This window comes from Ostrea edulis, chromosome 6 (assembly GCF_947568905.1).
Source record: "Ostrea edulis chromosome 6, xbOstEdul1.1, whole genome shotgun sequence".
Taxonomy (NCBI): domain Eukaryota; kingdom Metazoa; phylum Mollusca; class Bivalvia; order Ostreida; family Ostreidae; genus Ostrea; species Ostrea edulis.
This window is the reverse complement of record NC_079169.1, coordinates 65,482,817-65,624,322: the sequence shown is the minus strand read 5'-3', so window position 1 is coordinate 65,624,322 and position 141,506 is coordinate 65,482,817. Positions and strand designations below refer to the sequence as shown.

The 141,506-nt window shown below is 35.3% G+C and overlaps 6 protein-coding genes and 1 long non-coding RNA gene across 13 annotated transcripts in view; 3 read left to right on the top strand and 4 right to left on the bottom strand.

Moving 5' to 3' along the window:
- LOC125647804 (nuclear envelope integral membrane protein 1-like) overlaps positions 1–8,941 on the bottom strand; it is a 24,474-nt gene extending 15,533 nt beyond the window's left edge. The window contains exons 1-3 of one of the 2 annotated variants that reach the window (XM_048874624.2): positions 8,802–8,941; positions 3,423–3,565; positions 1,506–1,740 (exon numbers count right to left, since the gene is read on the bottom strand). In XM_048874624.2, coding sequence (XP_048730581.2) covers positions 1,506–1,740; positions 3,423–3,565; positions 8,802–8,898 — 475 coding nt within the window. In that variant the 5' untranslated portion in view covers positions 8,899–8,941. Of the gene's footprint in view, positions 1–1,505; positions 1,741–1,933; positions 1,951–3,422; positions 3,566–8,801 lie in introns of those variants that run through there. The other variant, XM_048874625.2, reaches the window with a different exon arrangement.
- A 13,222-nt stretch (positions 8,942–22,163) lies between these two features.
- Positions 22,164–40,341, bottom strand: LOC125647799 (uncharacterized). Of its 2 annotated transcripts, none has more exons than XM_056140449.1 (15): positions 39,992–40,341; positions 39,615–39,815; positions 39,103–39,215; positions 38,308–38,449; positions 37,594–37,728; positions 33,900–34,064; positions 33,422–33,526; positions 32,879–33,058; positions 32,208–32,317; positions 31,751–31,901; positions 28,626–28,760; positions 28,247–28,435; positions 25,179–25,289; positions 24,811–25,081; positions 22,164–23,877 (listed from the first exon to the last, which is right to left on the bottom strand). In XM_056140449.1, exons 1-15 carry the CDS (start codon positions 40,080–40,082, stop codon positions 23,622–23,624), a joined length of 2,355 nt encoding a protein of 784 aa, XP_055996424.1. In that variant the 5' UTR covers positions 40,083–40,341; the 3' UTR covers positions 22,164–23,621. The 2 variants fall into 2 exon arrangements, with proteins under 2 accessions (XP_055996424.1, XP_048730573.1); XM_048874616.2 differs by having other exon boundaries at positions 39,917–40,306.
- Positions 40,342–48,379: 8,038 nt separating this feature from the next.
- Positions 48,380–59,675, top strand: LOC125647800 (uncharacterized). The gene is made up of 7 exons (XM_048874617.2): positions 48,380–48,629; positions 50,116–50,709; positions 53,238–53,291; positions 53,410–53,580; positions 54,121–54,304; positions 54,865–54,959; positions 57,786–59,675. Exons 2-7 carry the CDS (start codon positions 50,328–50,330, stop codon positions 58,940–58,942), a joined length of 2,043 nt encoding a protein of 680 aa, XP_048730574.1. The 5' UTR covers positions 48,380–48,629; positions 50,116–50,327; the 3' UTR covers positions 58,943–59,675.
- A 5,518-nt stretch (positions 59,676–65,193) lies between these two features.
- Positions 65,194–86,128, top strand: LOC125647803 (solute carrier family 49 member 4 homolog). Of its 2 annotated transcripts, XM_048874620.2 has the most exons (12): positions 65,194–65,714; positions 71,959–72,049; positions 72,501–72,664; positions 72,819–72,891; positions 72,975–73,036; positions 73,160–73,213; positions 75,307–75,433; positions 75,641–75,749; positions 76,888–76,955; positions 80,055–80,173; positions 83,477–83,659; positions 84,106–86,128. In XM_048874620.2, exons 1-12 carry the CDS (start codon positions 65,408–65,410, stop codon positions 84,279–84,281), a joined length of 1,533 nt encoding a protein of 510 aa, XP_048730577.2. In that variant the 5' UTR covers positions 65,194–65,407; the 3' UTR covers positions 84,282–86,128. The 2 variants fall into 2 exon arrangements, with proteins under 2 accessions (XP_048730577.2, XP_048730578.2); XM_048874621.2 differs by lacking the exons at positions 83,477–83,659; positions 84,106–86,128 and adding an exon at positions 82,814–83,145 and having other exon boundaries at positions 65,212–65,714.
- A 20,704-nt stretch (positions 86,129–106,832) lies between these two features.
- Positions 106,833–108,886, bottom strand: LOC125647810 (uncharacterized). Of its 2 annotated transcripts, none has more exons than XR_007360102.2 (3): positions 107,752–108,886; positions 107,483–107,557; positions 106,833–107,390 (listed from the first exon to the last, which is right to left on the bottom strand). It is a non-coding gene; the product is annotated as an uncharacterized LOC125647810 (long non-coding RNA). The 2 variants fall into 2 exon arrangements; XR_007360103.2 differs by having other exon boundaries at positions 107,756–108,886.
- Positions 108,887–122,265: 13,379 nt separating this feature from the next.
- On the bottom strand, positions 122,266–124,462 carry LOC125647805 (uncharacterized). The gene is made up of 2 exons (XM_048874626.2): positions 124,015–124,462; positions 122,266–122,757 (listed from the first exon to the last, which is right to left on the bottom strand). The coding sequence occupies exons 1-2, from the start codon at positions 124,409–124,411 to the stop codon at positions 122,318–122,320; spliced, it is 837 nt and encodes a 278-aa protein (XP_048730583.1). The 5' UTR covers positions 124,412–124,462; the 3' UTR covers positions 122,266–122,317.
- Positions 124,463–132,798: 8,336 nt separating this feature from the next.
- On the top strand, positions 132,799–134,754 carry LOC125647808 (myeloid differentiation primary response protein MyD88-like). 3 transcript variants are annotated; one of them, XR_008795965.1, is made up of 6 exons: positions 132,799–132,895; positions 133,021–133,207; positions 133,319–133,410; positions 133,534–133,815; positions 133,929–134,036; positions 134,185–134,754. XR_008795965.1 is itself a non-coding variant. In XM_056140448.1 (4 exons), the coding sequence occupies exons 2-4, from the start codon at positions 133,023–133,025 to the stop codon at positions 133,812–133,814; spliced, it is 558 nt and encodes a 185-aa protein (XP_055996423.1). In that variant the 5' UTR covers positions 132,799–132,895; positions 133,018–133,022; the 3' UTR covers positions 133,815–134,754. The 3 variants fall into 3 exon arrangements, 1 of the variants encoding a protein (XP_055996423.1); XR_008795964.1 differs by having other exon boundaries at positions 133,018–133,207; XM_056140448.1 differs by having other exon boundaries at positions 133,018–133,207; positions 133,534–134,754.
- The last annotated feature ends 6,752 nt before the right edge of the window (positions 134,755–141,506 follow it).

Sequence of the window (141,506 nt, the reverse complement as noted above, 5' to 3'; positions counted from 1 at the left end):
TACATTTATATGTGTCCCTTGTGTGGTTTTCTCGCAAACAATGTATGATTATGATGTAATAAAGTATGTAAATATTACCAAGTCCTTGATTTCTTTAGATCAGAATCATGATGTCCTTAGTATATCAGCAATTCTTCATTATTAATTTTTATCAATATTTTCGACAACCAAAACACACAAACAAAACATGCAATACGATATGCCTAAAAACACATGTAAAACCAACGCATACCGGTACCCAAATATATGGTTTCACACTGAACAAAACTACTTGTTGCTAAATGTACACTAGGTGCCAATAAATAAAGCATGTTAATTATCTCGAATTGGTATGTCTAGTGTAATATTTTTGTTAAATTTTAATATTTTTTTTGCGTGTGATTTGATTTTTTGAAAGTTAGATTTTGTGTACATCGACTTACACCTCTTCTTGCACTTCAATTACTCAAATGAGCACAAAAACAATCATCAGGCTCTTAGCAACAATGGGTCTGCCTCCTCTTATTATTACATACAAACTTGGTTGTTTTCACGTGCAGAGAAAGACCTATAGTCGGATAGCCCCCCGTTCCCCCTTAGAAAAAGCATTGTCGTGAATGGTAGTGGAAATGTAAAATTTAACATATGAATGGAACTGAAAAATCAACCCTTGCCGCCTTCCTTCTTGAGCTTTGGATTATTATTATTTTTAAAATTTACTTGTCAAGAAATTTTAGACAATATTATGAAGTCAACTTTTCTCTCTCTCAATTTGGTAACGTAAGCTATACTATACACTATTTGTTAATGCTATTTATGTGAAGCTTAGGACCGCAATCGTAAGCGCGCCCCCAACTTCCGGTGTAAGGGGAGTAATTGCAAAAATGTAGGCCATTTCATTACAGATTTAAAGTATGCAAGCTAATTTCATGTTAAGCTATATACACCCCAGTGAAATTCCAAACACACATACCAAACCAAAACTGCTAATCCGCAAAATGATGACTCCGTGGAATTACAGTACCTCGGAATAATTAACAAACAGACAGGTCAGTCTCGTGAAAATTAGCACAGTATATGCACCCACCTAAGGAACATCAACAAGCTCGTTTTATTTTCAATTTGTCTCCTGAACACTGCCTTCTCATTACCCCTAACTTCCCATGTAGATAATTTTGTTCCAATAAAAAACAAAATCCACCCTGTTTATGACAGATCACTTCCACGTATAATGTACAATGTAAGTGTGAATGCATGTACATGTATGTTTATACTTATGTACCAATAATGTTTGTGTGTGTATAATATATATATCCATAATGTATGGATTTATATGTATGTATGCATACATGTTTGTAAATACACACAAACATATGAAAAATATCCAAAGATTCCTACATGTAGTTTTAGAGGATAAAGGACAGGTAAACGACTAGATGCTCCTTAGTGGTGAACAAGTTATCCAATGTACAATTCATCATTCCATGAAATGACACGATTAAAAATTTAATCAATGCTTCAATTACTTTTGACTAAAAAGTCAGTCTTAAATGCTACGTTTGATTCCACCCCAATACAGCTCTGGTTAAAAGGAGCAAACTTCACTTCTTCTACATCTCTCTGAACAACCAGTCTCAACGTTTGCAACATATCGTACAAGGGATGATAAGAGCCCTGTTGACCCTTGACCTCTTCCACGGTTCCTCCCCTCAATGTCTTAAAGAGGCTTGGTGGGTGGGTACTGTTGAACTTGATTTTCATCTGAAATAACACATAGAAGGATAAGCATTCACTATGCATGTATTAGCTCTCATATATCAAAGCTTGTGGATCAATCAAGTCACCATTCAGACAAATTTTAAAATGACGTGCATCATTATTGCATGAAATTTCTTCAATTATGAAACACATACATGATGTGAGTTATGAGACCACATTAATTTTCTATACTTACATTTGTAACATCAAACACTAAAATGGGGCATACAAAACTTGAATTATAATAAATCACAGATACGTACTAAACCATCACTCTATTCTCTCATTTATAATAAAATTTGAAAGTACTGACTATTGTCACAGCAACAAAAAGGTTTTGAGAACTATGGAAATAAATTGTAACTGACAAAAGGAAGAGAGTATAATATGCATGATTTCTTGATCTTGTTACCTTTCTTGAGATCATTTTAAATATCCTACTTCCTATTTATTCTTAAGGGAAAGTATGAGAAATTAAATGATCTTATACCTCTACATTATTCTATGTCATCATGTACTCTGACAGTACTTTGATCTGTGCTATTACATAGAAATTTCAGAAAATGTATGTAGCAAATGTTTAACAGAATAATGATAATAAAATCTCAAATCCTCAGAGCAAATTTGGTATACACCATATCTTATTCACATTGCCAGTGTTTATTAGTTTTGCTACAAGTATATGCAATACTGCGAACAGATAGAAATATGTTTTAATATACACAGTGACTATACACAGTGACAATGCTGCAAATTAAGACAAAATTTGTAATGAATCACAAGTATATGTAATTTACATTCAAGGTGCTTTAGTATGAAAAACAGTGACCTAATTGACATGATTTTGACCTCAAAATAAGAACACAATACCCATTATTCAGTGTGTCAAAAGAATTTATACAATCTATAGTTTTTGCATATGATATATCACCTATAGTTTTTGCATATGATATATCACATCTCAATGCAGCTATTGACTTAAAGAAGAAGGCTTTAATGAAGAAAGGTATTATGTTTGTCCTAGCTCCTAAAGGTTTTGTGTATTTGTTTCCATGGTTTGGTAAGTAGAGGTGGGATGATGCATCGGTGCACTGATGCATCATTATACTCCTCTTGGCGATATACGGATCAATACACATGTCTATTAATAATAATGACAATACCCCTGATAGCGTTTTCCAAAAATATCCAAATGTCAGGTATTTTTAATCCACTTAGCAATAAATGAAAGTAGAACAGAAATAATTGGCTGACTACATAACATTAACAAAACCGACTGGAAGCTAGTCAGGGGTATGGCCGTATGGGAGGTTTGGCTTGCCAGTTTACAAAAGGGAAAACGGTATACGTAACATCATAGACTCTTTATTCTTAAGAAGTATTTGTGAAGTTTTTGGAGCATTGTGTGATAATTTATTTTATTCTAGTCATGAAACTAGCTGAACTGAGTGAATTTTTTTCTGTTTTGTTTTGAACTGAATAAATTTGAAATTCTTTTTTTTTTATTGATATGCAAAGTATTGTGATATGTATCGTATGTCAGGTATCATGATATGTACCGGATCGGCTAGAAAAGGTATCATACCACCACTAATGGTTAGATACAAAGACAATGACCAGATTCATATGTCACATCCTACAAATGTGGCTATTAAGAATTTTCAGAGTAAAAAATGTTTACATACCACAGGATTGACCCACAAGGAAATGACTGATTGAAGACCACCTTTATAACAGTATATCTTCCAATAGTTTCCATCACCCACAAATTCGGAATCGTTCGTATTCCACACATAGTCTTCTGTGTTATCTTTGTCAAATTCAAAACCTTGAAAATCAAATAAATATATACAGGTAAAGTCATAAACATTACAGGTACAGTCATAAACATTACAGGTACAGTCATAAACATTACAGGTACAGTCATAAACATTACAAGTAAAGTCATAAACATTACAGGTACAGTCATAAACATTACAAGTAAAGTCATAAACATTACAGGTACAGTCATAAACATTACAAGTAAAGTCATAAACATTACAGGTACAGTCATAAACATTACAGGTACAGTCATAAACATTACAGGTACAGTCATAAACATTACAGGTGCAGTCATAAACATTACAGGTACAGTCATAAACATTACAGATGCAGTCATAAACATTACAGGTACAGTCATAAACATTACAGGTACAGTCATAAACATTACAAGTAAAGTCATAAACATTACAGGTACAGTCATAAACATTACAAGTAAAGTCATAAACATTACAGATACAGTCATAAACATTACAGGTAAAGTCATAAACATTACAGGTAAAGTCATAAACATTACAAGTAAAATCATAAACATTACAGGTACAGTCATAAACACTACAAGTAAAGTCATAAACATTACAGGTAAAGTCATAAACATTACAGGTACAGTCATAAACATTACAGGTACAGTCATAAACATTACAGGTAAAGTCATAAACATTACAGGTACAGTCATAAACATTACAGATACAGTCATAAACATTACAGGTACAGTCATAAACATTACAGGTACAGTCATAAACATTAAAAAATAATGTTTAGGAAGAGAAAATTTCAATTAAAAAATTTGTTAGTTGAATCATAGTAGAGCTACAATCGGTACCCAAAATAACGGATAACCTCGAGCCATGTTGTTCAGTTTGGGTTCTGTTCCATTTTTCCTTATTTCAGTTCGGGTCTGATTTTTACGATAGAATCATTATTAGCATATTAGAAATCTGTTTAAAGAAAATGGTGTCAAATCCTCAAATGTGGCTATACAATGTATTTTGATCAATTGTTAAATGATGGCATTGTGGACAAAACAATGACAGTATGTAAGGTATATGTCAGACACATCTAAAATACACCACAGAATCAACATTGTCAACGACGAAACATTGAGAGCATGGAATGGAAACAAGTAGAAGTGACAATGATGTTTCTAATACAATGTCGAGACTAAGCCAGAGTCCACTTCCGCGAGTAATTATTGTAACATAATACATATAAATATTGCATGTAGTTGAGGGTAACATTGAAAATTTTCACCCCGAGAGAACCATTGTCAACCGAGGTGTTACCCTCAACTACATGCAATATTTGTTTTATTATACTGAATGTTACATAAACAACAAAGCAGAAAGACTTACGTCTGTTGACATTTGATCAATCACTGTCATGCGATATTTCATATATCGATGCGGGTATTTGTGTTTATTACAAACGCTCAAACGACGTTGTCTAACAATCTACGGCGAACCGTACATGCATAAATTTGACGCATGTAATAATTTTTTTAATAATATCACCAGTTATCAAGTACTGTTACCCGTTGCTAGATACTATCACCCTGGAGCGCGGCGTGCTTTCTGTTCTCAGAGGGTAACAAAATGTTTTTTTAAATGCTTCTCAACCAATCAGATTCAAGTATTTTACATGAAAGTATAATAATAAGGGTTTTTGAATCTAACTTGTATATCAGGGCTTGAAGCTAACTTTTTATGTCACCAGTCCAGCCGGACTGATGGGGTATAATTTCAACCAGTCCGTGGAAAAATTTACCAGTCCAATCAAGTTTTCCAGAAATAATTATAAACATATTTCATTAATGTTATTAAAATGAAATTCAACTCAATATGCCTGATAACATTGTAGCACTTATGTGGGATTTATATTTACGAATCAAGATTTATCTGATATCTACAGAAGATGCCAAATGTGTGTATAAGATTTCATAAGTATATTTTCCGAAATGATGCTTAACAAAATTAACCAGTTCCATCGGACTGACGAAAACAAATGTAAGTCAGTCCGCCAGACTTATAACCAGTCACAGACTGACGGTCATATGTTAATTTCGAGCCCTGTATATCAGATTTTTCAAAGAGCTATATAGACCTGAACCGAATTACCTAAACCCGAATTAAAAAACCCTGAACCGACTCGAAATTTTTTTGAACTGCGACAGCCCTAAATCATAGTAAAATCAAAGTTCATAAAGTGTAAAACATTTCAAGTTTATCATAACCTTTGTAGAAAACATTTTTCGGAAAGATTTGTCAACTTTAAAATTCTATTAAAAACTGTCCACTTGTCTAGCGATCGAAGTTCTGGTCCTACTAAACAGAGTACGCTAGAGTACTTTAGAATACTCTGGTAAAATTTCATAATTTAAATAAATGCAATTTAACCCCTGTTCGTAGATGCTTATACTTTAATTTAGCCTAATAAATGTATATCTGGAATATATTGCATTTGTTTTCATTAGTTTAGGGATTATTTCAAGTTACAGTTTACTGTTTGATCCCGATCAAATTTAACTACATATCTACATTATTTAATACTAGGGTATTACATCTAAGTTTCCAAGATTACACCTTTATCTTATTTTTGAAGTATTAAGGTAGTACTCTACATCGTCATAATGGCTGACTTCCTTTAAAAACATGGATGAAAAAATCGATATTAGCAATATTTGGCTTTTCCTTTGCGATTTAAATACCTAGCCGAGTAGCTCAGTAGGTTAGAATACCGACTGCTGACCTGTAGGTCGGAGGTTCGAGTCCAGCAGGGGTTTTAATTTTTTTTCAGATTACCTTCTATTAAAACTGTATTTTTTGACAAAATAAAGTAAATTTGAAATTTTTTAACTTCAAAATATTATTGTACATATCCTCCACTTTTCATCTACGTCAAATTTCTCTGGTGTAGCACACATCCTTAAGTCTTTTTATTGTCAACTGAACAGTGAAAATAAATCATTGGTATTTGGGTTTAATACTGGTGTAATATGTCACATCGCTCAAATACTTTCTCCAAACAAAATACTAATTATCGGGATCAAGATGCCGTAAATCTTCAATATATTATTTAATGTTTTCTGGTCAAAATATAGCTAAAAAGCAAGTACTTGTGACAAATATTGTGCAATATTATTTTTAAATCATGTTCATTTAAGCGGTATACATACAAATAACCACTTAAATTGCATTAGATCACAGGGGATCGTCATGAAATCTTTGTCTTATTAAAATTTGACGTCTATTCTATATTTACACAAGGGAGGAATCCGGAATCCCAAAATTCGTTAACCAAAATTTTCAGTCTTCTCCTTTTTATATTTCAAGGACGTTAAATATTATGATCCCATTCTCGATGGATCGAGGAAAGATCATAGTTTGTAAAAATACCTAATAATGCACTGGCAATAGATATCTAGAAGCAATGCATTTTTTGTCGTTTTCGAATCACAGGAACTTTTCCTCAATCACCCAAAATAGAAAACGCCTTCTTATTGCAGTGATTTTTCTACATTTTTTACAAGGTTCCTGTGGCTTTCGAATTGGGAAAAATTGTCAACATTACAGTCAAATTGGGAAAAATAAATGTTATCATAAATAAGTTTTAAATTCATATCAAACATTATGTTATCTTTATTTTACACATCTAATTTTCTTTAACCTTCTAAAATTGTCAACTATTCTATCCAAATCATTCCCATAACTCTTTATTAAGTTTTATGTATATAATTAACATCGAATGTTTATTTTTTTCAAATACGTTATCCTCTCATAATTTTATTATTGGAAAAAATGCAAGCTAAATTGGGAAAAATATTGGCAATTTTTAGGAGGGGAAAGGGCCGAAATTCGGAACTAAAATGGGCCTAAAAAAATCACTGTATTGGTCAATTCAATTGTACTCCAAACCCGAGCTCAAAGGCCTCTCGGTCACCTGAGTATCATATCCCATACATAGACCATGTATTTAGCTTTTCTCGCACATGTTTGAGAGCAGAGAACATTTTTAAAGATTATTTCTTAATGAAAAAAAATTCCCTGTGCCTGCAACACCGGCGATCAAAACATTATGAGCCGATAGTACAGCATAAGAGCGAATTGAATTGACCAATGAGAACACATCTCTATTTTGGGTGATTGAAGAAAAGTTCCTGTGGTTCAAAAAGGACAGAAAATGCATTGATTCTTCATATTTAATGCTGGTGCAAACAGTATTCTCTTTAGAGAAGTCGAGAGGCATAGCCTTCATCGACTTCTCTTCCCAAGCATTCATGTTTTGATTCTGGAAAACGTGTAAATGCCGGAGTCGGTGAAGGTTTATGTTTCGACCGACGTTTCGACTCAGATGTGCCTGGATTTACGCAATAGACAACTTATTTTCAAACATTTAGCAGTAACACACAAAACTGTCACAAGGAAATCAACACTTACATGCTTTTAATCCATTTTCAACATGTTCCCTGTCCCGGGTTTACGTTAACTGGTCTTGGGAGCTTTCACAGTAGGGGACCAGTTAAGAGAAAGCAGGCTGACGTAATCAGCGTTGTGATTTAAACCCGGGACAGGGGCATGTTGAAAATGGATTAAAAGCAAGTAAGTTTTGATTTCCTTGTTACAGTTTTGTGCATTGCTGTTAAATGTTTGAAAACAAGTTGTCTATTGCGTAAATCCAGGCACATCTGAGTCGATACGTCGGTCGAAGCACAAACTGTCACCGACTCCGGCATTTACATGTTTTCCAGAATCAAAACATGAATGCTTGCGAAGAGAAGTCGATGAAGGCTATGCCGCTCGACTTCTCTAAAGAGAATAGCGCAAACAGATGTTAGGTATTTTTACAAACTATGATCTTTCTTCGATCAATCGAGATAGGGCTTCTTAGATTTAACATCCTTAAAATATAAAAAGGAGACAAATGAAAATTTGAATTAGCGATTTTTGGGATTCTGGATTTCTCCCTCGTGTAAATATAGAATAGACGAGCCCGTGTTAGATTTGAAAATTTTACCAACGTACTCTAACGTACTCTGTTTAGTAGTACCCGTCGAAGTTCAGGCAAGATTTCCTGAATCACTTTGTGTGACACTGACTGGTTTGAGATTCGGAGGAGGCGTCAGTCCGATCCAAATACCCAGCCTCGACGAGTCTCCCTGAGATTACAACTGTACAAGCTCCTGGCCTACATCTTTGCACATGATGACATCCAGATCATTTTTTGTAGTGTCACGTTAAAAATATACTTACACTCTTCCCTGTTACAGCCAATGATGCGGGAACTTGTCCTTGTTATAAACACGTAAAGTAAAATAATTACTGAAGAGAAAAACAAATTCAGCGCCATCTTTATCTAAACAAATTCTCGTCATGAAAACGCTTGAAAGATTAAAATGAAAAACGATGCACAGTGTGTCAAATTCCGGATTTCAAACTTGATATCTTCTTGAACAAGATAAATTCTTGATAAGAGAGATATGTTTTAATCTTATGCTAAGTAGACAGTAAATTATGACAGTTTATCTCGATTTTAGTGGAAATGTCAATTCTAAAAGTCAAACATACGCCGTTTTCTTTCAGATGGCCGAGAATTATTCTCTAAGGCCTATTTTGTCCAAAGGCTTTTGAAAGTATAGGCCGCGTAGGTCCACGATCAAATCAGGACATGTTATTTATCCACAGGTACTCGACGTTTTAAATATCTATCATAAAAAAGATGTCTTCCTTTAAACATAATATTCACAGGGTATTGGTTTTCTTTTTTACCAGCTGCATCGCTTGAAAATTTCGGAGAAAGGTTCGATATAATATGATAATTAGACCCCTACCGTTTAGAAGCAACTCTGTCAAGACAATTTTTTTATTATAGATATTTAACACGTCGAGTGCCTGTTCATTTATATTATCCAGGAGTCGGTGTTTGTCCAACTCTCTATTTGTATTGCTTATGTGAGTAATGAGATTGGTCACTGTTCGTTATCTCCACCTTTCATTATAGTTTTGGTCGACCGTCGATGAGTTTTATTTGAATGACTGAAAATCCGCTCTATTAGCATGAACACGTGGGCGGATCTATTTTATTATTTTATTTGAAAATATCATCAATTCAACTATTGCATGCATTAACTGAATAAAATTGATGAAAGCAATAACTGATTTGACGGCATGGTAATAAAAGACACACACACACCCATATTTGAAGTATAAATGAGTAAGACAGAATGATGGTGTTGGCATTTCCAGATTCCTCAAATTTTTCTCTGTAAGAATCAACCAAAACGTAATTTAGATATATTTATATCATAAGACCCCTTTTTCTCATACTGTTAGCCATAGATTACATCTATTACACTTTACATTATTTGGTGGGATAGCTAGGTGCACTTTTCTGTTTTTCTCTCCGGTAAGGGCAGAGTACAGAAATGGATACCACTAGCAACAATTTCATCTGTAAGGGTGAGATCGAGAGAGTCTAAGTCGAGACAGCTAAACATGCATCTTGAAGCGTCACGCCACATGCTCATGATGCTAGTCATTTTTCGGATGACCACGTCGGCTGACAAACTGTAGCATGATAAAATGGGTGACTGACCATGTTTTGATTTACTGACCAGAGAACTGACCGTAATACATTTGGAAAGTCAAATAGACAGGGCTGTTTGGCCGAACAATTTAATTTAAAAAAATCTTTATTCACTAATTAAAAACCCAAATCATTGGTACATGAGGTACAAACAAATGTATAGATATGACTTACTTGAATTATTCCTCTTGGCCCCTAAGGGGGTATAGGGCCTCAACAATAGTTTTCCATCTGTCTCGGTCATGTGCAGCTTGTTTGGTTTCTCCCCATGACATCTGGATCGACCTGAGCTCTGTGTTTAAAGTCCTTCGCCATGTTGTTACTGGGCGCCCCCTTTTTCTTTTTCCTTGTGGATTCCATTCTAATGCATGTTTTGTGATGTTGTTCTGTGGTCGTCTGAGGATATGACCAATCCAACGCCATTTCTTCTTTTGATGGTATATATTATTGGAGTTTGGCTTGTTCTTCTCCATAATTCCTGGTTTGGTATTTTCTCAGGTCATCTAATTTTCAACATCTGTCTGAGGCATTTGTTTATAAAAACTTGGAGGTCATGCTCTGTTTTTTAAAGTTTGTTTCCATGTCTCAGATCCGTAAAGAAGAACAGATTTTACATTGGTTTCGAATATTCTGATTTTCGTTTTGAGGCTGATGTTATTGCTCTTCCAGATTGGTCTCAAGGTAACAAAGGCATGTCTTGCCTTCCCATTTCTATTTCTGATGTCTTCACCTGCTCCTCCAGTTTTGCTGACTATGCTTCCCAGATACGTGAAGCTATCAACATCTTGGATGCTGTTGCCTTCCAACATCACAGGCGAGTCATGTTGTGCATTGATTCTTAGGCACTTGGTCTTTTTGATGTTTAATTCAAGCCCTGTTGACCTTGCAACTGTTTGGAGTGACTCTGTTTTCAGTTGGATATGCTGGAACAGATGTGATAATAAGCTGACGTCATCTGCGAAGTCCAGATCTTCTAGTTTGGAGGATAGTGTCCATTGAATACCCCTGGGTGGTGTCATGCTTGTTTTCATTATCCAGTCAATGACAAGAGAGAAGATCAGAGAGGACAATACACATCCTTGACGTACCCCTGTGCCCACGTTGAACAATGGTGACAGTGATGAATTGTGAATGACTTGGCATTTGGTGTTGTTATAGAGTCCTTGTATTATTCTAACAATTTTTTTCTGGGATACCATAATGTCTCAGAACTTTCCATATTGGTATGCGGTCAAGCATGTCGAAGGCTTTTTTGAAGTCGACAAAGTTGATATAGAGTGGTGATTGCCATTCGAGAGATTGTTCTATGATGAGACGCAATGTGGCTATTTGGTCTGTACATGATCGCCCACACCTGAATCCTGCTTGTTCATCTCTGAGGCATCTATCGATGGCTTCTTTGATTCTTTCAAGAATTATGCGTGTCAAGACTTTGCTAGGTAGTGAGAGTAGTTGTATACCTCTCCAGTTTTGACAATCACTAAGGTCTCCATTCTTTGGCAATTTTACTATGCACCCTGTTCTCCAGTCCTCTGGTATTTCCTCAGATGTCCAGTATTTAACAGATCGTGGAGTATATTTGCTGTTGTTTCAGGGCTTGCTTTCAGTACTTCTGGTGGAATATAGTCTGGTCCTGGAGCTTTACCGTTTTTGATTTTTCGAATTGCCTTGATAATTTCATCTTTAGAGATGGCGGATGTTTCAATATCAAGATCATCACCTGGAGGAATGTCAGGGCTATTATCAAATTATCAATGTATAGATATAATACATGTAAACAAAGGATACAGGTACGGGTCACAAAATACACAATAAGTATGTATCAAAAAAAAGGAATAAACCTACAGTCATGTGTAGATACATGTAGATTAGGATCTGGAGGAGCAGACATCATTAAAAAAAATCTTCACAAATTTGCCAATTATATTAATGCTACCACATTGTTTATAGTCAGTATTTCGCAAATTCTGTGGTAGTGATATGATGATCTAGTTTGCCAGTACAACCTACATGTATCATTGGGTCAAAAGCTGTCCGACTTGTTTCATACCGATTATCAGGGCGTTCTTTACACACTGATTTTGACTACAGATTACTCCGTTTACCTGATCAAGATATATAGGGTTCACGGCGGATGTGACCGGTTGACAGGGGATGCTTACTCCTTCTCAGCACCTGATCCCACCTCTGATATTTCCAGGGGTCTGTATTTGCCCAACTCTCTATTTTGCATTCCTTATAGGAGTTATGAGAGTGATCACTGTTCGTTATCTTCACCTTTCATTAGCTCATGAAACTTAATGATATTGGGGTTTAACAAAATCTTCTGTGCAGAAATTTTTTCCTGTCGTTTGGAAATTTAAAAAGTAATCACCAATACTCCTGCGATCAAATTGTATGTATATCCTTAAACATCTTCCAATATTATTTTTAACTATCAGATTCTATAGACGATGATTACAGCTTCTAAACTGAGTGAATGAAAAAGTAAGGCAACGAATAGTGATGAATTTCATAAATTCAATGAAGGAATTAGGAATAGGCCGAACATGGACCCCTGGACACACCAGAGGCGGAATAAGGTACCTAACAGGAATACGCATATCTGTTGACCGGTCACATCTGCCATAAGCCCTATACATTGATCAGGTAAACAGAGAAATACGTAGTTAAAATCATTATGTAAAGAATGGTCTAACAATTAGTATGATTGAAACCTTATAAATTCACATATAATATTTCTATCGACAATTCAGACGATCGTCTAGGTCGACCTTCATCTTTCTGCCGTATCACGTGACTTTGATATCGACATGTCGTCAGTATCTCTCTAGCCTCTCAAAGGTAGCAGGGGACAGTTTCGCACTATAGGCCCGACCAACTTTTTAAAAAAAATGGAAATACTCCATATTTGAAGTGATATTACATGTGGAAAAATGTATACAATAATTTTAGGATGTATGTCAAATGTAGTTGAGTGCTTAATAAAAATGTTGATATACAACATGTAGGTGTCACCATGATTCCTAGCATATAGATGGGTGCAAATACGAAACTAAGATACGTGGTCAGTTGCTGAAGAAATTCCGTTGAAAACATGCAGGGTCCAGCAAAAGGTCTGTAGCTGAGAGGGAAGGCGGATGGCCCCATATGAAAGGTAGATTTTTTAGAAGGGCAGATAGGGTTCTTGATTGGCATGTGCACAGTGTCTAAATCCCCATGTTTGGTGCTGTGATGGTGTCTGTGTGTGTGGGGGGGGGGGGGGGGGTGCGGATTAGCCCAAATGAGAGAAAATCAAAGCAAAAACGGGGAACCTGCTCAGAGCATGTTTTGTGCACCAGCACCAGTAGTGCACCAGCACCAGTATTTATAGAATACATGTAATTTAGAGATCGGTAAAGTTGGCTACTAGCTATATATAGTAACCAGCTACTAGTAACTGGCTACTTAAAACGAGAAAAGTTGGCTATTATTAGCCAGCTACTTGAACCAGGAAAAGTTAGCTACTAGTAGCCAGTTACTAGTAGCCAGCTACTAAAAGTATGAAAAGTTAGCTACTCGTAGCCAGCTACTACCAAATATAAAAGTTATAATTACTGATAGCTCGCTACCAGATAAAGGTTAATGAGTTTGAAAATTATTATCTATCAGATTTATTTCTAAAGAGGACGAGGAGTCGTATGAAATTTCATGCTCAATTATCCCCAATTACATAACGTTGCAATGCAAAATACGAATAAACTTTTTCAACTGGGTGTTTACTTTAAAAGTGATACGGATTGAATTCAGACCTTCAATCATTTGATATACCATCCAATTTGAGATATCTGCTACTTTTACAATTTGATTCGAGTTACCCTGAAATTTCAACATAAGTTAAACTTACGGTAGTAAGAAACTTTATGTTTGACTTTATGTTTGTATTAGATATCTGACGAATTTACGACTATACATACGGCAAGAAGTGATAGATGGTGTTTTGGTACTCCACGAATTTTCAGATATCGCTCTTTAGGAAATCAGTTACTTATACATTTTGATTATCGGTACAATGAAATTTCAAGATCCGTGTGAATACCTTAAGGAACTCCGTGTTTATATCATATATTTAACTAACTTGCAACGATACGTATGGCGAGTAGTGATATTGGGTATCGTGATATGTCATCAATTTTCAGATATCACGCTTAAGGAAGTCAGCTACATATACCTTTTGATGGAAAGTAAACTGAAATTTCAAGTTTTTCGCAAATATTTTAAGGAACCCTGAGTTTGTATTAGATATCTGACGAATTTACAATTATCAAAGTGAAGAAGAGTGATATTAGGTATCTTGACATGCCATAAATTTCCAGATATCACGCTTAAGGAAGTCAGCTACTTATACCTTTTGATTCCTGGTATCCTGAAATTTCAAGTTTTTCATAAATATCTTAAAGAACTCTGTGCTTGTATTAGATAGCCGATTAGTTTACAACTCTCCATGTGAAGTGGAGTGGTATTAGGTATCTTGATAAGCCATTAATTTTGAGATACCACGCTTAAGGAAGTCAGCTACTTATACCTTTTGATTGCAGGTAACCTGAAAATTAAAGTTTTTCATAAATATCTCAAGGAAGTCTGTGTTTGTACTAGAAATCTGACTAATTAACAATTATACACGTGAAGAAGACTGATATTATGTGTCTTGATATACCATCAATTTTCAGATATTGTGTTTAAGGAAGTTAGCTACTTATACCTTTTGATTGCAGATAAACTGAAATTTCAAGTTTTCTACCAATATTTTAAGGAACTCTGAGTTTGTATTGGATATCTGACGAATTTACAATTATCAAAATGAAGAAGAGTGATATTAGGTATCTTGACATGCCATAAATTTCCAGAAATCACGCTTAAGGAAGTCAGCTACTTATACCTTTTGATTCCTGGTATCCTGAAATTTCAAGTTTTGCATAAATATCTTAAAGAACTCTGTGCTTGTATTAGATATCTGACTAGTTTACAACTATCCTTGTGAAGTGGAGTGGTACTAGGTATCTTGATATGCATTGATTTTGAGATATCACGCTTAAGGAAGTCAGATACTTATGCCTTTTGATTGCAGGTAACCTGAAAATTAAAGTTTTTAGAAAATATATTAAGGAACTCCGTCTTTGTTTTAAATATCTGATTAATTTACCAATGCACATATGACAAAATCTGATATTAGGTATCTTGATATGCCATCAATTTTTAGATATCACGCTTAAGGAAGTAAGCTACTTATACCTTTTGATTCCTGGAAACCTGAAATTTCAAATTTTTCATAAATATCTTTTAAAAACTCTGTATTTGTATTAGATATCTGACTAGTTTACAACTATCCATGTGAAGGTGTGATATTAGGTATCTTGATATGCCAACAATTTTCGGATATCATACTTAACGAAGTCAGCTACTTATACCTTTTGATTCCAGGTAACATGAAATTTCAAGTTTTTCATAAATATCTTAAAGAACGCCTTTTTTGTATTAGATATCTGACAAATTTACAACCATCCATGTGAAATGGAGTGGTATTAGGTATCTTGATATGCCATCAATTTTCAGATATCACCCTTAAGGAAGTCAGCTACTTATACCTTTTGATTGCAGGTAACCTGAAATTTCAAGTTTTTCATAAATATCTTAAAGAACGCCTTGTTTGTATTAGATATCTGACTAGTTTACAACTATCCATGTGAAGTGGAGTGGTATTAGGTATCTTGATATACCATCAATTTTCAAATATCACCCTTAAGGAAATTAGCCACTTATACTTTTTGATTCTAAGTAAACTGAAATTTGACGTTTTCCGTAAATATCTTGAGGATCTCTGCGTTTGTATTAGATATCTGACTAACTTACAACCACCCACGTGAAGAGGAGTGATATTAGGTATCTTGATACCTATTATCATACCTCTTCACGTGGATAGTAGTTTACTAGTCAGATATCTAACAGAAACACAGAGTTCCTTAAGCTATATACAAAACACTTTAAATTTTAAGATGTCTGGAATCAAAAGGTATAAGTAGCTGACTTCGTCGAACGTGATATCTCAAAATTGATTGCATATCAAGACAGTTCATATAAAGCTTTGTAATATCGGCAAAGATAAATTAGTCAGATATCTAACATATCTATCTGACAATTGATGGCATATTAAGATACCTAATATCACTCCTCTTCAGGTGGATAGTAGATAATTAGTCTGATATCTAATACAAACACACAGTTCCTTAAAAGATATCTACAAAACATTTGAAATTTCAGGTAACCAGGAATCAAAAGGTCTAAGTAGCTAACTTCCTTAAGCGTAATATCTGAAAATTGATATCATAATAAGATACTTAATATCACTCTTTGTCATATGTGAGATGGTAAATTAATAATATATCTAATACAAACGCAGAGTTCCTTAAGATATGTACGGAAAACTTGAAATTTCAGTCTACCTGGAATCAAATGGTATAAGTAGCTGACTTCCTTAAACGTGATATCTGAAAATTGATGTCATATCAAAATACGTAATATCACATCTTGTCATGTGTGCATTGGTAAATTAATCAAATATCTAAAACAAACACGGAGCTCCTTAAAATATTTTCTAAAAACTTGAAATTTCAGGTTACCTGCAATCAAAATGTACAAGTAGCTGACTTCCTTAAGCGTGATATCTCAAAATTGAAGGCATATCAAGATTCCTAATATAACTCCTTGTCATATGTGCATTGGTAAATTAATCAGATATCTAAAACAAAAACGGAAATCCTCAAAATATTTACTAAACACTTAAATTTCAGTTTACCTGCAATCAAAATGTACAAGTAGCTGACTTCCTTAAGGGTGATATCTGAAAATTAATTGTATATCAAGATACCTAATATCACTCCTCTTCATGTGGATAGTTGTAAGTTAGTCAGCTATCTAATACAAAAGCAGAGTTACTTAAGATATTTATGGAAAAGTTGAAATTTCAGGTGTCGAGGAATCAAAAGGTATAAGTAGCTGACTTCCTTAAGGGTGATATCTGAAAATTGATGGCATATCATGATCCCTAATATCACTCCTCTTCACGTGGATATTTGGAACTTAGATATCGAATATAAACGCAGAGTTCCTTAAGATGTTTACGGAAAACTTGAAATTTTAGGTTACCTGCAATCAAAAGGTATAAGTAGCTGACTTCCTTAAGCGTGATATCTCAAAATTGTTGGCATATGAAGATACCTAATATCACACCTCTTCACGTGGATAGTTGTAAATTAGTCAGATATCTAATACAAATACAGAGTTCTTTAAGATATTTATGAAAAACTTGAAATTTCAGGTTACCAGGAATCAAAAGGTATCAGTAGCTGACTTCCTTAAGCGTGATATCTAAAAATTTATGGTATATCAAGACACCTAATAACAGTCTTCTTCACGTGGTTAATTGTAAATTAGTCAGATTTCTAGTACAAGCACAGAGTTCCTTGAGATATTTATGAAAATCTTGAAATTTCAGGTTACCTGCAATCACAAGGTATAAGTAGCTGACTTCCTTAAGGGTGATATCTGAAAATTGATGGAATATCAAGATACCTAGTACCACTCCACTTCACATGGATAGTTGTAAACTAATCAGATATCTAAAACAAACACAGAGTTCTTTAAGATATTTATGAAAAACGTGAAATTTCAGGATACCAGGAATCAAAAGGTATAAGTAGCTGACTTCCTTAAGCGTGATATCTGAAAATTGATGGCATATCAAGATACCTAATACCATTCCACTTCACATGGATAATTGTAAATTCGTCAGATATCTAATACAAACAAGGCGTTCCTTGAGATATTTATGAAAAACTTGAAATTTCAGGTTACCTGCAATCAAAAGGTATAAGTATCTGACTTCCTTAAGCGTCGTATCTGAAAATTGATGGCATATCAAGGTACCTAGTACCACTCCACTTGACATGGACAGTTGTAAACTAGTCAGATATCTAATACAAACAAGGAGTTCTTTAAGATATTTATGAAAAACGTGAAATTTCAGGATACCAGGAATCAAAAGGTATAAGTAGCTGACTTCTTTAAGCATGATATCTGGAAATTTATGGCATGTCAAGATACCTAATATCACTCTTCTTCATTTTGATTATTGTAAATTCGTCAGATATCTAATACAAACAAGGAGTTCCTTATAATATTGGTAGAAAACTTGAAATTTCATGTTACCTGCAATCAAAAGGTATCAGTAGCTGACTTCCTTAAGGGTGATATCTGAAAATTGATGGAATATCAAGATACCTAGTATCAGATTTTGTCATATGTGCATTGGTAAATTAATCAGATATTTAAAACAAAGACGGAGTTCCTTAATATATTTTCTAAAAACTTTAATTTTCAGGTTACCTGCAATCAAAAGGTATAAGTAGCTGGCTTCCTTAAGCGTGGTATCTCAAAATTAATGGCATATCAAGATACCTAATACCACTCCACTTCACATGGAGAGTTGTAAACTAATCGGTTATCTAATACAAGCACAGAGTTCTTTAAGATATTTATGAAAAACTTGAAATTTCAGGATACCAGGAATCAAAAGGTATAAGTAGCTGACTTCCTTAAGCGTGATATCTGGAAATTTATGGCATGTCAAGATACCTAATATCACTCTTCTTCACTTTGATAATTGTAAATTCGTCAGATATCTAATACAAACTCAGGGTTCCTTAAGATATTTGCGAAAAACTTGAAATTTCAGTTTACTTTCCATCAAAAGGTATATGTAGCTGACTTCCTTAAGCGTAATATCTGAAAATTGATGACATATCACGATACCCAATATCACTACTCGCCATACGTATCGTTGTAAGTTAGTTAAATATATGATATAAACACGGAGTTCCTTAAGGTATTCACACGGATCTTGAAATTTCATTGTACCGATAATCAAAATGTATAAGTAACTGATTTCCTAAAGAGCGATATCTGAAAATTCGTGGAGTACCAAAACACCATCTATCACTTCTTGCCGTATGTATAGTCGTAAATTCGTCAGATATCTAATACAAACATAAAGTCAAACATAAAGTTTCTTACTACCGTAAGTTTAACTTATGTTGAAATTTCAGGGTAACTCGAATCAAATTGTAAAAGTAGCAGATATCTCAAATTGGATGGTATATCAAATGATTGAAGGTCTGAATTCAATCCGTATCACTTTTAAAGTAAACACCCAGTTGAAAAAGTTTATTCGTATTTTGCATTGCAACGTTATGTAATTGGGGATAATTGAGCATGAAATTTCATACGACTCTTCGTCCTCTTTAGAAATAAATCTGATAGATAATAATTTTCAAACTCATTAACCTTTATCTGGTAGCGAGCTATCAGTAATTATAACTTTTATATTTGGTAGTAGCTGGCTACGAGTAGCTAACTTTTCATACTTTTAGTAACTGGCTACTAGTAACTGGCTACTAGTAGCTAACTTTTCCTGGTTCAAGTAGCTGGCTACTAGTGACCAACTTTTCTCTTTTTAAGTAGCCAGTTACTAGTAGCTAGTTACTAGTAGCCAACTTTACCGATCTGTAGTTTAGGGTCATAATTTATTAACTTCACTAATATGAAATACAAGTATTGACATAAAAGGGAAATATGATTTTTCATTAGTCTGTCATAATCTGACTTTGATGTATACCCCCTATCCACATGTTTCAGAACCAAAGAAACTGTACCCTGCCACCTAAACGGTGAAGTATAAAGCTCGAGCTTCCAGAACATGCGTACTTAGGATACTCGACATGCGTACTAAGGGTACTCACATGCGTACTAAGGATACTCGCATACTCAGCGCAATTAATTTTGTTCTAGTATCCTACAATCATTAGAATGGTGTGATTACCGATGGAACTTTGCATGCCTGAAATAATATAGTCCAAGATAATCCCTTCTCTGATTACAGACTTCGATGATTAGTAGACTGAATGATGCAATAAGTTACGAGGGACAAAGAGTTACGAACTCTGTAGAGTGTTCAAAAGTTAATGCTGGAATATCAGAGGTTTGTCAGGGGTGCGAAAAATGAACTGAATAGTGTTTTATATAACGAGAGAGTTTGAGCAGTAGGAGGAATCGTGACATATCTAGCAATACATGTAAAACGTTGCTAGATATGGCAATACATATGAAACACATGTGACGTCAGAAAAGATAATTGCAATAAAAAGTCTCCATCAATATATAACACAATGATCTTTAAACATGTACAGTACTACATACTGAAGGAGAAGAATTAACCAATTAGAAATTGACTGAAGTCATTTGACTATCGTGTAAGAAGACCCCAAAAGAGACCTTTGTTTACACCCAACCACAAAGCAGCACGTATGCAATGGTGTCAAGCACACCAACGTTGGAACCTAACCCCTTTAGTCGCGTTTTGCTACATATCAGAGGTGGCGACAACCTAAAACTGTAGATGCTGAACGAAATGTAGCAGAGACGATTCCGTTCGGCGTGAAACTGTTCATTTCCTACTGTATCTTGTCACTGTTAGGGACAGCCTTTATACACATTACCAAATGAACATTCTTGCTGAAAGTAGTGTTGTGCCTCGTTTTGACGATCACTCTCTTCGACCAAGACCAGTGTTCATTAATGGCAATGCCACATCACATCGTGCTTATGCTGTATAAGATCATTTACGTAGCGTCCGTTGCCACACTACCATGGCCTGGCGAAGACCAGATCTGATTCCTATTGAACACATTTAGGACATCATCGGTCACTGATTTCGGCGTAGGACACCGCCAGTTCAATCATCGGACAAACTGACACAGGTATTGTATCAGGAGTGGCAAGCTCTATCGCAACTTCAAATTCAACGTTTGATAGAAGGCTTGATAAAACAGAATCTGTCTTTCGTGTTACACTAGATACTGAAAATACCCTGTTTAGTTTGAAATTTACAACATGTTAAGCTTCTTCAACATTATTTCATTTATAATAGACAATTGAATCAATAAATAAAGGCATATTTATTTTTATAAAGTTTCCTCAAATATCACGTCTTACATGTACCTTTGAAAAGGAATGACAATTAATGCATTTACTGATGGTGTTTTCACTTTTTTATAGACGAAGTGATGCTAGTAAATATACCGTCAAACATGAAAACGGTTGTCTTTCAGTGTGAAATTAATCATTATACTCATTATGCTAAAAATAAAGTTAATAGGTGTTGTTATATTTTTGGATGTGTATAGTATAGAAAAAATCTGTAGTGGTGACATGGACTGGCCAAACCAGGTCCACAAAATAACATTATAAAGTGTGTTCTGGACGGTAAACTTTAAAATCTATGTAAATTTCATATATTTTCTTCCCTTCAATTCGTTTGTCCGTTGCTTTTCTTGTCCCTTCAGTAGCAATCTGTGTATGATATCGTGAATTCAAGGATAGGTTGCTTAAGGTAAACTGGAAACTGTTGTCAACGTCAACAATAATAGTGTAGTGTACATACTCACGTCATTAATATTTCCGTTTCTGTCATAAAAAAAAGACGAGTTTGGAGAATAGTTTGTTTACAAGAAGGAACTGCCAAGAGAATATTAAGAACTCATAACTTTTCCCTCCATGATAATACAAGCCAAAAATATTTTCCCCAAGTGGATGTTTTTTAAATGAACAAAGAATTTACATTCTTGTCCTACAATTGTTAGTCTTGTACATATTAACTGTAAATCATTAAAAAAAACCACACGAGGTATTCATCGTCAGAGACACAAGAAAACACCTGTTGTAGTAAAATGGACACTGCTGGAGCGGAAACTGCTCCCAAAACCATCGTCCTCAAGTTAACAAAGACGAGCATTGCTTCATATGGATGACATTTGATGAATGAATTCCCAGGTCAACGTGAAAGAAAAAAATTCAAGAATACGTAGATACGATTATGAGTGGTTTCCTGTGTCAAGTTTACGTCTTCAGCATTTTAAGGAATACCTGAACTGAGAGGATTTTATTTACTGATTTATTATATATACAAAGTTCAAGGACTATTGCATGGTGAAATAAACCATGAAATGCCACACACAAATACACACGTTACAATTTGACATACAAACAGCATAATTCATAGAATTATTTTGTGAAGAAGAGACCCCAAGGCTAGAAAAGTTCACAAGGAAGTGAAATTAATCTTACAAAAATAGTTTGTATTTCATTTTTAGTGGGGAAACTAGTTTTGATAATTTTATGAATAGCCATTCTTTCTGTTTAAAACTCCCTTCAAATACCACTAAACTTTACAATCATCAAATTTTAAAATCAATAATAGGACTTGAAAGTAATTCTTTTCTTTACTGTCTGATTTTCATATTTTCAACCAAGTTAAAAAGTGTCATTAGTTTTTCTTTTAAATATGAGTCCATTTATGATGGAATTTTTTTAAAAGGTGAATTTTCAACGAACAGTGATCAATATTATAACGCCTATAAGGAATACTAAATAAAGAGTGAGCCCCCTGGACATAACAGAAGTGGGATCGGGTGCCTAGTAAGGAGTAAGCATCTCCTGTCGACGGGTCACACCAGACGTGAGCCCTATGTCTTTCCGGTATTGTGATAATCTTAAAGGAGGGACTCATCAGAAGTAACCTGGGCCCCATTTCTATATTATTTATATAACAGGTCCGTCAAAGTGAAGAATAATAAAAAAAAAAGTTTTTATCTAAAAATATATTTATAGTATTATCAAACACACGACGTTTACAGTCAGGGAAGAGGGTGACGGATTCCTACCTTTGAGAGAGAGAAAGAGAGACAGAATTCCATATCTTAATCATCGTTATCTTAACACATATACATACAAATTAGAATAAACAAATTACTGTTACCAGTGAACGTAGTCAATATAACGTCATTTGAAGTTCACAGTTCTATTTTGTGTTGTTTACAGCTGAACTATGCAGAAGCAGTATGTGCTACAGATTTCCTAATCTGAATCTCCGAAAATTGACTGCAGCAAATCTTTGGAAAGGCTAAAAGCCCCCCCCCCCCCCCCCCCCATCTTCAACATGCAAAGTGTGCTGAAACTCAAAAGTATCGGAGGTGTTGGTGTCTTCTTCCCTTAGTTCTCCTACAGGTCACATAATTTTATCAAATCACAGTAAACTGGGAACATCTGACCAGAGAACCTCCTTATTCCTGTCCCTGCGCTTCCATTAGGGCGTTGTCCTGGACCCAAGATTTCGTGTCCTCTTGGGTGATTTGACTCAATTTTATTTTGCGTTTCACCCTTACAATAATTCTACAGTTTTACGGTGGAGATGAGTAATCGCTTAACCCGAAGAATGGTATGATGCGCTATCATCTGGCTTAAGTCTTAACTCAATCATTTGTTTGTGATCTATAAAAATCGTAGATTTGTTGAGAGAGAGAGAGAGAGAGAGAGAGAGAGCTAATGGATTCCTTATGCTAGTTATCTTGGACCTCATCATGATGTTGATCACTGTCAATGTCTTGATTAGTTTCATGATCTAAAGTTTTGGCCAGAATGTCTATGTCATGATCCATGAAGTTGGGATTAGAGAAGCTCCGCTGTCTCTCCACGGTCGCATGGTGAAAGGATGAAGTCCTGCTGGTGGATTCCGACAAAACGGTAAATTTTGTTGGTCCGTTTCTTGTGTCTATCAGGTCTGTAACATCTGATGTCACCTTTTCACTTTTTCTTCTGAAAAATACGAAGTCGTTTTATTACAACGTGTTGACTACACATTGAGAAAATTTGTAAGAATTATCTGAATATGACAGAATGTAAACCGTCACCTACCGGCAACAATGTGTTATAAAGAATTTTCAAATACATCCAAGTTCATAGGAAATATCAATCTTGAATTCGTTACAAGGCCAATGACGGGCAAAAATTAAATACACTGCATTATGACTATGATTAACATGAAAAGGTGAAGAAAACTAACAGCACTTTATCTCATAACTCCTATAAGGAGTACAAAATGAAGAGTAGGGCTAAAACGGACTCCTGGATATACAAGAGGTAGATTCAGGTCCCTAGGAGGAGTAAGCATACTCTGTTGACCGGTCAAACCCGCTGGGGGGCCCAATATTTTGATCACGTAAACGGCCTAACAATTGGTATGAAACACGTCAGACAGCATTTGAGCTCATGACAGGTTTGTATTCGCAAACTAGATTGTTATAACGACCATAGTTTTGTGAAATGCTGACTTTAAACGAAAGTGTTGAAAACCCTGTAACATCAACTTGTATGTCAGTAACCTTCCTCAATTCAAACTCTAATTATAAGCAGAACAAGCTCTTGCGTATTGAATTGGTTGAAAGACAAACACCACATACAGGTGATAATGGAATATTGCTACATAACTATGGGAACTTAACAATGGAGAAGCTGATGCCATCCCGTTTGTCATAAAGTTGAGTTGTTAGTTTGCCTTTAACATCTAATTAATGAATTACCTATTCGTTTGACACGAATATCCTGATTGGATAGTTGATAAACATTATATACAAGGTTCACAAAATTCTTTTAGATCTAAGCACTAATTGTATATATACCCCTCTAGGTGATATCTTTCTTTAAAATATCTGAATGCACGTAAACTATGAAGCAGTGAATCCGTCTTACACTTTTGTGACAATTAGCATGACCACCACCCCACATATAATCAACAAAGCAACAACGACTGCAATGATGTTAGCGTTCATATCGTCATCCTCAAGCTGAGATTTGGCTTTTCCTTTGTCTGTATTCTTTGTAGGAGCTCTTCCTTGATCTGTGTTCTGTGTGGGAGCTATCACTATTGTTCCATTTCTGTGAGATCTTGTGTTGTACTTCATTGTTGTCAAGGCTTCCGTAGTTGCTGCCTCACTGTGAGGGCTAGGATTAGTTGTACTTTCTATAATGATACAATCGTTTTTCTTTGTTTTCAAAATTTAGAAGGACCACGATATAAATAATTTACAGCTTAAACATTGTAAAACAACGTCTATTACCTTTTAAACACACCCAAGGTAAGTTTTCTTTACAAGGTTTGTACTCGCAGTCCAGACCACCATTATAAATTCTACATCTTTGACAGCTATCTGTTCCGACTGGATTGGCTTCTGATCAGCGAAAAGAATTATAAAAGTATACAATTCTGAAAGGCTGATGGAAAAACACTTCAACAATAATTAACGTATATTTGTTATTGCGTCAGGTTCAAACATTGAGTCTTCACACTAGCATACAATGTTTATTGGCACACCTTACCACAGGAATAGTTAGAGACCCGCAATTCTACCCAGTCCCCCGATTGACCCTCTCCATATCTCATTGCGTACTGCCAGACAAATTTTACACCTAGTATGTGGGAAATCCCTCTAACATACGTACAAATAGACAAACCAAAAAGGAATTCCCACTTAGCATCCATGAAGTATCAATGACCCATGGAGTTGAGGTAAGTTAAGGTGTAGAGCTCACCTGGACCAAAGGCTCAGGTGAGCTTTTCTGAGTTCTCTAGAACCACTGGATCGATTTCAATCAACCTTTATACAAATCATCCCTGGGTATGGTGGTGGTGGTGGTGGTGGTGGGGTGTGTGTGTGTGTGTGTGCAAGTTGGTTCAAATGAAGGGTCATGTCCCTTTTAAGGGGAGATAATTAAGAAAAGGCAAAATAGGGTGGGGTTATTCAAAATTCTTCTTTTAAACAACCACTGGGCCAGAAAAGTTGAAAAATGCATGAAAGCTTTCTTACATAGTGCATATGAGTATTTACGTTCAATCAACGCATGGTTCCCTGACGCAGGGTGAGACCACAATAGGGAATCAAAGTTTTACATTGGGGATATATGGAGAAAATCTTCATAAATCTTCTTCTCAAGAACCACCAGGCCAAAAAGTTGATATTCATACAAAAACTTCCTCACAGGGTGGTGTGGAGACACACTAGTGAATATCTATAGGGAAATCTTTAAAATCTTCTCTTTTAGAACCATTGGACTAGTAAAGTTAAAATTTATATGAAAGCTTCGTGCCATCGAGTAGATTCAAATTTGTTCAAATCATGGCCCCGAGGGTAGGGTGGGGCCACAATAGTTTTACATGCGAGTATGAAGGAAAAATCTTAAAATATGTTTTCAAGAACATGGACATGATTAGTCATATTAGTATACACGCATTTCCAAGTAGTTCAAATTCAGATTTGCTCGAATTGTCGCCCCGGAAGTGGGGTTGGTCAACAAAAGGGAATCTAAGTTTCACATGTGAATATAAAAGGAAAACGTTCTTGGCAAGAACAACCGTCATGATCAGTCATAATGCTATACAAGCATCTCTAGGTAGGGTATATTCTAGTTTATTCTAATCATGACCCCTGGGGGTAGGTTGAGGCCACATTAAGGAATCAAATGTTTACATGAAAATTTACAGGGAAACAACTTTAAAAATCGTCATCCCAACAACAACAGGACCATGATAAGTCATATTAAGTATCTGCAGGTAGTTCAAATTCAACTTTGTGTAATTCAGGAGCTCCAGGAGTGAGGTGGGGGTCACAATCAGATCAAAATATTATATGGAAGTATGCAGGAAATTAATTCAAACAATATCTTTTCAAGAGCAGCTGAACCACACTGAGTGATATATTGCAAAAATGCAAAGATCCCATATTGTGTGGATTCAAGGTTTCTTTTTTATTCCCCTGCGATTAAAGTTGGGGTATAGTACTTTTGTCTTCGTTGTCTGTCTGAAATTTTAGCCTTGCTCATAACATAATGGTGAGTGATTGGGCTCTCCTATTTCATATGTGTATTCTTTATGACAAAACGGCCTTGTCATAAAGATTTCAACCTTGTGACTTTCACATTAGTTTGGCTTTTAAGAAAACCTAATCTATTCGATATCTCCTGAACTCATAAGATAGCGCTTTGACATTTTATATATAGATCTATTATGGTAAGACCTTTCATTACATGTTCTGATCGTCGAATTTGTGACAGAGACCTTTTCCAGAACAGCAAAATCATGTTGTTTTACTGGTATTGAGGCATCCTCATGTTGTGTGAATTCCACTTCGGTTAAGTCGTAACTCTTTGGGGCTAAGTTGGGGCCATAAATATTTTTAAAAATCATAGGAATAAAAATTTAAAGAAAAACAAAACCCAGTCGAAAAATCACAACAGCTGATTAACAGTAGGGCCAGGGTGACTCAGGTAAGCGATATGAGTCTTTCGTTAGAGTTCAGACCAACCTTATTTATCGGTGAACTTTCTTCCAACGATCAATAATACCAACTTTGTTGGAGATGTAGAGATTTGTATATGTTTGTCACAAAATTTCCGTCCACGTATACCACAAAACAGAGGTTTATGAACTGCACGAGCCTATCTATGTATTAGAAACGTGAGGCTCGATAATGCAATGAAAAGGTTGTATATAATGAATGGTAATCAAACTCATAAACCCTTTAAAGAATACAAAATTGAGACCGGAGCAAACACGGAACCCAGTGTTGGAATCACACGATGTAGGATCAGGTGCCTAGGAGGAGTAAGCATTTCCTTTTGACCGGCAACACCTGCCATGAACCCTCTATCTTGATCTCGTAAACCGAATAATATGCAGTCAAAAGGTAAAGAACAACATAACAATTGGTTTCAAACACGTCCGGTAGCAGTCGACTTAATGACAACTGGTTGTAATTGCAAATAAGATTATTACAACGACCACAAAATATGATTCTAGTTATATGTCAGAATATAATGCATGGTTTGTCTTTAAAGTTCCCATCTCGTTAAAAGTACCCCAAGGTCGAAAATAGTTCTATTATGATTTCTTATTTCATAAATATGTAACTTCGAGTTTGGGAATTCAAGTAAGATATGATTAAACTGGAAAATATTACGAAGGACGTAGTTTTTTTGGTTTCCTCAGAATACGGCGCTGTGAACATATCTGATACCTTGTCAACTTATCCATTCTTTACAATAACCTTTCGGTGAGAAATGGGATATACTAATATGAATGGATCTGAATTGGTGTTTGTGAGTACGGTAAGTTCTGAAATCCATGCTTTACTTCTAGGATTCTGTTCCATCCACCATCGCCTGCCTCCGTACCAGTAGACACCATCCACAAGACTGCTGTAATCATAAAAGTTCATGTCCCCCAGGTTTCCACCTCTATTCCGACAGTCGTCACTAGCCTCGTACCAGGTGAACATACCGAGAAAGGCCTCTTGTGTGCAGTTCTTTCTGCCAGATTCACCTAAAATGAATAGATACAGCATTCATTCCTTTAATAATGACATCAAAGAAAAATATGAACGCGGTACATTGCATTTCGAATGGTAAGTCATTTCACATTTTAGTAATCAAACTAATCCTTCTGGGAATGTTATGTGTGCATACATAAAATTACAACCAGAAAACAATGGCTTTGTCATTGAAAAACTCACAGATTTCGCAGATGTAGCCACTAGCTTTCAGGAGACAATCTCCAGCATTCATGTCCATAAAATCCTGCATCTTTTTCAGGAACATACACTCTACGCCTTGTGTTTCATGCCGGTTTCCAGCTACACTATTTTTGTCTGGGAAAATATCGAATAGTGACACATTGTTTTGTAATTCATAGTTTTATTTTCAATCTCACAAACAACAAGTAAAAGATCCTAGTGTGCGGAACACCCCATGTAGTGAACATTTTGCGGAATGCGGGGGTGGTAAATTTAAAGTGTTCCCGTTCTTTAAAATGTGGACTGAAAATGAAATAACTCGCAAAGCCAAAGAGGACTATTTTATTAAACTTTTCAATCCAAGCCTTAATAGAAAATAATTATTTGAATAATTGAACTACAATTTAGCATAATATTTTTACAAAATAGACAATTACCAAACCCCACCGGTTAACGTTATTATGACGTCATAAAGGACTCGTTTAATTGACGTCATAACAAAGACGTTACTAAACAATTTTTGTATACATATTTGAACTGCCTGATGAACCATGTAGACAGGGAGAAAGCGCTAGCAGTAAATGATTGTTTTTTATGGAATGTGTCATTCTGATTTTCAATATATATATATATATATATATATATATATATATAAAGCACTAAATAATCACAACTAGGTACTGAAAATTTTCGCCCCAGGGGTAAACGTAAGGTTGGGTGTTATAATTGTTTGTTTGTGCTTTATATATATATATATATATATATATATATATATATATATATATGTAAAACTTATACGGTACCAATTTTGATGCACCAGATGCGCATTTCGACAAATAATGTCTCTTATATATATATATATATATATATATATATAAGGGCTGCTAGATATGTAATGTATTTTGTACGATATCTCAAAAGAATTCGACTTAAATAATGAAATGAACATTACATTCCTTCAAAGTATTCTCCGCGGTTTGAAATACATAATTTCAATCTCTGAATCCATTTCTGAAATGCGTCACGGTACACTGATTTAGGTAGACCTCTGAGGCACTGACTGATGGCTGAGCCAAGGGCTTGTCGGGACTTGTAACGACGACTAGATAACAACTTTTTAAGTTTTGTAAAAAGGAAAAAGTCGCATGGGCTAGATCTGGAGAGTATGGTGGGTGTGGCAAGACGGTAACCTTCTCCAACTTCAAAAATTGCTTCAGAAGCTCAGATGTATAAAAGGCGAAGATAACGAACAGCGATCAATCTCATAACATGGAGCATTATCATGAAGTAGACGAACATTCCCAAATCCTGACACAGGATGGTGTTTGTGATAATATTTCTTGAGCTTTTTTAGTATAACATCTCGGTAATACCGACCTGTAACACGTTTGCCCTTCGGCACCGGAGTTTGTACGGCTATACCATCACATGAGAAAAATATGCAATAAAGAACCTTCTTTATGCTTATGGTTCTTTTGGCAACTACAGCCCTTCTATCGTGTTTAGTTAGAAATATTTTGTTTCCAATTGTTCTTACTGGTTCGAAATAGTGAACCCATGTTTCGTCACCAGTAACAATGTTTGCAAATTGTCTTTGATTGAATTTGGAAAACATTTTGAGCAATTGCTTAGCGGTTTGTACTCGTACCCGTTTTTGGTCATCTGTCAATATATGCGGTATCCATCTGGCAGAAATCTTTCGTACTTTCAAAATACGCTTCAAAATGAATTGCACCCGTGATAGCAATATGCCAACAGCTTTGGCAATATCACGAATCGTGTATCTGCCATCACTTTCAATTATTCCCTTGACTTTTAAGACATTTGCCTCGCCTGTTACAGTCACAGGTCAGCCAGATTTTGCTACATCTTTGACGGACTCTGTGTCAGTCAGAAATTTCTTTCTCCACCTACGAACTGTCTCATAAGATACCTTATCAGACCCATAAACTTCCCCCAATTCAGTAAAAATCTTCATTACCGAATGACCGAGTTTTGTACGAACCTTTATATAAGCTCTAATTTCTTCAATATTTTCAACCCGTTTCCCAACCATTTTTACAACAGTGGTCAACGACTGGCTCTATTGAAATGACTAACAGTTTAAAACTATGTGGAGGTGAATGCTTGTGTTTATACCGTTGGAAAGGTATTGAAAAGAGCTATTCAAGGGTATCATCATCCACGAAATCATGCAAAACGTTATCGCGCTGTGGTACAATACGCATTACATATCGAACAGCCCTCGTGTATATGCTCTTGAAAATTGAAAATGAAACCGGTTGAGTTATTTTCGGCGTTCTAATTTTTCTTTATTATATATATATATATATATATATATATATATATATATACATTTAGATGGATCAAAGGAGGTGTGGACTCAAACGTCAGGTGCCCGTGAGGTTAACAGCAAACGTCAGGTGTCCGTTAGGTTAACAACAAACGTCAGGTGCCCGTCAGGTTAACAACAAACGTCAGGTGCCCGTCAGGTTAACAACAAACGTCAAGTTAACAACATTTCAATTGTGTTGCATTATGGTGAGAATTCAAATGTTCAGATGTAAATGATATCATACATGTGTATGACATCAAAAGTTTTAAACCATAAGTTGCTTTCAGTTGTTTTTGTTATTGAAAGAAACGCTTGTTTATGTACTAAAGTGTGTCCATTTTAAATATTTGACATTGATTTTACTTGCAGAAGATATTGTTACTTCACTTTTTACGGGGAGAGAGAGAGAGAGAGAGAGAGAGAGAGAGAGAGAGAGAGGCTTACAAAATCCATATATCAGTAAGTTAAATTCTGTGTTCAAGGTTCGTCTCAAAATCAGTTTATCATGGTATGAAAATGTAAATCCAACATACCAACTCTACAGTCAGCAGTTCATGATAATGTACTTAAACACATGGAAGATTTGAAGAAGAATGCGGATTTTCCGTCATTGTGCTCTGTGGAATATTTTCTTAAATTTCTTGTACTATACAAAGATTTCGCTATAAGGTGTACGTAATATATGGATATATTCTGATAACCTGTCGATCAAAGTGATGGAATCGGTGACAGACAATTCATAAATGAATCTATTGCTAATTAAGTAATGTGTTCGCTGAAAATTATTTACCAACTTCAAATACGATCAGTCGTTCAAATCCTTCACATAAGTCGTTCTTCTCTTCACTGCAAGCTACTGCACATTCACTGACATTTGTAAATGATGGAGATATTTTATCTAGATCTTCCATACAAAAACATTTGTCTTTTGTTTTTTCTTTCTGAAAGTGAGATATAATTTAGTAACTTTATACTGTGTACTTTATAAAGTTTTATCAAGCAAATGAACTGAAAATCTCATGCATGCAAAGTAAGTTTAGGTGATAATGTAATTTTGGTTTTTTAGAGGTTAGAGTTACGTTACACTATGACATAAGATTAAAGTATAGTGCATTGCATAAATATATGGAAAATATTGTGATAATTTGAAATAAAAATCATAAATTACTATATACATGTAGTACGAATCGAATCATCTGAAATAAAAATCATAAATTTCTATATAATATGAATCGAATTGCACTCACTGTTAGCCCAAAATAAGGCGTGTCTTTACAAAATTCCAAACATTTCAGGACAGATTTCTGAACACTGCTTAATGACATTATGGACGAACTGTTGGAAATGTCAGCACAACCTGTAAGAGAACATCCAGTGTGTCATCAAAGCGAGCAGGTGAAATTCTGACGCAAAATATGTACAATTTCACCTGACTTTAGTCGCTAAGAACGAGTGTAAGGGTCCTTATTTTCGTATTACAAGTTCATGAATACCAAGCACAAGAATTGGACTTATTTTTCTATGGTACATGTACGTCTTGGTTATGTCACAGTTGTATTATCAAGATGTGTACATTTTTATCCTTGCACTTTTAGCGGGATTAAATTTTAGAGGCTTTGGTGGTGAAGCAAGAGCGTTAATTTATGGTTGCGCTAAAATATGAAATTCTCTAGTTATCCATTATCGTAATTGACGCAGCGTTAAATCATGATTATGCCAAATACTGCACATGCATCAGCTCTGACTGCGCTAAACTAAATATTTTGAATCCTCTAAAAGAAGTACACAAATTGTATTCTTTCCTAAATTCATACTTAATTTCTTTAACAACTAATAATAATAATAATGATAATAATAATAATTTCATTGCGAAAATGAAGAAAACAACAATAACGAGATCTAGGGATTGCCACTTCACCAATATTTCTAACAAAAGGCGTGTGTCCTCCAACAGCATACATCCAGTAATATTGGGAGACGAACACATTTTCTATCACTTCAACCGTCGAAAGTTCCTCCTTCGTTAACAATCTTGAACCAGAGGTCATGCAGCTGCTCTCTGCATCAAACCAGTTTGCTGTTTGTGAATGTATTGGTTCTTCAAGAAAATATATCCAAAGTTAGATGAATTAGTTTGATGACTTGAACTCATGAATGTCTACTTTTCCACCAAATGTAAAATATTAAAACAAATCCTCACTATACAGCTAAACCTAAACACAAATCTAAAAATTTTGTTTGGTCTTTTGGATGGCTTGGTATATCAGGGAGTATATTAAGACTGTCTTTCCAGTTATACATATAAATTATGTTAGTTCTGATACTAAATGGCTAATTAATTCACGTACATATCACAATAAAGGCCCACAAATTGCAATATGACAATTTTATAATGTAAGTTAGAATCTGATAATTCGATTAATGAGTGAACAATAAAATAAATGACTTATAGACTACTTACCTGTGATACAAAGAGATTGTTGTAGAGTCGAGCACTGCATGTAGGCGCAATTCGACACTCCATATTTGTAATTGCATGCAAGACACATTGTCATAAAAATTGAATCTGTAAAGAAACGATACAATTATGTCTGTAATTACGTGTAGTTAGAATTATGTAAACTGAGGAAAAGACTTCAAAATGAAATTAAATCAACTGCCAGATTTTGTTGTAGGAATTGCACTCTCCAAAAGAAATTTAAAGAAATTGCAGTACAGAATGAAGTACTAAACGGCATTGACATACAAGTCATTCAAAATGTATTGACCATGTACCGGATAGCCTACCAACTCTTAACCAATTTTAAACTAAACATGCATTGCTCAGAAAAGGAAACAATGAGGCAGGCATACAAAAGAAAAGCTGATTATATACTGAAGTGAGAATCTAAATTAACACCAATTCAATAAAAAGACTGTAAGAATGACTTGACACTCACAGTTCTCCTCCAGAAACCACCTTCTGTAGCCGCTCCATAACGTCCTATTGTACTCTGTTCCTAACCTACCCAGGTAGCCTCCTCGATTTTCACACGCCTGCTTGGCTTGTTGCCATGTTAATTTTTCTTTTTCTAGAAAGACCTCTGAAGAACACTTCTCTAAACCTTGAAAAGAAATTTATTGTAATATCAGTGGACTTTCCTTGGAAAATCAATTATTTACAAATATCATGGACAGTTGAATACATCACGTGTACTGTTTTGCTTAATAGAGGATGAGAATGGGAATGGAATGTGACAGTATATCAATTTTTACGTACATTGTGCCATGCAGTTGAAAAAGAGAAGAAAAACTAACGTAATCCCAAAATGAACCTAAAATAAAGAGCAGGCAAATATGGACCCCTGGATACATCAAAGGTCAGGTAACAAGGAGGAGTAAGCTTTCCGTGCCGACCGATCACACTTGCGTGGGCCATATGTTTTGATTAGGTAAACGCAATATTCCCTAGTCAAAATTAGTATCTAAAAAAACCTGACCTGACAACTGGTTTGAAACACGTCAGTCAGCATTCGACCTAAATCCTGACTATAAATGACATTGTTGAAACCCATATGATATACACTTATTTGTTAGTAGCCTGCCTCGGTATAAAGATTGACCACGTGTAGAACATGCTCTCATGTTTCAAATCAGTTGAGATACATAAACTCCACATGTAAGTGATAATTAAATATTGCTAAATATGGAAAGTTGACGATAAACAACCTGAAGTCAACTCGTTTGTTAGTTTTTTAGTTTGACGTTAACGTCTATGTTCAGTAAAATATCCAAATATCAAGACTTTATGGTGCCATTTGTTTTAATTCAGTGGGATATATCAAATCAACATATTAATGAAAGTGAATATTGTGGACAGGAATAAAGTTGTCGATGTTTCTAAATGTCGAGTTGAAGGTCACAGCAAGATATTGTTCTTATGTTGAAGCTATTGGATATATCCGACCCACAAGAGTAACAAAAAATAAAACGGGCCAGCTAATACAAAAGCGCAATTCGTGCCCATGGGAATTTCAAGACCTGATCTTCAAACATCCCACACGTGACTGAAAATTCAAATGGCTACGAGGACACATATAAATTAAACCAAAAAGTCAAAATAATTTCATAAAGTTTGGAATACTAGTATTTTAATGCTATAAAAAATGTCCCAAATTGTTAAAGCAGACAAAAATATCCTAACCATTGTTTCTTGATGTCGACTATACATGATTATTTTTACCGATCTAGATCTTTCTTTCGAATTTCAAAGACATGTGTATACATGTTAAAGACATATTGTATCCGTAATAATTTGGAGAATATGACATATTCATTTTCTTCAGCATTACCTAATGAATCGTATTTAAACATTTCTCTATTGTGACTGTAGGTGAAATTGAATAATTAACACTTATTTTTGATACATGTACCTTTTAAAACTAAATTTTCAACACATTATGATCATGATTTCCGAAAGCCACCATATCTATGCATTTAATTTGATCTGGTGTAACCGTCAATTGGAAAAGGTAAAGAAAATTATGTAAAGGTGAAGATAACGAACAGTGATCAATCTCATAACTCCTATGAAGAATACAAAATTAAGAGTAGGGCAAACACGGACCCTTGGATATACAAGTGGGACGGGTGCCTAGAAGAAATAAGCATCCCTTGTTGACCGGTCACAACTGCCCTGAACTTAACATATATCAATCGGACAAACGGAGTAATCAGTAGTCAAAATCAATGCGTAAAGAACGGCATCAATTAGTATGAATCACATCAGACAGCACTACACACCCATATGTTGTGCTGATAATGACCAACATAAAACCCCTGTACCATCATCGAATGAGTCAGTAGCGGATTAAAAAAATTATCATACTCAGAACAAGATCTTGCGGCACTGAATGCGTATCGAATCAATTGAGAGACATAAACACCATTTGCATGTGATAATGAAATATTGCTTCATTGATATGGATAGTTGATGATGAAAAAACTGAAATAATCCCGTTTGTCATAACGTTGAACGGTTAGTTTGCCGTTGAAATCTTTGTTCAATAAAATATCCAAGCATGAAGCAGATGTAAAAGACTGATATTTTGTATTTCAAGTTCACTGGAATGTCTCCATATGAGTGAAAAAGTCTCGAGAGGGACGTTAAACAATATACAATCAATCAAGTTCATTGGATATATCGAATCGGCATATGTATAAAAATGATAATTGTTAATACATAAAACGTCGTCGACTTATCTAAATGTCGAGTTAAAGGTCACAGCAAGAACTCTTTTCATCTCATGCTGATGTTTTGAATAACTTCTGCCTCGTAAGAATATAAAAACAGGTCAATCAATAAAGGAGCACAATCTGTGCCCATGGGAATTCCAACAGACTGTTCGTTATCAATCCTATAAGGAATAAAAGTTGAGAGTAGGACAGACACAAACCCCTGGAACTACACCATTCTTAGTGGCGGATCCAGGATTTCCGAATCGGGGGAATATGACAAAGGCGAGTAATAGCCAAAATATTCGGCCATCTTGGGTGCTAAATCTGGGATTATCATCTATATACAACTGTATGTTAATGATGCCTGATAAATTTGTGGCGAAAAGGCGGGGCCCTCTAAATCTGCCACTTTTCTGGTGTGCTCTTAGCATTTTATTTTACATTGTCTTTGGGCAACATTGAGTTTCATGCATGTTGTGTTTTTATATTCATTTATCTACCTGGTGGTGACGTACGTTCATAACGTATGGATAAGGATGAATGTAGCACCCCTACAAACAGCATGAAGGTACAGTGTATTTCTAAGATAGTGTTGTTGAATAATTACATTTTTTTTTAAATCTGTAAATATCCTATAATCTGGAAAACTTAATGTGTTCTTTTATATTATTATTTGCATTGTATCTGGTCCCAGGATCCCCTGTTACCTCTGGGAAGGTGAAAAAGTTCCTCTGGAGGAAATGTAAACGTCCTCTAAAGAGGAATGGAGGAGGGCCTCTGGGGGAAGTATTACCTCCAAATAGATGTATGTTTTGAAATAAATCTGATGAAAAGTTGTTGGTTACATGAAAAGGTGAAGATAACGAACAGTGATCAATCTCATAACTCCTATAAGTAATACAAAATTAAGAGTCGGGCAAACACGGATCCCTGGATATACCAGAGGTGGGATCAGGTGCCTAGGAGGAGTAAGCATCCCCTGTCTATCAGTCACATCCACCGTGAGCCCTATATCTCGATCAGGTCAACGGAGTAATCCGTAGTCAAAATAAGTGTGTAAAGAACAGTCTAACAATTGGTATGAAACACGCCATAAAACATTCTACTCAATGACATGTTGTTTTGTCAAACTAGATCGTTATAACGACCATAGAAGTTGTGAAATGCTGGCTTTAAACGAGACTGTTGAAACCACTGTAACATCAACTGTTTTGTCAGTAGATTGCCTCGATTCAAAAACTGATCATACGAAGAAAAAGCTCTTGTGTATCGAATCAGTTGAGAATCATATTTGGACTAATTCATATTCTGTTATACTCTACCTCATCTAAAACAGCTCCTGGTTAATATACGTTCTATTTCTGGAAAATAATGTGACTATTTCCATTTAAACTACTATAATATTTCGTTACGTACAGAGATCACAAATGTATCCATCATGGGGTTTCATGCAATCGTCTACACTGAATGAAATGCCTTTGTCATCCATTGTTATGGCAACACATTCGGTCATTTCTCTGGGGTTCTGTGCCTCCAATTGCTCCCTGTAATCTTGAAAATGGATCATTATTATTAAATAGCAAGTCATCATGATTGTTGGAAGTTAAATGTTATGAAGACTTATGGTATGTGTTTTGCAGAAAGATTTATTAATGTAGCCTTGACACATCCTATGGAAATGAAACAAGTGAAGATAATGAACAGTGATAAATCCCCCAAAATCCTTCAATATATCCCTACACTGTTGTTCGACTTGTACATGGCTTTAGATATTTATGATTGGTTTATGAGAGTCGAAATATTGATATTTCACAGCAACCGGTATACATGCTAAACATGTGTTAAAAAATGTGGGGTTTTTTTTTTCTTTTTTCTGCATTTTGTAAAATTATAACTTATAATTTGTCAGATCTTTCTTCATTTTTGTTATGAAGTTTAGAGAAAAAGGAAGAAATTATTTAGCTGACTGCACTCCAGCGAAGAAATAAAAACATTTTATTGCGTCAGTGACTGTACTCAACGTTTCATACTTACTCTAGATAAGGATGCATACATATTTTAAAAGATGTTAAATTTGGCACAAGTTTATTTCTGTCTAATGATTAAGCTTCCTGCTACTTGTATACTTACACACTGACATTAGGTTTACACCACCACATGTATTCATGACGTCATCAGGACACGGTAAGTAACAGCTGCTGACGTTCTCACGTTTCAGATCAAGTTTCAAATCTCCGACACACAAGCAGTAAACACGCACCATGTCCTTCGTCTACAATTTGTTCAGTTAGCCAAGTTACAGGTTCGTTTTCTTCGGTGATATCAAAATGACATCATTTTATTTCAATGTCGTAATTCCTTCGTTCATACAGTTACTGTATAATTATTCATGTCATAATTTCATCACTGTTCTGAAATTTTCAACATGCTGAAGACAAAAGTTTAAAAATTACATGGTTTTGCTTTTGTTTTGCTTTTACCGTTCAAAAGGCAATAGCATATATTCTGATCGAATTCGTTAAAATTGAACGATATACATGTACATGTATATTATGCATTGACCGAGATACTACTTGTTGGCTTCATCAGAAATACTGTATGATAAAGTACATTTTTCATGAGAGGAATTGTACTCTAACGTGCAATGTTTGTAAACAATTCGGGGAAAACCATTACTAGTCGTGTACTATCGATATCAGGGAGTAGTGAACATTTTGGATAAGAGTTCCTTGTATTTTAAAATTGCTTTAGATAAATTTGAAAATGCATCAGTCTAATTACAATTAGCTCCTCGATCCGCTTCTTATTAGTAGAACAACAATGAACATAAAAAGAATCGGATCAAGAGCTGGTTTTAATCATGCTAAATATGCATACAATATAAGGAGACCAACGACAGTAGAATTATATGATTAAATGACCAACCGTCACAGCTATCCGAGATATGTTGGAACAATGGTCGAAACAGGCAGCTACAGAGCTTTGTGATGGTGATAGTAAGTATGCTTCTAATTGTAGCTCAGATGAATTAAAGCAACCTAAAACAGAATTTGATAATAAGTGCAATCACGTTCTAGTAATTTCCTGATAATGCTGTTAATCAAACTTTTTGAAAAATAAGACTTGACTTTATTAACGGACAACATGGTGTATAATCTCTATGTTAATGTTTTTGTGAATGCTAATGAAGTGACCCATAAACGAAAGGATAATTGCTGTGTAGATAGTTTGGAAACCCCACGTCAAATATTACTCTAACAAACAGCGTTTGTATGTTAGCTATTTTACTTTTTATTGTCAATTAACAACATTAAAAAATCACACTTTCGATCGATGCATGTATTGATATGTGCAAACGTCCTGATAGTTGTATTTTAGTTTAGTGTGAAATTACTGCATATATGCACCTTTCAATGAAGTTGATATCAACATTTTACCTTCATATTGGATGAAATCGGTAATGGTTGCCATTTTCTTGGACCAATAATTCTGGGAAGTGGGAGTGGTTATATTCATTAGGGACGTGTCCATCATGATATCCGACATGTACAAAAGTTGACCAGACAAATTTTCGGCACAGCTGCGGTTCGCCATAATCCAGTCATGTCTGGCCTGAAGTCTCACTTCAGATTCCAAAGCTAAGTAGAAAGTAAAACATTTTAAAAATCGGTTTCAACGTGGACGTTTGAAATGCAACAAGACAAGCAATGAGTTTCAAATCAAATGAGGTTTTACGTACTTTTTAGTACTTTAGTTCAATTATTAGTACTTTGTCCATATCCAATACACTGACACACAACTCATTCATACTCACATGACTTAAACAAAATGGCAAACCATGGCAGAAGGAGAAACATATTCACGGCCTGTGTATATAGAAATATCCTTACAAGCCCATGTAACATGACGGAAATTACTCATAAAAACGATATTTTAGGGAAACAGTCCCCTATTCACAAAAACGTTTGGTGTATCACCACGCCTTATAGATATTCAAGTTGATATGAAATCATAATTTGATCATAAAGTAATCTTATTACATAACCATATTCAAAATCAAAGCAGAATATTAATTACTACAATATGGAAACACCAATGTATGTACAGAACATCTCCAATGGACCCATACATGAATTGGTCGTTTCCGCCTTATTCCGGAAGTTTACATATAAGTATAGTAACCTCTCAACAATTGAAGTATTGGCGTTATGTGTAAAACAAAATAACAAAATATTGTATGAAAACTAATTCAAAGATATTACACATATTTGTAGTCAACGGATATCCGGAGAAATGAGGCAAAATATTTGACGTACGTAATAATTATAAGGCGCACGCTCTCATCACTCGTGTATAATTGTGTTAACATTAAACTGATTGTACCGATGTCGTAATTAACCAGGTAAATGCAATTACTGTGCTTGAACCGAGGTTCATGTCGCCAGTCCTATATAAACGAATGATCATTGACATTCAGTGTTTCATGTTTTCTAAATATCATTTCTTTATGATGTGCTAATACGGATGTCTTCTTTTTTCAGTTCCATATATGAAATTCTGACATTTCATACATTTATTTCATGTCCATACTTTATTTGCATTATTTTACAAAAAAAATTGACTAAACGATCTGGAGATATTTGCACCCTTTTAAGTATTAAGGTAGCTTACACTGCCAGGGGGAGAGTAAATTTTTCAAATACCATTGTAAAACACGGAGTGTATGTCATTAGTGGTCTCCCTAATGGTTTTAAGTAAATTAGATTCAGATAAGATTTACTTACATCCTTCTCACATCTCTTAATACTTTTCTTCACCCCATCTATTTCTACAAAATTGATAACTTTAAAGACTGAGAATAACATCTATCAAAATGAGACACTGGTAAAAGATTTATTAACATTAGAGAATGATGAAATATTTATGTTAGTAAACCAGAAGTGATTAAAGACCATTGGATAGGTTACATGAGGAATATGTGACAAAGCTTGTGACAATATTGGCTTTGTTTTGTTTTTTTTAATTGCAAGGAATTTGGCACTAATTCCACATATGGTAATCCTACTTATACTCAAACTCCCCTTTCAAAAGATGAAATTCAAAACCATGCTTCAGATTGAAACAAATTTAATATCCCAATTAATAGGACGAATGAATATGAGTTATCGTACCTATACTGGATTCCTAAACTTCACAAAAAATTTACAAACATAGATACATTACTGTGAAGCGGAAACTTCAAACATATTGTGCCACGGCATATGTCAGAAATGATGTAAATCAAATATGGATTCTAAAAGATTCTAAATAACTTTTAGAAATTTGAAATCACAAGACTTCTCAAATCAACAACATCAAAACATATGACTTTTCAACACTTGACTCCAGCATTCCTCACGATAAATTAAAGACTAGACTTTTTGATATCATAGAAAGTTGCTTCGACAAAGTAAAACAATGGGGAAAATATTTTTCAAGAGAGGAAATATTAATGTTTTGTAAACAATAAATAGAAAATTTACTTTATTAAACACCACTCCGGTCTGGAGGTTTTAAACTTTTTGAGCATGTTTTCATACTCAAACTCAGTGCTGTAAATCGTACTCAAATTGAAGTTCGTCTTTGATAATATTTTGGTAGTGGTTGGAATTCCCATGGACACGAATTGTGCTCCTTTATTAAGTGACCTGTTTTTATATTCTTAATAGGCAGAATTTGTTCAAAAGCTTCAACATGAGAAGTAAAATCTCTTGTTGTTGTCTCCAACAGACATATATCGACGACGCTTTATCTATCAAACATAATCATTTTCATCCATTTGAGATATAGACCTAACGCCAGGTGTGACTGACCATGGTCGACAGGGGATTCTTACTCCAACTAGGCACGTGATCCCACCTCTGTTATGTCCAGGGGCCTGTGTTTGTCCTGCATTTTTAATCATTGTTCGTTACATTCACCTTTTCATTTATAAACATTGGAGAATGATAAAAAATTATCAACATTATAGAATTATCACACATATACTAACATTGGAGACTGATCAAACATTTAATAACATCAGAATATTTATCAACATCAAGTAATGGGTAAAAAAATCATTAACATTAGACTATGATAAAACATTTATTAATATTAGACACGATTAAACATATATCAAGTATTAGCAATACACATTTTCAATCATTTGCAGCCCTTCACCAGCAATGGTAACATCTCCATATGAGTGAAAAATTCTCGAGAGGAACGTTAAACAGTATACAATCAATCAATCAATCAACTTTCATTCATATATCGATTCGATATATCTCAGTTAACTGTTATTACGCCGAATGTTGTGTTTCATATCAATTGTTACGCCGTTCTTTACATTCCGATTTTGACTACGGATTACTCCGTTTACCTGATCCCACCTCTGATGTATCCAGGGATCCGTATTTGCGTTACTTTCAATGTTGTGTATGTAGTAGTATTATGAGCAATGTTCGTTATCTTCACTTTTCTTTCATTAACATCAATGATAAAATACTCATTAAGAATAAAGAATGATAAACATTTATTAACATTTGATAAGCATTGATTTGCATTTTAAAAAATCAATACATTTTTATTTGAGAAAAGAGACACAATACAATTTTATACTGCAATGTATGAGTGTTAGCGTCCCATGCTACCATTTTTTCGTTTTCATAAAATATTCTTTTCTTACCTTATGCTGTGATGAATACGAGACTGCAAACTAATAGTCATGCTCTGTGATATCATTTTTTTTTATGTAAACGTAGTATCTTTTGGGGATCCGGGTTAGAATAGGTCCTCAGTACCCCCTTACTTGTCGTAAAAGGCGACTAAATGGGACGGTCCTTCGGATGAGACGGCAAAAACCGAGGTCCCGTGTCACAGCAGGTGTGGCACGATAAAGATCCCTCCCTGCTCAATGGCCATAAGCGCCGAGCATAGGCCTCAATTTTGCAGCCCTTTACCGGCAGTGGTGACGTCTCCATATGAATGAAATATTCTCGAGAGGGACGTAAAACAATATTCAATCAATCAATCAATCAATCAATCAATCAATCTATCTGAATCTGAATTTGTTCTTACATTCATCAAAACATACAACCTACTTCGTGGAGTTAAGCGATGTAAAAATCTGCAAACTGAGTAACCAATATATATTGTAAGTATCGCATTATCACAATTAGATTACCATAACGTACCATATATTAATCCATCTAGCCAGTACAATATATTAATATATACAATATATTAATCCATCCAGCCCAGTACAAGGCAAACATGAATTGGGCAGTGTACTGTTCTTGCATATTTTGTTTTTGATTCTGCACAATTAAGACACGCTGCTGATGAACCAGAAAAAAGCCGTGTTTTATAACCTTTTTATAGAGAAACAGAAACTAAACTGTAATTTGTGCATTGTGTGGATATGATTATCAAAAGACTTCACGAATGTGAATGATGTGGAGTCGACATTTGCGATTCCTAGAAGAAAGATAAAAATAACTAAACCTGTGTAAACATTGACAACATTAATAACCAAAACACATTTATCTTCATTAGATGCCAGGAATTTTGTGACAGTGCTGATATTTAATGTTACCTATGCACTATCCACAGTACGAAACGTTTAAACTACACACGTTAACTCAATATCGTAAGAATATTACCATTTCCAGAAAACGAACAACCAGTCTTTATAACATAAAAGTCAAACATATGATTTGTTGTTATTGCCTCGTGAACTTTACAAGCATGGTATCAAATAAATGATTTAATGAAGGCCAGGGCTGAGATATATCAGCTGAAAAAGGTAGATTAATCGAGGATGCAGTGTTCTCTCCGGATAATAAACTAGACCGTAGATACTAAAGTGTGTGCAGAACATGAGACGGTCATGCGATAAATGAGAAAAGGCAATGAATATTGTTCTAAGTAATAGCGAGGCGACTATATTCATTTCAAAAAGAATTTTTGTCATCATTTCTAACACTTGCTTTTAAGACGATGGTTCCTGAAATTGTTAGTATCTTCATCTACGGTACTAAAATGCTGCTTTTCATGTGGAGAACTATCAACAATCTTTTTCTATAAGTGTTTTTCATGTGGATAAGTATCAACAGTCTCTTTCTGTTAGTGTTTTTCATGTGGAAAAGTATCAACAGTCTCTTTCTGTTAGTGTTTTTCATGTGGAAAAGTATCAATAGTCTTTTTCTGTTAGTGTTTTTCATGTGGATAAGTATCAATAGTCTTTTTCTGTTAGTGTTTTTCATGTGGATAGGTATCAATAGTCTTTTTCTGTTATTGTTTTTCATGTGGATAAGTATCAATAGTCTTTTTCTGTTAGTGTTTTTCATGTGGATAAGTATCAATAGTCTTTTTCTGTTAGTGTTTTTCTTGTGGATAAGTATCAATAGTCTTTTTCTGTTAATGTTTTTCATGTGGATAAGTATCAATAGTCTTTTTCTGTTAGTGTTTTTCACTTATATAAAACAAAGATACATGAGCATTGAACATAGGGAAGCTTAGGTTCTACCTTCTCTGTAGGAAAGGTAATGTTTCTTTGTTTTACGCCCCTTCGAGAATTTTTCACTCAAATTGAGACGCCATCAGCTGTAGGTGAAATGCAACAAATGTAGACCAATACAGGGCAACCAGCGCCGTATCAGAGAGGTCTTTTTTACGTACCAAAGTCTTGTATGACTCAAGACCACGATTTTCCTTATCCGAAACATTGCGACTCTTTCTGCTGAATTCCGAACGTTTGGTGAAGACACACTCACTACCTATGTTTACATCTTAGGTTTGACGTAGTCAAGGTTCGAAAAGGACACGTCACACAGCGAATGTCTAACCACTGAGACATTGTAACCAGTTAGGTTTGTTGGTTGTACATGTATATTGTTTAACATTCCGCTGGAGATTTTTTTTTTTACTCATATGGAGAAATCAACTTTGCGGTCGGTGACGGCTGCAAAATTGAGGCCTTTGCTCGGCGCTCACGGCCTTTGAGCAAGGAGAAATTTTTATCGTGCCACACCTGCTGTGACACGAAGCATGTTTTAGCGGTCTCATCCGAAGGGCCGCCCCATTTAGTTACTCTTACGACAAGCAAGGGGTACTGAGGACATATTCTAACCCGGATCCCCAAAGCGATCGGTTAACGCGAATTTAATAAAATAATCTTTCGTGCAGTAGCTTTGCGTATTACATGAAAAGGTGAAGATAACGAACAGTGATCAATCTCATAACAGTGATCAATCTCATAACTTCTATAAGAAATACAAACTAAAAGTTGGGCAAACACGGTCCCCTGCATATACCAGAGGTGGGATCAGATGCCTAGGATGAGTAAGCATCCCCAGTTGATCAGTCACACTCACCATGAGCTCTATATCTTAATCATATACATGTAAACGGAGTAATCCGTAGTCAAAATCATTGTATAGAGAACAGTTCAACAATTGATATGAAACACGTCAGTAGCATTTAACACAATAGCAGGTTGTGTTTGCAAACTAGATCTAGATCACTATGAAGACCATAGAATTTGCGAAATGCTGACATTCAACAAGACTGTTGAAACCCTGTACTATCAACTTGTTTGTCAGTTGCCTGCCTCTATTTAAAAACTGATTATAGGCAAAACAAGCTCTTGCGTATCGAATCAGTTGAGAGATATAAACACTATTTGCAGGTGATAATCGAATATTGCTACATAAATATGGGAAGTTGACGATGGAGAAGCTGAAATCATTCCCTTTGTCATAAAGCTGAGTTGTTAGTTTGCCTTTAATATCTATTTTCAATTAAATATCTACGTACGAAACAGATGTGGACGATATATAATGATATGATAATGTGAGTTCAAGAAATGTTGCAGTGCGTAGACAGGAAATATTGTGCAGAATTTATTTTTTTTCAGCTACATAACATATCCTAATCCAACTTGTCCAATAACGAATTGCTTTAAGCAGGTAATTTTTTTCTGGCCTCTTTAACATCCACATCTCCTAAGACTTAAAAACCTTTCACTAAGAAAACCAACAACATCAAAAAGGTGGAAAAACCGCATAGTTTAAACCAAGATAGAAAGAATGCAAAATATATTTTCTCGAGTATATTTTAGATAAAAATGTTGCTATCATTACAATATGTAAAGGTACCAAAGGCAAAAAACATTGGAAATGTAAATATTACGATTTACCTTGAACTTTTTATGCCGTTCCCTGGATTAAATGAATACACCCATATGCAATGCACATGTAAATTGAAATTAATTCCCAAGGTTTGTGTGGGATTTTGTCTTCAATGCTAAAGGATAGACTATTACTGAATTTATATGTATCTAAAAATATAATTAAAAATTCATTCTTTTATTGGTAGAAAACACAGAGCTTTCTGAATTTGTCTGTGATTATATAATGGTTTATATATTGTGGCTTCACCTGTAAAATTGATGGGTAGTTGACTAAGTGTAGTTTATTTGTATAATTGATGGGTAGTTGACTAAGTGTAGTTTATTTGTATAATTGATGGGTAGTTGACTAAGTGTAGTTTATTTGTATAATTGATGAATAGTTGACTAAGTGTAGTTTATTTGTATAATTGATGGGTAGTTGACTAAGTGTAGTTTATTTGTAAAATTGATGGGTAGTTGACTAAGTGTAGTTTATTTGTAAGATTGATGGATAGTTGACTAAGTGTAGTTTATTTGTATAATTGATGGGTAGTTGACTAAGTGTAGTTTATTTGTATAATTGATGGGTAGTTGACTAAGTGTAGTTTATTTGTATAATTGATGGGTAGTTGACTAAGTGTAGTTTATTTGTATAATTGATGAATAGTTGACTAAGTGTAGTTTATTTGTATAATTGATGGGTAGTTGACTAAGTGTAGTTTATTTGTAAAATTGATGGGTAGTTGACTAAGTGTAGTATATTTGTAAGATTGATGGATAGTTGACTAAGTGTAGTTTATTTGTATAATTGATGGGTAGTTGACTAAGTGTAGTTTATTTGTAAAATTGATGGGTAGTTGACTAAGTGTAGTTTATTTGTGTAATTGATGGGTAGTTGACTAAGTGTAGTTTATTTGTAAAATTGATGGGTAGTTGACTAAGTGTAGTTTATTTGTAAGATTGATGGGTAGTTGACTAAGTGTAGTTTATTTGTATAATTGATGGGTAATTGACTAAGTGTAGTTTATTTGTAAAATTGATGGGTAGTTGACTAAATGTAGTTTATTTGTAAAATTGATGGGTAGTTGACTAAGTATAGTTTATTTGTATAATTGATGGGTAGTTGACTAAGTGTAGTTTATTTGTATAATTGATGGGTAGTTGACTAAGTGTAGTTTATTTGTATAATTGATGGGTAGTTGACTAAGTGTAGTTTATTTGTAAAATTGATGGGTAGTTGACTTAGTGTAGTTTATTTGTAGAATTGATGGGTAGTTGACTAAGTGTAGTTTATTTGTATAATTGATGGGTAGTTGACTAAGTGTAGTTTATTTGTATAATTGATGGGTAGTTGACTAAGTGTAGTTTATTTGCAAAATTGATGGGTAGTTGACTAAGTGTAGTTTATTTGTATAATTGATGGGTAGTTGACTAAGTGTAGTTTATTTGTAAAATTGATGGGTAGTTGACTTAGTGTAGTTTATTTGTAGAATTGATGGGTAGTTGACTAAGTGTAGTTTATTTGTATAATTGATGGGTAGTTGACTAAGTGTAGTTTACTTGTATAATTTGCACAGTAGAAATAAGAAAGAACTTATAACAGAACCTTGTGGTATACACCCATCGAGTGTTCTTCTTCGTTTGATAGATGTAGATTTTATTCTATTCTGTTTAAAATTTTACTATATTTCTTAAACTATGAAACATACCTTTGCATGAAACTCACTTACCTATGATCATATTTGAAATAAGAATACAAAAATACACAGAATTTTGGCAGAAAGTGATGCTAAATACATGAAGATTATTTTTCCATTGTATTTTTATTACAAATGTTAATTAAGGAACACTCAATCGTTATATATTTCTAAAGATCACTAAATTACCTGTCCCAGTTTCTCAATGACATTTTGATTTCTGTATTTGCATTTCCGTGATAACAAAAACCCAACATGTATAAGTTCCCCCATTAGTAACCCCATATTCAACATCCAGATGGTTCTCTTCGGTATCAGCAAATTGCATCTCATCTGTGCGTTATTGCTGTTTCCACCGCTAGCAAGTTCAACGATCAATACAGAACGTGCAATGGTGTAAATATAGATATGTACTGACCTAAAACATAAGAGGGAGTAAAACGTGCTCTAAGAAGTGGTTTCCGACAGTCACACTTGAGTAGATATGTTGCCTTAGGCCATGAGACGAACATACGAAAGCAGGGAATGCAAAATGGCGACGGGACTAACATCAGATTAAGGTAACACAGTTTTATATACTTATTCTCTACCATTAATCTGAAAGCGCAAGACCTTCTTATAAGATTGATCAACATTGTAATGTTACAATATTTCGAATATCGACCAGAAAGAGATGTGAGTACTTTTATTTTTCACACGAGACATATTTCAGACTGCTGTGAATTAATTCACAAGTCACGCACTTTTATAATAGTCATTGTAACTAGCTCAGAAAATCATTATAACCTTTCTCCCGAGGCCACGAATAACGAAGGTACTTAATGAAATGTGTTTTGTGTATCTCGGCCTGCAGGGAAAAAAATAACACAAATAAACCCAAAACAAATGAGATGGCAATTAAGGGATCAAAGATCACGACAACTGGGGTGCTATAGTAGAACGTGAGTATGGAATATATACATTGAGGTCAAACTTTAGCATTAACGTGTCGGTCTATGGTACGTTTTCAGAATGTGTAGGATTAATAGCAACGCGATTACTTTTTCTGTGTTTTCTCTTCTGGTCTTTAAACACATGGTACATACAATATTTAAATCAGACCAGGCACAGAACGGACATGTGCCGTGTTGAATGTTTTGTCAACAAGTACTTGTCTCGCTACATGCGAAAATAGATGAGAAAAAGAAACTTAATTAGCAATGCTTGATGGAGTCTCTCATAACATATACCCTAAGGGTATATATAATACATGCTTCGACGAACTGTATAGATTATAAAACACGTAAAAATGATATGGTGTCTTAGCTTTCTTCCATACTTTTTGAGTAACTTTGAAAATGTAAATTGTGTTGATTTTAACTTTCAAGGGCATTACCAGATGATATATGAAGACTGAGAAAAAAAACTTTCGAATTTTAAACAAGAGATTCGGTCTTTTTTGTTTATTATATCATACCACACCGACACATCATAATATTCAAACGTTTGTTATTCTTATTAGATTCTAATCTTATTGACAAATAGATACAAATTTTCATGAACATAACAGTATGACATTAATGAAGAACACCTGTAAAAATTAGGTGATTCATCGATACTCCCTGCCCAATATAACATTCAGTTCAGCTGTACAGTTAAATGGCATTAAATCAATTAGGATGCATAAATATAGGAAATGACATTCTTTAATTACAGGTGTATAACAGTAAAATGTCGTAAATTAAAAACTTTGAATAGACAAAGTTTAGTCATTCACAGATATCGCAGATTCTCGTCCCGTGCGTTTGGAGAGCTCTCCGTATCAGATAAAACTATTATCTACAATTGATGATAGTATGAAAAGGGATGACTTGCCCATGTTAATGTAATTTATGATACAGATAATTTAGACGACTTAATTTCAGATTTGATTTGCATGAGTATCCGCGAGAAATTTCAAAGAGATAGCACGTGTTCATGCTGTAAACCTGCCATTTTTCAGTTCACTTTCTCTTCATGGATAGGAATAATTTGATTAACATTCTGTACTATTTCTATATTCCCTAGGGAGTCATTCAGAAAACAATAGAAGTTTGATGTGATTGCTGTTTTAAAAATTGACCTTGGATTAACATTGCGGAAAATATTGCTGTTGGTTGCTGCCGTAGTGTTTCTCGTCCTATAATACATCCGGAGTGTTCTGTTCAGACTACACATAAAAAACGAAAACATTGGATATACCTTTTTGTTCTAAAAATTGACTTCTTCAAAGGATATGAATGAAGGATATACACCAATTATTCATTGAATCTATGACCAAGTCAACTGACGCAATGGTGGAAGGGCCTTTAAGTCAAAATGGATATTCGTGCTTGTCTTTAAAAGTCCTGGGACATTCCACCTGTAAAATGTTGTCGAATCACCTGGATATTCCGGCGGACATCGTTACAGAAGATGGCCTGACTCCCGACGTGTTTGGATTAGCCGAGCTTGCTGGATTTGATTCCGGTTACGTCAGACGACTGGCCGCCAAGTCCGAGAAGACGGCTGTCTTGTTGGAGGCCTGGTCCAGAAAACCAGATGGGACCATCGGGAAACTGCTGACGTCATTGGATACTCTGGGGCGACTAGACTGCAAAACAGATATCACCCCAAGTATTGGTTAGTATTCAATTCAACCGACCATCATACTGATGGAACGCGTACATGTACATCTGCAATCTCTCACCAGAGGGCGCATTACGCTGCGCTACAACACCTCTGTCAACGTCTAAATGTCAAGATTCTTGGCAAAACTTACCTATACCTATAGCATCATGGATAATAATTTTATAAGTTTAAGTTTTATACTTTAAATCTTTAAGTAGGTTCACAAAAACAACGAATTCCATGATTATACTAGTATTATTGAATGAATGAATATTTATATAAACCTTCTAATTCGCTCAGGTGTCTCATATTTACCATCTTCTGTTTTAAAAAATTCAGAGAAGTGTTTGATTTGCCCAGATATTATCATTACAGTTCGATATGCTAAGTTAGTTTTTGTACGTTTTGATATAACTTTTTAGACGTTGACAGAGGTATTAGTGGAGCGTAGCGGGAACGATAACTCTGGGTAGAGATTGGTACATCTGATGGTACTTTGGAATTTACAAACGCTTTCTCGTATTCAAATGCATTTATTTATCATATATCACTATAACATATGCAGATTTGCTACTCAGAATTCAACATTACATCGACATTTTAATATGGAAAATGTTTGTTTATATTCTGCGAACTGGAACGAAGGAGGTTATAAACAAAGAAAGTCGGAAAGTGACCTAATTCTGAAGGTCAAGGATTTTTCTTATTTACCTTTTTTTGTAATAACAATCGTCAGACGGAACGAAATTTTATGTGAGTTTCAGTAAATCTGATTGATCTCCAGTTGTAACGGTTATTAATTCACGTTATGGGATACATGATGGACTGATTGCCGCGGGGATAAGCGAATTCAAGTAGAAAGTGATGGAAAATTATAAGTTATGACACGATAACATCACAAAAAAGCCCATAGAACATGTTAAGTACCTACCTCCCCGAGTTTGTTGGTATTTTGAAAATCTTTGGCACTTTTTGGATTCATTCCCTGATATACCTCGAGAATAATTCGGTTAAAATTATATGATAATATGGTATTTTTGTTTATTTCAATAAAGCATACAAATGAGAATCGTGTAAATCATTTAAGTAGAGTCAAGGTCAGCATTATAGACGGTTAATCATGATGGCAAGCTTTTCCATCCATCAAAATATGCATGTATTTAGCTATCCATCAAAATATACATGTATTTAGCTATCTATGCGTATGCAATTCCTGTTCAAATCATAATGGCTATGTGAAGTTTTCGTTATTGAAATATGAGAAAAGGTGAAAATAACGAACATTCAATCTCATAAATCCTATTTAAAAATAAAATCTAAACAAAAAGGGCAAACACGGACCTTGGGAACATCAGAGGTTGGGTTAGGTGCCTAGAAGGAGTAAAATTTGTACAAAAGATTAAGTCTAGAGAAATTAATGCTCGTCACTTGTTGAAAATTAAAAAACCAAAACAAAACAAATATACATAGTGATACGAAAATGGATGCTCTTGCTTATCTGTAAAAGTCACGAGGACTTTTGAGAGCAAATGCCCGGATCAGGCATTGCTCGAGAGTAGGCTTTAATTTCCTTGCAGGGATGACTAGGTGAAGCTATGGAATGTAGTGGATATAGGGATGATTACTTCTGTAATGTGTCTGCAAATTTACGTCAGACAGAGGAAAAAATCCATGAACATTGCATAACTGTGAACTAAAACGAAAAGCATAGAATTCTCTCAGGGTTAAATTTTCCTTGAAACTTAGTCGACTTTCGCAGACTGAATTATTTATTCGATTGCAAGGGAAACATATTTCCAAGAATTGTCTATATCTGAAATGATATAAGATACATAATCATGCTACAGTGTGTATGTTTAAGTATGGTTAGTCGGATTGAGTTATTGGTTGTCAGTCCCATGTCAGGGGACACGACCCTTGCGCACGATACTAATCTCCGTGGACTTTTAAAAAAAACCCGAAGGGGTCATCGTCCTTGATGGCTGTTGGGACAACACAAACTTGTTAAAACGGGTCCAACGATTTGTCGAACTGATAATCGACACTAATCAGCCAATTAATCAATAAATTGAGACACTAATCAGCCAATTAATCAATAAATCGAGACACTAATCAGCCAATTAATCAATAAATCGAGATACTAATCAGTCAATTAATCAATAAATCGATTAATCAGTAATCATGCAGTCGTTATTTTAAAGCATTTTGTGTGAAAGATCATGTGTGGCTGGAATAATAGTACATGTACATTGTACTTTTATTATGATAAAGGATAGAATGTGGAATGAAGTCAACTGTGTGACAGACAGACAGACAGGTTGTTATACATATAAGTGTGACATACGGAATGTCATATAGAGACACAGACATACAGACAGAATGACAGAAGTTGTGAGAGAGACATACATGTACGGACAGATAGACAGACAGAATGACAGAGTACGAACAAAGGGGTCCCATATCTAAATATGTTGCCCTCTGTATTATTAACTTAGAAACAAATAATGAACGAACATGATGTATATTTGGTTTTATTTCAGCGAGAGACATCAAGAACTGGTTAGACAGCGATACAAAGGAACCCAATCAACCAGGTATTCTATAACTGTGTTTAGTATCATGCCATATTTCGAATTACACGTGTACTCTTTTCGCACTGTTTCTGATAATTAAATTCCAAGAAATTATACTAAGATTTGCAATGTTTAAAAGTTGTAGATATCCCACAAGTTCAGCCTCCAAAGTTACGACTTCAAGCACCTGTCCTCGATCACATCCAGCGTCAGGCTAGCGTCATATCCCCACTGTCCCCCTCGTCCCCCATGTCCCCGGCCAAATCAACAGAGGGCGATAACAGCGATGGACCACTGACCTTGGACGATCGTAAGTAAACTGCATAGTCATACAAGGATGTAATTTAGGATTATTTCATTTCGCTGGAGGTCCAATTAAATACATCTATTTATAGACGTGACCGCCATGTAGACGATTCCACACCAGGAAACGTAATGGTTACGATTGAGAGAACAGAACATAAGAAATGAATCATATTTTGCTAGTCATGCTCTGAATGTACACGTGGATGCTTACGTTTACTATTGCAGAAAATCTGTCTTCATCAAAGATTAAAAGCTAACATTACATGGTCATTATGTTCCATGATATATATGTATGACAAATATAAGAATAAATTGCAATGTCACTGTGTTCTGGAATTTATTACGCAAGCGTAGTACTGCCAATTCTTAAAACAAAGATGTTCTTTTATCGCATAACGAGATAATACGTCGCAATGTACGAGATTAAGTCGTACGTAGTAAAGTATGACTTGTAACTCTAGCATTGGATGTAGATAATCAATTGTGCAGAGGGCATCCGATTTCATTCTATTTTTTCAATTTTTTCATTAATATTCTTTCACAGTTGACGGAAATCAAACATCATACGTTGCTTGCATATGTTGCTCAGATGAGGACATAGAAATTGCTCACACGATTATTGAAGCGTACCGAGAGGTTACGAATACGGTACAGTTCTTCCTTCCTCAGGAACAACTATTAGGCGGGAAATACGAATACGAATCCCTTGCAGAGGTCATCGAAGACAGGTGAGAGCACATCTGCCCTAAATACATGATCGTTAATCTAAAAGTCAAATTAGACCTGTGGTTATGAAATAAACTTTCTGATTATGCTTTCAGAAAATGCATTTAAACTCTTATAGATCATACACGATCCGTAAAACGAGTGCTACATCATGTACTCGTACAGGTACCGTTTTTGGTCAAATAATGACGACAAACAATAAGATGCTTTATCTATGATATCAAATTTAATACAAAGAGTAACACGAAATTGGTCGCAAGTTTGAAATGAATTGAATTATCTTAGGGCCAAATCAGGCTCTTACTAGATATAGTTCTTTAAAAGTAAAACAAAGAATATAAGTTTGTCAGAGTACCAATTTTATTTCAAAGATGAAGAAAATACAAGCTACTATTTGAATTATCCAAATGTTTAGATAGTCTGTGATCGTTATATCTTAAAAAGACACAGTGTACCTTAATTTTGTTTTTAGTTTTGATTCTCGGAAAGAATTTTGAACATGTATTTACATGTATGAATATCAGTAGATGTTTGTTGACAATTTGAAGCTTTGTTTTTACAGATGCGATGGCCGTCTCCTTGTCATCATGTCCAACACCTATGGTTCTAGTCCCGCGTGTATATTCTCCACACAATTCGTCAAATCTTTGGACCCAGGTATGTTATCAATTTGGTGAAATATTTTTGTCACCACCATTGCGGATCTAGAGGGAGAGGTTTACGGTTATTTCAACACCCATTTTAGTTGAACTGTTCAAAACGTTATTGGCGCAATTTTGGGGTCTGCAACTTCTCATTTTAGAATTGAAAAGGTAACATCTTTGGTCGCAATCCCCTCTTTGCATTTTCTTTGGATTCCCCCCTGCAATGGAGTTTTGACTTGTGATTGTAACCGCAGAATAAACGCAAGTTTACGAATTTGGAACAATTATTTGAGAGTAATTCAATTTTACCTACCTGCCCAACAAACAATTAGCGGTTTTTGATAGTGTATAGTATACAGTTAACCGTTAATTGTTTGTTTGGCAATAAAGAAAAAGATGCACTTGTGCACATGGTATTTAGCTTATAATGAGCAGTCTCCAGATGGGCTAGTCTACAAAATTACAGCTGTCCAACTCATTCCTTTCATAATACGTTGACTCTGGTTTCACGAGAACCTAAAAATAGACAACGACTTCATGATTGTTCAAGGAGGGGCCGTTTCTTTTCAGAAATGTTTTACTAAAATTATAAAGACCAAATTTAGCATATTCTTAGCACTAATGAAAGTTTGCTAATGCAGACAGAGGAAATTTCATTGGTCACACATTGCACCAATGACAGTGAACATTCAAAGAAGATTATCGCATGTCCTACATAGCCTGGAAGAAAAATGGTTTGAAATGTTACTTTTACATCATCTACAGCCTTGGTTTAAAGGCAGGGAAATGCGCATTCTTTTATTTATTGCTTCCTCAGGTAAAAATTCGTCGCCACATTCCACGGGCGAATTTTACGTAATGGTGACAGATTGTTCATTTTGTTAATGTTTCTCATTAGTATTTAAGTGTCATTTCACGTCAATTAAACCAGAGATGTAAATGGTAGGTGATTGATATCCCAAAAATATTTAGTATTTCATCATCTACATTATGATGGCTGATGTGTAAGGCGATTTTGTTTTTTATTTTCTAAAAAATGTGCATATGATAATCGAATGAACGCAGATCATTATAGCGTTGTCTTTTCACGTTCCGTCTTGCCTTCATAAATCACATTTTTTGACAATGAAGGAAGTTTGTGAAAACCTAATAATAAATAGACTATAATCATGCATGTTTATGGATACTGCATTTGAATTTAATAGCTTTTTACCGAATGACGAAAGCCATGAATAAATTAGAACAAACTATGAATATCACACTTGTAACAGGAGACGAGTCAGAATTTGTTTCATGTTCCCCCTCGCGTTCAGTAATAAAATATATATATCCGTTCCCCTTTTTTCCTGGTAACTGAATTTTGTTAAAAGCTCTCTCTCTCTCTCTCTCTCTCTCTCTCTCTCTCTCTCTCTCTCTCTCATGTTTGGAACTGATATTAAAATTCCACCAAAAACCCAGTACTGACATAGAGAAACTGAACAGGGTATTTTATACCTGCCAGCGAAGTTTTACAGCGGCTGTCGTTAAACCTATCAACTTTTTAATTTCACACGTAATTAGAAATATTCCTCTTTTTAGGGTCATTAATCAAAATATATCTTACTTACGAAGTTTATATCTTTTTAAAGGTTGTGTGTACAATGTGGGATCGGGCACAATTTCTAGAAGAAAAAAATTCTTTCAATTGTCTCCTTAAAATTGATTTTTAAAAAGATAATGAAAGTTCAAATGGTAAACGTCATTTTAGAGTTTAACAATAAAACCTCGACTTGATTGGTAATAGTGCACATGCTCTTTCCTTCTTTATTACAATTATTTTATGGGACACTAGATTTAGGTTGTTTAAGGAAGTTCAAACAGTAAGATCTTCAGAAAGCGTCGTTAACAGGAGATAAATTTAATGCGTCTGTTGAGCAGAAATATCTTTTACATTTTTCCTTTTTACTACAGAGAAGGGAATGTAGTTTGTGCACGCGTCAGTATGATTAGATTATAGAAAGTCAATAAGATGATTTAAAAAAAATATTACCGTAGTATGGGGTCATGACCACTTCAACTTTCAACTATATATATATATATATATATATATATATATATATTATGGGGTCATGACCACTTCAACTTTCAACTATATATATATATATATATATATATATATATATATATATATATATATATATATATATTTTATTCACGTCAATTTTTTGCTGTCCATTATAAATACATCTACCCTAGTTAAGCATTGTAAACATTAAAAATGAAAAAGTGGAAAAAGTGAATTTTAAAATTTTGAGTTAAAATCGTGTTCATGCTTCTTTGAAGTTACGATCTAACTTCTTTTGTAATTCAAGACGATTATTTTACTACGATTGTGTATGACCGCTTGTTATTGTTTTAAGTCCTACGCAGGAATTTTTCACTCGTGTATTGACGTCACCTGGGTGAAGTGCCACGAAGGACTACGAATGATAGTATTGTTTCGCCGCCTACCTTCTGGTCAATTTTTGAAAGTTGTCATTTTGAAATGATTTTTATGTCAATATAGATATTTATATGAATTTTCATAAAAGTTGATTTATTTGACAAAACAAAGAGAGATAACTGTATAATTTGTGTTAAAATCAGATAAATCAATGAAAAACGGAATATATGTTTATAAGATCTATCCCCCCCCCCCCCCTAGAAAAGATCATGTTACCTAATAATTTACATGTACATTTGATTTTACCTACATTTGATATTCGCTCTGACTGAACTGCTCACTTATTTAGTGTATCTGATGAGTAACCATTAAGAACACATTGAGGCAGTTAAACTGATTAAAATGTTATATTTACAGATGCTAAGAGAAGAAAAATCATCCCAATCATTAAGGACGAGGACGCCTCCTATCCCAGAGTTCTCCGCGGCATAAACGCAATAAAACTTCAACGTCTCAAGTTAACGCTTCCTTTTTGGAGACTTCTGTCTGCGTCTCTGGATATCAAATACGTTCCGAAATATAGTCAAACACATAGTTCGTTCTTGTCCCCATCTAACTCCAGTACAACCAATTCATCCAGCTCCTACTCCAAAAGTAGTTCCTCAACTTCCTCAACGATTTCCCATCCGGCGTCGTCCTCGAGCAAGCCCATCCGTTCTAGGACATTTTCTATAGAATCTTTCGAGAGCATTATTGATAACGAAGAAATCCCTGATGTACCTCAGGTGTCTGAGCCCCAACGTCTGTCTTCAACAAACAGTTGTGGTCAAAATATATCGAAGTCCAGTAATTGTCAAAACATAATGCCCAGCTTTCCTATTCGGAGTGATTCACAAACAGACGAGTCATCATGTGACTACAGTTCGAAAGTTCAGCTACGTCACAGCAACAGTGATACGGGAATGGTGAATTCCTCAGACAATTCATGCTCTGTTTGTAACCCGGGAGCAGTGAAAAAATCCAGCAAGAAATTCATGTCAAGGATCATGAAAACATTTAAATTGAGAAGCAAAAGTTCGAAGTCTTTGATTGATGAATCGGGAAAGTCTCTCAGGGTGCCTCAAACTTTACGATCGGCGTCTGAACCCGCCGACATTCTTCAAAGATCATTCAAATCATGTGAAGACATATTTGACGAGCAAAGGCGTGAAAAGTCCAAACTTCATTATGTTCAAAACATTGTAACTTCCATAAAGACTGGTCTGTCGAGGTCTAGAGAATTTACGAAAAGTGGACAGAATCTGTCGACAGAGACGAAATGTGAAAAACTCCCCTCCCCAGTCAGTTCCTCCAGTGACCTTAATGCTGCATGTCCTGTAGTAGAACTCCCTCTCAATATCCGTATGGACACTTTTAACATCATTCAGAGGGAGTACTCCGTGGAAGGCAATTCAGATTCGGCCATCATGCGATCGTCCAGCTATTCTAATAGTAACACGGAGTCGGCCATTTTGAGAGGAGCTGAGTCGACAGAAAGCATTGATGACAACAATGCGCAATACTCACTATGTTAAACGTTACGTGGTGAGACCTAAAGTCCCTTTGTGTTTTAGCATTTTCATCGCAATTTACACAGAATTAGGAAAGAGCTTATAGCATGTTGATAGTCTTTCTTGATGTATGTATTTTGTGTTTCGATTTTGTAAAGTTAAAAATATGTCATAATACTTGTTCGTAAATCATTGAGATAAACGATCGCCTATTATGCTAGATTATTCGTATTTTCACCCATTTCATTAAGGATGTATACTATCATCGTCATAAAAGCTTACTTTCTTTTAAAACAGGAAATGGAAATATAGATATCAGCAATATTCGTATATTCCTATTAGATATGATTTTCAAACTGATTAGCTCAATCAGTTAGCGTGACGACTTCTGATCGCAGGTTCGAGTCTAGCAGGGTTTTTTTTCCAGATTTTCTACTTGCATTTTTTTAATTACCAAAGTCAAGTAAGTTTCCAATTTCAAAATATTGTTGTACACTTCCTCCACTTTTCATCCATATCAATTTTCTCTGTTGTGTTGTTCCTCCTTAAGATTTAATTGTTATCAATTTTCTCTGTTGTGTTGTTCCTCCTTAAGATTTAATTGTTATCAATTTTCTCTGTTGTGTTGTTCCTCCTTAAGATTTAATTGTTATCAATTTTCTCTGTTGTGTTGTTCCTCCTTAAGATTTAATTGTTTTTTGTACATATGAATGTAAAATTATGTTACATTTTCAGAAATAAATGAATATGAAAATATTTTTAAATTATGCTGCTATTATACGGTAATAAGATTTCAATTATGGTATAAGTGATATTACGGAGAGGACTTGTATAGGCAGTGTCTGCTGTTCGTTACGGTTAGGATTTATCATAATAAAATACTGTTTGAATTAATGTAAGAGATATCATACCTGGTGAAATAAAAACTATTCACTAAAAAGCAATACCACATTAATCAGTATAAGTGAAAGTTTCTTTTTCTGAAGTTCAAATTTTGTGAATCACGTTTGTCTATTTGTGTGGTCCTTAACAAATGACTTGCATAGTGGAAAAATCAGCATGATTTATGAATCCTATGTTGCGCATTGAGGACAAAATTTGTCTCAAATGGTTATCTTATTCATCGTGTGTTCAACTGTCTGAAGCCTTCTGGGAAATTGCATGTCAAGGCATATACAGGAAATATTCAAGGGGGCGTACCTTAAATGTAAATGTACATATACTTTTTTGTCAACTGCTATGATCACGTGACAATATATATATAGAACGTCTAAGTATTCCAAGCTAGAGCGAGAGAGAAGGGGGGGGGGGGGGTACCACCATCGTTATCACCTCAGATCAACCATGATAATTATTTGTACATTTGAGAAATTCGATAGACGTAGAAAGTTTGGATGAGACGAGACTGATTTAGCGAAAACTGTCAAACCCGACACCTGTTAAATTAGTTTCACTGGGCATTCTGAACCTTATTTTCACTCTCAATTTCATATTTTCATTGGGGTTCCCCCCCCCCCACTATTTATTCCGACACACTGTCAGTGTGTATGCCGACAAAAACCAAAAACAATTGTCTCCCAGTGCATATCGGACTAGACAAGTGTAGCGTACAGTATAAAAGACAACTTATACTGCCTCGCTAGTGAGCTAGCTTTTCTAGTGATGTGCTAGAGTGTCTCTCTTCATCACGCAAGTTAAGCAACGGCGAGTGTGATCAGCACTTGGCTGGGTGACCGCTAAACGTTACAAATTTGTGACAGCAGTGGGATTCTGGTGTTTAGCGGGAGGACTGCTTCAGATAGTCTCTTCGGAGCTCTGGGTACGGACGTGGATTCGTCCGGGGACGACGGTGGTTGTCGTCGGGAACGGCGGGTGCCGTTACTGAGCAGGTGCCAAACACTCAGAGAGGACTCACGCTAAGCTTCGGGACGAAGATTTTCCGAGTGGGGGGAAGTGTAACGGACAGTATAAGAGGCGACGTATACTGCCTCGCTAGTGAGCTAACTATTCTAGTGATGTGCTAGAGTGTCTCTCTTCATCACGCAAGTTAAGCAACGGGGAGCGTGATCAGCACTTGACTGGGTGACCGCTATACACGTTACACAAGTTTCACTGTAATAGGTCCTTGTGCTTGTAATGCTGAGACGTACATGTAGAACGTTTGAATTAGGCGAACGACTTATTCAGTGAAAACTGCCTAATCCGACACCTGTGCAATCCGTTTCACTGGGCATTCATTTTCATTGCTGTTTAAACTGTGTATTTGGACCAAACATTGTCTCCCAGTGCATGTCAGATTAGACAGGTTTCACTGTAATGGGTCCTTGTGATGTTGAGGTCGCTACGGTAATACCCAGAAAAGTTAAATGTCGTATTATGATCATCATATAGAACAAAAAGGAAAGTATGAAGTTACACATGTAATGGATGAAGAAGATACACAGGAAAAATACATGTATTTACTATTTAGATTGATTATTTATTGACAAAAATATCGTGTACATTTGTATATTAAAGATTTATGTTATAGTCTTCAAATTACACAGTAACAATTCATCGTCACATTTTCACTTATTTCAGAGTTTCAGTAATATAGCACACCGTCGCTTAAAATTACCCCTGAGTCAAAGTAAAATGGTTCCTCGAGACCGTTTAAAATTACCCCTGAGTCAAAGTAAAATGATTCCTCTAGACCGCTTAAAATTACCCCTGAGTCAAAGTAAAATGGTTCCTCTAGACCGTTTAAAATTACCCCTGAGTCAAAGTAAAATGGTTCCTCTAGACCGCTTAAAATTACCCCTGAGTCAAAGTAAAATGGTTCCTCTAGACCGCTTAAAATTACCCCTGAGTCAAAGTAAAATGGTTCCTCTAGACCGCTTAAAATTACCCCTGAGTCAAAGTAAAATGGTTCCTCTAGACCGCTTAAAATTACCCCTCAGACAAAGTAAAATGGTTCCTCTAGACCAATTTTTCACGCTATTTGAAACACAGAATATCAAAATATTCCCGAACAAACAGCCTAGGCTGAAACACATTTTATCCCTGCTTCTAATTTAACTTGCTACTACATATCAGTGTCCTGCTATACATTAAAATATTTGTCTTCATTTTCAAGAACATCCCAATACTGCAGTGAAACTTTATCTAAACGATGTCCAAATTCTGAGCAGTAGGACGATTTTTCAAAAGTTTTATCTAAAATTGCTGAAAATTATATTGATTGCTTTTAATTTACATTTTACTAATGTTTTTACATTAAATAAACGTTGAACCTTGTTTAATTAGTGGGGTGATCACTGCAGTAATAGCAATAATCTTATACAACTTTATTTATACATATCTAAGTCATTGCGTATATTTCCCCCTAATAAATGCTAGTGAGCACATGCATACTCACTTACATGTACAAAGTAAATCACATCTGAACTGACACTTGACATTGTTACTTTCCAAACACTGTACTTTGATTAATAATATACACATCCTTCCTTTGTTTTTCCAATAAAAAGCAGATACATTTACACCGTGTACAACTCCACATTTGGGGATACGGAATAGTCACCTTAGGGGGTACGGAATTCGAAGCGTGTTTTACTAGATAAGTTGACATATTTAGCTTGGTTACAGCTATAGAAATAAAACTAGTCTTATATTAACATACGACGGAACACAGTGATATCCCCGCTTACTCTTACTCGTTTCCCGCCTTACAGTTTGTGCTAGAAATAGGTGAACACTACAACAATATTCGGCAACCACACGTAAGGATGCAAATTTGATCGATATTTTGGTGAAATTTTCAATTATGCTGCCACTCCAATAATATAACTAATACGCATGGTTTCTGCACATAACGCTATAGCAGATACTTCTATGATTTCCGAAATTTCACGTCAAATAAACGATAAAAACTTCAATTTTAGTGTGTGCCACTAGGGGGTACAGCTTTCAGTGGAGGTAGGGGGCAATGAACCAATCTCTAATTAGTTATTGGTTATTAAGAAAATATAGATTATTTCCAAAAATACACATGGATTACAGCAATGAATTTATTCAGACGTTATACCTATGTTTTCTTTTACATTCTTTTAAATTACCCCACCTAAAAGTTTCTTATACAAAAACGCTATTTGGTATTAAACACCGTAACCCTTTATCTATAACCACGTATCAAATATTCCTTCTATACTCTCAGAAATGCGAGAGGAAAAACAAAATACATGGCCTATATAAAGGCTTTGGTACTCAGGCGACCGTTAAGGCTTGTGGGACTCTTGTCTAAAGAGTAAAGTCTGACCGCCTCCAAAAACAGCGAGTGCACTAGTGTGATTAATATGAGTTCCTCTATTGCAATGTGAATCTTTAACAACAACACCCCCCCCCCCTCTTTAGACCAACATGAAATATATGTGTTTCCTATTTCACTCCTAAATATATTTAGGTAGGCCGGGTTGTTAGGTAAAACTTTTATTTCATTAAAACATTTTATTTGAAATCTTAGTTTTTTATTACGCTTTCAGTACAGGTCTATATACATTACAAATACTTTTTACACATTTTGAAGATCAATTGATAGTAATTTTAGTGTAAATCAGAGAAACTCGAATGCAAAAAGAATTTTGTTTCCAATTTCAGGACTTCTGTTTTCTTTTATATACATGTATATTATCAATAAAATATTTAGGGTCGGCAGCAAAAGGGTAGGCAGGGTTGGGAAACCGGAAACACACATACATTTTATTTTGGCCTTATCAGAAATATGTGTTCCATGCAAACGGTGACTGGATTTTGGTGCAAACACTCTACATCTTTTTCAGTTGTATAAAGACGAGTGCCCATTCGCTTTTTGTTGATAGCATATTTGGTCGTACATGTATTGCCCACTGCAGCCTTTTTAATATTTTGGTGTACGTGTATGTTGTAACTTTCTTTTCGGTAGGTTTTACCAGAGTTTACTTTTTCATGTCATCACCCTGCAGTTACTAATAAAATCAAAATTAAATTAAATTTCAAGCCTGAATATCACAAACAACAAAGTAAATTTTAATCAGTAAAGTTTGCAACTCCTTGATATTCTCATTTACATACATCATATATTTTAACATGTAACTATAGTGAAATATCTTTTCCGTGACAACGATACAATAAGCGTTGCCCAAAACCAATTTCCCTTTTCTTAGATGACGTCAGTTTTGACACCCAATTTTGGAACATCTTGATGATGAAAGGTGAAGAAAACGAACAGTGATCAACCTCACAACTCCTGTACAAAATAGATAGATTGGCAAACACGGACCCCTGGACACACCAGAGGTGGGATAAGATGCCTAGGAGGAGTAAGCATCCCCTGTCAGCAGGTCACACCCGCCGTGATCAGGTAAACGGAGTTATCCGTAGTCAAAATTAGTGTTACCAAGAACGGTCTAACAATCGGTATGAAACACGTCAGACAGCATTTGACAGAATAATAGATTGTATTAACATAACAAATAATTCTCAGATGATAAATATCAGCCTATAGACTGCATTTATATACAAGCGACATTTCAAACCAAAGAATGACTACATCGAAAAGATATTTGATATTAATCTCAAATCCAAACGACACTTTCTTATTGCCCCCTACCTCCACTGAAAGCTGTACCCCCTAGTGTCACGCACTAAAATTGAAGTTTTCATCGTTTATTTGACGTGAAATTCGGAAATCATAGAAGTATCTGCTACAGAGTTATGTGTAGAAACCATGGGTATTAATTCTATTATATGGAGTTTTATTTCTATAGCTGTAACCAAGCTAAATATGTCAACTTTTCTAGTAAAACACGCTTCGCATTCCGTACCCCCTAAGGTGACTATTCCGCACCCCCAAACAGGATTCCTTGTAAATTACATAATTTTTTTGAAGGTATAGATTGCATACAATGTATGTATGATCTTTCGTCTGTTATTATTCTATATTCATAATTAACCCCATATTTGTGTAAAAAAACAACAACACGGCATTTTTAGAAACGAGCTTCGGCTAAGGATCATCACATTGTCCTACGTACATGTATATGTCACGTGTATGTTATGAAACTTCTAAATTACGAAAACATTTCATTTAGTTATTGATATATTTATCATTTCTTAATTCTCTTCATATATTTACATGTATCTATTATCTGTAAAATTAATCTCGTTAAAGCAGCCTATTAGTAAGCTACATATTAGTGTATACAAATCTTTGATCCGCCTGTATGTACGAGCTTTTCACGTGACTTCGGTCATGTGACAAATTTTCTATCACACACCGGATGTAAACAAAGCTGTGTGCATCTCTGATGATCTCAGGGAGGCGAAAGTTAAAGATTTTTGCCTTTTCCCCTCTGAGTTGTACTGTCCTTTCATCTATCTGTCCACGATACCAAATGCAGTTCTGACATATAATGTGTACAACTGCCTGGTTACACCACACGTCTATCTCGGATTCTTGGTTTTATAAATAGTATGTCGATAAGTAAAAGTAATGGGGGACTGCAGTACGATGGTGATAGTGCCACGGAGGGAGAAGAGCGACCTCTTCTTCGTAATAAGGAGGAACACAAAACGTACAAACGACGATGGTATGTTCTGGCTGTCTTCAGCTCCGCCTGTTTCATACAGGCGGCCGTGTGGAACACGTGGGGCCCTATAACTCAGTCCGCGGAGGTGGCTTTCGGATGGAAGGACAGTCAGATTGGGATGTTGGCCAACTGGGGAAACATCGCGTACATAATTACCGTGTTTCCCGCTTGCTATTTCATGGACACTAAAGGTAGATGATTAATCTGTGTGGGCTTTTATTTTTATAAAGTAATATTTTCAATTACACTGTTGCTGGTGCATGATGTATTTAGATATGATCTATATAAGTAATGCAGATGGTCAGATCCCCACACTTAATTACATACAGAACTATTAGTGGATTGATTGAGTTAAGATACATTGGAACAAGAAGTAACACACACAACACTCTCTCCCTGATGAATAGACATGTATGTTGATTTATGTGAAATTCTATACTGACCCTAAACATAGTCTATCCTCCAATAACCCCCTACCCTCCTTTAGAGAGGAAAAATTCAAAGTAGACTGCGGAGGAGTTAAGCCAAATTGTAAGACTATTATTCAGTTACTAAGTGTTTTGTCATGTACTCATCATTTAATGATATTCTTAACTTATGCATCTGTAGCTGTGAATCACTATAATACAAAAAGGCTAAAGCAGAAAAGATATGACTAATAAGTAAACTAAAAGTCATATGAACAAGGAATACATATGTAGCAATCAGACGGGTTCGATCACTGGTGGCCAGATAGCTCAGTTGATAGAGCACCTGACTAGAAATTTAGGGGGGGGGGGGGGCAGGTTTGAATCCCAGTCTGGTCCATTGCATTTTCTCTCTTCCTGTTATATTTGGTGCAGTTGACCACCATTGGACTTGCAGGTAAAAGTCCTGCCTGGGGTGAAAAGAATCTGGGTTGTGTGTCTTTGAGGGTGAAGACAATTTAAGTAGGGAGGAATATAGTGGTCAGACGGGTTTGATTGTGGATGACCAGATAGCTCAGTTGGTAGAGCATCTAACTAGTGATTCGGGGGGCCGGGGTTTGAATTCCGGTCTGGTACATTGCAATTTCTCCCTTACTGTTACACTTATCAATAATCGTATGGTAAGGTACCTTGTCAGACTACCCTGTCTGTTATCATGTGTATTGGTGATACAGTTCACAATGTCCATTTTAGGACTGCAATCAAATGTTACTTTAATGAAAAAGATAAATTGTATTAAAAATTTTGCCCACTGACATAAGATCTTTGCTTTGCCTTTTATTTTTGTATTATATTCCAAAGCAGATGTGTCCCATAGTATTCAATACTACATTTATGTAAGTTGATCAGTTGACATATTTTGTCATCTCACTATTGATATCAGTAGTATTTACCAATCTGATTAAAATCAGCTTCTCGATCCACTCCTGTATTTTCAAGAGTAGGTTAGCGACAACATAGAAACAAAGGAGCGGATCGAGGAGCTGATTTTAATCAGATTGTAGTATTTACATTGACAACATATAAACGGGACTGGCTTGTAGAATGTGATCATTACTGTGTACATAGACATGTAACAAGTTTAGATACAGAGGCCATCTCTTACACAGAATTGTAATGGTCAGAGATTGTGTCACTGCATTGAACTTTAAAACATCATTGAATGCATAGTCAGATCCAGACTGACTTCAATTATATTGCCATATTAAAGTTCAGCAGTGGGTGAAAATTCAAGACTGATATGGTATAATGGGACCCTGTTATAATTGATTGTATATTGTTTAATGTCTCTCGACAAGAATATCTCACTCATATGGAGTGCTGGTGAAGGACTACAATTTAGGCCTATGCTCGGCGGTTACGGCCTCTGAGCAGGGAGGGATCTTTATCATTCCACACCTGCTGTGACGTGGGGTCTCGGTTTTTGTGGTCTCATCAAAAGGACCGTTCCATTTAGTTGCCTCTTACACAGCAAGGGGTACTGAGGACCTATTCAACATTTATCCCTATGGGATGGACCCTGTTATGAATTTCACATGAGATAAGAGAGTCTATCCCAGCTTAATATCACTTTGACTTTTCGGCATATACACATCACATATAATGTCACTTTGACGCTTTGACAGGAAATAGCAAAGGCTGTACCTGCATAAAAAGAATAACATTTTAAAAAGATTTTCACATGCATATGTCACATTGAGAGTTCTAAAAGAGATCACAGAGTATAAATACCTGTTCAAGAATGTCAAGACTTTCACATGAAATAGATAAGGGATTCTACACCCATTTAGAAATGTCACATTAAGACTTTCACATGAAATAGATAAGAGATTCTACACTCATTTAGAAATGTCACATTAAGATTTTCACATGAGATAACAAAATCTACACCTTTTTAAGAATATCATGTTAAGAACTTTCATCTGAGACATATTGTCACATTAAGGCTTTCACAGTCACATTAATACTTTTATATGAGATAGATTATCACATTAAGACTTTCATATGAGACATATTATCACATTAAGAGTTTCATACGAGACAGATTGTCATATTAAGAGTTTCATATGAGACAGATTGTCATATTAAGAGTTTCATATGAGACATTGTCATATTAATAATTTTGTATGAGACATAATGTCACATTATGACTTTCATATGAGATAAATTGTCACATTAGGAATTTCGCATGAGATAGATTGTCACATTAAGATATTCACATTAGATATATTGTCACATTAAGACTTTCACATTAGAGAGTGTCACATTAAAACTTTCATATGAGATAGATTGTCACATTAAGATATTCACATAAGATATATTGTCACATTATGACTTCATATGAGATAGATTGTCACATTAAAACTTTCACATAAGATAGATAAGAGATTCTATACCTATTCAAAGATGTCAGGATTAAGGGTTTCACATGAAATGGATTGTCACATAAGACTTTTCACACGGGATAGATTGTCACATTAAGACTTTCATATGAGACAGATTGTCACATTAGGATTTTGTGAGATAGATTTTCACATAAGGCTTTCACACGAGACAGATAAGAGATTCTATACCTGTTGAAGATTGTCACGTGAAGAGTTCCACATGAGATAAGTAATATCTACAGGATTGAATCATGATAATAGTTGACCTACTTTAAATTTATGTACAAAATATTTTAGACGAATTCCGATAGTTGTTATAGAAACAAGTGTTGTGAAAAGTGGGGGAGACTCTTATATCTATTCTTAATATTTTGTTTCTCTTGTGGCTATTTATGAGGGGAAAACCGCGCGAAATATAATGATGTCATAATAGCGAATTTTCGAAGTATCGAAAACGTTGAGTGCAGGTTGCATCAACTTTATTGGTTGTATAGATATTCTATTTCTGATTCCTCATTTATTATTGCATCCAAAAGCGATCAGTTAATATTATCAAGTTTTGTGAAAATGTTGGTAACACTCAATCTAATTAAAATTAGATGTTAGATCCGCTCAGAGTATGTGAGCGGGTCTAACCTCTAATTTTAATTAGATTGGGTAACACTTCAACTCAAACTAATAACTTGATGACAGAGGCAGAGTGAAAGTGTAGCGAGCAACTCGTGAGAAGAACTTCAACGGAAGGTGACAAAAGGTGTGGCCGGCCGGTGGAGGGTCGTCCATTCCTTGCAGACAGAGTGAGGACATTGCTGGACTGGGACCTCTGGCACACTGACAGGTTTTCGGTTTCAGACTACCGAGTATCTTAGAGCGGCAACACAGGAAATTGTTTCGGTGTTCGATTCTAATTGGTGAAGCGCCATAAAAATGTGTGAAAATAGACGGAGACTATGGCCTAATTTTTATACCTCATTAATATAACATCACTTTAGAGATTTCCTCGGGTGTTTTAAGGTCATGTTAGAGATTTCCTCGGGTGTTGTAAGGTCACGTTAGAGATTTCCTCGGGTGTTGTAAGGTCACGTTAGAGATTTCCTCGGGTGTTGTAAGGTCACGTTAGAGATTTCCTCGAGTGTTGTAACGTCACGTTAGAGATTTCCTCGGTGTTGTAAGGTCATGTTAGAGATTTCCTCGAGTGTTGTAAGGTCACATTAGAGATTTCCTCGGGTGTTGTAACGTCACGTTAAAGATTTCCTCGGGTGTTGTAAGGTCACGTTAGAGATTTCCTCGAGTGTTGTAACGTCACATTAGAGATTTCCTCGGGTGTTGTAACGTCATGTTAGAGATTTCCTCGGGTGTTGTAACGTCACGTTAGAGATTTGTAATGTCACGTTAGAGATTTCCTCTGGTGTTTTAACGTCATGTTAGAGATTTCCTCGGGTGTTGTAATGTCATGTTAGAGATTTCCTCGGGTGTTGTAACGTCACGTTAGAGATTTCCTCGGGTGTTGTAACGTCACGTTAGAGATTTGTAACGTCACGTTAGAGATTTCCTCGGGTGTTGTAAGGTCACGTTAGAGATTTCCTCGGGTGTTTTAACGTCATGTTAGAGATTTCCTCGGGTGTTGTAACGTCATGTTGGAGATTTCCTCGGGTGTTGTAACGTCACATTAGAGATTTCCTCGGGTGTTGTAACGTCACGTTAGAGATTTCCTCGGGTGTTGTAACGTCACGTTAGAGATTTGTAACGTCACGTTAGAGATTTCCTCGGGTGTTGTAACGTCACGTTAGAGATTTGTAACGTCACGTTAGAGATTTCCTCGGGTGTTGTAACGTCACGTTAGAGATTTGTAACGTCATGTTAGAGATTTCCTCGGGTGTTGTAACGTCACGTTAGAGATTTGTAACGTCACGTTAGAGATTTCCTCGGGTGTTGTAAGGTCACGTTAGAGATTTCCTCGGGTGTTGTAACGTCATGTTAGAGATTTCCTCGGGTGTTGTAACGTCATGTTAGAGATTTCCTCAGGTGTTGTAACGTCACGTTAGAGATTTGTAACGTCACGTTAGAGATTTCCTCGGGTGTTGTAACGTCACGTTAGAGATTTCCTCGGGTGTTGTAACGTCACGTTAGAGATTTGTAACGTCACGTTAGAGATTTCCTCGGGTGTTGTAAGGTCACTTTAGAGATTTGTAACGTCACGTTAGAGATTTCCTCGGGTGTTGTAACGTCACGTTAGAGATTTCCTCGGGTGTTGGAACATACCATTTCTGTATTGCTTTGTCTTACTATATATGTAATCTTAAAGGTATGAAATTTTCTACTCATTTTAGAAAGTCCCTAGTTCATAACTACTTGTATGTATATTTCTCTAGTTCATAACTACATGTATGTAGTAGCCCACGTGCAGTATTTTCAGTATATACAAATTGTACATGTATCTCACGTGCAGTATTTTCAGTATATACAAATTATATCTCACGTGCAGTATTTTCAGTATATACAAATTGTATCTCACGTGCAGTATTTTCAGTATATACAAATTGTACATGTATCTTATATGCAGTATTTTCGGTATATACAAATTATTATTATTATTTTATTCATTTGTAAAGCGCAAAATTACATATAGTTTCTATACGCTGTATCTCACGTGCAGTATTTTCAGTATATACTAATAGAATCCTTCATTAGTACGAGTGTGGGATAGGGAAATTCCACCGAGGGGACAAGATTCGCAGTCTAGGACGAGGCTTTGCCGAGTCCTAGACAGCGAATCTTGTTCCAGAGGTGGAATTTCCCTATCCCACACGAGTAAATAATGAAGGATTATTTTTCTCACATTTTACCTACAGTTTAGTGCATAAATTTAGGAGCTTTGAGAAAATTCTAAATTATCAAAATCCTCATTTGAACTTCGATGCGAAAACTAAGTAGATAGGCAGAAAGAGCATACCCAAAATGGTTTACACCGTAAGTGTAAATTAAAAAAAAACCAAGGTTGTCCAACAGAAAGCTATATACATAAAAATTTAAAGATAACAATGCAAAATATTTTTAATTCACCGTGTAACGTAAATCTTCACCGTGTAACGTAAATCATAGAAAATATATGACGTTACAATCAATTTGAATCAAATGACTTCGCAGCAGTGTGAGACATATAGAATATCACACTCTAATGTTGATCTCGGACCTAGTTGATCTCACATGGCTGTCTCACATGGGTAAACTAGATCTCACACTAGTGATAATGTGAGAAAAATTATATCTCACGTGTAGTATTTTCAGTATATACAAACTGTATCTCACATGCAGTATTTTCAGTATATGCAAATTGTACATGTATCTCACGTGCAGTATTTTCAGTATTTACAAATTATTATTATTATTATCATTATTTTATTCATTTATAACGCGCAAAATTACATATAGTTTCTATGCGCTGTATCTCACGTGCAGTATTTTCAGTATATACAAATTATATCTCACGTGCAGTATTTTCAGTATATACAAATTGTATCTCACGTGCAGTATTTTCAGTATATACAAATTGTATCTCACGTGCAGTATTTTCGGTACACTAGGTTTACGGGTGTCGTTTGTGGCTTGCACAGTTCTGATGTTAATTGGTACCGGAGTGAGATGTATCACGCTGGAACCACAGTACGCCACGTGGTAGGTATGCGGACGTAGCTCTGTTTATGACTTTGTCGTTCTGTGAGTTTTCCTAGGATTTCTCGTACAATGTAGTGCGTCTTGGAATTATTGTATTATATGCTTGTCTTAATGGATAGAAAGTTTTCTAATCTTCCACTTGAAGCTTTATTTCATAATAGTCAGCTTTCGTCTTATATAATCAGCTTTCGTCTTTTATTATCAGCTTTCGTCTTTTATAATCAGCTTTCGTCTTTTATTATCAGCTTCCGTCTTTTATTATCAGCTTTCGTCTTTTATTATCAGCTTTCGTCTTTTATTATATCAGCTTTCGTCTTTTATAATCAGCTTTCGTCTTTTATTATATCAGCTTTCGTCTTTTATTCCAAGATATACTGTATCTCAAAACTGTTCCTCCCGTTTCCTTTTTTTCCCTCATATTCCTTTTCACGATGATGGATTTATTTTTCAGGTTGATGAACTTATGCGCTATTTTGAATGGTATTGCCGGGACAGTGCCGTTTGCTGGGCCTGCGCTGATCGCCAACACGTGGTTTCCGCCAAACCAGAGAACGACCGCTACAGCAATTTTATCTATATTCAATTATGGTGGCGTTGCCATGGCGTTTGTTATAGGTACATGTCATATAAAAAAGAAATATATGCAAATTCCCACAAACAGAATATAATTGGTTTTGGGGTTGGTTTTTGTTTTTTTGTGTGTTTGTTTTTATTTTTTATTTTAAGTGAATATATACGATATTAGGTTTTGCTCTGCCGTCTGTTTCAGGCCCACAGCTGGTGTCGTCACCAAAGTATAGAAATGAAACTCATATTGAAAACAATACATACAGAGACAGCAGGTACAGTTATATAAGACAGTGAGAAAATATTAAGTGAAATTTACACATTCATATGAAAATACAATCCAACATTTTCCTTCCAGATTATCATTAGGACTAGAAGAAATAGTACACTGTTCGAAAAATATCTCCAATTCATCTCAAGGTTTTTTTTCTTCTATTAATTCAAGCAGTTAACCGGCGTATATAATCTGAAATTGGAATACAGTACATTTAGAGTGTTAATTCAGTGCTTAGATTGAAAACAAAATGATTTGTTTTGTTTCAGTGTTGATTAACTTTGAGAGTGTCCGCCACGACATACGTTACTTGATGTATTACGGTGAGTCATGCGCACGCATCATCTATCATGATTAACTCGCTCTAATCTTCTTCCACTTCAAAACTTCTACTTCTTATGTCGCCTTCGTTGTAAGCACCACTAGGGAACACTCTGCATGTAGTCTGTTCGCTTGTCGCACATAGAAACTGTATAGGATTTATAATAGGACTTTGATATTTGGCATCATTTTATAGTACATGTACTGTAAATTATACCATGATTAATGATGCCATTGAATGAAACTATGTTAAGAGAGCTTGGTCATGCCCTTGTTTGATATACCTACGATAAATGATATAGCAGGCGACTCGTGTGTGAAAGCTGTTGTTGAAAGTCTTAAGATTTGTCAGAAGATACCCAGAGTGTTTGGATGTTTCTTTGTGTTACGCCCCTTCGAGAAATTTTCACTCGCATTGAGACATCGCCAACTGTAGGCGAAGATATATGCTTAGTGCTCAGTGCCGTAGCAGTGAGCGGTTTTTTTTAACGTGTCAACGCCTGTCACGACGCGGGCCCTTCGTTTTTAAGGTCTTCTCCAAAAGTCCCGTGATTTTCACTTCTAAATGCTTGTCGTTTGGTGAAACAGCAATTCAAGTATACGCATTAAAATGTATGACCAACACACATACACGCACACACACACACACATACACACACACACACACACACACACACACACACACACACACACACACACACACACACTGTGCGATATATTTTATTGATTATAGGTGACGCATAAGTAGAAAGATCACGTAATATAGTCTGTGGCGATTAACGATACATAGGAGATATAAAATGGCCATATGTTTTAATGGCTGTAAATTAATCCCAGTTAGTGAGTGCGGTATTCCTAATGTAATGTAAGCACCTGTAATATACACTGTATGACACCTGTAATGTACGTTGTATGATACCTGTAATACACATTGTATGACACCTGTAATATACACTGTATGACACCTGTAATATACATTGTATGACACCTGTAATGTACATTGTATGATACCTGTAATATACATTGTATGATACCTGTAATACACATTGTATGACACCTGTAATATACATTGTATGACACCTGTAATGTACATTGTATGATACCTGTAATATACACTGTATGCCACCTGTAATATATATTGTATGATACCTGTAATATATATTGTATGATACCTGTAATACACATTGTATGACACCTGTAATATACACTGTATGACACCTGTAATATACACTGTATGACACCTGTAATATACACTGTATGACACCTGTAATATACATTGTATGACACCTGTAATATACATTGTATGACACCTGTAATATACACTGTATGACACCTGTAATACACATTGTATGACACCTGTAATGTACATTGTATGACACCTGTAATACACATTGTATGACACCTGTAATATACATTGTATGATACCTGTAATATACACTGTATGACACCTGTAATATACATTGTATGATACCTGTAATACACATTATATGACACCTGTAATATACACTGTATGACACCTGTAATATACACTGTATGACACCTGTAATATACATTGTATGACACCTGTAATATACACTGTATGACACCTGTAATGTACGTTGTATGATACCTGTAATACACATTGTATGACACCTGTAATATACACTGTATGACACCTGTAATATACATTGTATGACACCTGTAATATACACTGTATGACACCTGTAATATACACTGTATGACACCTGTAATATACATTGTGTGACACCTGTAATATACACTGTATGACACCTGTAATATACATTGTATGACACCTGTAATGCACATTGTATGACACCTGTCGATGTTTAGTGGCCGATCTGTAGATGTACATGATTAATACTGTTATGATCATGTGACGAGGGATTCGTGTTCATGAGTTATCATTAAGTGCCCTGGTGTCTTATATTCTATATCCTGTGAAAATTCACAAACGTATAGAAAAATATATTTATGAAAAAATGTGTTAAAGTGTGAAATGGGTCACAATATCCCACCCCGGCTCTGCTACATTCAGCGTAAATCTATTTTTTAAAATCCTTAAACAATTATTTATTATGGTTTATTTTTATTAAAGAATGTGCTGTTGCCGGACTGATTTTTATATGCAGTATTTTCGTACCCTCCAAACCTCCCACCCCACCAAGTGTGTCGGCTTCAACAGAGCGTGTGGAGTACAAGGGGGCGCTGATAAATATTGCAAGGTAGTCTAGTTTTCTTTTTATGAAATAAATACCATTATTTCTTAATTCCATTGCTGTTAACAGTAACACGATAATCGAAACTAGTATAGAACATCTCCACGCGGAACATGCATGCTAATGAGAACATTAATCCAAACAATACGATTTAATGTTAAAGTTTCAAAATAATAAGTTATAGAATTACCTTGTACATTGTATCTATAACAGGAACAGAGCCGTGTGGTTAATCGGATTGGCTTACGCTCTGCCCGCGGGGGTGTATGGGGTGTGGGGTGCCGTTATTGACGTCATCCTGAAACCCGTGGGAATTGCACAGGTGAGATGGAAGAATATAGACAATAAACTCTATATTTACAACAAAGAAAGAAATATAAGCTACATTTTAACCAGCTATGCTCAAGTTCGTGAAACAAGGAACCAATTTTCATACAAAACGCTTATCTCAATTTATTGTGACAAAGCTGTTCCAACTGGAAGGAAGAGACTAAGACCCAGCATTCATTGCTATAATATTATTGTATTCGATTTGCAAAATTGAAATGTAAAATACACATCGTAGTAAATATATGACCTATAGGCTTTAGCTTCAGATTCAACTTTTCTCTTGTACAACACATGTAATTTCACTTTGTAATTATTTCTTTGCATAGCTACTATTTATTATTCCACCCTTCTAGAATTATAGGTTAAATCTTTTATTTGATTGTTGATTCTTCAAATGATATATCTTAGTAAGAAATAAACTGATAAAATAAATATGTTGCGGTATTAATAAATTTTTTTTATCAATTAGCACAATATACATGTTATCAACGTCAGAAAATTGCAATTTTCTTTAAACAGCATTATCAAAATTTCACAAAAACTGGATGTAACGATATAATAGTATTAATAACAATTTCATGAAACTGTTTCTTTGAAAGAATATACAAAATGTTGGTGAAAAATAAAAGAAATGTAAAACTTATACGGTACCAATCTATCGCATAATGGACTTGACAAATAATTTAATGAAAACAGAGTTCTTGCCCTTGGATTCAATATTTTGAAACATATAATTGATTATTCATATATAACTCAGACTTTTGAAATATTTTATGGTTAACAAGATTTTTTACAATAACTATTGAAAAAGACTTCCTATCATGCATACATCTTATTAAATCATTGACTTTGCAAAATCTTATGACGTCACAGGTGGGTGGAGATACCTTAAGAGAACTACATGTACATGTGTAGTAAGGTTTCAGAACATTTTATGTAAATCAATAAAGAATATATAAATTTCTATAGCTATAATGTTGCTGTTTTTAAAAAAAAAAATTCCTTAGCTTGTAGGTGTGGATTGGATTTTCATTTATGTTCCAGGTATATGAATTTTCAAGTGATTTATTGTAAAGCGATATTTTCTTGAAAGATAATATAATGTTTATTTCCTCTCACTGCCATTTCAGACGGAGGTTGGGTGGATCGGATTTTACTCGATAATGGCCGGCTGTGTCTCGGGTCTCGCAATAGGAAGGTATCATATCACAATAATTTCACATTGTTTAATACAAGGTTTTTTTTCCCAATGTGAACAGGAATGATACGTTCGTTTCATGCATAATTTTTCATGCATCATTGATGCCGCTTTGAAAAAAAAAAACTGAAAAAAAAAACACCACACAACGCACTTTGATTTTTTTTAGCTCCAAAGGCTCAAGTGAGCTTTTCTGATCAAAATTTGTCCATTGTAGGTCATCGTTGCAAACTTTTCACAATTTCATCTCCAGAATCACTAGGCCAATTTCAACCAAACTTGGCACAAAACATCCATGGATGAAGTGCTTTCAAATTTGTTCAATTGAAGAGCTATGCCCCCTTCAAAGGGGGAGATAATCTCAATAAAGTGCACCGCCACGGCACATGATACGCCCGTCACATATTGTTAACAATATAGATTGTACCCATGAAAACATTTTTTTTTATATCAACTTAATTAAATGTCACAGTGACCTTAAAGTAGGATGCGACACACCTTCTACCTAAGATGCATTAGTTGACCAATTTTGGTGATTCTAGGTCTAATAGTTTTCAAGTTATGAGCCGGACAAGTTTTTGCCATATATGGCCATATCTTCTTAATGAAAAGTCACAGTGACCTGGTTTTAATGTGCGACACACCTTCTACCCAAGATGTAATACAGACAAAGTTTGATGATTCTAGGCTTTGTAGTATTTAAGTTACGGGTCGGACACGAAAAAGCTAACAGACGGATGGACAGACGGATATCTTCTTAATGAAAAGTCACAGTGACCTGGTTTTAATGTGCGACACACCTTCTACCCAAGATGTATCTACAGACAAAGTTTGATGATTCTAGGCCTTGTAGTATTTAAGTTACGGGTCGGACACGAAAAAGCTAACAGGCGGACGGACAAACGGATATCTTCTAAATGAAAAGTCACAGTGACCTGGTTTTAATGTGCGACACACCTTCTACCCAAGATGTATATACAGACAAAGTTTAATGATTCTAGGCCTTGTAGTATTTAAGTTACGGGTCGGACACGAAAAAGCTAACAGACGGACGGACAGACAGACGGACAGACAGACAGACAGACGGACATGAACGCCATACCATAATACGTCCCGTCTTAAGACGGGCGTATAAAAATAGGGTGGGGTCATTTAAAAATCTTCTCAAGAACCACTGGGCCAGAAGAGCTGAGATTTACATGAAAGCTTCCTGACTTAGTGCAGATTCAAGTTTATTCAAATCATGGTCCCTGGAGTAGAATGGGGCCACAGTAGGGGATCAAAGTTTTACATGCAAATATATAGGGGGAAAATCTTTTAAAATCTTCTTCTGAAGAACCACTAGACTAGGAAAGTACAAATTGACATAAAAGCTTCCTGACATAATGCAGATTCATGTTTGTTAAAATCATGGCCTCCGAGGGTAGGATGGGGCCACAGTAGGGGATGAAAATTTTACATATAGAGAAAATCTTTAAAAAGTTTTCATTTACATGAAATCTTCTTGACATAGTGCAGATTCAAGTTTGTAAAAATCATAGTCCCGGGGGGTAGGTTGAGGACAATATGGACCAAAATTTACATGCAAATATATATGGAAAATGTTTAGATAGGAGCCAAGGTGACTCAGGTGAGCGATGTGGCCCATGGACCTCTTGTTTTTATATAAGTGGTTTAAGATTTGGAACTATCTCAACTCACTTTGAATTGTTATGAATTGTTTTAAAATTCAGACCAGATAAATAAAAAAAAAACCATCATTTGAAGATGTGTTAAATTTCAGATCAAGTGAACACATTTTGAATATATATTAAAAGTGCTACGCACAAATATTCTGAAGTAGATATTGAAGAAAATGGAGTCCTTCCTCATCGACAATATCTACGTAGCCTTTGGAGATTAGATTTTTCAACAGTCTTTTGGAATTCCCGTGGGCACAAAGTGTGCTCCATTATTGGCTGAGCAGCTTTGTATTGTTTTGAGGCTGAATTTATTAAAATGCTTCTACATACAATGTAAACATAGACTGTAATGTCAAATTAACAACTCATACTATTTCTTATGACAAACGGAATGACATTAGATTGTGAGATTGATCACTGTTCGTTATCTTCACCTTGCATTCTCCATCTTCAACTCCTGTATATATATATATATATATATATATATATATATATATATATATATGTGTGTGTGTGTGTGTGTGTGTGTGTGTGTGTGTGTGTGTGTGTGTGTGTGTGTGTGTGTGTGTGCAATATTCCATTATTACCTGCGTATGGTGTTTATATCTCTCAACTGATTTGATGCGCGAGAACATGTTCTGCATGCGATAGATTTTTAAACCGAGGCTGGCTACTTAGAAATAAGTCGATGGGTTTCATGAGTCTCGTTTATTGATTGATTGATTGATATTTTCCGCCACACTCAACAATCTTTTAGTTATCTGGTGGCGCCCAGTTTTTATTGGTGGAAGAGAGAACCCAGATACAATGTACCTGGGAAGAGACCACCGACCTTCCGAAAGTAAACTGGGAAACTTTCTCACTTACCGGCTCGAGCAGGATTCGAACCCGAGCCGACAGAGGTGAGAGGCCGTGTGATTTTAAGCGCGATGCTCTAACCACTCCGCGACGGAGGCCCTTGAGTCTCGTTTAAGTCAGCATTTCGAATGCAGTCTATGGTGTTTCATACCAATGGTAGACCGTTGTTTACATACTGAGTTTAATTACGGGTAAAAAATCCGTTTACCTGATCAAGATATTGGCCTCACGGAAGGTGTGACCAGTCAACAGGGGATGTTTACTCATTGTACCTCTGATATATTGAGGGGTCTGTGTGACCCTGCTCTAGAGTATTTATCCTTTACAGGGTTTATGAGGTTAGACATTGTTATCTTCACTTTTTGATTCCGAAGTTATTACAAAAGTTCTAAGATTCGTAATAACCTAACACCTTCTCATCGCAAAGAAAATTGTTATTGATGAAGATACTGTAATTTTGATACCAAAAAATGACAGTAATATAAACCATAATGAATGGTGAATATCATTATCCACTTAACAAGTATGTATTTGAGTATATTTGTTGCTTGATACACAGATTTTCGGATTTGTTCATGAGACATATGAAGTTCTTCCTCCTGGTAATGTTTGCCTTGGCAGCAGGATCTTTTGTGTGGTTCACGCTTTTGTGTGTCAAGGTCATTCCATTCTCCACAGGTAAGTGAAAGGATGTTGTTCAAATCGCACCCAGCCCTCCTGAAATGTATTGTTAAAGGGTTTTGAAATTTTTATACAAGTTTGATATCGGAAAACATAATGCATGACCCTAGGTTTCGCAAGCTGCGATCGTTCATCCCTTCTCATCCGGTCCATAATGATCTTAAAGTTTGTGATTGTGAACAATCCATATATATTTTTCCTTCAAAGGGGATCATCAATGTTCAATTCGTCACATGTAACGAAAAGTGCGATTGTTTTTTTTTATAGCGGATCTGTATAGCAGAAAACATCCGCCGAAAAATAATCCAACTTTAAAGCATCGAAAGTGTTTTTCCACTTTTGTTTTTTGTTTGTCAGTTTGTTTGTTTTAGATATATGTTAATACTTCAAATGATGAGTAGTGTACATTGTATTTGTTACATGTAACAAAGAAAATTCTCTTGGGGATCCGGGTTAGAATAGGTCCACAGGCAATAGCTCCAAGTGACTGAAATTTTTTAAACCGTCTGTACTTTCACTTATCACAGTCATTTTCATCGGTGCCACTAACTACCCACATTGACATCATTATTATAAATCGTCAAACACCAGTGATAATGTGATTTAGATAAAAATAGAGATAATAAGACATTTGTATATTTATAAAGACTTGTTATTAGCATAATTTATGTACTATAATGAATCAATATTGATAAATATTAGTTTTGAGTCTCTAAATCGTTATGGGTCCTTCCATCTCTTTTGGGTAATTAGTCATAACTACCTTTTAAATGGCTGGGATTGTGAAAGTATAGACGGCTTAAAAAAATTCAGTCACTTGGAGATACATGTATTACGGACTTCATTTTATGAATTGGGGTAAGAAATTCATTTTAGAAATATCTTATTGTGCACATTCTATGTAATAGCTTGTTGCAATGCTCAAACACTCTGTGTAGTCGTATAGTGTCAGGGCCCAGCTAAATTTCAACCAAAAAATAATAGGCATTTTTCCAAGTTCATGTCTGCATATCTTGGGAAGTATACGGAATTTGATAGTAATGTAGATTGATTATGTATGAATAAATTAAAATACAAAGTAGAATTTTATATCAATTGATTTATTGTTTTTACATCGGCTAACTTGGGTACCCTATATTTAGAGTTCTATACCTTTACTCTTTATATAGTAAATTCGACCCCCAAGCGATGCAATTGCCTGTGAATAGGTCCTCAGTATCCCTTGCTTGTCGTAAGAGGCGACTAAATGGGGTGGACCTTCGGATGAGACCGCAAAAACCGATGCCCTGTATCACAGCAGGTGTGGCACGATAAAGATCCCTCCCTGCTCAATGGTCATAAGCGCCGAGCATAGGCCTTACTTTTGCAGCCCTTCACCGGCATTGGTGACGTCTCCATATGAGTGAAAAATTCTCGAGCGAGACGTTTAACAAGATACAATCAATTAATCAAAAAGTAGAGTTATTTTTAGGGGATATGTAGAGCAATAAACATATTTAAGTGACTTGAAATGGCATTAATATCACCTTACTACATGTAAAATTAAATTTGGAAACAAATGACGTCATTGAACAAAATAAAACTGCATTGATTATTCACATACATGTAATTCACTTCTCAGAACCAAATGGGCCAACCTCAACCTACGCATGACGCTTACTGTTTTAAATGTCATATCCAAAAGACTCATGACTTTCTCATATACATTGTACTAGCAATGCACTTGGCTAAGAAACGTTTTGGGTTTCACGCGGCATCGTGATCGTCAATACGGTTGCTGTTGCACAAAACATGCTCTGAGTAGGTACCCCTTTCTCGCTTTGATTTTCTCTCATTCGGGCTAAATCTGCACCGCCCAAATCCCATTAGATTATCGTGCGAGGGGATTCAGACACTGCACAATCAAGAAATTTGTCTAACTTTCATCTGGGGCGATTCACCTTCCCTTTCAGCTACATACCATTTGCTGGACCATGTAGCTTTTCATCTGAATTTCTTCAGCAACTGACCACGTGTCTTGGTTTCGTATTTGCACTCATCTATAGCACTCGGCTACACTTGACATATATCCTACAATTATTTTACACATTTTTACACTTGTAATATCACTTCAAATATGGAATATTTCCATTAATAAAGAAAGTTTACCGGGCCAATAATGCGAAACTGTGCCCTGCTACCTCAGCTTGGTTGGGTAATCGTATGTCTGTTAACGTCCCGCTCGCTCGAGAATTTCACACTCGTATGGACCATTGCCGATGAAGGGCTGCAAAATTTAGGCCTATGCTCGGCGTTTATGGCCTTTGAGCAGGGAGGGTTGGTTAGTTGTATATTGTTTTACATTCCACTCGAGAATTTTGTAATCATATGGAGACGTCATCATTGCTCAACGGTGAAGGGCTGCAACATTTAGGCCTATGCTCGACGTTTACGGCCTTTGAGCAGAACCTCGGATTTTACAGTCTCATCCGAAGGCCCACCCCATTTAGTCGCCTCTTACGACAAGCAAAGGGTACTGAGGACCTATTCTAACCCAGATCCCCACGGGAATAAAAAGTGAAGTCAATAGAATAGTGTTCGTTTTTTAAATTGTAAACAATGAATATGTGTTTATTGTTTAAAATATGGTTTATCCAGTCTTTACTGAATTGTGTGAGTACCATCCCCATACTGTAGAAGAAGAAAAACGTTGGAACATCCCACATTGTCCTATGGGAGGAGATGATGCCTCTCGATGATTTCTCATATAAGATAATGGAGATTTTCATATCAGGTTTTATGTCGGATAATTACTTCTGTTGTTTAATATTTGAGAAACATACAAAGATCACTTAAGCTTTTAACTCGAGGGTTCCAGTAGTAACAGTATGTGTTTTTCAATATATTGGCATGTTTATATAGGGTTAATTATATTAATGAAAATAAGTCGAATATTCATCCGATTACAGTTTTATCTCTCATAGGGATATATATATATATATATATATATATATATATATATATATATATGGGATTTCGTTGCAACCGCGATCTCGGAGTCGCGAGTGAGTTTAAGATTGTGCAACATGATAAGCATACGGTGTTTTTTTTTTTTTTTAAAACACCATTTGTATTTACATTATTTTCAATAATGTACCGGTATTTATAAAGTGTGAGCATGTACACTGTATGATTAGTCTTAGAGAATAACATAAATTTTATATTCCCTTCTATGTGTGTTCCAGTCCCAGGTTCAATCTGTTGAAAATCAAACATTAGGATTGTTTTACTTTAACGTTGTCGATGAATTTATATTTTCAGTACAAGTATACACATGTAACATTTTGGGAGGGATGTTTCTTAATGGTGCTATTCCCCTGTTCTATGAGCTGGGGGCGGAGTCCGCTTTCCCTGTATCAGAGGGAGTGGTTGGAGGATTTCTGACGTGGCTCAACAACGTGTTCGGAATTATATTCTTGTTCATGCTACAAATACCGGGTATAGGTTGGTATCAAAACAAAATTAGATTGCTATTTACTGTGAATTTTGTATAAATGTTCCAAAAATTAAATAGTCCTCCCTTTACTAGTGTATTTTGGTTTGTCAACTACACTACATTCCAAATTTGTGCTACATTCATGGAGAACCACAACTTTTTGGCTATTTTACAAACAAGATAAAAATAACGAAGTAAATGTACAGTATGATACGCTTATAGTGAAGTGCTGGGGACGAACAATTACATTAAAACACGCTCAAAGCGAAGTGTTTGGGACAAAAATTTTAATTCGTTATAAACGTAATTCATCATATCCAATAAGTTTATGACATGTTTTAATCCTACATGGAATGAAACTCACTTCGCTGTAAGCGTTGATACAGTAAAAGCGCGTTCGATGTAACCTTGTTTTACTGTATTTCCATCAGAAGAACCATATTTCTATTTCAAGGCACAGACTGGATGAACTGGACTCTAGTAGGAAGTGTAGCCGTGGGGCTGATGTTTCTGTTCGTCTTCCCTGAGCGGTATACGAGGACTGACATAGACATCTGTGTAGACAAAGCTGAGACAGATCACCCAGAAACCATCATTGTAGTCAGACAGACTGTGTACGAGAATGTATGATGAATGATGAGACAATCCCATTAGTGTATTTTAGAATTGTGATGAAAACGATTGTAGCATGTAGCATACTTTATCATTAATTTATTGCATATAATCAGTGGATAATTATCATATATTAATGGGGTATTCCAAATGCCTGATCTCATTCTGCACGTGACCACACGTTTTGAGTTGTACATGTAGGACTGTGATAGTCGCCACTATATACAAAATTCATGTAACCTAAATAAAGTGAAGGTTCGATAGAGTGAAAAAAAATGAAATCGATCAAGTTTTAAAGGCACACTTTCCATTTAATTGGATTTTTCATTAAACAATATCCTGTGAAATCATTGAAGTTGCACAGAAACCCACGTTTTTCGCAGTTTAAATATCTACAGAGAGCATTATCTACATGTATATTCAAGATGAAAAGTGATATTGTTGTTAATTTGTGCAATAATCTTTGTTGTTTTGCATGTATAAAACTTGTCAATGTTTGTCCATATGTTTGAATTCCTACAATATCGTCAGGATCATAGTCTTATATGTAAATCTAACTCAATAAACTATGCCCCCGCAGCCTATGTTTAGGGAGTATTTGAAATCATCATGTCCGTCTGTCTGTAGACATGATTTTGTCCACACATGTTCTGAGAAACTAGCGCATGGATTTTTATATAAAAAAAAATGTATACTTTTTTAATCACCATATAAATAGTGTATCTGCACCTGATATTTTTATCATGGTGGGACTGTTTTTCTTCATTTTACAGGTGTTGTTTTTTTCTTCTTCAGATTTATGGACTTTTTGATTTTGTTTTACATTTGCATCACATTCTCTCACAGAAACTACTGCATAGGTTTAGGATAGGGTATAAATAAATCATCGTGTCTGTTGTCTGTCTGTTTGTCTGTAGTCATGATTTTGCCTGTACATATCAAAGAGACTAGTGCATGGATGTACAAATATGACACCGAGGTCAAAGGAATTTAGAGCACCTCTTTTCGGTCTTCAGCTATTCAGTTTTTCAAATATGCCCCAATATGGATGAGCCCTGTGGGGGTATTAGTCCTCTTAGTATGGGTCTAGTTTGACTTGCTCTCCTTGAATGTTGATATTATATAAATAATCAATATTGCTCTGAAAGTGTGGTGTACAAAGATGTATTGCATTGTTACTTTATGGATACTATTGTTGGATATTTAATATTCAACTACATGGCATTAACAGATGTTATATTTGTGATGTGCAGGTGTTGTTAATTATAGCCGAGTTTTGAAATATACACGATTGACAAAATACACAATGTATATTGTTTCATGTTGTGTATTAAATACCGTATAGGAGTTTTTTTCCGCGGGGTGATGCATTTGGCTTATTTCAGTGATAGTTTCCGCCAAAAGTTCACTCGCCAAATATGCATCCACATTGCGACTTGAGTATTTGTAAGAGAGATAACTCTTCCTTGTCCGCCAAAATTTGTTCCGCTATAGTTATTATTTTTTTTAATTTGCAAATTTTAGTATCTGATAATAACATTCATACATACATTCACACACATAGTTTAATTATAATAACATATCAAGGTTGACAGTATCAAGTAAAGAGTGGAAGGGCATTAATCAAAAAATATTTTTCCATACAGCCTAGATTACTGAATTTTTTAAAATCGCAGTTTTTTGAAAATATACAATGGTCAATTTCATCCTAATATATTGTAATACACCCTCAAAAGATGGAAATCTATTTTGTTTGCAACATAATTATATATATTGTTTGGTATATAAAATTATGTAATTTATTATTTTGTTTGAATTTTGTAATGGACAATCACCAAAAATAATATTAAATACATTGAAACCAATTCTATTTGTTGTTTTCTCATAAATATGTAAGCTTAGTTGGTTCCACAAAGTTCCTATTTTGTTGCAAAACACAAAAATATCTTCAATGTTTTCAGAGATGTGTCCACAAAATGAGCAAATATCATTATCCACAACTTTCATTTTTTTCAAGTAACTTTTAACAGGTATAATTCTATGTAGAATTCTGTATTGCAACCATTGTGCTGCTGAATCTGACGTTAATTTAAAACATATTTCAAAAACTTCTTTGGTAATGATATCTCTATAGCCCCTCAAAAATGGACAGGAATTCCATTTAGCAATTAAAGTCGGAATTTCTTCTTTATAAGTAATGTTCTTATATATATAATTTGTGCATTTCTTATGCAATAATATAGTATACCTTCATAGTGAAAAGGTGTGGCTGGACCATTAACATATTTTCTCAAATCTTTTGACACACACAGTTTTTTGGGGTTTTTTTTGCCATTGTAGAAATAGAATTTATAATACTGTTGTATTGCATGAAACAAACATGATCAATATCAATTTTTTCTTCAAATCTATCCATTGTTAGAAAAACACCGTTAGAGTCTACAAAATCATTGACTGTCTTGACACCTTTTTCATATCACTTATTTGCAAACACATATGACTTGCCAACTTTAACTTTTGAATTGTACCATATTGGAACATTTACAAATTTTGTTTGCGTCCGAGAATTCAATGCCAAGTGTGAACTCATTACCTTCAACCATGAAGCAAAAACATCAGTCCAAAATGGATTAAAAGTATTTTTAGCAGACAATATATACATATTCATCTCCAAAATCTAAGATTTTATTCACCACTCCTTTTCCATAAGAAACTTCAAAAATGTTTATCCAGGATTGGTTGCATGTTATTACTTTTTGAATCCATGAGCACTTAAAAGATATTATGAAATTATTTATATTGGTCATGTAAAGCCCACCCAAAATGTATTTTTGAGTAACCATTACTCTTTTAACTTTATCACATTTTGCTTTCCATATAAATCTAAAGAGTTCCTGTGTTAATGAGTTTATGATTTCTTGACTAGGATTTGGTAGTGCAGGAAATAAGTGATTAAGTTTTGGGAGGAAAAGCGTTTTAATGACTGTGACTCTTCCTATAGGTGTTAAAATCCATCTACTCCACTGCTTAATCATTGCATTAATAGTAGGAATCTGAGGACTATAATTTAATTCTACAATTCTTTCTAGATCAACTGAAAAATGTATTCCTAGGAGAGTGAAGCTTGTGGATCCCCAGTCTAGTTTCCATCTTGGGTGATGATAGACATCAGGAGAAATTGTTCTGCTCCTATCATATAATTTTTGTATTTGAGCTGTTTATCTTTAATCCTATTAACATACCTTTGAGTCAGCAAATCGCCAAAATTTAGAACTGCGGAAAAAACCTGTTATATGGTATTATGATACTGACCTGTCGAACTTCACAATACATTTTTAGATGGCGGAAATCATTGTCTTCGAGGACCGACTACAATCTATAAAAGGATGTTATTGGTAGATGGTTCAGAAGGTTAAAATAATGTTACAACTTCAATGTTTACACGGATCGTAATTGCGAGTTTGTTTTATTTCTTGTACAAATCTCTAGAAATATTTTAACAGAGACATTTTGTGCCTCTGATGGGATTTGAACCCGGGTCTTTGGTACACAAGTCCAGCACTCTACCAATCGATCTAAAGGGTTAACCCACTAGCCAGGGCTAGTAGGAATGCCATATCACTCGCATTACCACAAAAAATTAGAATGAAACATAATGTCAAATGAGTAGTATATTTTAAATCTCTCTCTCTCTCTCTCTCTCTCTCTCTCTCTCTCTCTCTCTCTCTCTCTTGGTATAGAAAATGAAATGTCATTTCGGAGTGAAATGTATAATGCAAAACTGCTTGAATTATAACGCGGCTAAAATGCAATTACTTTATTGAACACTAAACTCAAAGTGATCTCCAGCTTTATTCGTAAGTGTTTGCAGTTGTTCATGGGGGTGTTGTGAAGATAGGGGGATGACTTTATATTCGTAAGTGTTCGCAGTTGTTCATGGGGTGTTAAGATAGGAGGGTGTTCTTTAAGTTCGTACGTGTTCGCAGTTGTTCATGGGGGTGTTGTGAAGATAGGAGGATGACTTTATATTCGTTAAGTGTTCGCAGTTGTTCATGGGGTGTTAAGATAGGAGGGTGTTCTTTAAGTTCGTACGTGTTCGCAGTTGTTCATGGGGGTGTTGTGAAGATAGGGGAATGACTTTATATTCGTAAGTGTTCGCAGTTGTTCATGGGGTGTTAAGATAGGAGGGTGTTCTTTAAATTCGTAAGTGTTTGCAGTTGTAAATAGGGCGTTGTGAAGATAAGACGTTTTTCTTAAAATTCGTAAGGAAGATATTGCTTATTGCGTTTAAAATATTTTTGTAAACAATTGCAACCCATTTGGTTTTGAAATGATTGTAAGAAATGTGTTGACTATTTGCCACTTGCCAGCATTCTTCTTGATATTTCCTCTACTTGAAATTGGTTCCGAATGATATACTAACGTTTCGATTATCTTGCCAATTCCTATGTATTTCAATTTAAACATCGGGCATTCGCCCTGGATGGCGTCTTTAGGTTAGAAGGAATGGTACAAATACCGCCCCTTTTCCCTTGATTTCTTTGTTTTAGTTCTGCAATGGTTGATACTGCCAGTCACTGGCTATACTGTTTCTTACCATGTTGCTGTTGCACACCACGCTGTTGTTGCTATCCTGCAACAGCAACCATCCATACCCGAACGAAGAAGGATGAATATAAAACTGAACTTAAAACTGCATTCTTTTAATATAGTAAGATATGAGGAAGTTCAGTGTGGCATCAATCGATCTGACAAAGCCAACTCTGGATATGGGTTTATAATTTTTATGCATGAAAGGTGAGGATAACAGTGATGCATCTCATAACTTCTGTAAAGGTGAAGATAACTGATGCATCTCATAACTTCTGTAAAGGTGAAGATAACTGATGCATCTTATAACTTCTGTAAAGGTGAAGATAACTGATGCATCTCATAACTTCTGTAAAGGTGAAGATAACTGATGCATCTCATAACTTCTGTAAAGGTGAAGATAACTGATGCATCTCATAACTTCTGTAAAGGTGAAGATAACTGATGCATCTCATAACTTCTGTAAAGGTGAAGATAACTGATGCATCTCATAACTTCTGTAAAGGTGAAGATAACTGATGCATCTCATAACTTCTGTAAAGGTGAAGATAACTGATGCATCTCATAACTTCTGTAAAGGTGAAGATAACTGATGCATGTCATAACTTCTGTAAAGGTGAAGATAACTGATGCATCTCATAACTTCTGTAAAGGTAAAGATAACTGATGCATGTCATAACTTCTGTAAAGGTGAAGATAACAGTGATCAATCTCTTAACTTCTATAAGGAATACACAATAAAGAGTTGAGCAAACACGGACCCCTGGACATAACAAGACGTGGGATCAGGTGCCTAGGATGAGTAAGCATTCCCTGTGGACCGGTGTCGCATGCGGGTTTTTTTCTTTTGTAAGGCGTTTGCACACATTGGTAAGATTATCAAGAAATTCGATAAATTGATTACTAGTAAGCAGCCCCACAATTTGAAAGAAGTTTGCAAGGATTCTTAATACATTTGCTGGCATTCATAAAGCATTACCTTTTTCAGCATTTCTCCACACCCAGCTTAACATTTCAGTAATTTTGCTGCGAAGTTCAAATTTTCATATTCCAAAAGGTATTCACTCAGTGGCGTATAATACAATTTCACTGAAAATGGAGACGAATTTCATCCTTACATCGTTCTTACATCTTTTAATTCCAAAAACATATTTCCCCAGTAGGATTCATTATCAAATCAAAAATGCAAATGGATATTCATAGAGAATATGATTAGCCAAAAAGCTTATAGTTAATCAATTTCTATGATGATGCTCTTCAATATAATAAGCAAATATTTTATTTTCTTGTGAGGAAACAAAATAGCAATTCTTTATTGTATCAAACTTCCGATGATAAATTAAGGAGTAGAATTTTTGACATCATAGACAACTGCTTCTTAAATAAGAATATCCATGCCTAATGATCAATCATCTAATAAAAAAAATCTGCTAAACACCATCTGATTATACGAGTAAGTACTCTGAAGTTGATATTTAAACATCCTGGAGTTCCTCATTGACAGTATTTAGTATGTAATCTTTGGTGATCAGGTCTTCCAACTGTTTGTTGGAATGCATGTTTTCTTTGATATGAGCTTGTGATACATTTGTTTCATGCAGAGTTTTTATACGCCCGTCTTTAGACAGGATGTGTCATGGTACAGCGATGTCTGTACGTCCGTTCGTCCGCTGGTTTCTGTTTCTATTTTCATACCTCTGTCACATATCAAGTTGAAACTTCCTGTGTAGCTCCTTTGTGGGTCAGTGTAGAACTAGATCATGTTACAAGTTTGATTCATTTTGATCTCTCTTTAAGGAGTTGTGCCCCTTTATTTGAAAATTGTTGTTGTAGGGAGGGTACAGAATTTGTCCGGCTAAAGCTTTACATAGTTTTGGGAGGATTACAAGGATTTTGCTTCTCAGCATATGAATGTCTTTTTGAGGGAGGTTTAAGAAACCAAGAAATTCATGATAAAAGGAAAGTGTTACATTCATATGATATTGAGTTGATATAATATATTTTGCATATACTATTGCAAAAGTACATTCTATTGTTACATGAAAAAATTCAAATTCTGCAAGATTCATACCTATGATCCACAGATTTATAGGTTAACCCATATATCGAATAAGCTATACTGAATAGATGTGAATATAGCCGCGGTCAACTTTCTTTAAAAAATGGAAATACCCCATATTTCAAGTGATATTGCGTGTAAAAATGTATAGCATAATTTTTAGATACATGTCTAATGTAGCTGAGTGCTTATTAAAAATGTTGATATACAACATGTACGTGTCACCATGATCCCTAGCATATAGATAGGTGCAAATACAAAACTAAGATACGTTGTCAGTTACTGAAGAAATTCCGGTGAAAACATGCATGGTCCAGCAAAAAGGTCTGTAGCTGAGAAGGAAGGTATATTTTTAAGAAGGGCAGACAGGGTTCTTTATTGTGCACAGTGTCTAAATCCCTTCGCTTGGTACTGTTATGGTGTGGGGGCGGTGCGGGTTAGCCCAAATGAGAGAACGAAGCATGATTTGTGCACCATTATGTATAGATTACATGTAATTTAGGGTCATAATTTATTGCTTACACCAATATGAAATACATGTATTGAAATAAAAGGGAAATATAATTTTTCATTAGTCTGTCATGTGGTAGTGTGAGTGATACAGCATTCCTACTAGCTCTGACTAGTGGGTTAACCCTTTAGCTCGATTGGTAGAGTGCTGGACTTGTGTGCCAGAGACCCGGTTACAAATCCCATCAGAGGCATACAAATGTCTCTGTTACATTTGGCGCCCACGTTGGGACCTGGGTTATCTCTGGCGGGTGAGAGAGATTGTCTGAGTTTGATTTATACCCCCTAGTAGGCCCCTACCCACATATTTCAGAACAAAACAAACTGTCCCCTGCCACAGTAAATATGTGATAAATTGTTTTATGTTGTATTTCAAATATTATGATACAGACCTGTCGAACTTCAGAAAACAACGAAAAGGAAATTTTCAAACATTTGTGTTTTTGAGTTGTCTTTCGTTTCACACTCTAAGTAACTTACCTTTCAAATAATATTTATATGAATACATAATGTTAATTTTCTCATACAGGAGTGATGTTACAGGGGTTTCAACAGTCTTGTTTAAAGTCAGCATTTTCCTAATTATATGGTCGTTATAACGATCTATGCAACCTGTCATTGGGTCAAATGTTGTCTGGTGTGTTTCTTACCAGTTGTTAGGCCGTTCTTGGCACACTGATTCTGACTTTGGATTACTCCATTTATCCGATCAAGATTGAGGGCTCACGGTGGGTGTGGTCGGTTGACAGAGGATGCTTACTCCTCATAGGCACTTAATCCCACCACTAGTATATCCAGGGGTCCGTGTTTGTCCAATTCTCTATTTTGTATTCCTATTGGGAGTTATGAGATTGATCACTAATTGTTATCGTAACTTTTTATTCATGATATTGACGCATGTCTCCGTGATTTAATGGTCAATTTCACAATGTTTTGTTTTACTGCAATGTACCATCCACAACTCATGGACACTCGATGGGTGACGTTTGAGTCCGACTGGACTAAGGGTAGAGAACATATGCTCTAGACAAAGATCTTACGCAGATAGATTTATCTACAGTGACTTTGGATCAAGAGCACTGCACACCCTCTACCCATGAGCAGTCTATGGCTAAGGCTTTGGTCGGACTTGATCAAGGGAAAGGAATATTGTTCAAAACAAATGAAATCGGACAGACGGTAGGAGGGATGGACTGTCTAATCTTTGTAGGACCCTCACAGTGCCAGACCCTTATAAGTACCCAAATCCACAAAACGTCTAAATCTCAGATCTGAAAGTGACGTCATCATCAAATATTAAGGTTTAAATAATATCTATCATTTTTGAAAGCTTCAAGAAAATCGACAGAGCCGTGCAAAATTTGATTTTTGCAAAGTGCGTTAATATGGTCGATATCAAAGCACTTTGAAAAATGGTGTGTTTTTTTCAAAGTGCGTTGACTTGGTCCCAACTTAAATGCACTTTGATTTTTTTCAAAGTGCGTTGTAACATAGCATCATAAAAAACTTTCTTACAGGCTAGGCTGCGTATCCAGATGACATCAAGAAGTCAACATCTCTTGAAATTTTAAAAAAAATGTCTTAAAACTCATTTTTAGCAATTCGATTTATAGATTCTAACATGTATAAACTGTGACTGTTTTTAATCATCAAAGACCCCCCCCCCCCCCCCCAAAAAAAAACAACCTTATAGCTATTGATCTTAATTATATAGCTTTAATTTGATGATTTTACAGATATAAGATTATATGTCATACTGTCATTTAATTTCATTTAAATGTGTTTTATCATTGCATTCCTCTTCTTACCCTTGTAAAGCGCCTTAGAGTAATTTGTTTTATACAAGGCGTTATATAAATTTTATTATTATTATTATCATTATGTGTTTTTTGCACTAGAAAAAATAATCGAGACTAGTATCATCAAAGATCGATTCTTAAACTATATCTGTTAAAAATTCCCAGTACGTTTATAAATCATCATAAATCATATGTTTGCAAATACACTTACATTTCCAACTGTTTTCATCTGACAAACGTTTGAATCTCAAATGTGTATCTTTCCTATAACTTACAATTCGATGCAATTTCTCTGCAATTAGGTCTGTATCACATTCGTACAAAACTTTACTCTGTTTCATGGAAAGTTCTGAATACGTTATTTGAAGAAGCGAAACCCCTCTGACTGTTCCGTGTGTGGAATCCCTTTCATCGATGTTTTCTTCCACTCCTGCTGATCCATTCGTAATCAGTGGTGGGATACCATTACAAACTTCTTTGGTGTACGCAGAGCTATGTCAGCTCACAGAGTACGACTTGTACCTAGTTTTACTTGGTGGCCGAATCATGACGTCATTTCCTCAAACTTAAATCTATTAACAAAGGAATAGATGCCGTCAAGATAAACAACATTCTTCGTAATAAAGAAGTTCAGTCTTGTGTTCCATCCTATTTCAAGTTCCAGTCTGCACCTAGTATTTCTTATAAGTATTTTGTACTATTGAATGCAAATTGTTTAATTAGAAACTTTACAATTCCTAGATACATGTAGAATAGAACATCTTATACAAAATCTTCCTACGTGTTCTTCCTCTTTCAACTGTAGTCCAGCTGGACATGTCATTACTGGTGATGTCGATATATTTGACAATGATGACCAGAAATAATTTATTTCAAAAGGTCCGAAATTCAGAGATCTTTCAATTGGCGACAGAACCTCATGTCTATAATGAATTTTGTGGATCTTATGCCAGACGATAGGCTAAATATGAAAAAGAACTTTTCTGTCATGACGAACTTCAACTTCGATACAATATTTTGATAAATAGGCTCCGTAGAACTAAGATTAAAGGTGGCTGCCTTCACAGCTAGACGCTTTGTCGTTGTTGCTAAGTGAATCATTGCGCGGCTCACTTGTATTTTTCCGAATTTATGTACATTTTGATACACAAAGGTTAGTACCTTTGTCTCTTGCATTAAATTATAAGGAATGACTTTAATTCTGGGCAATATTATACGAGTATAACCTGGTTTGGGTCAGTTTACACTTTTTTAATAATCCGCTTCGCGGATTATAAAGCGTAAACAGACCCAAACCAGGCTATACTCGTACAATATGCCCCAGAATTAATGTCATTCCTTAATTAAACTTTTTCTTACCGGTTGAGTTATCCTAGTGATTAAAACGCTCGCTTTGCAACCGGGAAGTTCCGGTTCGAGTTTCGGTCCCGGATCCAAAGTCGTGGCTATCGTAAGACATTTAATGTATTATAGTGATTGTTTCTTTTCCAAACGCCTAGCATTAGATGTCATAAATGTTAAAGGGAAACGTATCCCCGATGACTTGAACACTCGCCGTGAGCCCTCTGTCTTGATCAGGTAAACAGAGTCATTCGTAGTCAAAATCAGTGGGTATAGAACGACCATATAATTGGTATGAAACACGTCGGACATCATTCCACCAAACAACAGGTTGTATTTGCAAATAAGATCAATACATGTATAACGACCACTTGATTTGCGAAATACTGATTTTAAAATGACATTGTTGAAACCCCTGCAAAATCAATTTGTTTGTCAGTAGCTTGCTTAGATTTAAAAACTGGTCATACACAGAACAAGCCCTTGCATATCGAATCAGTTGAGAGATATAAACACCATATGCAGGTGATAATGGAATATTGCTACATAAATATGGGAAGTTGACGATGGAGAATCTGAAATTATCCCGTTTGTCATAACGTTCAGTTGTTAGTTTGCGGTTAATATTAACTTTCAATAAAATATCTAGATAGGAATCAGATGTAGATGACTCTATGGTGTTTTTTTTTTATCTCGAGTTCATAGGGATATATCGAATCAACATATGAAAATGATCATTGTTAATAGATAAAACGGCGTTGACATATCTAAAGGGACTAGTTCAGGATATTTGAACAAAATATTTTTCATTTTTGATGTTAAACATGAAAAATGTAACTCATGAAAGGTGAAGATAACGAACAGTGATCAATCTCATAACTCCTATAAGCAATACAGAATACATGTAGATAGTTGGGCAAACACGGACTCCTGGACACACCAGAGGTGGGATCAGGTGCCTAGGAGGAATAAGCATCCCCTGTCGACCGGTTACACCCGCTGTGAGCCCTATATCCTGATTAGGTAAACAGAGTTATTCGTAGTCAAAATTAGTGTGCCAAGAACAGCTTAACAATCGATATGAAACACGTCAGACAACATTTGACCCAATGATAGGTTGTATTGACGAACTAGATCGTTATAACGACCATAGAATTTGCGAAATGCTGACTTCAATCGAGACTGTTGAAACCTCTTCACCATCAACTTGTTTGTCAGCAGCTTGCCTCGATTTAAAAACTGACCATACGCAGAACAAGCTCTTGCGTATCGAATCAGTTGAGATATATAAACACCATATGCAGGTGATAATGGAATATTGCTACATAAATATTGGGAGTTGACGATGGAGATGCTGAAATCATCCCGTTTGTCATGCAGTGTTGACGGCCACAATTTTGACCTTCTGAATGCAAGAATAAAAGCATTAATTTAGCCTTAAAACTGTGTTATGTAAACAAAGACTCGAGCCATTTTATGTATACAAAGAATCAAGTAAAATATTAATTTTGTAATATAAAGCATCTTAATTTTGCATAGTCACAAATTTGAACTTTTAGGTGACACATTTTACCCGAAGAATGCTTGAAATGTGAAAGATACAATAAACTTAGATCGATATCCATTTCTTTTGAAAATTTTGTAAACAATAACATACTGCAATCTTTGTTTACAAAACAAATAATAAACTCTCTAAAATGAGCTTCTGTGATGGTGTATAACCTTAATTTTCATGTGAAATCTTTCAAACACCTTAGACAGTAGATTTTGATCATAAAAAGTGAAAAACAAATTTTTGGGGGAAATCGTGAATCAGCCCCTTTAAATGTTGAGTTGAAGGTGACAGTAAGAGTGTTTTTTCTTTTCATGTTCAAGCTTTTGAGGAAACTTTGCTTCATAAGAATATAAAACAGCTAAAAAGGTGTACAATTTGTTCCCATGGGAATTCCAACAGACTGTTGGAAGACCTGATCACTAAAGACTACCTAGATATTGTTAATGACGAACTCCAGTATATTTTTATTTCATTTTCAGAGTATTTTTGTGTGAAATCATGGTGGTGTTTCACAAAGTAGTTTTTGGGATGATTGATAACTAGATACGAATGCTTCCTTTTTTCCATTTTTGCTGAATAAGTAACTGTCTATGGTGTCAAAACGTCTAGTCTTTATTATATCGTGAGGAGTGGTCATGCAAAGTGTTGAAAAGTCATATGTTTTGATGTTGTATATATGAGAAAAGTTTTGCTATTTCAAATTTACTAAAAGTTATTTAGAATTCACATTTGATTTACAGCACTTCTGGCATATGTTGTGGCATAGTACGTTTGAAGTGTCTCCCTCACAGCTGTTAATGTTTGTGAGGAGCAAAAATAGGGGCTTAGTAGAACATTTACTCGATCCAGCAAAGTATCTTTCTTTGTAAGGGTTTTTGTGAAGTTTAGGAATCCAGTATAGGTACGGTAGCTCATATTCATCCATCCCATTGACTAGAATATTAAATGTGTCTAAAACTAAAGCACGATTTTGAAGAATTTCATCTTTTCAAAGTGTAGTTGGAGTACAAGTACTATTACCAAATGTGGAATTAATGGCAACTTTGTTTAAAATACAGTTGTAATAGTGATCCTTACAAAGACCAGGTTGTTACAAGAACCAAACATACCGGTATTCCTCGTGTAACCTATCCAATTCTTTGATCACTTCCGGTGTACTAAGCACAGAGGGATAGATGGCACGTACTTTTGTTTTGATATGTCTAATACGGGATTTCAATATTCCTTTTATACTTTTAAACCATTCTGGCAAGGTATCAAGTTCTTTTTCATATTTAGCCCATCGTCTGGTATAATCCTCGACATAATTCATAATAGAGATTAAGTTCTGACGCCAATTGAAAGACTGAGGTTCTCTGTATGTAAAACTTATACGGTACCAATTTTGATGCACCAGATGCGCATTTCGACAAATAATGTCTCTTTAGTGATGCTCAACTGAAATGTTTGAAATCCGAAATAACTATGAAGTTTTAGATCTAAATATAGCCAAAAACAGCGTGCCAAACAAGTGGAGCCCAATTCGTCCAAGGATAAGAGCTATGCATGAGGGAGATAATCCTTAATTTTGAAATGAATTTCTAAATTTTATAACAGCAATTAAATATACATCCGTATTTTCAAGCTAGTACCGAAGTACTTTAAGACCTTTTAAAATAAGTGATTTGAGGTCTTCAATTTCAACTATATCAACATCACCAGTAATGACATGTCCAGCTGGACTATATATCAACATCACCAGTAATGACATGTCCAGCTGGACTATCTATCTACATCACCAGTAATGACGTGTCCAGCTGGACTATATATCAACATCACCAGTAATGACATGTCATAATAGAGATGAAGTTCTGTCGCCAATTAAAAGACCGAGTATCTCTGCATTTAAGACCTTTTAGAATAAGTGATTTGAGGTCCTCATTTTCAACGATATCAACATCACCAGTAATGACATGTTCAGCTGGACTATAGTTGAAGGAAGATGAAGAACAAGAACACGTAGGTTGGTTAAGTATAAGATGGTCTATATCTAGGCACTGCAAAGTTTTTTTTATGAATAAAAAGTTTGGATGCAATTAGTACGGTAGAGGTATATTTGTAGGAAATACTGGTTGTAGACTTGAACTTGAAATAAGTTGGAATACACGACTGAACTCTTTTAAGACGAAGAATGTTGCTTATGTTGACGGCATCAATTCCTTTGTTGGTAAATTTGATGCGAAATTTTAATTGACAGGTCCGAAATCTTCCACACTAGTCTGAATTTCGCTGCTGTCATAGGCGAGAAACGACTCCGTGACCCGGACCGTTAAATGTCCTAGTAAAAATAAACAAATGAAATCGAGAGAACGATGACGTATATCTTTGTTATTTTAAGAACCTGTGACTTGAAATTTGGCATGCAAGTAGTTAAAACATTAATCTATGCAAGGAGACCGGCAAATTACGCATAGCGTACCTAATTTAAGATTTTTTAGGCATTTGAAGCGAGTGGTTAGTTGTTTTTTTTATCTAGGCCAGCGTTAGACCCCTTTCTATATTTATGGTATCACAGGGTTCGGGCCCAAAACGGGCTTAGCCCCTGTGTGTATAAGCAAGTGAGAAATAGCGATCCACATGTCAATGTGACTCACGTCACGTGATAAAATGTGACGTATGATTATTTGTTTGCTTTGTTGAAAGGCGGATCAAGCAATGAAACAATCCCCTCTTCTATTCCCCAGTGAGAAATGTATTTCAAAATGAACAGGGCATTGCTTACTTGGTAAATCATTAATTCAAATATGATATCTTTGATTTAATCTACTATTCGACCATCATACAGAGAAAGATGTTTTACAACAAACAGTGATTTGCGTACAAGTAGATGTTAATTGACAACGAGAAAACAATGTGTATCAAACCGAAGTATCTTTTTGCATACGTTGACTTTCTATTCCATAGAAGGCTCAAAAGAGTGCTGCGATGTAAATTTAGAGAGAGAAAAAATAATTCCGGCAGCTGGTTGTCAAGGGTGTAATGTAAAACTTATACGGTACCAATTTTGATGCACCAGATGCGCATTTCGACAAATGTCTCTTCAGTGATGCTCAACCGAAATGTTTGAAATCCGAAATAACTATGAAGTTTTAGATCTAAATATAGCCAAAAACAGCGTGCCAAACAAGTGGAGCCCAATTCGTCCAAGGATAAGAGCTATGCATGAGGGAGATAATCCTTAATTTTGAAATGAATTTCTAAATTTTATAACAGCAATTAAATGTGTGTCCCCATACCAAACCAGGTTATACAAAAATAATCTGCGTTCCTCAATTGGAATTTGACTAATCAGAGACTAGAATACAATAAGAATTAAATTATTGCGTTTTAACCACTCGGATAACGCGACCGGTAAGAAAAAGTTTAATTGTAAGGGGTCACTATCTAGGTTGCTTGTATTTTGGGAAATAGAAAACTAAAACCAACCAATTGAGTAAGTTCCTCATTATCGACACACATATAATTATGTATATTTCCCATGGTCCCATTGTTTTAACAACAACCCCCATACCGATAGTACAAACAACCTAGTGACATATTCGTTTTACGTCATACAATTAAACGCGATAATCGTGTAAATTCATATAAAGAGTGTATAAATTCCTAAATATTGTCATGCCTTTCATTCAAATGTAATCTCTCTCTCTCTCTCTCTCTCTCTCTCTCTCTCTCTCTCTCTCTATATATATATATATATATATATATATATATATATATCTCAGATATGAAGTATTCAAATATATTTATGATATATGTACACCCATTTAATATGAAATTGCGATAAGTATAGATTGATAGAATTAAGTTTTGATAATAATATGCAAATTACACAGATATTCAATCAAACGTTAGAGGTAAGTAAACATCCAATAATTCCATTGACGAGCATTGATTTTTTTTTTCTGTTTCTAGTCTAGATAACGCATACATCATATTTAGACCTTTTATAATGCCAGCCTTCGTTCAGTTTTGTGACAGCCCTGACACAGCAGGTATACCACAGACATTAAATGGTTTGCATGCATTAAAAACATGCCCAATCTTCAAAATACCGTGTCATCCCATGTGCCAAGGATTGAAGGGAGTTTTGTTAAACTTCTATAAGTTGCCTTCATGTGTAGCAATAAGCATAGTCAAACTTCTATAAAAGAAGTTGCTTTCACGAGTGGCAATAAGCATAGTCAAACTTCTATAAAAGAAGTTGCTCTCGCGAGTGGCAATAAGCATAGTCAAACTTCTATGAAACCAGCTGTTATTCCCAACGAATGGGATGAAAGGCGCAGATGTATGTTTTGAAGGTTTTTATTGCGACAAGAAAATTCCATTCGTTACGAAAGGGAAAACATTGCAATATTGTTCGTCAACGTAGCATGTAAATTTTTTTTTTTTAGATTCCCATAAAATACTGTATCATATTCTTAATTGTCTTTGTAAAGTGTGTAAGCAAAATGAATATTAAAGAAAAATATTTTTTTTAAAAAGGATATTATGTTTTTCTACCAACATACATGTACTTTGAAAACCCACACCTGCAGGAAATGTTGTGTACTATCAAACGTAAACTAATTTGTGAATGTGAACCGTTTCTTTCCAAAGTTTTTTGTTCCGATTTTATTGGCTCGATAACAAATAAATGTGTGAATGTGGTAAACCTTTGCGCAGTACCAAATGTCAACAGAACGAGGCATGTATGATAATGGCTCATTTATCATTTCATTAGCATTCTTTGGTTTAAAGAAAATGATTGATAGTTTCATAGTTTACCCCAAAATCTAATAAAATTGTAGCCTGTTCTCTAGATTTTGTTTACACGGTGCGTTGTGCGCATAGAGTGAAATAAATCACTTAACTTCAAATAAATCGATTTGATTCAATTTTTAGAATCACTATAATACGAAATATTGGAAATCATGCACATGTACATATGAATATTGGTATTTCTTTCAACAGTGGTAACATGCATGGAATAAGCATTTATTAAGAATGTTCATAGAATGCATGAAATTGCTGATACAATTTTATTCTGATCATTCAAAATATCGAATGCACGCAGAAAGGTGGAACTTTTTAAAAATGACAACAAGGACTGTTATTTTAGAACATCAAAAGTTAGTTGGCAAATAAATAAATGGGTTAAATGCTGTCTGACGTGTTTCATACCGATTGTTAAGCCGTTCTTGGCACATGATTTTGACTACGGATAACTCGGTTTACCTGATTAAGATATAGGGCTCATGACGTTTGTGACCGGTCGACAGGGGATGCTTACTCTTCCTAGGCACCGGATCCCACCTCTGGTATGTCATGGGGTCCGTGTTTGCCCAACCATCTATTTTGTATTGCTTATGAGATTGATCTCTTATAAATGAAGAATGAAATGTGGGCTAACAACGAAACATCGACAAAAGAGAAATATCGACACCAAACAATGCCCACATAACAAGTTACATTATTATGCATCAGTCCACGCTACCTTAACTGTCAACAATCCAAATGACCAAGTGTTTGAACTGAAGAAAAATGATAGGCGTAATTGTTTTTATCATCTCTTAATGAAATAGCTATCCAAAGAAAAACTTATGTATCAACATGTATTTTACCCATCCATAAAAAACAAAAATCCGTGAATTCTTTTCTGAGTCTAATACGCAATCTCCGGGTTGCTCAATAGTTATTTCCCTTTATGGAACTCTTACGCACAGTAAAACGCAAAACATACTTTCGTCCACACGCTATGGGTACAAATGCTTATTGCTGTCTTCATATATTGCCTAAAGAATGATTACCAGACATCATGCAACCACCTAAACTGTTGGGACACACAATTTTAGTAAGTTTATGAGTAATTGATAATAAAATATCTCAAACAAAAATCGATAATCACCATCTTTCTTTAATTAAAGTATCACTCGTGTAGAAGAGGATATAAAAATAATTTCATATTAAATTTAATGACCTAATTCAAACAAATATTATTCTTGATATGTTCAGTTTAATGTATACAAACGACTGATATAAACAAATTTACACTTTCATCCTAATTTACATAACAAGTCTATAATACATGTACATGTATATATCTTGTACCCACCCAAGCGTCCAACAGAATACTGAAAATACCTCCATCACAGAAGAGTTTATATCTCGGAAGTTGCTTATTAGGTGTACATACTATTATTCTAGATCAATGTACTATCATGGTTGTCTTCAAAAGCATGGAAGGAAGTAATTTTAGGAAAACGTCTATGTATTTGAAGACACGTCATTTTTATTGTATCATTATCATTATGTTATGCAGCAGTTTAGCGTAGTATCAGCAAACTTTCATATTTTCCATAAATTTGTTTTCTCAAAAGATTTATATTGAAATATTGGAAACCCTATAAATAAATATGACGATTCTAACAACATTAAGATTGATTCCGTGAAAACGCGGCTTTTTCTTTCTTTCATTTATTTTTTCCCGCGAATTAAAAACCTGCCTTGAAATCATTAACATGAAAAACCTGCAGAAATAATTCACTTATTTATCAATTTGACATATATGTGTCGCAGATAAATCGACGAAAAATATATAATTCATGTCGAATTCCAATGAATCAAAACACAGTTTATGAGCATATGTTCTTACATAACAATATTTTTCTGCCAATGATATTAATTGAAATTTACAGCTTGTTTACGAAGAAGATAGTGACATTTATAAGATACGCTGAAATGTTTCAGAAGCATAACTAATCACATCCCTCTTCCTTTGTATCTCTGAACGGTTATTTAAACACCTATTGACAACAATACACTAGAAACAAAAGCACCGAATATTAATAAAAACGTCATTAAACCTGATGCTTTTACGAGCGTAACTCCCTCACTTATTTATTACAATGTTTATATATTCTCTATAAATCAGCCGCGACGGGAGGAATAGTGTGAAAGGTGATGATAACTAACAATGATCAATCTCATAACTCCTATAAGCAATACAAAAGAGAGAGGTCGGCAAACACGGACCTCTGAACATACCAGGTCCCTGTCCACTGGTCACACCCGCTGTAAGCCCTGTATCTTGATCAGGTAAACGGAGTTATCCGTAGTCAAAATCAGTATGCCAAGAACGGCCTAACAATCGGTATGTAACACGGCAAACAGCATTTTACCCAGTTATAGGTTGTAATGACAAACTAGATCGTTATAACGATTTTGTTTTGTTTTGTGTATTTGGAAAACGACCCATCACATTCACGATATTTCCGTGTGGAATAGTAACGTTTCTTACATTGTATACATTATCACTGCATCCATATGGAAATGCATAACCTAGAGTCTGTGATCTTCTCGTTGTCTACGTAAAGGGGTATTTGAAGTTGAATTGTATGTATGATTGGGATTTTTTTTCTATAATCCTGACCCTCATGGACAAGATGGAGTGGTCAGGGGAACTAAAAACTTGGTTACCACCATTTTTCACCGCCGCGGTGGTCTAGAGGTAGAGCGTATGCCCCGCATGCGGAAGGTCGGGGTTCAAATCCCGGCCTCGGCAGACCTAAATCGTTAAAACAGGTAGTGACAGTTCCATCGCCAAACGTTTGGTATCAGGTGTGAATGTCATGGGTCCTCTGAGATGACCTTATAAACGGATGTCCCGTGTCACAGTAGATGCGGCACGCTAAACAACCCTCACTGCTCAATGGCCGTAAGCGCCGAGCATGGACCTAGATTTGAAGCCCTTCACGGGTCTTGGCGACGTCTCCATATGAGTGAAAAATTCTCGAGAGGTACGTTAAACAGGATACCATCAACCACCATTCATTTGAAATCTGTGTCCAGATTCTAGTCTATGCTCAACTCTCTGTTTTGTATTGCTTATAGGAGTTATGAGATTGATAACTGTTCAATATCTTCACCTTTCACATTTAGTGAACTCTTAGTTTCTCCGACATAAATTAAGCCACAGGGGTTACACCCAAGAGCGTAGAAAACGTTAGATCTACATATCAAATTCAAAAATGGTTTAGTACATAAACCACGTCCGGTGAGAATACTGGTAAATGATTTTCTAGTGATTAATATATCACAAGTTTTACAATTTTTAACAGGACATTTTGAGATCGAGCACATGAGATCTGAAAAGGGATCATCAAAAGTATCTCTTAATGGACATGACAATCTTTAATGGAACCTGACACTCTTTAATGGAACATGACAATCTTTAATGGAACATGACAATATTTAACTTGGGTATACGAATTTTCGTTTCTGTACCAAAACTGGCTATTTTTTAATGAGGAAATCGCGGGTTTATAAAAATAACCCATCACTTTGAGATCGTAATAAGATTGGGATGTGCAGCTTGCTTCTATTGTTGGAATATTAATCTAAAATATATGTCTAATTATTCAGTGCTATCAATTTGAAAAGGTCAATTGCTGACGACATGTTTACCGTCCTGATTTAGCTGTCTGCTGGCCAGTTTGATTTATATGGATAACATTTCAAGAGTCTGTACGCTTCATAACGAAGTCTAATTGGATGCATCAAAGCGTTATTTTGATCTTTTACCGTCCTGTGCATGTTCTGCATCCGGAAAATTATGATGAAGTGGCTTTATCGTTTTTATTCTTTTTTGTATTCTATTATATCACTCTTAAAAATTATAACCTAGATTATTTGTATTATACACAGTCTTGATGGATGTTTTACAATACTTTAACTGTAGTAAGTAAATAATTTTTATTTAAAATCGGAACTATTTACAATAAACAATTAACATGAGCTAAAAAGCTCTTTAACCGACATATAGCATCACATTGCAGTAACACGTTTCCCGATTTCTCACATCGTGTAAAAAGTGAATGAAGAGTGGAGTATGTTTACATTCAGTGCCAAGATCACACTCTCCTATGATATATGGTACGCTTTCCCAAAAACAAACATTCAACTTTCTAAAAGATACATCATTAATGCCTTGTCTCGTTAGAGGACACAGTCGCTGTTGCCCCATTTCATCTAGGTTCGATTCTTGTAGAACTTTCCTATTCTTCTCGATCGATTTATTTCTGAATAGAAATCTAGATTTTAAACAAGGAAGAAAAAATTACTGCTATGTTGAAAAGAATGTTCACTGTTTTGGTACAGATATATTTAGATGTCATGGAGAATCAGAGCAAGTACTTATTTTTTTTTTTAAAAATCCAATGATTTTTTAATTTGTGATTCAATTTTTGAAAACAGAATTTGACTGTGGAACCAAACAATATTATTGTACTACAAAAATAATGTACTTTAGTCAGGCCTGGGTCAATTACATAGCAATGTAATGCAAAAATGGTCCATTACACATTACGACCCATTACACTGAAATTGGCTGTCAATGCATTGCCATTACACATTACCCCAGGCCTGACTACAGTTGCAACTAACAGAATGTAGTGGACGTCCATGTTTCTAGTGTCTAAAACCCTGGACCAGTATTTAATAATGTTGTAGACTAAGTAATGTTTCATCGAAATCCACGTGATTTAAGCCACCATGAGAAATAAGGATGTAGATCAAAAGTTGTGAAAGCAGTTCCTGTGGAGTTCCCTGGCTTAAAATAGCTTTGTAAGATCCTAATCTCGTTCATGTGATCAGGAAATAGTAAATTCCCTTGCTACTTTGGGAAAATAAGAATAATCATTAACCTATATTTAAATATGACCTCATCCAGTGATGCCTTAATTGAAATGTTCTAAGATTTATTGAAAGCTTTTGATTTCTCGTTTCAATTACAATATTCCCAGTTTCATGTAACGCGTGGCATTTTGATGAGATAAACGGACATTCATTACAATTTTCGAACAGGACTGTTATTTTGTTTTGCATAAATTTCTACATTTGTGCATGCTTATTACAGTATATATTACACATTGTTCCATAATTAAAGCATATACTTTACATTTATTTTTACAAAGAATTGCGAGGAGCCAATACGATTCTCGAAATACGAACTTCGACGTGGCAGTAAGATTATGTTTCAGCCACACCTGCAGGAAAGGAAATTTTACTCCGGTAGGACGAGTGTTGAACATATTGTATCTATTCTTTATTTTCAGGAATGGGATTTTATTGGTCTTGTAATTTTATAATAGAGAAATGTTTTGCGAACAAGCGAGTTTTTTTCTCTCTCCATTTTTGTATTCGCTTTTGAATTCAATTGGACAAATGATACCGATATATCTGTCAGAAAGTATTGCGCTTTTGATAAAACAAAAGAGGCCGATCATAAATTCTTTATATTAGTAAAAAAAAAAACTGAAATGTTTATCAATATGAAAAGTACATTGTTCCAATTAAGATCATATTACAGACAATATTGAAATACACCACACAGATACAAGCTAACAAGCTCTATACTAAATGATGAGTGGCTGTTTCTGTATTTTGTGCATTAGCGGAAATTAGGATCTTACATTTAATTAGATGTATGTTTCTTTTCATTCAACATTAAAATTTACGTACAGACAAGATTTTTTTTAAGTAAACGATTTCCTCGAACCGTCTAACCAATCAGTTCTCAAACGCCATCTCCATTATTGATGAACATTGTATGACCGTGTCGCCGTGTAAAGTCCGCTTTCGTTTTTGTGTACATGGAATAATGATTCTATTATAAATCAATATATCTAAAAAAAAAAAAAAAAAAAAACACAAAACAAAGCAAAATAAACGACAATAGCCAAAGTCAAATGTGTGAGTTTTTATAAATGTAACATTCAAAAACTTTGGCGGATTGCAAATGTTTCTAATGTCAATGTGATTTAAATAGCGCTACATTTGCATTCCTAGTTGTTTGATGCCATTATCAAAGGAAAGTTCAAAACATCGGTTACAATGCAATTCATCCCATTGTTTTAAATCCGATAGTTCGAATTTTTATGTTAACTAGATGCAAAGACATCCGATTTTAAATTGCTGACAGACGCCCAGTAATTCCTCAAAATAACAGGAGTTAGATCTCATATTGAATTCATTTCTAATTCATTTCACATTAATTATATGGATCTGCATGTACAAAGTTGTTGATAAAATTTCTGTGGTGAAATTGGGAAATGATGCAGAGCAGCTTTACAGAATACCAACACCACACATTTGCATTAAATCTGAACTGTGTGGTCGTCAATGTTACGTGGCAACAATCTGGTATCTATTCTGGAGGCTGAGTGGTAGAGAGGTAACCTATTCCATGTCGATCAAATCTATAACAGAAATGCCTAGTGTACCCAAAGGTCTTATCTAAGCTAAATCAAATTTGTTAAGAAAAAACCGTGTTTACATATACATGTATTACCCTTTCTTTCAACGAATGGTTTTGTTTTGACTGAACCGGAACAATGCACTGACTAAAAGGAGCAACATATCCTGACTGAAAAGGAACAATGTATTAATATGTCTTTTTAAGAAAATTAAACTTTTATATTTCATTGGATGAAACGTTCGTGAATTATTTTCTTATGCTAGTTGAATTTTAGAGAACACTTCATCTAAAACTTGGTCATTGCAAGTAGCCCATTGAATGATTCTATTTTACAAAATCCCCACCCCTCAAAAAATTCTTACCTACCGACCCACAGGTCATAATCATGGACCATTAAGGGGTAATAGCAAGAGAGGCTCGAGTCTCCACGAGCTCGCTCCATTGATTACACATGTGAGTCACGTGATTTGCTCTTCAACTGAGAAATGATGGGGATTACCCATAGTTCTCTGGAAAAATGTCGCAGTCACAGTGGAACTATCGTGTTGTCTTCACCTAAAATTCGTTTTAAGGGCACCCCGTGAAATATTTAAGTTTTTAAGGTAGCTCACTAGACTAAAGCTTTTAATCTTTATCACATATACATAACAAGATGGCGATTTAAATGTTTTGTGAAATTATTTGTATCGATCGATTTGTTTGTCTATCATCGTAGCTCAGTGGTTAAAGCATTGGGTTGGTGAACCGCAGATCTCGAGTTCAAATTCCCCAGAGTCTTTTGTTCATATGTGTTGAAATATTTTTCGTTTGTTTTGAAAATCATATTTTTATTCAAATTTGCGTATTTTCTGCCTTTTTGGCATATATACATGTACTTATTATATATCATCATATCTTTCATGATTATATCAATTCGTACTGATTTGAGAAACTATTTCAGGGTGTAGTGAGCCACCTTATTGAAATATATACACGATACACCATTTTAATTTCGCCAAGTCTTATCGGAAACATCATAAAATGAATTAAATTTACAAGTATATTGTGATGGCGTGTTAATTTTATGTGTGTATTCAAACAACCTCTTATCCGTTGATTTTTGCCAAGGCACCTAAGCTAAATATAGTTATTCGTCTCTTTCCGTGAATGACGGAAATTTGATCGTCTGTTGTCAACAAGCGAAATGCCATTGTGTGTATGTTTAGCTGTAGCTATAAAGGCCTGAAGGTAACTAATACAGAGTAGCTTATAATTGTACCGAGCGAACCTCGCCCGTCCGTAAAGCATGGCTCTAAAGGTTACACGTTTGTGAAAGAAAAATGACAAATTCGGCAAAAGAATACAGATAATCTCTACATACAGTCACTGGAAATTTTGTCAGCTGTATCGGTGCCACCATTTGTTCAACTATGAATAATTACGATTTAGTGGTGGTTCTGAATAAGCAGTCCTAAAAAAAATCAAACAGGGTTATGAAGTTCATTTCTTGTAGATTGTATGAAAGGTGAAGATACGAACAGTGATCAATCTCATGACTCCTTAATGCAATACAAATAGAGTTGGGCAAACAAGGGCCCCTGGATATACCAGAGGTAGGATCAGGTGCCTAGGAGGAGTAAGCATCCCCTGTCGACCGATCACACCCGCCGTGAGCCCTTTATCTTGATCAGGTAAACGGAGGCATCCGCAGTCAAAATCAGTGTGCCAAGAATGGCCTAACAATCGGCACAAAGCACACCAGACAGCATTTGTTTGATCCAATGATAGGCTGTATTGGTAAACTAGATCGTTATAACGACAATAGAATTTGCGAAATGCTTACTTTAAACAAGACTGTTGGAACCCCTACACCATCAATATGTTTGTCAGTAGCCTGCCTCGATTTAAAAACTGACCATAAGCAGAACAAGCTCTTCCGTATCGAATCAGTTGAGAGATATAAATACCATATGCAGGTGATAATGGAAAATTGCTACATATACATGTCTCTGGGAAGTTGACGATGGAGAAGTTGAAATCATCCCTTTTGTCATAAAGTTGAGTTGTTAGTTTGCCGTTAATATCTACTTTCAATAAAATATCTAAGTATGAAGTAGAAGTGGATGACTCTGTGATGTCTTTTATTTCGAGTTCACTGGAATATATTGAATCGACATATGAATGAAAATTATTGTTGTTGATAGATAATAAGTCGTCAATATATCTAAATGTCCAATTGAAGGCCACAGCAAGAGATTTTGAATAAATTCTGCTTCATAGGAATAAAAAACACAGGTTAGCTACCAAAAGAAACACAAATCGTGCCCATGGGGATTCCAACAGACTGTTGGAAGCCAGTCATTGACATGCATGTAATATATAAACATTTAAAACATATCAAATCTCTTTTCAATACAAATCTTGATTTGTCATATACTATATCTATATTTACCTAAATTTTGTCAGTTATAAACCTTTGCTTTTTTTCAATTGTTTATATTTATCAATAATTACGTTTTGACATTTCAACTTGATATAACAAACTATATACCATCTACCTACCTATTCCTTGTTTCGCCCGGGCTCCTCCACTGCTCTCTGTCTTTTGCCTTCTCTGATTCTCTCGAAGTGAGACCCATCTCTTTCATCTCGGCTTCTACGGTCCGTCTCCAGGTGGTCTTAGGATGGCCTTACTTCCTCTTGTCTTCTGGAGTTCATTTTAAGGATATCTTTAACCTATATATTAGTAAATATAAATAGTACGAATGTCTTAAGTTGTTTTGTATTATGGAGGGTATATAAATAATATCCATGCATCCATTATCTAAATACCTCAATACTGTAAATTCCTATATATACGCGGGAATATATTATCGTGTAATTTCGCGAGAAACATCACGAAGTAAAAGTATTCGCTTTTATTTTTACATTGCTAAAATTCATGTAAAAACTCTTGATCAAGAGATCATTCGGGAATTTATGCTCTCGCGATTTGGCGTATATGAGTCATTTTGCGATATTTAAAAGTACTCGCGTACAATAAGGAATTTACAGTAACTTAACTGTATGTTCTTTCCAATGCAGTTATTTACAACATGTCATCCAGATATTTTTTTAACTACAAGATGACATCGACCAATCAACCCTCTTTATATGAACATGTTAAGGCATAATATACATGTACACAATGTCATAACAAGGAATCAGGCACACGGTATAATGAACTTAATACGCCCTCTTCCTGCAAGTGATTTATATAGGATTCATGAGATCGATCACTGTTAGTTATCTTCACTTGTTCATAGAATAAAACTTTGTGTTAAAGATCACAGTGCATTAATGTACAAGTTATGGTACCAGATATAAATCATGTTGTATAACGCCATGGATAAATCAGTGCATTTGATGACCTAAAATAAAATACAATTTGAATCAGTGAATTCGTCAATTCTACAATGCATTCATAAAATAAATTATAGCAGATACACATATTCTACACAGATACACTTGAAACAAAGAAACATCCAGAACGTTTATAAAAGTATGAACGAGAGAAAGAAAAGGTATTATCTATACCATTTCATTCACTCTATTCAAACGTGTATCAACTATGTGCATTTTATCAAAAACTTAGGACAAATACCAGATAACATTGAGTGATCTCTACTTTCCCACGTGAACACAAATGATTTACAATTCTGTTGATTGTACTTTTGCAGGTCAGCATTTAATACACAGCTGTGGTGGATTTGTACAATATTCAATTACCGATCCCTAATTGTAATACTTTCATAGGTATGACTTTTATTAATGATTTTTAGGGTTTGAAATTAAACTGTAATTGTATTTCTAGTACTTCTTTTTGTTTGTTTATTGTTTTTTACTTCCCATTCGATAATTTTCTCTCACACAGAGAGGATCTTAGCGGTAGAGGAAGTATCTCATACCATCAATTATATACATAGGTTTCAAAGATGAAGATGGTCAAGTAGTTAACAGAAACTGATATCAAACTATGTTCTTTATCCGTTCTATGTGTTTACAATATTCAAAGTAATGTTTATAAGCTATGTTCTTTCTTCCTTTTTCACAGTTGAGTGTAACAGAAACGATGCAACATTTCCATACGAATACTGCACAATTATTGCAGGATAAATGGCCGAAAATCAATATATATCAAAACGCCTTATACGAAAACACATTGCTGAAAACTTACATGGTTTTCGTATGGATGTCATGTAAGTAAATTTGCATGATATTCGCACGTGTGGTTTTTCTTCTGTGCATGATTTTCAAACAAAAATGAACACGCATGGATTGGATTGGATATTGTTTAACGCCCCTCTCGAGAATATTTCACTCATATGGAGACGTCATCACTGCCGGTGAAGGGCTGCAAAATTTAGGCTTATGCTCAGCGCTTATGGCAATTGATCTTTATCGTGCCACACCTGCTGTGACACGGGACCTCGGTTTTTGCGGTCTCATACGAAGGACCGCCCCATTTAGTCGCCTCTTACGACAAGCAAGGGGTACTGAGGACCTATTCTAACCCGGATCCCTACAGGCTTGAAAATCATGTGAGCACTTTTCTCTCTGCACTAAAACCTTACTTTTCCAGTTTTAAGTAACTTCTCTCCTTTAAAGTACATGTAGCCTGTTACTAGCAATCTACATGTATAGTTATTAGAAACTGAACCTGTCCACCAGAATTTAAGATCTTTAGATATCTGAAAAAAGCAAGTCAGTTATGGAATATGAAACAAATTTATTGTCTGTCAACTAGTGAAGATAACGGTGATAAATCTTTTAAATCCCATAAAGAATACAAAATTAAGAGTAGGCAAACACAGTTCCTGAAAACACCAGAGGCAGGATCAGGTACCTAGAAGGAGTAAGCATCCCCTGTTGACCGGTCACAACCGCCGTGATGCCTCTATCTATCGTGATCAGGTAAACGGAGTAATCCGTAGTCAAAATTACTATGTAAATAAGCCCTAACAATGGGCATGAAACACGTCAGGGAGCATTCGACCTAACGACAGGTTGTATTTGCAAATTAGATAATTATAATGACCATAGAAGTTATGAAATGCTGACTTCAAATGAGACAAAATCAACTTATTTGTAAGTAACCTGCTTCAATTTAAAAATTTATCCCACGCAGAACATGCTCATGACTATCGAATCAATTGAGAAAGACCATACACAAATGACAATGCCATATTGCTACATAAACATGGGGAGTGTATGGTGGAAAAGGTGAAGTAATATCTTGGGGATCCAGATTAAAATATGTCCTCAGTATCCCTTGCTTGTCGAAAGAGGCGACTTAATAGAGCGGTTGTTCGCATGAGACCGCAAAAACCGAGGCCCCGCGTCACAGCAGGTATGGCACGATAAAGACCCCTTCATACTCAAAGACCGTAAGCGCCTAGCATACGAGGGCTGTTCGATATGTAATGTGTATTGTGCCACAGCGCGATAACGTTTTGCACGATTTCGTGGATGATAATACTCTTGAATAGCTCTATTCAATACCTTTCCAACGGTATAAACATTAGCCTTCAGCTCCACATAGTTATAAACTTATCGTCATATCAATAGAGCCAGTCGTTGACCACTGTTGTAAAAATGGTTGGGAAACGGGTTGAGAATATTGAAGAAATTAGAGCTTGTATAAAAGTTCGCACAAAACTTGATCTTTCGGTAATGCAGTATTTTACTGAATTGGGGGAAGTTTATGGGTCTGATAAGGTATCTTATAAGACAGTTCGTAGGTGGAGAAAGAAATTTCTGACTGACACAGAGTCCGTCAAAGATGCAGCAAAATCTGGCCGACCTGTGACTGTAACAGGCAAGGCAAATGTCTCAAAAGTCAGGGAAATAATTGAAATTGATGGCATATACACGATTCGTGATATTGTCAAAGCTGTTGGCATATCGCTATTGCGGGTGTATTTCATTTTGAAGCGTATTTTGAAAGTACGAAAGATTTCTGCCAGATGGATACCGCATATATTGACAGATGACCAGAAACGGGTACGTGTACAAACCGGTAAGCAATTGCTCAAAATGTTTCCCAAATTCAATCAAAGACAATTTGCAAACATTGTTACTGGTAACGAAACATGGATTTACTATTTCGAACCAGTAAGAACGGTTGGAAACAAAATATGGCTAACTAAACACGATAGAAGGCCTGTAGTTGCCAAAAGAACTATAAGCACAAAGAAGGTTCTTTTATTGCATATTCTTCTCATGAAAGGTGAAGGTAACGAACAGTGATCAATCTCATAACTCCTACAAGCAATACAAAATAGATTGTTGGGCAAACACGGACCCCTGGCCACACCATGTGATGGTATAGTCGTACAAACTCCGGTGCCGAAGGGCAAAAGTGTTATAGGTCGGTATTACCTAGATGTTATACTAAAAAAGCTCAAGAAATATTATTATAAACGACGCCCTCTATCAGGATTTAGACATGTTCGTCTACTTCATGATAATGCTCCATCACATACATCTGAGCTTGTGAAGCAATTTTTGAAGTCGAACAAGGTTACCGTCTTGTCACACCCACCATACTCACCAGATCTAGCCCCATTCGACGTTTTCCTTTTTCCAGAACTTAAAAAGTTCTTTTTATCTGGCCGTTGTTACAAGTCCCGACAAGCCCTTGGCTCAGCCTTCAGTCAGTGCCTCAGAGGTCTACCTAAATCAGCGTACCGTGACGCATTTCAGAAATGAATTCAGAGATTGAGATTATGTATTTCAAACCTCGGAGAATACTTTCAAAGGACTTAATGTTCATTTCACTATTTGAGTCGAATGCTTTTGAGATATCGTACAATACACATTACATACAGTATCGAACAACACTCGTATATAGACCTAAATTGTAGTACTTCACTGGCAGTGGTTACGTCTCCATAAGAGTGAAAGATTCTCGAGAGGGACGTTAATCAATCATACACTGAAATAGATCCTTCTTGATACTTTTACATGTTTGCCGTTGTCTAGTGTCAATATCATTTTAAAAAACGCTTCCAAGCCACAAACATTAGCAAGAAGTTTAGTGGTTTTCTAGAATTTAACTGTTTTTATTGACTGAATGTTGAGAAATATTTTCTGCAGTAGGTACAGAATCTAGCCTTTTGAATATCATACTATTGCAATGTTTTTGTACTAGAAAATGAAAATGTACTATACTTTGATATATGGCTAGGCATCCATTAGACTGTGTCAATGATATACATAGCTGTGGTAATAGTGGTATTTCTCCTAATGAAGAGAGAGGTTCCCCATTCCATTTCAAGATAAAGAGGTTCACGAAAGGTAAGTGCTGATAAAGCAGTCAGTCTTTTAACTGAACATCGATCATTATCTACCTGAGCACATCCTGCCCAAATAACAGAAGAATATTCTAGTTGAGTTCTAATAAATATTGTATATATTATAAATAAAGTTTTACAACAGGTAGTATATTTGAGTTTTTAAAGATGTGGGGTTACATTAACGAGCATTCATTAGGATTTTATCTTTTTCTTTCTAAATTCCATGGACTTAATTGAAAGTCCATGACCTTATTGCACGTCGACAAGAAGATATTAATTGTCTGTAAGATGCAGGAGTCCCATTAAGAAGAAATTGTGATAGAGGGACGAACAGACGTAAACATCATCATAAATCCAACTCTCCTTAAACATGTATGTACTGTATACCATTCGCAGTATGAAAAGTGAAGATAACCCCGAATGCGGAAGGTCGGGGTTCGAATACCGGTGGCGACAGTTCCAACGCCAAACGCTCGGCATCAGGTGTGAATATCACCTTAACAACGGACGTCCCGTGCCATAGTAGGTGTAGCACGCTAAAGAACCCTCACTGTTCAATGGCCGTAAGCGCCGATCATAGGCCTAAATTTGAAGCCCTTCACTGGTATTGGTGACGTCTCCATATGAGTGAAAAATTCTCGAGAGGGACGTTAGCAAGGTAAAAAGAATCAATCAATCAACAAACATTTGTCGATCTCAAATATCCCATAAATTAGGTGTAGGACAAACACAGACCCCTGGACACACCAGATGTGGAATCAGTTGTCTATGAGGAGTAAACATCCCCTCTTGATCGGTCATATCCGTCGTGAGCTCTACATTTAAAAGCAAAACAGTTACAGACGTACGTATATGTATTTACATTTTATACTTGGTAACTTGGGTACAGGCAAATAAAAGTGTAGTCTGTTTATATGTAAAGATAATACTTAGTGTAATATCTACCATTTGACACAGTGTAAGTGTATTCATTAAGATAAAATATATTGATGAGTATTTTACGATAAAGTATTGATCAGTATTTGTACGTGTATTCAATAAGATAAAGTATTGATCAGTATTTGTATGTGTATTCAATAAGATAAAGTACTGATCAGTATTTGTACGTGTATTCAATAAGATAAAGTACTGATCAGTATTTGTACGTGTATTCAATAAGATAAAGTACTGATCAGTATTTGTACGTGTATTCAATAAGATAAAGTACTGATCAGTCTTTGTACGTGTATTCAATAAGATAAAGTACTGATCAGTATTTGTACGTGTATTCAATAAGATAAAGTATTGATCAGTCTTTGTACGTGTATTCATGATCAATACGATAAAGTACTGATCAGTATTTGTACGTGTATTCAATAAGATAAAGTACTGATCAGTCTTTGTACGTGTATTCATGATCAATAAGATAAAGTACTGATCAGTATTCGTACGTGTATTCAATAAGATAAAGTACTGATCAGTCTTTGTACGTGTATTCATGATCAATACGATAAAGTACTGATCAGTATTTGTACGTGTATTCAATAAGATAAAGTATTGATCAGTCTTTGTACGTGTATTCATGATCAATACGATAAGGTACTGATCAGTATTCGTACGTGTATTCAATAAGATAAAGTACTGATCAGTCTTTGTACGTGTATTCATGATCAATATGATAAAGTACTGATCAGTATTTGTACGTGTATTCAATAAGATAAAGTACTGATCAGTCTTTGTACGTGTATTCATGATCAATAAGATAAAGTACTGATCAGTATTCGTACGTGTATTCAATAAGATAAAGTACTGATCAGTATTTGTACGTGTATTCAATAAGATAAAGTACTGATCAGTATTTGTACGTGTATTCAATAAGATAAAGTACTGATCAGACTTTGGTATAAACATAGAGTGTAGGAATTTTTCTAATGCTAATGAGTTGTTTGTGCGCGTCTGTACCATCCAGAACTTCCTTCAATATATAAGTTGTTCCGATAGTCCTGCCATTTCTCAGCCAAAAGAATTGATTTATGTGAATCGTTTTGCAAACTATCCAATTTTCATGATAATTTGTGAAGTATTTCCTGATAAATGTACCGTGAAGATGTTTTTCTTATACATGTATATTAATTAATGTCGTTTATCACTCGTATAAAGAAGATAATGGAGATCAGATAAGAAGGTCACCTATGTCTTCGTTCCGTCTATCAAGTCGCTCTCATCTTGACAAGTACTCTAATAAACTATAATCAATTATCATTTTAATCAATTACAGACATTCCTTAATGAGAGTATTAGCATTTGTATAGCACTAACAATGATCCTTATTTATGGGTTTTAATTTACAAGTAAGTAGTTCCAACATATTCAAAAGCTTCTACATCAGAAAATAATCTCTAGCTGTGGCCTTCACCTCGACAATTGCATCTATCGACGACATTTAATCTATTAAAAATAATCATTTTCATTCATGAAACGTGAACGAATAGTGATCAATTTCATATCTCCTATAAGCAATACAAAATAGAAAGTCGGGCAAACACGGACCCCTGGATATACCATAGGTGGAATCAGGTGCCAAGGAGTAAGCATTCCATGACGACTAGTCACACCCGTCGTGAGCCCTTTATCTTGATCAGGTAAACAGAGTTATCCGTAGTCAACTGTCGATTCGATATATCGCACTCACCTTGAAATAAAAGACACCACATAGTCTTCCACATATGTTTCGTACTTAGATATTTTATTTAACATACATGCTAACGGCAAACTTATTAACTTTTAAGTTTTTGGCAAAGGGGATGATTTCGGCTCCTTCATCGTCAACTTCCCATATTTATGTAGCAATATTCCATTATTACCTGCATATGGCGATAATGTCTCTCAACTGATTCGACACGCAAGAGCTTGTTCTGTGTATGATCAGTTTTTAAATCGAGGCAGGCTACTGAAAAACATATTGATGTTACAGGGGTATCCAACAGCCTTGCTTAAAGTCAATATTTCGCAAATTATTTGGTCTTTATAACGATCTAGTTTGCCAATACAATTTGTCATTGGGTCACATGCTGGATGGCGTGTTTCTTGCCTGCCGTTCCTGATCACACACTGATTTTGACTATGGATTACTCCGTTTTCCTGATGAAGATATAGGGCTCACGGCGGGTGTGACCGGTTGACAGGGACATGCTTAATCCTCCTAGGCACCTGATCCCACCTCTGGTATAGCCAAGGACCCTTGTTTGTCTAACTTGTATTGCTTATAGGAGTTATGAGATTGATCACTGTTCGTATCTTCACCTTTTATACAATCTACAATAAATGGACGAATTAACTTCATAACCCTGTTTGATTTTTGACCGGTCGACAGGAGATGCTTATTTCTCCTAGACACCTGATCCTTCCTCGGGTGCGTCCAGGGGTCCGTGTTGACCTAACTCTTAATTTTGTTTTTCTTATAAGAGTTATGAGATTTATCTTTGTTCTTTATCTTCATCTTTTCATTGGTTTTGAGAGAGAGAGAGAGAGAGAGAGAGAGAGAGAGAGAGAGAGAGAGAGAGAGAGATGGCAGTTTAAGTATTATGTACACTGTAACTGCACTTTTCCTTTCTTACTAGTATGAGGTCAGCGAATTTGCCCTACTCTTAATTTTGTATTCTTAATAGAAATTACGAGATTGGTCAATCTTCGTTATCTTCACTTTTTCATGGATCTTCATAACCCCCTCAGATATGTTTTCAGTTTTTGAATATGAGATGATATACTTTGAGTCTCTTCACACCGGGATATTGAATGGAGCGTTCTCCATGAAAAATACGTCGATGCTAAGAGGCTGGAGGTATATTATTAGTTGCACAGTCAGTTTGTGACATAATACGGAGTCATCCAGGGTGTGAAATGGAAATCCGTATTGGGTGAGGCGAAGTCGACTGTGTAACGAATTTATTTCGCTGAAGACCTTTACAAAATTTGTTAAGATTTCTGACTCAGTAACATCTTTGATAAATATTATTCAATTATGAAATTGAATCATTACATTGAAGAATCATTTAGTCACAATATCAAAACATTACAGTTAAAAATATGAACAGTAACATTAAGTAAACAAATCATCTATGTTCAAAACGTTGAAAGCTATGGTAGCTGTCGGACCAATATACCCTTGCACGGAATCGGTGTATTGAAATTTCGGAGCATCATAATTCGTAAGTGACGTCATCCTTGTCAAACTCTCTAAACGAAGACAGTATATTGAAAATTTTGGAGCGTCATGTCGTTTGCTAGTGACATCACAGTTGTCAAACTAATACACCCTTCGAACGCTATCGGATCACTTGCTTGTCATTTTCTATAACCGGTAATTTTCATTTGCGGTCACGGAAATAGCCGAGTAGTTACGATTGCCTCCGGACGGAAACCTAATATGAAAAAAATTCAGGGCGTCATGTGATTAGCTTTTATCCAATCAATTATCTACAAATTTGTCAGAAGCGGGATTAACATCTCATCTATTTTCAAAAACGTAAACACTTTTCTTATCTTTACATTTCTATTGTATTGAGTGACTCAGATGACCTTAAAGAAAAAGCTGTGATAAGCGTTATTTAATGATAAGAGGAAACGTCTCTGTAAATCAATAGTGCGAGTTTTAATCAGTTTGGCAGAAGATTACAATACGGAACGTTATATACAGTGTAGGTGTACATTAGCCAATGGGGACCCGGGTTAGATTAGGTCTTCTATAGCCCCTTGCTTGTCGTAAGGCCCGACTAAATGGGGCGGTCCTTCGGATGAGACCGAAAAAACCATGGTTCCGTGCCACAGCAGGTGTGGCACGATAAATATCCCTCCCTGCTCAAAGGCCGTAAGTGCCAAGCATAGGCCTAAATTTTGTAGCCCTTCACCGGCATTGGTGACGTCTCCATATGAGTGAAAGATTTTCGAGCATGACGTTAAACAATATACAACCAACCGACAGGTAAATTGAATTAGGTGTGTTTTAACAATACTAATTCCCTTAAAACTGCAGGTAATAAAAAATATCGTTTTCTGTAACGGATGTCATAAATCGTTCAATAAGATGGGTTTGATTAGCGTTCTTCTTGACCGATTATAAATTCTATTTCCTAGATTGTCGCCACATTTTCTGTTTTTTAGGAGAGCATTTAGCAGTTCTGCGTGGTTTGCATGTTTTCTATTAATTTGAATCAATCGACCGTATAACACATTTCTGTCCCAGAGTACAACAGTATCATACAGGCAGACGTCCTGCAATGTAAATCAGCTTAACCTTTATTTTGTTTTCTGGTTTTGAGTTTTGAAAATGTACGTCGTCTGTTGGTTTACATAGTTTTGATTTTGCTACACGTTTCCTTGGGTAGAGGGTCAGACCACTTCCAAAACAAACAAAATCAGTAACACGAGCAAGAGGAGGCCCATTGGTGACATCATTCACCCAATCAATTATAGAGGATATATATACTGTTTTGATATCTGCTCATTGGGTACATGTATGTGAAAACGAAAATAGATTATGGTGTTACCATATCTGGACCACGTGTACGCAGCACATTCATAGGTAATGAATGTCTATTGATTGATAAACTTTTGGTAAATGTTCATCGTATTACTAACATAAAGAATGTACACTTACTACCAGATATGGTAATACCATAATCTACTTTCGTTTTCACATACATGTACCGAATGAACAGAGACTTTACAAACAGATAATATTACTCACAAGGCAAATTATATTGAATAAGAATTAAAAAATTATCGAATAAGAATGACATGACTATCGAATAAGAATGACATGATTATCGAATGTGAATTACATGCTTTTGAATATGAATAGCAAAATTATTGAAAATGAATGACAAAATTGTCGAATATAAATAACATAATTATCGAATATAAATGACATGGTTATCGAATATGAATGATAAGATTATCGAATATGAATCACATGTTTTTGAATATGAATGATAAGATTATCGAATATGAATAACAATTTATCGAATAAGAATGACATGTTTTTGAATATGAAAAACACATTTTAGAATAAGAATAACATGTTTTTGAATATGAATGATAAATTCATCGAATATGAATAACAACTTTTCGAATATGAATGATATGCTTTAGAATATAAATTACAAGTTTTCGAATATGAATAAGAAGATTAGTATAATAGTGCAACGTTTTACACGCCATAAACGATCAATGAAAATAATAATTTAATGCAGCGTTATTATAATGATCAACAATTTACAATTAAAAGTACTAATGTTTGTGTATTTGGATTTTATTCACGTGGTTTCTTTGGATCTGAGGGCGATAGGAAATCCTGAGGCACTTTAGTAAGTAAAGCTGTTGTCGAGATTGATTACACTTGCAATATACGCCACATGTATGAGATAAATGTTTACTCCCCATTCCATTGTTAATCTAACTTTGCTTCGTAAGTAATAGGTGAAAAGGAGGGTACAAGTGAAATACTATGGTTAAAATCATGGCAAAATTCAATTGTGAATTATTTGACTTTAATAAATAACCTTGACCTTTATCAGTCTCAGAGCTTTGACCTTGGCCGTTCAGATAACCCCATACGGTTCCCTTGTTGCATAAAGTTCAAACGTTGCGACCAGGGTTAATGTTGTGGATAGACTGATAATATGTTTCATAATCCTCGAGGTGACAGGTAGGAAAACTGTCTTAGTTTGAAATGAGGGGTTTTATAGGTTGTTCCTATTTATTTTCATGTAAACCAATTTTAAACTTTATCATTTCCAAAGCATAATCAGTTTTACAAACTTGTGTATAAAATAGAGCGTGGTCAAATCTTCTTCAATATTAGCATCCTCTGTTGACCAGTTGCATCTTAGAAACTTAATTAATGAAATTAAACTAACTCACTTTATATCATATAAAATGAGTAGAAATCACTGTTAAAATATATTAGCAAAAAAATATCTTGAAGCTTCAGAAATCTTGTCTTCTGTATATAATTAAGCTGGTTCACATAAGAAAGCCATGCCGATATTATTTCGTTTTCGGGTTTATCGTGCTACCTTTATAATTTATATTGCCAGCTCCTGGATATGTCAGATAATTCTCACAATCTTTACTATTCCCGTGTTATTGTTGTTTAAAGTACATTGGGATAGAAATTCAACACACACTTCTAAGACTAGAAAGTTAGATAGTTGTCCTACTCTTAATTTACCATTCTTTATGGGAGTTACGAGATTGGTCACTGTTAGTTAGTTTCACGTTCCTTGTTTGGCAAGTTCATAGGGACATCTGCACAAAAGTATAACTATTTCAAACATAGTTTTCATTGCCACATTCCCTTTGAAATTCCTTCTTACCGTCCTGTTTGAAGGAACTTCGTAATGGCAAAGACAACCTACGGCAGCTTAAAATGAATATACATTGGGATGCCAATTACCATTTAAAAGAACCTTTCACAGGTTCCCCATGCATTATCTCTTAATCGGTATGTATGTAAAGATGTCTACGATTTAGACTAAACTACATGATGTTGTTTATTTTGGAGGGAATGTTATATTTTTCAGAATTTATCCTTTATTGTCCCCTGATTCATAAAAACAGAAATGAAAACGAGTTAGATTTTCCATCCCGCAAATGAAGAACGTCCACAAGGATCACTCCAAATTGCACCTTGATTTATGCAGTTTTGAATTCTTATCCGGACATAGATATCATCGCCAGTATTAACGTGAGCTACAGCTACCCCGGTTCCATGGCCATCAACTGATGGAGAATAATCCATATATAACGCCCCATAAACTTCGTTGTTAACTACAAGCTCTGCAGAGTGTATGCTATGCATAAATCTAACGTTCCACGTAAAGACATAGTATCCTGAAGCTGGAGCTATGAATACCCCTGTATTGTGATGGTATCCATTTCCAACATTGGTTTTGACGGAATCGAATTTCAATATTTGATTGCCGCCTGGACTCAGTAGGTTGTTTGACATGTAAGCATAGAAAGCAATAGGAGACGCCGCAGAGGTTGATGTAGGAGGTACCAAAAGCCGAACTGAAAGAAAGGCAATAGAAAACGTCATCCTACTTGCACTTTTTAAAAGAATTTAATGGTAAATTCATCGAGGTTTCGCCAATGTCAAACTTGCTTAGTTTCTTCCACAATATTTTAGCCCAGTTTGCAATCTTCCGCCACATATCAGTATGATATGTTATACATGGAAATGTGTGTCTTCATCCAATGAGCTCACAAATTATTGAAATCGAGTCTGTTGAAAGTTTTATGTTCATTCCATGAAGACAAACATTAAAATGCAAAATACAACATATTGAGAGGTTATACAGAGTAGGAAAGCGCGCTACTAGAATATCTAGAAGAATACCTGGTGTTTTTGCCGTAAGTGGAACCTAAAATAGCAGTTCTTGCAAATCTCATGTAAAGGGTGGAACATTTTACATACAGGTGATTTTTAAAGCTCGCTTCGCAACCGCCAAACCTAAGACCTCTAAAATTGGCGGTAACTATTCCTTCTCCAAAAGCCCAACATTAAAAGTGAAAGGCACCGGCATTGGTCTAATACGCGATATGGATTTTCGGACCGGTCTTTGATATTGGTCTTTGTGATGTCACCCGTATCACGCAGTACCAAGATATGATAAATGGAAATATTCACTCCTGTTTAATTTTGCACCTTTGGACTTCGTTCTCAGTGAGCAAATGTAAGACTGAATGGGCGAAACCGTTTTCTCTCTTCTCTATCTAGTATCTACACAACTGTGTCTGGGCGAAACTGTTTGCAACCCTGTATACAATAATTCTCTTTGGCTGATGTAGATTAGATTTCCAGGTAGAAATCTCGTCGCAAACCTCAATGAAGAATTACGTTGAGATCACCAAAAGATCCAGTTGACCTACTGATATCTGTTTTATTAATTGTGCGTTTATATCTATAAAAAATTCAACCTTTTCTCACATACTGTTGGACCAATTTTTACCAAATGTGCATCCGTGCCAATCTTTCATTGAATTACGATTTCCCTTTCCAATGTAAGTGCTTGTAATATGAAACACTATTGTTTTCAGTGCATTAATTTAAAACGCATTTTTTTCTAGTACAAAGAGTAGAAGTACTATTTAGGAATCATCTATCGTTTTACTTTAGTTGGTACATTTACTGGTATATTTAGCCAAGTTAAGCAGACCTCATTTCCATTTGTGGTGATTTTAAACCCGATGTTAGACATGAGATTAAACCCCCTTTTCTTAATGCCTTAACACAGAATTAAAACATTACATGAACAGTATATTTACCACTGCGTGTCTTTTCATCTTCCACTTTTTTCAACTCGTCATGGATCTCGGCGCTGGAGTTACTCAGATATTTGAACTCTGAACTTTGCTGAGGTGGGAAGTCGTGCGACTCGATCTTGGTTAGTCGCTTTGTCAGTTCATTGATAACGTTTTCATTGCGCGTTTTGTCACTGAGTAGCAGATTGATTTTCCTTTCTGAAGCTAATAACCTCTTCTTCAAAAGTCCAAAGCGAGAGGTTTGAACTTTCAAAGTATTGCGCAATTCATATACGATATCTCTTAGAAGCGCCGTGTCCTGGATATCGTCATGCTGGCCATTTTCCTCGGCATTTGATGAGATTATTAATACAATCAAGGGTATGAAAACCAACTCTACAACACGACATGAGACCGCCATGTTACACCTTGAGAGTGTCGGTTTATTTCCTTATCAATGCTATTAGGTTCATTGTTGTGGGATCTATACAATATATCCTTTACTTCACTTTATTGTAAGTTTCGCCTTGTTCCAACCCATTGTAACATAACGGTATCATATATCATACATTTAAAATGTTTTCGTGCACTGAACACAGAAACGACTTATTCGATTCCAAAGTTACATATCCTTACTAATGAGAATTATTAAATTCAAACAATGTCCACATTTTCAAGAAGAAGAACGAGTTTTCTAAATCAGATGATTTCTTTAGACACAAGGAATACTTGAAATAAAAGGGTGAAGATAACGAACAGTGATCACTCTCATGTTTCCAATAAGGAATAGGACAAACAAGGACCCCTGTACACACCAGAAGTGGGATCAGGTGTCTAGGAGGAGTAAGCATTCCCTGTTGAACGGTCACATCCACCGTGGGCCCTTTTATATCTTTGCTTTGACGTCAATGATGGGTATAATTGTACCACACATGCGTTTCATACACATTCATTCAAGAAAAATGAAACATGTTTTATTTTAATTTTAGCCATGGTCGCCGTAGCCGGGTCTCTAGGGCCATGCAACCACTGGGTCGATTATCGATCAGACGCCGCGTCAGTGATTAGCGTCCGGTATAAGATGCAAGTCACTTGCTTACGACCATAGCAGTGAGCATTATTTATCTTGCAAACGCCTATTGTGACTCGTAACCTCTGTTTTCAAGGTCATATCCGAAAGACCTGTTCGATTTGACGTGGCACCGTGATCGAATAATGAACTCGGTCCTGTCGGTTGCGAAGCGAGCGCTCCAACCATCAGACGACCGGTTGCAGAAGTTAGAAGAGTCCTACAAAAATTCACAGTTCGTAAGTGGCATCAAGAACGCCTCTAATGCTTCCGTTACCGAGAGTAAGTGTAAATGAATCATAATTGTTAACATGTGCTAAAGTTGATTGCTACCGTCAACTTTACAAGAAAAGTTGTGTTTGCTTGTATACCTGCTGTGTGAGTGATCCGTCTGAACATGACATGGCAGCTGACAAATTAGAAAGTCAGGGCGAGGTGGGAGGAAATACAGCAGATCTTTACAGTTATGTATCCCAATTAAAATTAACAATTCTTTACAGTTTATGTATCCCAATTAAAGTTAGCAAGCTTTGTGTATCAAGCTTGAGGACATTTGACTGGACTTGAGATTCAATACGTCTTGTTACCAATACAATAATTCATTGGCTGTTTATCGCAGAACTAGCGTTGTGGATGGGGATATTCTATACTTGTGTTGAAGCACTGACTCTAGAAGACTAGTGGGGTTGTTTATCTAAAAGTGAGCTGTTAAAAGCCTGTATTAGCTGAGTGTGAAACGTTGTTTACGTCCAGACAATAATGAATTGGTATTTGCTTGTGAGGAAACATTCACTTCAAATTAATCCTGACACTAGCACACATCTTCCCTCTAAATTCAATATTTAGTTTCAGCGTGTGAAGAAAATGACCTTTCTGATACGGAGTACCTGTCATAGATCATCAGTAAGATCACTCCTAGGAAAGGGAAAAGAAATACGGAGTTAGATTCGGAAGACCAGAAGAAATGATTTGATCTCCGCGAAAGGACGGCATATATACTTAAGGGGAAGATTTCAAGACAGATATGCGGCAAATATTGTTGATATCCTGAATATGAATAAAGACATTACATAAAGTAACTGGAGGACGTATTTGTGGTCTGATAATTAACCAGGATAGAACATAGATGTTAACGGTAAACTAACAGTTCAACTTTGTGGTAAACGGGATGATTTCAGATTGTTCATCGTCAATTTCCATATTTATGTGGCAATATTCCATTATCACCTGCATGTGGTGTTTATATCTCTCAACTGATTCCATATGCAAGTGCTTGTTCTGCATGTGATCAATTCTTAAATCGAAGCAGACTATTGACAAATAAGTTGATGTCACTGGGGTTTCAACAGTCTCATTAAAAGTCAGCATTTCACAAATTCTATGATCGTTATAATGATCTAGTTTGCCAAAACAACAAATCATTGAGTCAAATGCTTTCTGACGTGTTTCATATCGATTCTTAGGGCGTTCTTGGCACGCTGATTCTGACTACGAATAAATCAAAATATAGTACGGCGGGTGTAACCTGTCGACATGAGATGCTTACTCCTCCTAGGAATCTGATCCCACCTCTGGTATATCCAGGGGTCTGTGTTTGCCTAACTCTCTATTTTATAGGAGTTCTAAGATTGGTATTCACATTTTCATTATAGCCCGCTCTATTGCAAAGGACATCAAAGACATTACATTATAGCCCGTTCTATTGTCAAGGACATTAAAGGCCTTACATTATAGCCCGCTCTTTTGTCAAGGACATAAAAGACCTTACATTATAGCCCGCAATATTGTCGAGGTCATCAAACACGCCACAATTTTACACAAAGGTTTTCTTTTGTTGAAATGTCAGAATAACTAAAAGCTTACATGATGTACAGTACACCACGTAGTCTGTGTAACTTAATCTATGAAGCATATTCATGAGAAAAGGAGGAAATGGTTAGAATATTTTCACAGACTTTCCAGAAATCTGGAAATTAAAAAGTGTATGATATTACAAACATCTTCTAGATTATCAAAATTTTATATATTATACTGTTTAAAGATTTAAGTTATCATTATTTGTAACCAGAGTGAAATTTCATAGATTTATAGTGTTGCTTCTCTTTCACATTGATTTCGAGTGTGGGTTTTTTTTTCCTCCAGAATATTTCCTATTGAAGTAAACGAAAGAGCTGGATGAAATTCACACTGATAAATTTTAAGATTACCACAAATCCATTAACAAATTGACATTACATTTCAATCCGCCACCTCATGAAATATCAAAAGCGTTGATGCATACATAATATATCAACTCGATGTTTAGTAATGCTACATGTATATTGATATGAAACTTGCAAGCTTATGAAAACGCGACAAAGCTCAACGAGTTTTACATTTATTTAGCTTGTTGTGTTACAGTAATATGTATTGTGACATGAAAGCAAGGCTGCTATATATGATTAATGCCAACTGCAGTTCCATAATTCATCCCAAAATCCCTACGTGCTGCATGGCTACGTAAACAGGATATATCTTTTATAAGAATCTCTTTACTTCCTATCATTCACCCCCTCCATTTCCTGCATCTTTTGCATTAATACATGTATCAACTATACATTTCGGTACATATTACAGCTATGTTAATTGAAATGATAGTTAGTAATATTGTCAAGAGTGAAGCTGGTGCAATTAATAGTCAAGGAAACACAACACCTGGGTTAAACATGACGTTTTATGACCCAGCTCAATTTCCAATACTACAGTGGGGTTTTTTTTATTTTATTTATTTATTTTTGTGGAATAAGCGCAGATAGTGGGAAGGTAAGGGGATGCATATGTCATCAATCTCAAAACATGCGCTGAGACTTCTTGGTTTTTTAACCCCAACTTAGCTGGATAATCGACAGATACTGATTTTAACTTAAGATTATTCCGTTTACCCGATCAATAAATACGGCTCACGGCAGATGTGACCGGTCAACAACAGATCCTTACTCCTCCTAGGCACCTGATCCCACCTCTGTTATGTCCAGGGGTCCGTGTTTGCCCTATTCTTAATTTTGTATTCTTTATAGGAGTTATGAGACTGATCTTTACCTTTTCATTCCGGCTCCTTTTATGTGTTCAGGACGTGTTGCATCTGCACAATTTATAAAGCATTTATGTGGTGGATGTAGGTTACAAAGACTATAACTGTATTTAGAGTTGGTAGTTATAAATAAGGGGGGATTCTGTATCTCCCATTCCCCAGCTGTCAATCATTTTGTTCGAGGAATAACTACACTATATCTATATGGAGAAATAACTACACTATATCTATATGTTCAAAGAAACCTTTCTTCTCAACGATTTTTTGGGGGGAGGGGGGAGGTTAAAAATGAATGCAAAATTACATTTGTTATAGTATGCACATATGTAAATTCTTTTTAAGCATTGCAGGATATAAATAGGAATAATCGTATTCTTAAATTGACAAGAAACCATGCAAATGATGTTCTGCAGCTTAAAAAAAGTCAAATGAAATATCCAATGATTTCTCATTATATTGTATGCATGCATGCTCCCGGTTTGAAAATATCAGTTACCCAATCGTTGTAAAGTATTGTTGATCCCAAAATGAAAATGTCCAGTTCAAATAATATTTACACTCTGTTCGTCCTCTGAAATGACGCACGACCTCAAACTCCTTCACACGTCTCCACGTGCCTTATATAAGAAAGTGACATTTTGATTGACAGGTACATCACATATGCATGAAAGAGTTTCAATACTCAGTGCAATGACGCACGGGTCCGTTAAATTACTATTTCAGTTTTGTTGTTGTAGAATACACCGACATGTAGGAACCTTTTTAAAAGAAAAATAACTTTAACAAAAGTACATATCCAATAGGTAGATCGGAAAACTTCAAAAAGACGTATCGCACATAACCCAATTCAAAACAACAAAAACTGTCATAGAAGTAACCCTTCTTGTATCGTACCATTGATATTCAGGAGATAATTAACTACAGAACCACAGAAGCCAAACGCATAACTTATTCGTACCTAGGTAACATATATACGTGAGATCGGCTTTAGGAATCGTTTGACAGTAATGTATATGTGTTGGTGTTCAACGACAGTCAAATTACTAATATCCTCATAATTATTTGTTTATTTATCGTTGATCCTATTTTTCATACATTACCTAATTTTCCCCTATGACTTTTCGCTGGGTTTGGCTGACGTGAAATAAGAAACACTAATCACTATAACTTTGTGATTTTAATTTCAGTAATTAGTAGCAAAAACAGTGACGATATCAAAATACACAGCAGGGAAACTTTCAAACAAACACACACACAAAACATAATGTATTCTGTATTGCGACATAATGGCATGGTATTTCCACGAGTAACCTTTTCCACATCCGTTATGGAAATTTCACATCCTTGAATAAATGTGACATCATTTCTATTCCTTTCCTTTTCCTGCACGCTTCTCTCAGGATTATACAAATACGGAAAATATGTTAACACGAGGTGTCACAGAATCTTATTTGATTTTTAAATCTCGACGTTATTCGTTCTTTTCTTTTCTTTTCCTTTTATGCGATATCATTTTATTTAATTAATGCAATTACAAAGACCGTTTGCGTTTATACCGAGATCTAGAGTGTTTTAGGTCTTCATTCAGGAAAATACAAGAATATTTGATGAAGGGAATGATTTTTTAAAAGGAGCCGTGATTGACGCAGAAAAAGTGCAGACGCCCCCATACAAGGCTATATTTTCGTTATACAATAAATGTATGTTTTACATCATTGCACTAAATTGTAGTTTATGACAATTATGATGACATATACCCTCACGAGTGCAATGTCCCACACGAGTGCCAAAATTTCATCTCCCCCTAAGCTATATTAGATATAAACTGTTTTAAAGAAAAAACATTTCATGCATTCAATATTTGAAGTGAAAAATCCATCGAGAATTACTTCCAAAACTTCAATTATATATACTTTATTGCAGAATACACCCATATGGGTCAAACAAACAAAAAGAACAGATTAAGAAGAATGAACACTCACTCATACATAGTACCTACTAGTTGATCTGATGATAAAGTACATGTATGAGCGATTTCATAATCTGTGTATGAATACATATATGAAAGGGTAATTTTTATCATATTTATATCTTTTTGCCATAGAAGTCCCACAAATTGTAGAATTTCAAATTACGGAATCTAAACTTATTGCATCGATCAAGCTATAAGCAATCGCAGAAATACATGCAAATAATATTCGTATTAAACCAACAGCAAGGACGTATACCAAATATATTTATTCTTTGTAATACTGATTTTAAAATAGGCACCTTATAAAAGCATTCGAAACCGGGTATAAAAAAGGAGTAAAAGTAGCACTATTCTGTGAGTTCATTAGCTGCAATTCTTAAACCACATGGAACAAAGGAAAAGACAATTCCGTGACGGGAAAGTTTATTCAGCTTTAGGGTTGGCTTGTTTTGATAATACCTCTAAATAAAAAAAATTAAAAGGACACCTTTTTAAATACGCCAAATGTATTAAAGATCATACCTGCATTAAAGACTTTGCTCCCAAAATACCTATGAAGCGGTTAGGTTGCTTCATTTACAACCCGGAGGTCTCGATCCCGGGCGCACTGTCAAACTTGAGATTTTTCATTTAGGTATTAACTGTTTCTTTGCCAAATACCCGGCAGTAGACGTAAAAGTCACGGGCGGATCTTCCGGACATAAGACCTTAATAACGGAGGTCCCTTGTCCCGGTAGGCGTAGGTAAAGAACCCTAATCACTACGACCTATTCACACCTTGCGTAGGTCAAAAAATGTACTTCACGCCTAGTGTAGGTTAAAAAATGTACTTCACACCTAGCGAAGGTCAAAATATGCACCTCTCCACATCTAGCGTAGGTCAAAAACTGCCTCTTCACGCGTAGCATAAGTAAAAAACTGTGCCTTTTCACGCCCAGCATATGTCAAGAATTGTGCCTTTTCACGCCTAGCATATGTCTTAAACTGTGCCTCTTTACGCCCATCATATGTATAAACAAAAAACACAAAAACTGTGCCTTTTCACCTACAATTGGAGACATCTCTCTGTATGAGTCAAAAAATCTTTTTAAAAAAGATTTGTCAGAAAATTTACTAATTTTCAATTGATCAAATTTAAATGTGATTATCCTTACCTACTAATCATGATATCCGGGGCCAGGACGGGACCTCAAAAGGGGGCCTCAAAGGTTTGATACATCAGAAAATCTATTACAACATCACCCTTATGATATTTATATATTAGCATCCTCCAGTAGTGTATTCATTTCTTATATTTACATTCTACTTTCATTTCTGTCGGAATACTCAGCCGCTAAAAAAGACTTACTACATTTATCAAAATTCATATGCGCATTGTTTACAACTGCAACTCATTGATCGTGATTAGGAAATGCCTGTCAAAACATTAGATATGTAAATATTCAAGATTGTTCGCATCATGGCCCCCGTAGTTCAATAGGAGTTTGAAATTGACAAACTTCTCGGAAACTAGGGTACAATATATAAAAAATGCAAGCATCGTCATGTAGTGTAGATTCAATTCTGTTGAAATGTTGTCTCCAGGGGCCAGGGTAGGGAAATACTCTAGTGGTTTAAAGTTACCCTGTAGTTATTTATCATAATAGAATAAGTGCATTGCATAGGAAGCTATATCAGCTTTAAATCTGAAAATTTTATGAAGTTGTAAAAATGAGCTATTATGATAGTTTGGTTTGTAAATTTGACCATAATCATAAATAAGATTAAAACTATGTTTAAAATTTCGTCAAAATAAAGATTTCCGTTCTATTGAATATATTTCATTATATAGAAATGCACAAATACTAATAACAAAAGTTTATAAACCCTTTTCTCTGTCATTGAAATAGTAAACCACAATTTTACAACAAAAATTTCCGACACGAAAATGACAGCTAATATTGCTTTAAAATTAAAACTTTGAAGAACCAAGAGGTAACATTTGGTCTCGTTGATAAGGTCACTTGTCCTCATAAGAACTTCATTGCAATACCATGGCACCAGCGCAGGTCAAACCTAGGTTCTTCCAGACTTCGATTCACGGTGTTCCAAAAGTCTTCATCCTTGCATGAACAAGGTGACACTGGAATGCACCGTGTATCATGCTTGATCTATCTTTTCCGGAATTACCAAATTTCTCTCGAGACACATTCTTTACAACCGTTATCATTTATAAAAATAGATTACCCAATCAATATCACATTATTGTATTGTTATTCGGATGGTTTCTAAAGTATATGTTTGTTGATCATTCAAAACCCAGTTTGATTGGTGGTTTCCCGCCTTTTATGTAGTTTACATCGTTGTTTTAAATGATTAGCAATGTAGATTTCTATGATAACGCATTGATCAACCTTTGAAAACAAAAGTGGAAAAAAATTCCGGATGACCTTTTGAGATTCATATATGCATTCATGCTTGTAGTAACATAATTTTATGAATATGAAATGTATATCTTTTTTACATTCATAAAACATATACTTTACGAATATATCAAAACCGCAAAACCGCACTATCGATAACATATTCTAACAAAGCCGTATCTTATTGGCCAGTCTTCAACTTTCACCTTATTGGCCTGCCTATCGCTATCTCGACATTTCGTCTTGACTTTGACGTTCGGCGTTTAACGCCACGGCATACATGTATATATATGAATCAAACACCACACATCGGTCATAGTCTTCCCATATCTTGAAGTGTGCAGTGATCGGATTTATCTTCTTCTGTTCTATCTACGAATAGACATCGATAGGTATGCTGGTTTTTCACTGCAGTCCAAAGTAAAACTTTTATATCTTTTCACTTTATGTATAGAAAATAAAAATCAAAGTTTGCGATATCCGGAGATTACATGTTTCAATTTTTATTTTCCAGTAGCAATGGACAACTTTGAATACGATGCTTTTGTAATTTATAATCCACACGGAAAAGACCAGGAATTCGTCAGTCTTATGACCAGAGTACTTTCATCTCCTCCCTACAACCTCAGGCTTTATGTACCATGGACAGATGATGCAGACGATTCTTTTGAAGCCGTGGCTACTGCAGAAAATCTAGAGAAAAGGTAAATTAGACGAAAACTTATATGAAAAATCAGAATAGCATGTATTTTAATTATGTATTTCACGGTACTTTTGATTTTAACATTTTGTATTGTACTTTAATTTTTCCACAGATGCAAGAAGGTTTTGGTGGTTGTGTCGTCTGCATCACAAGAAAGTGATTTATTTCAGTTTCAACTCCGAATTGCCCACGCTATGTCTCCAAGTTAGTATACGCCGATACTTTTACAAACTACATGTACAGATATTGTCTAAATAACCATTATTATATTTACTTTTTAATGGCTTTTATTTAGATTTTTAAAAAGAACTACATATATTTTCATAGGTGCCAAAGCAAGAAAAATTATTCCTATTCGCCTGGATGAGACGGAGGTCCCGGAAATGATCCGGTTCACAACTCCCTGTGATTACTATAAACAGGATCTTCGTGTATTTATATGGGATCGAATTTTCGCATCTTTCAAAGACTACTCTAGCTCACAGAAACGTAGGATTACAAAGTCTATCTCAATTCCCGAAAAGAGAAACCTTCCGGATGTTGTTCCTACATTTTCACCTTTACGACGAGTGAAATCCTGGTGGCGAATGAGAGCAACCGTAGCTTAAGGTAAAAGAAATGATTTATTGTTTCAGAATGCATTCTGCGTAAAAATGAAAAAGAGTGCCAAATATGTCAATGCCTATACATATATTTCTTTCAACTTATTTCTATTATAACAGGTCGTGGGAGTAAATGGTCAAGCATGTTTTGAAGAACACTGAAAAGGCATGAAGGTGGAAGGTCCACCTGAAAATATATGACTCGGAACTCCAGTTGCCCTTTATAAGGTTTGTTGCAATATATATCATTACATTAACTATTTTTTAATCAAAACCTCTGCCCATTGTGATTGGAAGCCTTTAATGAAGCTGAAATATGTGTTTTAATGACTTGTGCTAGTTTCATTTTACATTTAAATTGACTTTTCTTTTACAGGTGCGTTGTGGTGGATATTGAAGTTCCTTGTCCTGCTTTTAATCATTGAACATTGTATTCCCATTCTGCATGAAATCCATGATTTAATCCGAGGATGTGACTATATTGCTGTGCAATATTGACTCCAGCGTTACAGAACAATTGTGTACTTTTCATTAGGGCTTTCGGGAATTCTGTGGAGACGCAATCAATGTCTGAGAGTTGTACAACACGTGAAATCCATTATTGTTTGTGATCATTAACTTTTTATTCGTATCGGACAAGGAAATATCCTCTACAAGAAGTAAAAGAAAATATCATAGATTTAGAGAGCAGACTTATCGGAGGATTTTTTGTTGTTTATTTTCTGTATATCAGAAAACATTACGTCATGCAAGAAGACCAATGGTCTTTTCATACAAGAACCGACTAGAGCAAAATATAGGAGAAATGACTTTCATTGTTCATATGTATATTTTTCCTGAAGATGAATAAGCTCTTTGAATGTGTTATTGACTCGTTAAGTATTGATGATGTATACAATGTCATTCGGATCTCTCCTGATTTACCAATAAAATTCACACTCATGGCTTCCCTGGTCGTCTTATTTATTTATTCCATTGATAGTTATTGGCTTATAAGGTTCTTGGCACTGATCTAACGAATGCCAAATCATTTCATTATTTTAAATGCACTGTGAAAGTGTCACGAAAAATTCAATGTTGACAGGTTACTTTAAGCATTTCCTCTTTTCTGTCTACCAGATGTAGCTAGTACTTCCGTGCTTGAAAACATTAATATATTATCAGTCGTGTGGAAAAGAACGTGGATATATTCAATTTACTTTGTATAATAATTCGTATATAATGTGTTGTAATGGAAGTAATTAGACATCATTATTGATTTCATACAATAACATGTCAGCTAACTTATGTATTATTTAACTTCTTTGATTTGATAATTCCATGCTTGTAAATATAATCCATTACCATATGTGAGTTAGTGTGTGTGTGTGTGGGGGGGGGGGGGGGGGGCATTTGGATATGTGGATATATTCAAATGATCATTGATTGATTTTATATTGTTTAACGTCCCACTCGAGAAATTTGCACTCACATGGAGACGTCACGATTGCCAGTGAAGGGCTGCAAAATTTAGGTCTATGCTCGGCGCTCACGGCCTTTGAACAGGGAGGAATTTTTTTCGTGCCACACCTGCTGTGACATGGGGCCTCGGTTTTTGCGGTATCATCCGAAGGACTGCCTCATTTAGTCGCCTCTTACGATAAGCAAGGGGTACTCAGGACATAGATCCCCACGGGACCATTAAAAGTATGCTGTTCAATAATCCATACAATATGTTCTGGTGGATGACATTGAACATCATTATGGATTTCACAGAAAAACATGTCTATTGATTTAAATAGATAGTAAAGCTCATTTTGGTGGAAAATAATTCTCACCCCAAATCATCTTGTTCCCTTTCTATTTATGATTTTAAAAGGTATATGAATGATATTTTTCAACTTTGAAATGACTGCATGTTTATCAAAAGTTACGCTAGGAGCCAACTTGTATATCAGATTGAATCTTTGTCCAGGAAGCAAAAATTCAAGGGACATAATTTGAAGACTATAATCGTTTTAAATTTGGAAAGAAATGCAGATAAATGCATAAAATTGCAATTTTAACAGAAAATGATTTGTATGAGTCATTTGGACACAATTTAATTCCTTCAAAAATTTGAATAAAATGACCTTTACTATCCCTTTAATTTGCAAAGTAAATTCAAATTATATACTTTTCCTATCTTTATTGTTAGTTTTGCCTTCGGTATCTTTATCAGAATACAATGATAGTCATTTCCTCATGAATACGCTGCAGTTGTGAACATTGGGCGTATGAATCTTCATAAATATATATATAGTACGTTTATTTTGACGGTTGGGAACTCCTACAGAAATATAAGTGGAATATAAGAAATAGATTTCATTTTTAGAAATACATTATGACATGAACTGCAACGCTTCACGGCGGCGTACTTTTCCTGAGTGATGCTGACGTGAAGCGTCACTTTTCCTGAGTGATGCTGACGTGAAGCGTCACTTTTCCTGAGTGATGCTGACGTCACTTTTCCTGAGTGATGCTGACGTCACTTTTCCTGAGTGATGCTGACGTGAAGCGTCACTTTTCCTGAGTGATGCTGACGTCACTTTTCCTGAGTGATGCTGACGTGAAGCGTCACTTTTCCTGAGTGATGCTGACGTGAAGCGTCACAGTTCATGCTCTCGTGTATTTTCAAAAATGAAATTTATTGCTTTATTATATCCTGTGTGGGACATGGGAGATAGATGTACATATCTATGTTTCACAGTCGTTACATATAGTTACATAGCGGCTTAGGGGGGCGTTGTCTATTACAGAGCAAAAACAACATTCTCGCTGGATGAAGTAACCTTTTATGATGTACAAACATTTATTGGTGAAACTTTCAAATCATTTCTTTTTTATGATTTGTTCCCAAATGCTATAAAGTATCTCAAACATGTGGTCATAGCGCGTGCGAGATATTGTTCTACCAAACGTTTATGTTTTATTATATCAATGGTAGATAACTCTATTTCCTTACTCAGCATAAAAAAGACTGAAAGTATCCAATTTATCTTTGATGCGGAAGTGCTATATCAAAAATATTATACTTTTCATGATGTACTGTAAGATGATGCGAGTGATTGATGGAAGAATTTGTTTTTGGTTTCTGAGGATAAATGACTTATATTTTTGCATTTGCATGATTCTCAGAAGGACTGCTACTTAATCAAATGATGTTTATGTAAGACCATCACCACGGATAGGCCTGTTCCCGAAAAGACAAAATATAGCATCGTATGAAAACGTCATGTATTATCAAATGACAAAAATGTATGTGCATTTTACAGACTTTGAACAGGAGGAATTACAAAATGAAAAGAAAATTACAAAAACTGCATCAATTAAACAATGATATAGGTGCATTGATCTACAACATATTTTTTTTAAAATTATTATTGAAAGGATACACCATCTGTAGTCTGAATGCCGAGATTTACGGCTGGTAATATAAAATTGATATAGCACCATTTTGATTAATACAGTAATACATACAGTATGTGATTTTGTCTGTTGTTTTATGTCTCTTTCGAGAATCTTCCACTCAGGTCTAGTCGCCAGCAGTTGCAGGCGAAGTGTCCCAAATCTTGACCTTTACGTGTCGCTCACGGCTCACAGTGAGTATTCGCCTACCGCCATTTTTACGGTCATATCAGAGACTCTGACTTTCACAAAGCTACAGTCTCTGTGTACGGCAATGGTTATTTAATGTTATTATACTTTCATGTAAAATACTCGAACCTGATTGGTCGAGAAGCATTTGAAAAAACATATTGTTACCCTCTGAGAACAAAAAACACGCGCCCCAGGGTGATAGTATCTAGCAACGGGTAACAGCACTTGACAACGGGTGATATTATAAAAAATTATCACATGCGTCAAATTTATGCGCGTACGGTTCGCCGTAGATTGCTAGACGACGTCGTTTGAGCGTTTGTAATAAACGCGAGTACCCGCATCGAAATACGAAATATCGCATGACAGTGATTGATCAAGTGTCAACAGACGTAAGTTTTTCTGCTTTCCAGTTTACATAACATTCAGTATAATAAAACAAATATTGCATGTGGTTGAGGGTAACATTGAAATTTTCACGCCTCGGTTGACAATGGTTTTTTCGGGGTGAAAATTTTCAATGTTACCATCAACTACATGCAATATTTATATAATGTAATATCTATTGCATCATCTAATATCTATATTAGTAAGACACCTTGAAAAATAAAACGGCAACCCTATATCCTATTTCACAATGACATTTTCAATTATATACACTATAGTAGTTGGGGTAATCATCGTTTAATGAACCTTTTTAAAATGACGATTTATAGACAGATATGATTAAACCTTGTGTAAATATGGGAGAAAACTTTGAAATTAATGATTGGATAAAATATAATTATCTACAAAATACAGAATCAGCCCGTGAACGAATAGTCATGAAATCACAGTTCAAGTGTCATATTATTGAAATTCTAATTACATATATAAGCAACACAAATTATTCAGCACAAGTTCAAATACGAAACGAGAGCAATGACCGAACACACTAATGACTGTAGGTGGAAATTTTCTTTCCTCGTTCAGGTCTTGAATGTTTTTACCTGTAGACACATATTGAATGAAAACAAAATAAATGTGGACGATACTTTTTATGCCATATACTTGTTAAAACCCCAAAGTTTGAATTTGTCAGTGTTTATACTAGCTGATATCCTGTTCGGCTGCCCGCGTCACATGTCTTATTAATTAGGTGATGTTATATGAAAAGAGTGATCAAACCACCAAGGATTGTCCTATATATAACAAGACCTCTTTACGCTCTGCTTTCATTACGGAATGTTATAGAATCGTAAATGTCACCATTTAAACGCTTTAATTCATCAAATCATTCCCACGATCATGACGATATTCTCTTCAAAGCACAACAAATTGTTTCAATGCAGAATTGTATAACGTTTGTTTCCAACTAAAGCAATGTTTGTACCACGCATCTGCATTCTAATTCTCTTCTGGGTATTCTATAGGTTCTGTTTGTCTTCTAAATAGCAGCCGGTCAATATTTAGTACATGTATACAAATATCAGTCCTAAATAACAGCCGGTCAATATTTAGTACATGTATACAAATATCAGTCCTAAATAGCAGCCGGTCAATATTTAGTACATGTATACAAATATCAGTCCGGATAACAATCACATTAGCATTATTCGATGTCGATATAAACACAAATATATTTATCTAAAATCTTATACAGACCATAGATTAGTATTATCCTACCCCACACACAGACACACACGCGCCACCACTAACATCGCCACTACCTCTCTTCACACACAGACACACACACACGCGCCACCACTAACATCGCCACCACCTCTCTTCACACACAGACACACACGCTCCACCACTAACATCGCCACCACCTCTCTTCACACACAGACACACACACGCCACCACTAACATCGCCACCACCTCTCTTCACACACAGACACACACACGCGCCACCACTAACATCGCCACCACCTCTCTTCACACACAGACACACACGCGCCACCACTAACATCGCCACCACCACTCTTCACACACAGACACACACGCGCCACCACTAACATCGCCACCACCTCTCTTCACACACAGACACACACACCCGCCACCACTGCGAGGTCATACAAGTGTTTTCCCATTATACAGTACCTTTCTTCACAACATATTTGAATTCCATGCCGTAATTAATAATGGGCCTTTACTCTTGTTAAAATGTCAAACTTATACGGTACCAATTTTGATGCACCAGATGCGCATTTCGACAAATAATGTCTCTTCAGTGATGCTCAACCGAAATGTTTGAAATCCGAAATAACAATGAAGTTTTAGAGCTATTATAGGGGAAAACAGTGTGTCAAAAAAGGGGAGTCAAATTCCTCTAAAGATAAGAGCTATGCGTGAGGGAGATAATCCTTAATTTTGAAATGAATTTCTAAATTTTATAACAGCAATTAAATATACACCCGTATTTTCAAGCTAGTAACGAAGTACTTAGCTACTGAGCTGTAGAGACCCTCGGGGACTAACAGTCCACCAGCAGAGGCCTCGACCCAGTGGTCATAATGTAAAACTTATACGGTACCAATTTTGATGCACCAGATGCGCATTTCGACAAATAATGTCTCTTCAGTGATGCTCAACCGAAATGTTTGAAATCCGAAATAACAATGAAGTTTTAGAGCTATTATAGGGGAAAACAGTGTGTCAAAAAAGGGGAGTCAAATTCCTCTAAAGATAAGAGCTATGCGTGAGGGAGATAATCCTTAATTTTGAAATGAATTTCTAAATTTTATAACAGCAATTAAATATACATCCGTATTTTCAAGCTAGTAACGTGAATAGGTGATATGGTTTTTCCAGTTTATAAGATTTCAAGTTTTAGTTCGTTGATTAAACATAATTTGTCTTTATTGTATTTTATAATACAGCAAAAACATAAAAATAAATAAATTAATTGAAAAGTCGAAATTCCATGTCCTCTTTGCATGCTAGTTTTAAAAATGAGATTCGTCTCAGTTTCTCCTTAGAATTATAGGTAATTTGTCCTCCGATATCTGTCTTCTTTTCTTGTTGCTGTTCTCTGAAAATTTGCATTTTTCCAAACAGACAAACATTTCCTTGTGTTAGAATTTACGGGACGAGAATATTGATCAGTTTTGTATTGACCTGAATTCTAACGAAAGATTTGCACGTGACTGTTTTTCGGAAATTTCTGATTGTTCGCTGCAGAGGACCAAGTGCAAAAAGAGCCATTTCTGGCTCTGAAATTAAAATTCTTTTGTCTGTGATGTTCATACTTACATGGTTAGCAACAAAAAGATTTATTTCACACCACTGAGTCTTTGGTATGGTACAGAGCTAGTTTCGCAAAATTTGTGAATTTTTCATATTCGCCATATATTTTTTTTGAAGTCAGCATTTCAAGCATTTAATCTCATAAAACAATGTTCATGTATTTTGAATATGAAACAACGTAAAACAGACTGTGGTGAACCTTGGTATTATTGTGGTTAATGCGGCTCAGTGGTTAATGCGGCTCAGACTTTCTGAAATAAAACAGGTTTGGATTTACACGATTCATAAGTGGTCTGTTTCGTAATACTCTGCAAGACAATTTCACAAATATCTTCACACGAGGCATTGTACTGTGTAAGTGCTGTAAGTCGAAATCTGTTTCTATTATTTTTACTTAAAACACGATAATTTGTTACACAGCATCCTTGACTCGGGCTTTTTATCTGAGGAATGCTATTTTATTCTTTGTATTTTCTTCTCTTCTCTTGACATGGCATTACGCTTAGTGGTTATACGATTCTGTTGCGGCAGATTTTCAAGGGTTCTTATCTCATTTCATCATGGACAAATGTGTCCCGATTTCTTGTGAAAGTAATCAGTGGTTTTCCAACAGATACTGATGCCATTTGAATATGCTGGGATTGATAAAGTATAAGAATCTTTATGATTGTGGATATTCATCATCAAATATGATGACACACAGTATGGTTGTGACAAGGCGATTGTGAGATAAAAATGTACTACTTTTAGCTGAAAACAAACGATGTCCTAGTTTAACCAGTTCATTTTGCACTCTGTACCCATGTTTTTAAAAAATGCCTAAATAAGATGTATTTCTGATACCTTGTACAT

What these genes read in the sequence shown, in the direction of transcription:
- LOC125647800 (XM_048874617.2), top strand. Translation starts at nt 50,328, where the DNA reads ATGAAGGATATACACCAATTATTCATTGAATCTATGACCAAGTCAACT. An exon ending in AGATATCACCCCAAGTATTG is followed by an intron (nt 50,710 to 53,237) that starts GTTAGTATTCAA and finishes GTTTTATTTCAG; the next exon opens with CGAGAGACATCAAGAACTGG. An exon ending in ACCACTGACCTTGGACGATC is followed by an intron (nt 53,581 to 54,120) that starts GTAAGTAAACTG and finishes ATTCTTTCACAG; the next exon opens with TTGACGGAAATCAAACATCA.
- LOC125647799 (XM_056140449.1), bottom strand. Translation starts at nt 40,082, where the DNA reads ATGTTACATGGGCTTGTAAGGATATTTCTATATACACAGGCCGTGAAT. An exon ending in CGATTTCATCCAATATGAAG is followed by an intron (nt 39,216 to 39,614) that starts GTAAAATGTTGA and finishes ATTCTGTTTTAG; the next exon opens with GTTGCTTTAATTCATCTGAG. An exon ending in ACAATCTCTTTGTATCACAG is followed by an intron (nt 33,059 to 33,421) that starts GTAAGTAGTCTA and finishes ATTTTCTTGAAG; the next exon opens with AACCAATACATTCACAAACA.
- LOC125647805 (XM_048874626.2), bottom strand. Translation starts at nt 124,411, where the DNA reads ATGGCGGTCTCATGTCGTGTTGTAGAGTTGGTTTTCATACCCTTGATT. An exon ending in AGATGAAAAGACACGCAGTG is followed by an intron (nt 122,758 to 124,014) that starts GTAAATATACTG and finishes CCTTTCTTTCAG; the next exon opens with TTCGGCTTTTGGTACCTCCT.
- LOC125647803 (XM_048874620.2), top strand. Translation starts at nt 65,408, where the DNA reads ATGTCGATAAGTAAAAGTAATGGGGGACTGCAGTACGATGGTGATAGT. An exon ending in AACCCGTGGGAATTGCACAG is followed by an intron (nt 75,750 to 76,887) that starts GTGAGATGGAAG and finishes CTGCCATTTCAG; the next exon opens with ACGGAGGTTGGGTGGATCGG. An exon ending in TCGGGTCTCGCAATAGGAAG is followed by an intron (nt 76,956 to 80,054) that starts GTATCATATCAC and finishes CTTGATACACAG; the next exon opens with ATTTTCGGATTTGTTCATGA.
- LOC125647808 (XM_056140448.1), top strand. Translation starts at nt 133,023, where the DNA reads ATGGACAACTTTGAATACGATGCTTTTGTAATTTATAATCCACACGGA. An exon ending in GCAGAAAATCTAGAGAAAAG is followed by an intron (nt 133,208 to 133,318) that starts GTAAATTAGACG and finishes ATTTTTCCACAG; the next exon opens with ATGCAAGAAGGTTTTGGTGG. An exon ending in TGCCCACGCTATGTCTCCAA is followed by an intron (nt 133,411 to 133,533) that starts GTTAGTATACGC and finishes ATATTTTCATAG; the next exon opens with GTGCCAAAGCAAGAAAAATT.